The 109,272-nt window shown below is 36.7% G+C and overlaps 4 protein-coding genes across 5 annotated transcripts; all 4 read right to left on the reverse strand.

The window, feature by feature from the left end:
• Positions 1-16,785: 16,785 nt before the first annotated feature.
• Positions 16,786-36,292, reverse strand: znfx1 (zinc finger, NFX1-type containing 1). Its single transcript, XM_049479435.1, has 15 exons — positions 36,197-36,292; positions 34,448-34,500; positions 32,412-33,787; positions 30,696-30,982; positions 30,357-30,598; positions 28,768-28,890; positions 28,436-28,584; positions 26,948-27,091; positions 26,549-26,663; positions 24,474-24,736; positions 22,621-22,760; positions 22,035-22,335; positions 20,477-20,587; positions 19,977-20,072; positions 16,786-19,286 (listed from the first exon to the last, which is right to left on the reverse strand). The coding sequence occupies exons 2-15, from the start codon at positions 34,467-34,469 to the stop codon at positions 16,839-16,841; spliced, it is 5,817 nt and encodes a 1,938-aa protein (XP_049335392.1). The 5' UTR covers positions 34,470-34,500; positions 36,197-36,292; the 3' UTR covers positions 16,786-16,838.
• Positions 36,293-40,459: 4,167 nt separating this feature from the next.
• On the reverse strand, positions 40,460-61,418 carry ddx27 (DEAD (Asp-Glu-Ala-Asp) box polypeptide 27). The gene is made up of 21 exons (XM_022675618.2): positions 61,019-61,418; positions 58,854-59,003; positions 57,740-57,799; positions 57,428-57,644; positions 56,530-56,579; positions 56,342-56,425; positions 55,789-55,894; positions 54,651-54,824; positions 52,742-52,892; positions 52,123-52,222; positions 50,706-50,847; positions 50,414-50,567; positions 49,506-49,587; positions 47,902-48,079; positions 46,374-46,480; positions 46,021-46,117; positions 45,841-45,932; positions 44,288-44,408; positions 42,206-42,299; positions 42,028-42,099; positions 40,460-40,900 (listed from the first exon to the last, which is right to left on the reverse strand). The coding sequence occupies exons 1-21, from the start codon at positions 61,103-61,105 to the stop codon at positions 40,885-40,887; spliced, it is 2,334 nt and encodes a 777-aa protein (XP_022531339.2). The 5' UTR covers positions 61,106-61,418; the 3' UTR covers positions 40,460-40,884.
• Positions 61,419-65,902: 4,484 nt separating this feature from the next.
• snrpb (small nuclear ribonucleoprotein polypeptides B and B1) lies at positions 65,903-73,729 on the reverse strand. 2 transcript variants are annotated; one of them, XM_007252677.3, is made up of 7 exons: positions 73,558-73,729; positions 71,773-71,924; positions 70,790-70,901; positions 70,548-70,700; positions 66,862-66,994; positions 66,506-66,631; positions 65,903-66,091 (listed from the first exon to the last, which is right to left on the reverse strand). In XM_007252677.3, exons 1-7 carry the CDS (start codon positions 73,558-73,560, stop codon positions 66,054-66,056), a joined length of 717 nt encoding a protein of 238 aa, XP_007252739.1. In that variant the 5' UTR covers positions 73,561-73,729; the 3' UTR covers positions 65,903-66,053. The 2 variants fall into 2 exon arrangements, with proteins under 2 accessions (XP_007252739.1, XP_049335464.1); XM_049479507.1 differs by lacking the exon at positions 73,558-73,729 and having other exon boundaries at positions 71,773-71,960.
• A 1,348-nt stretch (positions 73,730-75,077) lies between these two features.
• Positions 75,078-105,612, reverse strand: itcha (itchy E3 ubiquitin protein ligase a). Its single transcript, XM_007252679.4, has 24 exons — positions 105,448-105,612; positions 98,192-98,260; positions 97,885-98,026; positions 97,665-97,789; positions 96,010-96,141; positions 95,745-95,793; positions 94,703-94,881; positions 93,842-94,031; positions 92,979-93,074; positions 92,697-92,871; positions 91,541-91,610; positions 91,267-91,351; positions 90,294-90,422; positions 89,368-89,440; positions 89,205-89,276; positions 89,003-89,091; positions 87,635-87,794; positions 86,402-86,535; positions 85,320-85,460; positions 84,104-84,224; positions 83,009-83,113; positions 81,891-81,987; positions 81,257-81,329; positions 75,078-80,455 (listed from the first exon to the last, which is right to left on the reverse strand). The coding sequence occupies exons 2-24, from the start codon at positions 98,214-98,216 to the stop codon at positions 80,356-80,358; spliced, it is 2,562 nt and encodes an 853-aa protein (XP_007252741.2). The 5' UTR covers positions 98,217-98,260; positions 105,448-105,612; the 3' UTR covers positions 75,078-80,355.
• Between the last annotated feature and the right edge of the window lie 3,660 nt (positions 105,613-109,272).

A 109,272-nucleotide genomic window follows, 5' to 3' on the forward strand; every position in this document is an offset into this window, starting at 1 on the left:
CTGCGGTGGAAGTGGTTGACAGCTACAGGTACTTGGGTGTGCACCTGACCAGCAACCTCACCTGGAGCAACAACACTTCCACTCTGGTCAGGAAGGCACATCAGCGGCTCTACTTCCTCAGGAGGCTGAGACGTGCTGGACTCGGGAGTGCAGTCCTCACCTCCTTCTACAGATGTGTGGTGGAGAGCGTCGTGTGCTCCAGCATCAATGTGTGGCATGGAAGCTGCTCTGCTGCAGACAGGAAAGCACTGCAGAGGGTGGTGAAGGCTGCACAGAGGATTGTTGGAGTTAGCTTCCCCAGCACCACAGACATTTACACCTCCAGGTGCAGGAAAAGGGCCACCTGCATCAGGAAGGATCCCACCCACCCAGCACACGCACTTTTTGTCCCACTCCCCTCAGGCCGGAGGCTGCGGAGCATTAAGTGCAAAACAACAAGACTCAGAAACAGCTTCATTCCGGAAGCTGTAAGACTCTTAAACTCCACTTAACAAACACACTGCACTGACACCAAGGACAAATTACTGTTTACTGTTTACCAACATGGTCACTTTACTTGCACTGAGACACTTTGTCTCCACTGCTCTAATTCACATTATCGTGCTGCTATAGCACACTTGCACTCTGGACTTCATGTTGCTGAACCTTTCTACTCTCTATTTATTTTTTTTATTCTTTGGGATATTTATCTATCTATTTTGTATATTCTATTTCTTTTATTGTATTCTTTTTTTTTATCTATATATCTATTAATAACAGCTCTTTGGGTGTAAAACTGGATTGTGAGATCACAATTTCGTTCCACCTCATGTACACATGTGATGCGAATGACAATAAAATCTCCTTGAATCCTTGAATCCTTGAAAAGAAAATACCCAGAAAAATGAGTCGATCAGAAAAGGCTCAAAGTCTACGTTAACCTTGCCCACCTTGGCTTGGGACCGCCCACAGACAGAGCTGCAGTCAGGCTACAGCAGAGCCGACATTGTTAGCTAAAGAGCTTACAGCTCTGCTTACATCAGCTAGTAAGTGTTAGCTAACTAGCTCTGGTTGATTACGTGTTTTACCGGGACCTTAAATATGCACTAGGGAAGCATGGTTTGACAGGGTAGCACAACTTGACAGAACACCGGTCAAAGTGGGTGCCGTTTGCATCGGACTCTGGGGCTTTGAAGTGGTGAAACTGCCCAAGCACCGAATTACCAAGCCTGAGGTAAGAGTTTAATAGCATTAGTTTAGCTGAAAGAATCGTTATCAATGCCGTGGGCTCACATTCTCTGCTGCAATGCTGTTAGCCAATCAGAGACAATATGTTTGCATGTATGAATATTCATTAACAACAGCCGAAATCCTGTCTTTCTTCAGAGACCACTAATTCAGTGAAATAAAGCAGGGCTAAACAGAAACACTGCAGCACTTTTTTCCACAAAAAACAGCTCACATGACATCTATTCATACTAGAGACCAAAACTAGAATGTTTAAAATAAATAAAAAAAAAAAAAACAATGGAATGAGACCTTTAAACAGGGATAAACCAAATGACTTGAAAATAATAAAACAAAATTACAGTTACACTGTTCCAGTGATCCAAGTTATGCTTTGCTATGCAGCTCCTATAATTTCTTCTTTTACGAGTCCAACATAAAAGGAAAATCAGTGTTTTATTATGAGGCAAAATAACAGTGTCGTAAATATTCCAATAAAATGCACCTGAGAATTGTTCATCGCAACTAAACATTACATGCTATTTATACATCAAAGAGAAACGTAATAAATAAATGCCTTCTGTGGCACCTTTAAAGAAATGGATGCTGGGTACCTCTGAGTACCTCTTTCCAAAGCACTCATTATCACAGTCTCAATCTCTCTCAGTGCTGCTGTTCCCACTAGGCTGCATCTCTAAACACAGGAGGCCTGGTCCATCTGGCTCTTCCTCCTGCAGCTGGATGCTGAATCTCCTCTTAAAACATTACTTCCTGTTATCTGGGGACCCTCTGAGACAGCTGCTGAACACCACTCTTTCTCTCTAACCACACCCTGCTGAAGGAGAGGGTCTTTTTCTCCAGCAGCTCCTGGTCAGGGCCAGGGGAGTACTTCACTTTCACATGCCTACAAACTAAAGCAGACTGGAGGCAAAATGCAACCTGTACCCACTGCTTACCACCAGAGTACCCATTACCAGTCCACAAGAGCACATACTTATCACTGTGAGAGATTCACAGCCCGCCTCTCTGACTGGTTCAGGTGTGAAGGACAATGTTGGCTTAGAAGTAGGTGGTTTATATGGAACTATACTTCTAGAAACAGAATATAGTTCAGAAATGTTGTTGAAAGTGTTTTTACTAAACAACTGAACAACTTTATTTTGGAATAAACTATTGGTTATTGGGTGGCGGTGTGGGTTGAGAATTTAACAGGTTAATAATGATGTAGAACTGGAAACATACTAGAAGTGTGATACTTAGAAAAGACAGGAACAAGAAGCATATTTGTAATCTAATGTAAATATGTTTAACATCAATTCTTAGTATATCCCTAATATAAGGGTGGAGTATTATTTTACTTCACTACTGTACTTAAGTACTGAAATACTGTATCTGTATCTACTGGAGTATTATTATTACTTCACTACTGTACTTAAGTACTGAAATGCTGTATATGTGTCTACTGGAGTATTATTATTACTTCACTACTGTACTTAAGTACTGAAATACTGTATCTGTATCTACTGGAGTATTATTTTTACTTCACTACTGTACTTAAGTCCTACAATGCAGTATCTGTATCTACTGGAGTATTATTTTTACTTCACTACTGTACTTAAGTAGTAAAATGTGCTATCTGTATCTACTGGAGTATTATTTTTTATTTCACTACTGTACTTAGGTACTAAAATACTATATCTGTATCTCCTGTAGTATTATTTTTACTTCACTACTGTACTTAGGTACTAACATGCTGTATCTGTATCTCCTGTAGTATTATTTTTTACTTCACTACTGTCTTTAAGTACTTAAGTACTAAAATGCAGTATCTGTGTCTATTGGAGTATTATTTTTACTCCACTACTGTAATTAAGTACTGAAATACTGTATCAGCACTTACCTGTAGGAATGGCAGCAGGTGAGTCTCCAGGGTACTTAAGGTCCAGGTAGAGACCAAGTGTTGTTCTGGTGCAGGAGGGTCTGGGGTACCTGTGTCGGGGAAAAAGACAGAAAACAATGGAAAAAAAATACTAACTTTTTAAACTATACACTTACCTGGATGTCCAAGTACTATCTGCAGTACTTCACAATATTAGAAAGTTGCAAACATATACTATTATAAACAGCAGATAATGAGACACAGAGTACACAGATTAGTATTCAAGGATGACGAGGGTGAGAGCATTTTCTGATTGGATGACACAAGACATGAATTGATTTCAGATAGATAGGGATCCTGAGTGGGATGAGTCTAAGGGTGTGAGGTGTGACAAAAACACTAGTGAAATCATATGTTTTTTTGTATAGCATGATAGTTGCTCATATTTTCTGGTTGTTAACTTCTGAAATATTTATTTTATATTTTATATATAGCAAGCATGTGTTAGTGTCACGTCTGGTGCTGTCAGCTCCTCTGTCCCTTCCACACCCAGCTCTAACGGAGGTTCTAAGGTCAACAACTACATTACCCAGAATGCACCACCCGCTGACATCACGCACTCACCTGATCACGTGACACCTCACCTGCTTCCTCCAGGAAGTCCTGAATACTGATTACTGGCACTATAAAAGAGCACTCCACACAAACACCCACGCCGCGTATTGTAGGTTCTCCTCATTACAAAGCGTTACTTTATCTCTTGTCTTCAGTTTATCTTGTGTATGACCTTGCCTTTGTTTTCTCGACGCCGATTATTGCCTTTGCCTCTGATATTGGATTGCTTGTGTATTACCTGGACTGTGTTTTCACTACTGCCTCTTGGATTACCTCTGACATTGGATCTCTCGTGTATGAACTCTGGACTGTCTCTTGTTTATGGTATGGTTTTGTCTACATTGCTCTGGTTTCTGGTGATTAACTGTTTTCTGTATCAACCACGTATTACATCTGTTTATTTTTATAATAAACATATATTTTTATCAGTATCTGCACGTGTCTGCAATTCTGTGCTCATCATGACAGTCAGCCTTTGTCCATTTCTCGGGATGTTCAACTAGCTTATAAGTGATGGTTTAAAAAATTGTCATAGCTTGACTGGATTTATTAAATAAAGGGACAGACAAAGACAAAAATATATCTCAACAGAGACAAACAGCAGCAGAAAGGATATAACATACCAGAGTAGTGAACAGTCCAGAGGTCAAACACAGTCAGGCAATATCAGAGGGCAGGCAAAAATCAAGGTCGGTGAACAAAACAAGGTCAAAAACGAGAGATACAAAAAACAGACAAGAGAAACGTGTTGTATGAGGATAAACTGTTAATACTCAGCAGAGCACAGATGCAAACTGAGACTCATTTATAGGCCAAGGGGCCTAGTACTTAGGTGACTCACTTCCTGGTAGAGGCATGTGATGTGTCATGTGATCATGAGTGAGTGCAGTTTTAGTGTGAGGTGCATCCTGGGCAATGGAGTCCGGAGGCTGCAGATTGCAGGTAAAGCAGATAAAGTGTAAAAGAGACAGGTGCACTTTCAGCAACAGGTGTGACAAAAATAAAGACTTATGCTGATAAGTCTCATTTAAGCAATAATACACGAGAGGCAGTGCTATAACATGTAATATTGACACTGCTGTGATGCAGACATAGGCACAAGGATCAGCACAGCAGTGCCAATATTACACGTTATAGCACGAATCTCGAGTGTATTATTGCGATTATACCACAGTTCCATCCTGTAGAGATTAAAGTCCAGTGCTCATTTGACTTTGAAAGTAAATGTTTTTTTTTTTTTAAGAATTAAAAGTTTGTTTAATTTGGCGTTTGTCTGTTTTTTCCTTACTGTGCCTTTACGGGATCCAGCGGCTCCCAGAGGTGTATAATGACACCGTATTTGGTTTGTAAACGCTGCATCGTTGCTAGGTTACTTGTATATGGTGGAGTAATACATGGAGACCTTCGGTTACAGTGCATTACCGGCTGATAACGGCACTCATACTGTAGAACTTCTCTCAGCCAATCACATTGCAGGGTCGGAACTAACTGTGGTATAACAATACTTTTAACAAGTTTTATATAATATGTTATGGTTTCATATTCCTCTGTAAAACTAGTTAAAATAGCTCCACACAGCAAACTACAAACTGCTTTGTGGCACTTTGAGAATTCTCCTTACTCCTTCAGATTGCTGGAAGCTTTAAATGAGGTGGTTCTAGTCCATATCAGTCCAGGGTTTATATATAATAGACACCACTGAAACAAACTCAGAGTTTTAAGCACATCGAAGAGACATGGCCGGATTTGCCACTGTACGATCATTTGAGGTACATCTTTCCTTTACTTACTTTTACACCAGTGTCAGTTCAAGAATTCCACTGTGGAGAAAACTGAGTATTGTTAAGCTACCTGACCAAAAGTGGGCCCTAAACAAAACTGTCAAAATACAGGATACAAAACCAGGTTGTGCTCTCACTTCCAGAAGCATGACAACTCCAACCCAAGGAGCATCCCCAAGCCTTCTGCCTTCACCTGCCATCATGCAGGAGAGGTTCTGGGCTTGTGTCAGAAGCTCCAGGCGAAGGATGTATTGAGGTGATTGTATGGGAAGCTGCAGAGGCAGGGAAACACTGCTGTGTGTTTCCTGGTCATTAAAGCACAGATGATGCACTTGACTTGACCTCAGGTGCTTTCTTGCATTGGGAACTGGCAGAGACATATAGGCAACACAGTCACATATAGACAGGTCTGAAAAGAATGAGCCCGGTCTTTGTCACTGGCATGTCGAGCTGGAGATGCTGCTGTGCTACAGCTGTTAGATCTGTTGTTCTTGCCATGAACTGGTGGGGAAGCTGCGCCAATGCAGATATCTCCTCGTATGCCAGTGGCCTCTTCCTGTTTCTTCTTACTTACCCATCTATTCTTCTCTCCAGCTAAGTCAGAAAGGCCAACAGCATGCTGATCACAGTTATTATTCTTTACAAAATCTGCCAACAGATGTTTCCAAGACCAGGTAATATAAGTTGAAACAAGCAAACACAAAAAATCTAGCAAAGTATGATGTGTTCCTCAAAGAAAGTGAAAGAAAAGTCAGCAGATATTTCTTTGAAACTGTGTGAGATTAAGTAGTTCTAATCAGAAAGATCAGAATTGCTCAGGAATAATGGTCCTTTCACAACTAGCACGTTTGTTCTGGACTTTCAGACCATTTACTGTAGGTCCAAACCATAGACTGTGTATAGCTGGACAGAGCATCGTCTCTCAAAAGTGAAGCCACCACAGGTCGGGCGCCCCCTGCTGTTCGGTTTCAGAAAGCTGTGTAACCCCACCCATCCCGATAGGTTTCAATGACAAAACAAACAACTTTCAATCACGTTTTTTTCTAATATACTGTAATTCTACTTCCATTATTTAAATGCAACAGCTAGTGTAATCTCTGCTTATATTGTCAAATTTTTATATTCCCACAGAATTCGTTTTTTAAAACGTTATTCAGCTCTACTCAAAACAGGTGTGGTTATTGTAAAAGGGCTGGTTATGGGCGGGACCAATAACAGACCAGCAGCCCTCAGGGGCGGGGTTATTTAAATGAGTAGGAGCTCTCCACAGTCTTTCTCCCTCCTCTGGTCTCTACTGCGCAGACTCAGGTTTCAGGATCGCCAACATGGCGGAAGATTTTGGCTTCATTTTCATTGAATGAATGGGAACCGCGACACGGCGTCCATCTTTTTTTACAGTCTCTGGTCCAAACCAACACAGCAGGTGTGATGGGGCTGGAACCCACGGTACAACCACAGCACAAACCAAAGAACCAAAATTTGGTCTGAACAAAAATAGAAAATGGAAATGGAATCAGTCTTAACCCAAGCAGATATGGAGAGAACATGGAAACTCCACCCAGATAGGGACTTGAACCCAGGACCCCCTATATGTTCAATATTTATTATCCATGTAACACTATACTCCAAGTTAGGTTGGGTTGCATATACAGCCATATAATAGACCACTTAAAAACTATGAGTTTCTTTGATTTTACCAAATTGAAAACCTCTGGAATATAATCAAGAGGAAGATGGATGATCACAAGCCATCAAACCAAACTGAACTGCTTGAAGTTTTGCACCAGGAGTAAAGACATAAAGTTATCCAAAAGCAGTGTGTAAGACTGGTGGAGGAGAACATGATGCCAAGATGCATGAAAACTGTGATTAAAAACCAGGGTTATTCCAATAAATATTAATTTCTCTAAAAGTCTTAAAACTTGAATGAATGAATATGAATGTGTTTTCTTTCCATTATTTGAGGTCTAAAAGCTCTGCATCTTTTTTTATTTCAGACGTTTCTCATTTTCGTTTCTAAATGACAGTATTTTTATATGGAATTTGGGAGAAATGTTGCCTGCAGTTTATATAATCAAATACAATGTTCATTTTACTCAAATATATACCTTTAAATAGACAAATCAGAGAAACTGATTTAGAAACAATTGAAGTGGTCTCTTATTTTTTTTTTTTTTCCATAGCTGTATAATACGAAAATATCAACTGTAATCAAGACCAGATATTGTTATAGGGAAATAAAGGCTGTAAAAGATATCAAAAGTGTTGTATACATCATAGAAAATGTTTTATTGACTTCCACTATATAGTGGAACATGGTTTGGTGCTATGTAGAACAAAATGTTTTTTTATTATCCATCTCACCAAGCAAAGAAACATTTTAAAATTCAACCGTTCAAAGAGCTCTTTGCTTTTTAGCTCAGTGCTTTTGAGGAAAAAACTAGCTAAATGTATAATTTATAATTATCTAAAATGGAGTTGTGTCATGTTTGTGCACAGCAATTGTTTTTTTTGTTTGTTTGTTTGTAGATGGTAATTAAAAGTGGTACATCTGGGCCTGAGTGTACAGTAGCGTAATCAGTTATGCTGTAATTGCATTGAAGTCATGATGTAGCCGAAGAGCTGTTTTAACAGAGCTTGTGTCTGTTCTCTGCATTTGATATCAGACAGAATCTGAAATGATGACTTCATTAGAGGTTTGAGTGACAAGTATGATTATTCAGTAAACCCTTTCTTTATTCCTTTTGTAGTTCTCATTATGAAGATTAGAAGTATCGGACACGCAGAAAAACCTGTTATAACGGGACAACCCTAGATATTTCTTTGGATTACACCTTGTTACACGATGACACAACCCTCCTTTTGAACATGAAACCGTGACACTTCAAAGAACGTATAATCCATCATTAATTATAGCAGCTTTTGCCAGGAATTTGGCTGTGTGAAAATGGTCAATACAATAAAAATGAGCAAGAAACACACACATACACACACACACACACACACAAACACAGAAACACACACCCATACAATAGCCCAGACTTTATCAGGCTTATGCTTAAAAACTATCTAAAAGGAATTCAGAGAGAACTATTGCAGATCTATATTTATACATCCGCATTCACATTATTTCATGAAATCACAGGACCAGTCACCACTAGGCTCAATGAAATTTTAATCAGCTCTGTCCAGCAGCCGGGCAGACCTGATAAATGCAGCCACTGAGTCCACTGCTCTAGATGCCATTCTCCACATCCACATTTATACCTGTAGGCTACCGATGCTCCCACTGAGCGCAGTGCAGTGGTATTCATCTCTTGTTAACATTATAAATTTCAGTTCCGCGTGGCAGCTCATCAAGTTTTCAAACATTCTTAATTTTCCATGGGCTTTCCCTGCAGTGGACTTCTGATTTCCATATGCTCTAGCTATAGTTACTGTGTTAGAAAAGAGCTGCACCTCTGAAACAGTGGGGAAAAAACATTCTTAACTTTTATATAAAGCTTGGGGTCGGGTTTTTTGAATAATATTTGAATTATATTTTGGTACATTTCCTGTTCCACCACTTAAATTTCAAATGTAGATATCCAAAATATCTAAATGACAATTTTTTGTGAAAAATGTACTTGTTATAAGACAAACTGTAAAATATGGTGGAAAAATAAGCTCCTTAGATATTATTTAAAAGACAGAATACCTTTGGACCACCTCAAAAAATGTCCGTCTTCTCTTGTCCCACTCATTGGGTGACCAACTCCTTTGGCAAATTTAACAATTAAAATAGGCTCTAAATAAATGACTTCCTCTTGTTTATTGTTGATCTGCATCTCCTTTACTTATGAAAACAACTTATTTGGTCTACATTGTTTTGCATGTTACAGTTTTTATACTATTAAGTTGTGTCCCACAACATGCGCTCAACCCTGTTACAATAAGGAATTTTACCTGGCAGAGAAAGAGTTAAAAATATTTGTCTACTGGCACAAAGGAAGTGACATCACAATTACATTTTCTGCCCACATGGCAAGGGTAAGTGCTCTAACAATTGTCCAAGTTGTGTGTGTCACTCAGTGAACGCAACCCTGTTACTCATATTGTAAGACTAATAATGAATAGAGTCAAAATTTACTTTATATACTTAACTTAAGTTACCAAATATATTGCATAATCTAATTTAAAAAAACTGCTTTGATGCCTGAGCTTGACGAATCAAACTTGTTGATAGTCTATTACCTGTATTTAATAAATATATGACTAAAAATGATCAAATTGAAGATCAAATTTTCAGAAGTGACCACCCCTGAAATGTACCAAAATCCTGGAATGTCCCAAATATATATAGCTATGGTGTAATAATCACAATATAGCAAAGTAGAAAATCAAACTGTCCTCCACTTTACACAGTTTCCAGACTTGCTCCTTCCCTATGGAATTCTCTCCCATCTGCGGTTAAACAATCTTCCTCTCTTTCCATGTTTAAATCCAATCTTAAAACTCACCTCTTTCTCTCGCCTACGGCCCTCCCTCTGTTTAATGTGCTCTACCACTCATCTCCGCTGTCTAGTTGTCATACTATTGTTAGGTTGATGTGTCTGCCGTTGCCGCTTGTTATACTGTAGCGTCTTTGGGTTTTAGAAAAGCGCTATATAAAAAATAAAGTATTTTTATTATTATTATTTGACTTGCAGGGCTGTGTGCAGCTGATCTTCATTAACATTTTGCTTGAATAATAGGTCTGTGCTTCTTCAGTGTTGCAATGTCAATTAACATCATTCTGAACAGGTTTTGCCCATTTAAACAGCCCAAAAAAGCTCAAAAAGATCACTTTTAATGCTCTACTTACTAAAAAAAGGTTGGGTTTAAATCAGGCTTGGGCTCATCATAACAGTATATGGAGTGTCGGGTCCGGTCCGGGCAGAATGTGCACATATACTTAGCAACAGACATAGGGGCAATTTAGTATATGCAATTTACCAGTGTGTTTTAATAGGTAGGTAGGAGGAAACTAGAGTATCCAGTGGAAGCCCATGTAGACAAGGGGTTAAACACACCAACATTTTGGAGACTGGACACTGAAGCAGAATCAAACTCATAGTCCCAGGGCCCTGCACCACTGTGCCAAACTAACATTAATGCAGATTAAATTATAAATAACTTAAATAATAAGAAGCACTGCTATAAAGAAGGTATAAAGAAATTCTTCAATTTTTTGTAAACAAAAAATGTAGAAAAAAAGTTAAGAAATGTTAAGAAATATAATATTTTATGTTGAGTCAGCAACAAAACATTTGGGATATGAAAATATTTAGGAAGTATTAAGTTTTTTGTTGTTTTCTTGCAAATAAATTTTTTACAGTGAAACAAAAACCTAATTAGGATCAATTAACTCATTTTATTTTTCTGTCGAGTTCAGCTACACATGTTGATGTTTTCTTCATCTCCACCCCTGAGAAAATTACAGACAATTTTACCTACTGTTTTTCACAGAGCTTGGTGATGCTCTGATAACTGCAGCCCCAACCAGATACATGTACACATCTCAGTGATTTTCCGGACAGATGTCACCTTGCTGTGAAAATACAAATTTGGCCACTGCTACTCGCCATATTTAGTCTCTTAGCATAGCCATATTACACACTCCCTGAATTGTGAAATGATGGATTGGATGCTTTGGAAGAGTCTCTCAACCGTTTACTTGGTCTGAGCTGTGTCTACACTGGGAGAGCTCCAGCAGGGGAAGGAGGAGGAAAATAAAAGTCCAGATCCTGCAGGCTGATTAAAGAGGTGATTATTATGGTAGCTGTGGGTATAAAGCATCACTTTATATTCATAATATAATCAACTTTTGGGTTTCTGCGATCATATGACCACGTGTGACACAAATCCAGGTTAGTGGATATTACGAGCCACTAGACCCCACTTAAATTTTATTGCTGTCCAGATGCGGAGGTTTATTACCGAAGAGGTGTGTAAAAATTTAATTACAGGCGTCCCCTTGATAAAATAACTCAATTTGAATAGAGCTAAAGATAAATAAATTGAAAAGAAAAGAAAGAAGACACACATGAAGCTACAGAAGATGCAGACTGTCCTCTCCAGGCTGTGCTACGACACTATTGTGTGAGGTGCTTCAACCTAATTGCATTAACACTGTGTCAGCACCGACAGGGTGGGTACGAGTGTGTAAAGATTCACCTCTCTCCACTCCAATCTGGGTGGCACTTCCCCTCTCCCCCCATTAACCACAATGACAGTGATTCATTATTAGCAGAATCAGCCGTACTCCCTCCCCCCTAAATCATGTGTCATGCCTCAGTCCTTTCATAATCTACTTTTCTTGGATTAAAATTAAAATAGGAGAATTAAAATATCTGAGCAGCAGATCAGTATAAAGCCTTTCGCAAAGCCGTTTTCTGCTAAGTGACAGAACTCTTCAAAAAAAGAAGCAGGTATATAGCTGGTCAGCGTGCCCCTAAGCATATTATATTCTTGATTTTATCCTGCAGTCCCTTTTTCTGCATGACCAGCATCTAAAACCATGTAGCATAACTTCTAAAGTATCCATTTATTCATTTGTTTTCTCTTCTACTCTTCTTCTTTCAGGGTGCTTCAGTGTCTATGTTATCTTCTGGCTCTCCTCCTTTAGTTAGGCTGCTATATGCAATTCATCAGTGTGTGTTTTGATAGAAAGGTAGGAGTAAACCAGTGTAACCAGAGTATCCAGTGGAAGCCCATGTAGACACCAAGTTAAACACACCAAACTTACAAACTGGAGACTAGAGCAGAATCAAACTCCCAGTCCCAGGCCCCTGCATCACTGTGCCACCCTAACATTAATGCATATTTTGCTAGTATTGTCCCACGCCCTTGACTAAAAGAGAAGGAAAAGAGAAGGGTGGCGAACTCTGATATGCAGGAGTTTGGGGCAGCTTTGCTGGAAAAGCGTGAAGCTGAAGACCCCCACACAAAGAGATACGGTAAAGAGAAAGGGAGAAAATAAATGAAAGAGGAAGAAGGGGAGGAGGTGGGTGCGAGGTTGTTCGACAAGCAGGTAGAGAGGACGGTTTATATAGGTTGGAGAGTGGGAGGAGTAAGGGCATGGATCAATTTCCCAAAATTAAGTTATATAACTCCACTAAACAATAAATAACTAAAATAATAAGATGCACATTTTGTAAAAAAAAAAAAAAAAAAAAAAGTTAAATTGTAAAAAAAAAAGAAAAGTTCTGAGAAACAGAGTGAGCAACAAAACATTTAGGGAAATTGCCTATATTTGTTATATTTACATATTAATACTTCTAAGGCACGTGAGTCACTTTTATAACCAATGACATTGCACCTTGCACGTTGCTCTGTTAATTATTTAATGACCGCTAGCAACATCTACTGTACTGCTCAGGTTACAGATACTTCTTTGCCTTGTATAAAAAGTTTTTTTTATAACATTAGATATGTTCTATTCTTCTGTGTTTTAATTTATGTTTGAATATGTTTCTTATTGTATTGTGTTGTTGCTGCTGGATGCCTACATTTCCTTTGGGAGGGAGGGAGGGAGGGATGGATAATGTAGTAAGTATGTATGTATGTATGTACGATGCATGTATGTATGTATGTATGTACGATGCATGTATGTATGTATGTATGTATGTATCTGTCTATCTATCATGGAATATCAAGTTTTCTGTTTTCTGTTTTTTGCACAAAATAACATTTTCATACAGTCTAACAAAAACCTAAATAGGATCAAATAATTTTTTTCCTGTCAAGTTTGGCTACACATGTTGATGTTTTCCTCTCCTCCACCCCTGAGAAAATTAGATACCTACAGGTACCTACTGTTTTTCACAGAGCTCTGATAACTGCAGTCGCAACCAGACAGCACATCTTAGTGTATCTGGATGGGGCTTTTGGCTCTCTCCCTTTAGTTGGGCTGTTATATCCAGATCTGCTGGAGTCATTAGATAATCACAATCTGATAATGTTTCATGTTTTCTTTTTTACATAAATCAAGTCAAAACTAATTCCATCGTTCTGCTTCCTCTGAGTTATTGACTGCCCACCTGCCTGACCAGATACCGATGGATGTTGGACCCTCAGGCTCTCCTGTCCTCTGTCTGGCCAGACTGATGGACGTTTCTGGAAGTCAACCTTCTCCATCACCCACCACAGATCAGCTGCTCATCATCCAATTTTTGCAACATGACTCAACAGGACTTGTTACTCACTCTCCACTATCGATTACATCCAAATTACTATTATTTGTATATATATGCAGGTAGCTACACCATGTAGCTATTCACCTAAATATAATAGACCTGTGTGGATGTATTATGACTTTTTAACATTAATTTTACCCCTTAAATTATATGGGCTACAGGCGCAAGTGGTACAAAACCTTTTTTCTGCAATAAAACAACTTATTTTCATTCTAAAAAATTGAGGGCTTTGAAATCTCCTACAGTACACTTAGAGAAGCTGCCTGTTTTCTCTCTATACTCCACTTAATAATCCCATATTAGTAACAGGAATCAACCCAAATTCTGCATGTTTGAAAATAGATGTAAAATCTAGACAAACATAATAAAACTAAAGGTTTGGAGGATATGAACTGATTGATTTGTATTCAGGAAAATTTTAATTTTAAAATGAAGTTCAGAAAAGAATCAAATTTATTATTTTAGTCATTATATTTTGACATAAGATTTACTTAAATAATTTTGTATATTTTCTATTACAATTACAATTATGTTCCTTACCAAACATGAAAGATTTTTATGTAATGCTTGAATAGAAATTCTCAAATTTTGGGGTATAATATCAGGGAGACAATTGATACTATAATGGTTGTTTGCCTAGCCGACGTGTTGTTGGCTATAAGAGCAAGTTACCATCTTCTGCACTGTGAAGTGTGACAAAGTGCTGGCAAAGCGCTGAGAACTGCAATGTGAAAATACACTGGCAATACACTTGTTGATTATGAAATTGTTATTGTAGTCAGTAATGATGCTTTTTGGTGTCATTTTCTCCAGGGTTTTAAAATATTACAATATTTTGTAATAATATTAGTTTAATAACACAAATTGCATTATTTTTTGCATCTTTGCATTATCTGTTAACACTGTAGGAGTGAAGGAGTTTATGTTAAAATTAAGTCCAGCTGAGAGCTGTATTTTACTCTAGATGGGATAAATATTTTAACTCCCACAACAGTTCAGATTTAACTCCTGAACAGAGTTAAAATACCAACTCCCAGAAAAGAGTTACTTTAACTCTGTCATAGAGTGTATTGGATGGTCACGCATATACACATACTTAAAATGAGTTGATATTAACTCTCAGGGAGTTTATTCCAAAAAACAGAATTTGCTGTGTATGTTCAATATTTTGCCTGATTCTCTTTCCTGCAATCACGTCTGTACGGCTGATTTCTGAAAACATCAGTTGTAAAAAGTGATATATATATTTAGAGTTACAGGGGTTGGACAATGAAACTGAAACACCTGGTTTTAGACCACAATAATTGATTGTGGTGACGGACAGTTCTGGTGGAAACGGGAGAGTTGAGGTGCACATTGAATTCTGCCGCGATTTGAACAGCCGTGGTTTTATGTTTTTTGGATACAATCCGGGTTAGCACCCGAACATCCCTTTCAGACAGCTTCTTCTAACAGCGTCCACAGTTAATCCTGTTGGATGTGTTTGGTCCTTCTTGGTGGTATGCTGACATTACCCTGGATACCGTGGCTCTTGATACATCACAAAGACTTGCTGTCTTGGTCACAGATGCACCAGCAAGATGTGCACCAACAATTTGTCCTCTTTTGAACTCATAATGTTGTGTGCATTGCAATATTTTGAGCAGAACTGTGCTCTTACCCTGCTAATTGAACCTTTACACTCTGCTTTTACTGGTGCAATAATGTGCAATTAATGAAGATTGGCCACCAGGCTGCTCCAATTTAACCATGAAACCTCCCACACTAAAATGACAGGTGTTTCAGTTTCATTGTCCAACCCCTGTATATATAGCTGTAAGCGCTATTATATTGATTCTCATCTACCCGTCCTATATCTGTATCCTTTGTTTTCTTCCTAAAGAAGAGAAGGAAGCAAGTTGGGATTTGAGTTTGCATCGTGAGAAGGGTACAGAGCACATTCATCACATAATGAACCGATGCAAGCTGCCGCGAAACAGCTTAAATGGAAGCTACGCCTGCAGCCCGCAGCTTGGTGGAGAACATCTATTGCTCGGGCCTATGCCTGGCTGCCAGCAATTTAGGCTGAGAGTACAGGTAATGTTTTATTATTAGCCAGGTAGCTGTGCTGTGTTTTCTCTGAATTTAAGATAAACTTGCTGACCTTGCCTTGCTACTTTATGACGGAGCACACTTACCAGGCTCAAAGAGCTCCTGTTCCTGCAGATAGTAGTAAATAGTCCAGAGGAGAGAGAGGTTGACTACAGTTTGAATGAGTCAGAGAGCAATGTTATTGATGGGGGACAGAGTTTGGAAGAAAAAGAAGAAGAAGAAGAAGAAGAAGAGAGTACATACTGCATCAGCACACGTACACAAATCAGACTATACGCATGCAAGTAACTCAGAAATACGCTTTCCCATATTATTTTCCCAGCTCTATTTGCCAGATTTCTTCTCCTCAACTTCAATGTTTCTCAATGCACGATTGCCCCCTGCTGGTATAAAACAGGTCCACACAAAAGGATCTGTGGTAAAATGCAGCATTTATTTCAAGGTGAGAAGATTCCCAACAGAGAATTACAGAATAATTTAATATTGCACTTCTTTATAGAGATGTGCAAGAAAAATAAAAAATCTGAACTGCCTGCTAAAAGCCCATATCAGTAAATACAGAGGAAAAAACGTTTATTGTCAATTCCCTATTGCAGAAGTAGTTCCAAGTTCCATGAGATACATCAGATACATGAGATACATTAAAACCCAAAATATTTACTGTAGCATTTAAATGCACTATTGATATACAGTGGTGTACACAGCAGTGCTTTAAAGTTTGAGAACCCTTCAAAATTTGACCTTAAATTTGACCTCCATAATATCCTAAACATAGCTATTAGCAGAGCCAAACAAAAATTAGGAAAAAAAACTTTGCCCTCTGAGCTTCTGATGTGAAGTCTATATTAATCATCCAATGATCGGATAGACAATATTAGATTTTCTCAATAAAGAAAGTCGATTTATTTTGTCTTATTTTGTTTGATTAGGTTCTTCATATCTGCTTATCTTTTAGTGCTTGCATAAAGAAAGACATTTTAGGTTTAATGAAATACAGTAATTCACGTTTACTTTGATATCGCTAGAACAGACAGTAAACAGTATACGAATTCAAAGATCCCTGGGGTCAAAGTTAAGCAAATTGGCTTGTTCTGACCAGGCAGCATGTTGTGCTCCATCCATCTCACTGGCAACAGTATTACCCGCAGTGAGAGTATGATTGGCGCCACCAATCTGAGCATCGCAATTGGGACACTTGCGACTTACCATGGCACCTCCACAGTCTCCAATCGCATATATGTGGCCATTGGGGCACTTAAACCAGTGGCCCCGGTTCATATTCATGGCATTGACAATCATCTTTCTCTCATCATCGCTGATCCCCAGACCACTACGTGGGAGTTCGGCATCAAGCTCTTTTAAAATGCCCTTCACTTCCAGCTCATTCTTCTCAGTGAATGGCTGAGTGTCCTCCAGAATCTCTCGTGCCTGTCTCACCTTTCGATTAACTCTGACCCCAAGTGCTTGGAAATCAGCCTTCTTGCAGCGGACATTGAGATCAGCTAGAAAGGAGAGCCTCTTCATTTCACGCTCGAGATCTTCAACTTGCTGCTCTGAGAATCTCTGGGAAGCATCGTGCAGAAATTTGAGGCACTCGTTAACACGCCGCAAGAAAAAATGACCCCTATCAGGAGACATGTAATCCTCTTGCGTCTTTATCAGCTCCCCAAGACTCTCAAGGACAGATATCAAGTTCTCCTGGTGCAAGAGGTCTTGGAGAGACAGGTTAGACTTCTGAAGTCTCTCCCTGATCCTTTCATAGTCTTCTGGAAGGTAATCCATAAGCCTGAACTTACTCTTTAGAAGCATCTTGAGCTCCTCCTGCTTCTGCTTAATGTCAGACTGTGATCCATTGATCCGCTCCTTCACCTTCTCGATCTCTGCCAGACTGCGGTTGACATGGGTGCCGTAGCGCGTGTTCTTGCGAATGGGTTGGCGGCACCTGGGACACTCCTTCAGACGGATTGCCAGCTGGTCAAGACTGGCTGCTTTGTCTTCATCCATGCTCATGTAATGGTCCATGGCAGTGGACTCAATGATGTGACCGCAGTCTAGCTGGATGAAGCGAGCATCTGGCTCATCTTCACTACCGAAGAAGATCTCAGTCACTTCGTCGCGGTGGCAAATGCGGCACTTGTTTGGACAGGAGTCGCCACAAAGCCCGATGCAGGGATGCCCACAGGGTAACTGTTTGTCGCATTTCTCCGAACATGGCGGGCGATCGCATGGCTCATGGCACAGTTTGCTACATCTTTGATGAGGGCATTGCCACTGACAGGGTTCAGCACAAGGAGCACATGGCTGCCCGCATTTATTCTTGCATGCACTGTGAACACATCGGTTCTCACAAGGGAGTGTGCACGGTGGGCAGCCCCTTGAGCAAGGCACGCGGCACTGATGTGAACAGGGAAGAATATGCTGGCATTTATGCCTACATGACCTGTGGAGGCGACCTTGGAAGCATTCGTGGCAGGTGCCGGGGCAAGGGTGCCCACATTTTAGGACTGTTTTACATTTGTTTCTGCAGTTCAGCTGCCCTGTGACATTCTCAGAGGTGCCGCATGCTTCATCCTGGGTGTGGCCACATTTAAGAGTCATGGGAACAATGACCTGGCAGAAGGTTGTGCATGGCTCTCCGCAACTTGCTTGGCATTGATGACCACAGCTCAGCATCTTCTGACAGGGTTCCTGGCACACAAAAAGTTCAGGCTCCTGGTGGCATAGCATCTTTTGTATGTGCTGGCACTGTGGAATGATCTTTTCCAAAAGTACCTCACATTTACGACACTCCTGATAGCATTTACGAGTGCATCTGTGGCCAAGTTCGCACAGCACCTTAGGGCAGTCCTTGTTGCACCTGTACTTTTTGTGATCAACATCGTACGGGTGGCACATGCGGATGCACACATGGCCACAGTCAAGGCGGAATTCACAGGGCTTGTTGCACCCTCCTTCTGGGACCTCCTTCTCGAAGTCATAAGAAGAGGACACCAAGGTCCGCTTTTCTGGGTGGTTCTGACAACTCAACGTCAAAGCTCGACCTACCTGACCTTTCTCTCTCAGAGTGTGAAGGATCCCACTCCACAGCTTCACCTTGCTAAACATTTCCATGTTCCCAATGCAGTAGAGTCCCTTCTTCGCACGGGAAAGCGCTACGCAAACACGGTTCGGTATCTGCAGGAATCCAACCCTGCCCTCCAAGTTGCTGCGCACCAGCGACAAGATGACAATGTCATTCTCCTCCCCTTGGTACTTGTCGACAACATGAACATTGACCCCTGAGAACTCCTTGGAGGGCATGAGTTTTTTCAAGCAGAAGAGCTGCCCAGTGTAGGTGGTAAGGATGGTGATCTGAGAGGGCTGGTAGTCTTGACGCAACAGGTAGCGACACAGGGCCACCACAAAATGAGCCTCGAAAAGGTTCTGATGACTTTTATTGTCCTTTATTTCCACCTCGAGGGACTTGTGGTCGATGAAGAAAAGGTTTGTAAAAATCCCCTACAGATAAGATAAAAATGTTGATGATATTTTTCTCAATAAGCATGCCACATAACAATTGTGTTATTATAGAGTTATAAATAGGGCTGGGTATCAAAATTCGATACCAAAAAGGCACCGACCAAAATGTCTCGGTACTACAGAGTACCGAAAGGTCTAAAAAAAAAAAAATAAATAAAAAATTATGTGCCTGTTTTTTTTAATACTTTAATGCATGAAAGGAGCATAAACGTGCCAAATGTACAAAATGACCTAAACCTCACTACACTATAATTACTGTTCCTTCACAATAATACTGGGAAATTCCAGCATAAATAGAATTAATAAACTAATTTTTCTAAAACAAAGGAATAAAAACTCTTGCAAACTGAAATACATCCAGTAATATTTCAATTCTTAGCAGGAATGTTGTTGTTTTTGCTCTTAATAAAGTGCCACAGTCATGCTTTTTTTTTTTGTTACAACAAGATCCAAAAGTATGGTAGCCTCTCATGACGACTGTTAAATAAACAGGTTGTGTGAGAATAATAATCCATTATTGTATTTTTTTTATTTTTTTGGTTTTGAAAAAAGTACTGTTTGGCTATAGGTCCCGAATTCAAGGTACCGTAGCGGTACTGGTATTGAACATTTTAAAACAATACCCAGCCCTAATTATAAATAAAGAAAAGAGATGTGTTTGTGTCTGACCTTGACATCCTCATACTCCAACACAGAGGGGTGGTTCTCTAGTTCTGAGTAGATATGTGGAGTCAACAGACGAGCGATATCTGGCCTCATTCGATGCTATAATAACAACAAAATAAAAAATTAATACAATTAAATACAATACTCAATTGATTATACAGGGGTCTGTAATTTAGTTATATTTTCCAAGCCATTACGTGGTGGGCCACAAAAAAAAAAAATTCTGTTTTGTAAAATGAAGTGTTATGGGACAGAGTGCTACAGATTAGCAGCTCTCCAGCCCAGAGGGTTGTTGAACCCAATTGAAGAAGAGTTGATCTCAAAGAAGAAGAAAGGAAAAAATAAACACACCGCTCCTCGAAACAGGATCAAACCTGTGTCGAACCCAGAATATTTATATCAATTCTATAAATTATTTGGATGAATCAGCCAATATTTTAGGCAATATAGTGTATTTTACTCATGAGATGAGGTTGTTGATGTTTGAAGGTACAAAAACGCACCTGGTAGTTAAGCCTGACGTAGGGAAATTCTCTGTTAACAAGTCTCTCGAACATGGAGACCTCCAGGTTGAAATTCTTGGCCAGTTCGTACACCGTGGCACTGGGTCTGAGCTGTGAACAGAAGAGTGAGCCAAAATCAAATCAGTCCTTCACAGATTTAGAGAATACACTGAGAATAGAGTTCAGATATCCCATGAGTTCATGATATCACACAAGCTAAAACATACTCTACACTTAATGGTTTGAATATTAGTTTTGGGGTTTAATTGCACTTGTGTTTTTGTGTTTTCACACCCAGTTTATCTAATCATAGTGCATAAGGTTTTTCCAACCTAATTAAAGTAACGTTTTGCATTACCCCATTGTGATTTTGAAAATACAATCTAATTAATTTGTTTACACTTTACACCTTAGGTTTACATACTGGGCATGTCTCCACTCCCTTTCACCTTCACTGAATAAAATTAAATGGGGAAAACACTGCACTGACTTTGGACATGATAGAACAGAGTGGATCAACACCAGCAGATGACATGTCTCTCCAAACCATCACTGATTGGTGGAAACTTCACACTAGACCTCGAGCAGTTTGGACTGTGTGTCTCTCCACTCTTCCTCCAGACTCTGCTCCCTTGATTTACAAATTAAATGTAAAATTCACGGATCGGTGAAGGTTGGAAGAGACATGTCATCTGCTATCTGCTGTCAATTTTTATTGGATTTCATTTTCCAGCAGGACTTGGCTCACTGCCCACACTGCCAAAAGTACCAATTGGTCTTATATAATATTCTAATTTTCTGAGACACTGATTTTTGGGGTTTCATTGGCTGTAATCATCAACAATAAAAGAAATCAAATAATCTTAAAATAGATCACTCTGTGTGTAATACATCTATATACTGCCATAATAGAGTTTCACATTGAATCACTGAAATAAAGTAACTTTTTTAAAATTATATTCATTATTTTTTACATATATCTGAATTTATTTGGTACATAGAGACAACCGACAACAGTACAGCCCCTTTCATTGATGAGGAATAATCACGGAATGAAACTATGGAATATTTGATTTAAACTATATTGAAGTCAGGGTTTGCTGAGGGACCAATTTACAAGTTAAATACAGTGTAAATCATAATTATGAGATACTAAATCATTATCATGAGATGCTAGGTCATGATATACTAGATTATAATTATGAGATACTAAGTCATGATATACTAAAACATAATTATGAGATACTAAATAAAATGATAAAGCTAATTGTGAACGTTCTACTAATAAACTACATTTAGACTGCTCTCTTCTGAGAAAGAGAAAAAAACTGAGGTGGAATGAATTTCTTGTTTTTTTATTTACAACCAGTGAAACACAACCAAGGTGTAACTATACAAAATAAAATTGATTGTAAATGATTTTATATACTTAATTGGCAAGAGCACTACTGTGGAGTTTCCAGCACAACAAACAGTGTGAAGTTCAGGTATTTTACTTTTTTTTTAATTTTAAGATTTTAAAATGTAGTATATATAATATAATATATGGTGATTGTACCTGTTGGTGATCTCCAATCAGGATCAGGTGCTGGCAGTCTCGGCTGAGTGTTGTAATGGTGTGGGCCTCCAGCACTTCAGCTGCCTCCTCCACAATTACCAGCCTGGGCCGAAGCTCCTGCAGGGCCTGCCGGTATTTGGCAGCGCCTGTGGTGGTCATGCCGATGACTTTGGCTTGCACGAGCACGCACAGATCCTCCCGCCGGCGGATTTCCGCAAGGCGCTCGGCAGCTTCTTGATAGACTTGTTCAGCCTGAAGAGTTTTCGTACGAAGGTCAGTCCGGTACCGCTGCACCCACAGACTGCACAAAGAGAGAGAGACAGAGAGAGAGACAGCGAGAGAGAGAGAGAGAAAGAAGACACGATGAACAAGGATGAAGTGTTGGAATTAAGTCAAGTCATTAACCTTGACTGGCCCGCGTCTTGAAACTTAAGAGAACATCTCCAACCTCAAACCTCCAGTTTCTTTCTATATATTTTTTTTTCTGAACAGACGCTGCCATCTACTGGCCAAAGCATTAACACACAGTTTCCACAATAACTGCAAGGTGTGGCTCCTGCTTTTGTTCGTTGTTGTGTGTAATTACCGATAAAGTTTCCATCTGTCTTTTAGCGTGAGCTGCCATACGTTCATCACCTGCTCCTCTTCTTCTTCACTCATGGTTGAACTCTTTCTTAGCTCTTTCTGGACCATCTTCTTCATCTTCTTCTTCTGGTGCTGCTGCACCTGTGTGCACACACACACACACAGACAGAAAGGTAAACACCACAGATAATAAAATAAACACACTTCTCATAAGTCGATACTTAAGGTATGAAAAAAATGCTAAATTAAATATAGTTCATATTTTTTCAAAATTCATACATTTCAAAAGTATGAAAGCCCTATTTAAGAATTAGGGCCCTCCAGTAAGCCATAATAATAAGAAACTAAGTCACTACTGTGAGATATGAAGTCATAAATATGAGATATTAGTCATTATTATTAAATAAGTCATTATTATGAGATACTTAGTCATGCTTATGAGATACTAAGTCATTATTATGAGATACTAAGTCATGTGATACAAAGTCAGGCTTATGAAATACTAAGTCATTATTATGAGATACTAAGTCATTCTAAGGTAGTTAGTAATAACTATAAGATACTAAGTCATTATTATGAGATACTAAGTCATTCTAAGGTAGTTAGTAATAACTATAAGATACTAAGTCATTGTTATGAGACAAAAAGTAATTATGAGGTTCTGCATTATAATTACGAGATACTAAGTCATTATTATGAGATGGTAAGTCACAGTTTTGCGTATTATACTAAGTTTGGTATTATGAGTCAAGTTGAGGTACTTAGTCATAATTATATGATATTAAGACATTATTATGAGATAATTAGTGATGAGATACTAGCTCATGATATATTAAAATCATAATTATGAGATACTAAGTCATTGTTGTGAGATACAAAGTCATTATTATGAGATACTAAGTCATTGTTATGACATACACAGTCATTATTATTAGATACCAAGTCATGTGATACAAAGTCATGCTTATGAAATACTAAGTCATTATTATGAGATACTAAGTCATTCTAATGTAGTTAATAATAATTATTAGATACTAAGAAATTGTTATGAGACACTAAGTTGTTACAGGACAAAAAGTAATAATGAGGTACTGCATTATAATTACGAGATACTAAGTCATTATTATGAGATGGTAAGTCACAATTATGCAATACTAAGTTGTTATTATGAGTCATGTTGAGGTAGTTAGTCATAATTGATTTTAAGACGTTATTATGAGATAATAAGTCATGAGATTCTTAATTAATGATATACTAAATCATAAGTATGAGCTTCTAAATGATTATTATGAGATACAAAGTCATTATTATGAGATATTAAGTCATTATTGTGACATACACAATCATTATTATTAGATACTAAGTCATTATTATTAGATACTTAGCCATTATGAGATGAGATACTAAGTCATTATTCCGAGAATATTATTAGGTCTCATTATTATGACTTAGTATTTCATAATTATGAGTTAGTTTCTCATTATTATGACTTACTGGAGGACCTATGTTCGGGAGGTCCTCATTCTGAAGGAATATTCTTCAGATTTGTTTAAAGTGTCCGTCCATAAATAAAGGCACAAACCTACCAGACCACTCTGTTTATAAAAAATTATATATTAGAGGTGACAGCAATGGCTGCAATGGGAAAAATATTGAATATTTGTCCCCTTTCTACTCAAAAAAATAGCATAAGGACTGCTGCTACTTTTACATAAATAAACAGAATAAATAATTAACCTAATACATTAACTGAATTCATTGATTTACAAGGAGAAATTATAATGTTGTAATGAGCAACTACTGCCAAAATGATTATTTTTGCTTTAATATCACAGTGTTAAAAGTGTATTATACCTCCCAAATCTCTTCAGCAGCAGGGTCCAGTTCCGGTCCATGACCCTGCTGATGTGGTGGCTGATTCTCAGCCTGGTCCAGGTTCATGGCCAGCATGAGATCAGCTAGTTCTGCTAAGTCCCTCTCCTGTCTTCTGCGCTCGTGAGGATCTCGACCCCATGGTTCAGCATCCTCCAGAATCCTGTCAGCCTGCATCAGATTCGCCTCCTCATCCACTTCCAAAAGCGCCTCTTCCTCTGCTGCCACACCATCCTCATTCACATCTAGTGAGAGGAAATATAAAAGAGTCTTTCATTCAACACTGGATAGTACAAATAAAGCTCTACTAATAAACTACATTCAGACTGCTCTTTTCTGAGAAAAAGAAAGAAATTAAATGGAAATCATTTTTTAGTATTCTTTATATATTTTTGGGCTGTTTGAATGAGCGAAATCTGTTCAGAATAATGTTAAGTACATTGCAACACTGAAGAAGCATAGACCTATTATTTAGGAACAATGTTTATTAGGAACAGATTTCCAAAATATTAAAACAAAAACACTGTGAACAATGATCCTAAATATCAGTTTTATCAAATTAGGCTGCAAGAATGATGCCTGCATGACTTTTCTCTACTCTAAAATCATTTAACATGGTTTTAGAATAGAAAATATAACATGTTTTCTAAACAAACAATATTTTCTTTTTTATATTGTGCTTATAGCTTATAGCTTATATAAGTACAAAACACACACAAAAAAAAATAAAAAATAAATAGCAATACGGCTATGCACTGCTCAATCATTAAACCAAAATAGACGAAGAACAATTACATAATTTACTCGGGCAGAGAATCTAAATTCTAATTTATTTACAACCACTAAAACCCAACCAAGATGTAACTATACGAAATAAAAGTCCTATTTAGATACTTAAAGCTCCACTAGGTAGGATTGAGATTTTGTGCTCGTGGGCTCCCCCTACAGTTGCAGAGTGTAATAAATGTTTCAGGCGGATTAGTTCCTCTTTCTCGTTTTCTGGCTTTCACAGACATATTCGGTCTCTTTCCAGCTTCTGCCAGAGTGTCTGTATGTTAGTTTGTAAAGAATGAACCAGTAGTCCTTGTAGAACTGTTAGAACTAAAGGTCGGAAAGCAGGTCGCAGTTCTCACGAGCGTCGGTCGCGGACGCCTCGGAAAACTTACAGAGTCTGTTTTGAGCTCAGAGGAGCTCCGGCACAGACACGAGAGCACCGCTATTCCTCCTATTACACCTCAATGCAGCGCTGCAGTGAGTTTCAAGCTGTAATTTTACTTCTTTAAAAAGATCAAAAATCAAGAAAATCCTACCTAGTGGGGCTTTAAATTGGCAGGATGGTGACAATTTATATCTGCCTTTCTTTTTATATAAATGAGTAAATTATACATAAATACTGTATGAAGGTCTATATGCATCACTGTATCCATTAAATAATCTCCAAAGCTTTCTTCATAGGCATCTAGTACAATTTGCTGAGGGCATTCAGGAGAAACCTGGAACCAGGCGGTGTTCTTCTAACTATAGCTCACTAGCAAATGCTAAATATACATAGAGTACTAATCAAAAGTTTGGACAAACATCTACATTGTATATTACTATTACAGACGTCAAAAAAAGGACACATATCGAATTATGTAGTAAACATTGAAAAAAAGTGTTTCTCCTCCACATTAATCCCCTGATCTACACCTGATGAACTCAGATGGTGATTTGAGGTGATTTAATTGGAGCGTGAAGGAAAAGCAGCAACTATTGTTCAGCACCTCCAGGAACTCCTTCCTTCAAGGCGCTGAGAAAACTATTCCAGGTGACTCTCCCTCATGAAGATACTGAGATTAAAATACCAAGAGCCAGCAGAACTGTCCTCAAAGATAAATGAGCTACTTATATAAAACATATTCTTTACAGAATAATTCTACATGTGTTTCTGTATAGCTTTAATATAGTCTTTAATAAAAAGAAAGAAAACCACATTAAATGAGAAGAGGTGTGTCCAAACTTTTGACCGATACTGTATTTCTCTATATGTGATCTCTGGATTGTATTTATAGCCTCACCTGCATTTCCATTGGCTCCATTCTGCTCTGCCTGCTGGAATACAGAATCCCCAAGGCCAAGCCACTCTTTCATCACAGACAGCTTCTCTCCTACATGTGCATATTCATTCATCATCTAAACAAGACAGAAAAATACATACATACATATATACATACGCACACAAACACATGATTATATGTAAAACATATTGTGGTACAAAAAATAAGTGATTTATATTCTTTGTTACAGTCTTTTTAATCAACAACAGCAAAAAGAAACATATTTATTACATGTTCTATTGTTACTTTTATTATAACTAAACAAACCAAATAGTATTTAATATAGAACTGCTTTTAATACACATTCACTTGTCTTATTAAATCAGACCACTGCAGAATGTTTTTTTTTTTTAGACTGACCGGAATGAAGATCAGGCTATCCCAGTGATGATAGTGTATGTACTGCTGCAGGAAGCGCTCGTTAATGACACCACGCAGACTGCACTCCAGCTGAGCCGACTGTTGCTGGATCTCTGTTTCCGCCTCTCTCATATCCAAGTAAATCTGGAAAATGGTAACATAATACTAATAAGACATAAATCCAAAAAAAAACAAAATTTTAAGAGCATAATTTGTGATGATCTAGGCCGTAAAAATAGTCTAATACTTAATAAACAAGCTCAACTATAGCTCTGGAAAAAATGAAGAGATCACTTCAGTTTAAGAATCAGTTTCTCTGATTTTTCTATTTATTTCTATTTATGTTTGAGTAAAATGAACACTGTTGTTTTATTCTACTTTATAACTACAGTTAACATTTCTCTCAAATAAATAAAAAAATTAAGTTTTAAGAGTTCAAAAATCAATATTTGGTGGAATAACCCTGGTTTTTAATCACAGTTTTCATGCATCTTGGCATCATGTTCTCCTCCACCAGTCTTACACACTGCTTTTGGATAACTTTATGCTGCTTTACTCCTGATGCAAAAATTCAAGCAGTTTAGTTTGGTTTGATGGATTGTGATCATCCATCTTCCTCTTGATTATATTCCATAGGTTTTTTTAATTGGTAAAAGAGCTGTATATTAGACTTTTTTAAGTTATTTATAATTTTACCTCTTTTTTCTTCAATTTGGAAGGCCCAATTACCGTATTTCCATTTATATAAACTAATTCTAGCACTAGGTATGCCCTCAACACTAGGAAGGTGAAGACTAGCACTTCTCTGATATATATATATATACGTATATATATATATATATATATATATATATATATATACGTATATATATATATATATACGTATATATATATATATATATATAAAGTTAGACCCCAGGCCAGCATCACACTAGGAATGATGATGGGAGAGGGCACCATTGTGCTCTCTCGGACTCCGGCTGCTGATGGCAAGCGGCATGACGCAGGACTCGAACCAGCGATCTTTGGATCATAGTGACAGAGCCCTCTGTTATATATACTAATGCATCTCCAAAAAGTAGAGTATTAATGAAAAGTTACTTTATTTCAGAAATTCAGTTAAAAATGATAAGTCCAAAGTCAGTGCACTGTTTTTCTGAAAATTCTTACAGCTGACAACTTTTATGGAGATGCAGATTTCATTTTCCAGCAGGACTTGGCACACTGCCCACACTGCCAAAAGTACCAATTGGTCTTATATAATTTTCTCATTTTCTGAGATACTGATTTTTGGGTTTTCATTGCCTGTGAGCCATAATCAATAACAATAAAAGAAATTAACGCTTAAAATAGATCACTCTGTGTGTAATATATCTATATAGTATATTAATTTCAAATTTTGAAATGAATTAAACTGAAATAAACTAACTTGTCAATGATAGTCTAATTTTTTTTTAATAATTTTACATTTTTTGAGTTCTGTCTCACCTCATTGAAGGCCTTCTTTAGGTGCGAAGGAAGGTCCCGGCGGAAGTTTCTTGTCCTCTTCAGCTCCCGCAGAGAAAAAGGTTTCAGGATCTCACTGTTACTACGCCCTCCCACACGTACAATGCCGTTCTTCATAAAGCTGTGGATACCTAAAATAACCACAACATCTTGTCTTTTATGAAAATGTTAGGATCAGACATTAAATTAAAATGATCATGACCAGCAGCATCAGGCTAAAAATGCGGTGTATACTTTTTAAATTAATCTGTTACTGTTTCTAATATGCAGATTAATAGGACTTAAACTACTAAAGAAAATAAAAGAAACCTTACCTTCCAGAAACTGGTCTAGTGCATGATTAGTGTAGCAGACCACCAGCATTGGGGAATTATCAGACCACACCTTCGAGTTCTCCAGCAAAGCCTTTGCAATCTTTAGTCCCACATATGTTTTTCCTACACAGAAAAAAATAAATATATAATGTTTGTCACTGGATTTGATGCTAGTTTAAACCAAGTAACCTAAATAAGTCCCTTACTCTCATGCTCCTATGATACTTACACATTAGGTTAAAGGTATATGAGTATAAGAGTGATGGTTACCTGTAAATATATTCCAGGACGCTTTAGAGTATTTGGAGTATTTGCTCAGAGAACCCCCCCAATTATTGATAGGTTTAATTGAAATGGAATTTGCTACAAAACATGGTTGACCTTTTCCATACACGGTGAAAATAAGATACGATTAAATTTTTAATCCTCCAATCCTCCCATACAAGTCTGCACTGATGTTGAATTTGTTTTTGACATAATCTACCTACCTGTTCTGTATGTAAACGTGTGTGTTTGCCTTTTTGGTCTAATTTATTGTTTGTTTTATTTATAGTTTTGTTTGTAGTTCCCTTTGTCAGTCTGTAAAAAAAAAAATCCTTTGCATTGGAATTGCCAAATAATTCATTGTAATTACAGAATAGGTCAGAATTATTGTTAAATAATAATGCAAAAATAATCTGAGCTAAGCATAAACCTGTGATTTTTTTGTATTGAATGTATAATTTGTTGTGTAAGTAACATTTTCTAGCATAGTATCACACCTTTATTCTCATCAGTTCGCCAAATTTTGTATTCTTTCTTATCTACACTAAGTCATCTCCCTACAATAATCAGCATGCATTATATGAATACAGAATTCAACAACTAATTCAATTCAACAGTAATAAGAAATTCCTGATAATTAGTTTAGCCAGTGATGGTCTATCTATGGCCAAACAGCTATCTGGAGCAGCATTAGCATTACCCGCTAACTGTGCTAATCACTAGCTCTTTCGCCATTTAGAGGTGAGTATATCGGACTGTAGCCTGCACATTTATCGTGTTAAAACAAGCTACGTGGAATGCAGCTAATATCACCATGCAGCTAATATCACCCAGGCTTACCAGAACACTTAGGGTTCCTCAGTGTAGCGCTGTCGGTCAGCATTAGCCTCTAACCATGGCTAGCCTTAGTGGGAATATGGAAATTTAAGCTTGCTATAAATAAACAGAAGTGCTTTACTCACCCAAATAAATAGATTTCAGAAGAGAAATCTGTGTAGATTAACATCCAGCGCTCATTTGACTTTAAAATATATATATTTTTAAGAATTACAGTTTAGTTGTTTTAACTAAGCTTAGCTTTCCTTAACTTCGTTAGCCCCACCACAACCCAGCGGCAAGACCTACTGAGTTAGTAGGAAAACGGCGTGACACCCATGTTCCTTACTAGTGTCTCTTAAAATGTACCTTATAATCCAGTGCACTTTATGTATGAAAACAGATCAGAAAAAAATACGTTTATTGATAGTGCGCCTTATAATCCTTATTGTGCAAATATGGTACTTAGACCAGTAAAATGATCCAGAATCAGGGCTATATTCCTGTACCTGTGCCGGGTGGTCCCTGTATAATAGCCAGTTCTTTAGTAAGGGCCAGCTTAAAGGCTCGGAGTTGGCTCTCATCCAGGCCCAGCTGCTCCTCAGTTGGCCAGGCATCTTCATCCAGGGGGTTAACGTGTTTCATGCTGTCCTTATGGCCCTCCGCTGCGACGCAGGAGAGATCATATGTTTCCCTGGACTGTGGAAGATACGCTGGAGGATGGACATCTGGGTCACACTCCACAATGTACCTACAAGATTCAACAGGAACACAAATAAACACATGTCCTTACTCACTCCCAGGGCACTCATACAGACAGCATAAAGCCGCATTTTAACTCTACGTACGCCTGAAAGGGGAGATCTTCCTCTTCTTGCTCCTGAAGCCCCACCAGGACGTAGCGATAGGCCTCAAAGTAAGCCGTGGTCTCCACCATCAGAAAGGACTGAGAGGCCTTCATCCTGGCCAGCTCGGCTCGGCTGTCTTTAGAGAAACTCAGCTGGACTTCACCTTTTCTCAGCAATTTGGGATCGCGGTCAGACACCGTAGCATAGAGGAACGTTTCAAAGTTGTCCTTAGAAAGACAGACCAGGGACCCGTAGATCAGCCGCTTGGAATTCTCCCAGCGCACAAACTGTGAATCGGAGCAGAAAAAGTTATTATTGGCTCCTATCTACGTTTATTAGACATAAAACCATAATTAATCTGGTTTATAAAATAATATAATAACCAGAAAATTCAATACTGTAACTGGAGTGGTCTTTTGACCTTTTAACCAATAATTAAATTTTAAAATAAGGAACAATTTGCATATATGACTACATTTGGAATGTGTTGTGAGTAGTTTACTCAAGTAATAAAAAAAATGCACTACATGGATAATCCACCAGGGGGCAGTTTTTTTCCAGTTTTTTTTTTTTTTTTTTTCATTTACATAATTATTATTATTTATTTTATTGACTATTGTGTATTGATATTATTTGGAAAAGCAATTATATATATCACATAAAAACACTTTAAAGAGTTAAGGGTTTTATATTACTGACATTATGAGGTGGGAACATAACTTAATAAATAAATAAATAAATAATAAATAAATATATATATATATATATATATATAATGTCACGTGTGTGAAATGTAGGCTATAAACAACAATTTATAAAACATGCATAAAAGTGCAGAAAATGTGATTTTAAAAGCTGTTCTAAATAAAAACTAGTTACTTTAGCCCACCAACAGAAACTATATTTTCCAAATCTAACATTTAGTGCCAGAACTTTCCAAATTAGACTGCTGTAACTAGAAGCTACCACTTAGTGTGAAGTGTAAATACCAGCAATATATTTGGACACACCTTTTCATTAGATTTTCCTACATTGTAAATAAATACTGAAGTCATAGAAACTATGAAGGAACATATAAGGAATCATGTAGTAACTTAAAAGTGTTAAAAAAATACTCTGTGAAGCCTTCAGGTTCTCATCTAAATGGGCTTTTAACTTGCTCTTAACTTGCTTTTAACTTTTTACTTGTAACTCTTACTCTTCAGTTCCTGGGGCAGTCCTGATGAGAGCCAGTTTCATCATAACGTTTTTGAAGGTCTTTTTAAATACACTTAAGGATACTTTCAAAGTTCTTGAAATTTTTCAGCTTGATTGACCTTCTTTTCTTAAATTATTTTTTTTCTTAGTCGAGTAGTTCTTGCTTCTCATAATCTGGATTAGATCATTACTCAAATAGAGCTATTCACTGTATACCTGTAACTCTACCTCTTTACAACTTTACAACTGATGCTCTCAAACATATTATTAAGAGGCAAGAAATTCAAGTAATTAACTCTTGATGAGTTCAGCACAGCTGTTAACTGAAAGTTCACATTTTAGGTGACTCTACCTCATAAAACTGACTGAGAAAATCCAAAGTAAGAGGTGCTACTTTAAATAACTACTTAGTTTTTCTTCACTGTTTTGATGACTTAAATTTAAAGTGTGTCCAAACTCTTAACTGGTACTGTATATAATAAAAATAATAATAATAATGTTTATTTCTTATAATCTCACCTCAAGGGGCCGTGCATCAAACTTCACTTTGTAGGCAATGCCGTTTGGAGTGCAGAGTGGTACAACCAGCTGGGTATCAAAGTAGACTCTGATGTCATCGAATCGCCTCTTTCTCATTGGTACGCGGGTGAGAGCTTCATCCTGCTGACTCTGGAGCAGCTGCTGAATGCCTTCTCGTAACGGCCTCACAAAGTCTTCCCTCAGAAGCCTGAAATGTGTGTCCAGGTAGACGTGGGCGCTGGGGTACCTCTGTGACGTGATATTGGGCCGCAAGAAAGGCTTCTGGTTTCCTTGGAACTCTTCAGGGGTTGGGTAGATGGTTATGGTCCTGAAGTCTTCCTCCCCTGGTGGAGCTTCTTCATTCCCTAGGAGAATGGTGTAGTTGTCTGACCTCAGGGTCCCATCTCTCGCTTTCTCTTGGAGGTGGTCCACCATGGCTTGAATCTTCTCCAGGTCCTCTTCAACCGTGGCGCTAATGTCTACGCCAGATGCTCGCAGCTGGTTGACCACTGGTTTCAAGAGAGCCACCAGCATTGATACTGTACGGACAGAGCTGGAGGGGAACATGCTAACCACGTCAGTTAGGAGGCTGAGGATGTTGCCCAAATGCAGAGGGTACTGCAACCTTCGGGCAGGGAGCGAGTCAGTCATCATCCCCGTCACGTAGTAAGGGAGCACTGTTTTCAAGAAGGCGGAATCCTTGACCACCTGAGCCAGATGGAGGACTATTCTACGGTCATGCTTGGACTGGAAGGCCTTGCAGAGAACCTGGCACAGCAGCTGTACGAGGTCTTGGCGCATGGTCCTCTCGTCCAGAAGAAGCCTCAGTGATGCACTGGAGGAAAGAGTGATGGCCACCTCGGAAGAGTCTTTCAGCAGGAGGTCCTCCAAAGTTTTATACCCAATTCTGCGAACCTCAGGGGTACCATCTCTGCTGTTCCCCCCTCTCCCACGCCCCCCTCTTCCTCCTTCCCTTGCTCCTCTTCCTCTTGGGGCCATTCCTCCCCTCTCTCTCTCCCTGTGAACATCTGGCCTTGGGTTTCCTCCGTTTTCTACTCGTCTCTCACCTCTCTGAGCCTCTTCTCTACCACCGCCAGGTGCTCTTCCTGCTCCTCGTCTTCCATCTCTGCCTCCTCTTCCTCTGATACCTCCTCCTCCTCTTCCTTCAGGACCTTCTCTTCCTCTGCCTCCTCCTCCTCCTCGTCCTTCAGGACCTTCTCTTCCTCTGCCTCCTCCTCCTCCTCCTCCTTCAGGACCTTCTCTTCCTCTGCCTCCTCCTCCTTCAGGACCTTCTCGTCCTCTGCCTCCTCCTCCTCCTCCTCCTCTTCCTGCACCTCCTCTTCCTCTGCCACCTCCTCTATAACCTCCACCTGCCCCTACAGGTAATAATAATAAAAATCATTATTTTTTTAGCACTTTTTATACATTAGCTATGCAGATCAAAGTGTTTTATAGCACAGAGTTAACAAAGGTTCACATTAATTTTCCTTTAGGTAGAAGTATATTGTAGATTTAAGGATTTGTAGGATTTAAAATACTTCTGTAGAAGTTGAAGTATCAACTCAAGCTTTTTACTCTTTTTCACTCTTTAAGTAAAAGTGTAAAAGTACTGGTTGCAAAACTACCTAAAGTATACAAGTAAAAGTAATTCAAGGGAAAAAAATAAAGCCATTAAGAACAAAAGCTTAGGCCAAGTCCTATATTACCCCCCCATCCCACCATCTTATAAAACATGGAAGTAAGTCCCATGATTAGTTCTAAAGAAGCCCAATTTCTGCTTCTAAGACACACAGCCTCTTCCAGTAAAAAAAAAAAACTTATTTTGGTCATTTTCTCTTTCTTAACTGAAGAGCTGACTTTCAGTCAAGTTTTAATTTCATTAATAAAAAAAAGCCTGTAAGTTATGCCTGTAACAGCATATACATCACATACTCTAAAAAAGTGCAGTTTAAAATTAGGGTGGCATGCTTTATTTATTGTTCTAAATATATCTAAATCTAGTTGAGTGAGAGAGACAGAGAGAGAGAGAGAGGTACCTCGTCTTTGACCATTCTCCATGCTTCTTCAACTTCTCTTCTGTGCAAATTTCCTTCAAGAGATAAAACAAACAATTAATCTATCAATTAACCTTTATTTTCACTTTGGAATACATTAAGAGTAACCCTCATTGTCAGTGCAGCCGAGCATTTACAACTTAAAGGGGAAAAAATAAATAAAATTCAATCAGGTTAAGACAGAATAATGCATTTCATAAACTGGACAGACTAAATTTCAAAGCAGTCAAATAAAGAGATAAATAATAAGAATGACAAAAAACAACATACACACAATAAAATAAGACCAACAAATTATGTAGATTACAATAAGAATATTCATATATAAATTAATATGGCTGTGTATTGGTAAGAACTAGGCGATGTGATACACATCACAATACAGGGCTTACAATTGAATACATCACAATATATTGCAATACTCTAAGCAAAGTAACATTGTGATTGTTTAATCAAATTTTAGGAAAGCCATCATAGTATAAAAATACACACTATTATATGTAAAAAATATTGTTTTAATCCAATCAGAACAGTGGAATCTATTGTTTGGTGTTAAAAAAAAGAAGAAACAAATACAGGTGCATCTCAAAACATTAGATCACTGCACTGACTTTAGACTTGATAATAAAACTCAGTGGATCAACACCAGCAGATGACATGACTCTCCAAACCATCACTGATTGGTGGAAACTTCACACTAGACCTCAAGAAGCTTGAACTGTGTGTCTCTCCACTCTTTTTCCAGACTCTGCTCCCTTGATTTACAAATGAAATGTAAAATTTACTGATAATCAGTGATGGTTTGGAGAGACATGTCATCTGCTGGTGTTGGCCCACTGTGTTTTATCAAGTACAAAGTCTCCTGAAAGTTTTCTGGAAAACCTTACAGCACATGTTTCTTTCCCTCTGCTGACAACTTTTATGGAAATGTGGATTTCATTTTCCAGCAGGCTTGGCACACTGCCGAAAGTACCAATTGGTCTTATATACTCTAAAATAAACGCTTAAAATAGATCACTCTGGGTGTAATATAGCTATATAATATCTGAGATTCACACTGTGAACTGAATTACTCAAATAAAGTAACTTTTCAATGATAGACTAATATACTGAGATGCACCTGTAGGCATTCTCACATTACAGATCTATGTAATTTGGGTTGCTGCTGCAGACATGATTAATTGATGAGGATGGTAATACTACAGGCTGCCTGAAGGGGCAGACAGCAGAGATTCATTTCTTAACAAATGATGTAATGTTGATATATGAAGCACTAAGGCTTCTTTTTTGTATGAGTTGGATGTTGTCAGTAGGATATACATTTATATTCGGCTTGTGTAAAATATGCAGGTTATTTACAGTAACGTGCAGAAAACAGAATATATTATAGCACGCACTTTACTCATACAGTAGCTCAGAAATGGGTCTAAAAATAGACATATAACTTATAACACAGAGCCTGGTTTATAGAGGAGAGCATACGGAAGTGACAGATAAGCATTATAATACAGTAATAACAGAGGCATTAATGTTATCAGTAGCCCACGTTGAGCAAACATCTTAAAAAGATAAGGTATATAGATATATGTATATAACGTACAGAACACAGAGCAGACCTATGAAGCTCTATACCCATTCATAATAACAATAATAATGTGATGCTTCATCAGAGGGTCTGTATCTACAGTAGGTGGTGGGTGTGATGTTTTCTAGAGCTGCTGAGTCACTTACCGGCTCTTCTGCTCCTCTGTCTGCGTTCTCGCTGTTCTGTGGAGCGGAGCTTCTCTCTGAGATTAAATACAGCGCTAGGTTTCGTTTTCGAGAGAGAGAGAGAGAGACAGAGAGACAGAGAGAGGAACAGAGAGAGAGAGAGAGAGAGAGAGAGAGAGAGAGAGAGAGAGAGAGAGAGAGAGGAATAGAGAGAGAGAGAGAGGAATAGAGAGAGAGAGAGAGAGAGAGGAATAGAGAGAGAGAGAGAGAGAGAGAGAGAGAGAGTTCCCGAAACATAAGTCATAACCGAAACCAACTAGAAACAAAAGCAAAACTGCGTTACTAAGTGCGGCTTTAAATGCCGTGTGTGCTGTACATTAAATTAACAAACAAACAAACAAATAAATAAATAAATAAATAAATAAATGGATGAATGAATGGATGAATGATACATACAAATATTTATAAATACATCAATAAAAACAGTTTTAAATGCAGAGTTTGACTCTAGTGTCCTGTACATATTCAAGTAAATAAACGTAAGAAAAATAATAATAATAATAATAATAATAATAATAATAATTTTATATATATATATATATATTTTTTATTATTATTATTTTTTTACACATTATATGTATATATAAAATACCGCATTAAATGCAGTGTTTGACTCCAGTGTGCTGGACATAAATAAATAAATGAATGAATGAATGAATGAATGAATGAATGAATGAATGATAATAAAGAAAAATGCAGCATTAAATGCATAGTTTGACTCCAGTGTGCTGTAAATATTAAAATAAATAAATAAATACATAAATAAATAATGCTGTGTTAAATGCAGTGTTTGACTAGAGAGTGTTGAACATATAAAATAATAATATAAAAAAATGCAGTATTAAATGCCGTGTTTGACCCCACTGTGCCGTACATATTTAAAATAAATAAATAATGCAGTGATTGACTCCAGTGTGCAGTATATATTTAACGTAAATAAATTGTAATACAGAAATGCAGTATTAAATGCATTGTTTGACTCTAGTGTGCTGTAGATATATATGTATATATAAATGTAGTATTAAATGCAGTGTTTAGCTCATGTGTGCTGTAAATATAATAAATAAATAAATAAATAAATTATGCTGTAATAAATGCAGTGTTTGAGTCCAGTGTGCTGTACATATACAAAAATAAATAAATAAATAAATAAATAAAAACAAAAGTAACCTTTCACATCACCTCTGATTCCATATAAGCTTCTTGTGTTTAAAATTACATCAGTTACAGTAGTTTACAGTTTTAGTTTTTGTCACCTCACAACCATAAACCTACATGTATTTTCTTGAGTTTTTTAATAATACACCAACACAAAATAGCACATCATATTAAAGTAGAACCACAATGATACATGGCTTTCAAATTTTGAACCAAACAAAAATCCGAAAAATGTGACATGTAAAAGAATCCACGCCCCTTTACTGAGAAACTTACAAATAAAATTACTAAAAGTACTAAAGTAAATTAACTAGTTAATAGAGTCCTACAGCTGTGTGTAATTTAGTCTCTGTATAGACACACCTGTTCTGTGAAGGCCTTAGTGGTTTATTAGAGAACACTAGTGAACAAACAGCATCATGAAGACCAAGGAACTCATTAGACAGGTCAGAGATAAAGTTGTGAAGTTTAAAGCAGGGTTAGGTTATAAAAACATATTAAACAATCCATCATTCAAAAACGGAAAAGTATTCTACACCTGCAAACCTACCAAACTAGACCTGTCTGTACACCTAATCTGACAAATGGAGAAAGGAAAGCACTGGTCAGAAAAGCAGCCAAGAGGCCCATGGTCACTGTGGAGGAGCTGCAGAAATCCACAGCCCAGGTGGGGGAATCTGTCCAAACAAACATAGTTGCAAAACCCAACCAAATACGTGGGGTACCACAGCAACAACAATTTGGGATTAAAAAAAAAAAGAGAAAAATTATTTGAGAAGTAAATGATCAAACACATTATGAAATTAATAATGCACCCTCTTTATCGAATATTGAAGTAAAATAAATTACATTGGACAGATATATAGTACCAGTGAAATATTTGGACACACCTTCTGATTCAATGTTTTCTGTATTTATTTTCTTCATTGTATATTAGTATTAAATACATGTAAACAATTAAGGGACACATATGGAATTACGTAATAAAGAAAAAAAAAATTGTCCTCCACATTAATCCCCTGATCTAAACCTGATGATTTGGGACGAGCTGGAGCTTCACAGCGTGAAGGAAAAGCTGCAATTATTGTTCAGCACCTCCAGGAACTCCTTCCTTCAAGACGCTGAGAAAACTATTCCAGGTGACTCTCCCTCATGAAGACACTGAGATTAAAATACCACTGTCCTCATAGTCAAATGTGATACTTAGAACAATAAAGTGTAAAACATATTCTGGTTTGTCTTAACCCTTTTTAATTTACTAAATAATTCCATGTATGTTCCTGTATAGCTTTAATGTCTTCAAAATAAACGATAAAGGAGTTAAGGAAAGTCTCCTTCAACTTTTTTCTTTCCTCTCTGCGTTATTTACCCTATTGGTGTTAGGATAGAGGGTGAATAAGGTCTTCACCAATAGACTTCCATCTTAAAGAGATAATTACTACTCGTTGCATGTATGTCTCTCACTTTGGTTTAAATAAAGGAGCCGAATGGGACTGTGTCTGTCTCATTACTCAGCCTCAATGATACTACAGTACATTGTATTTTACTTCCTGACTTTTACTTATAACAGTTTCATGCCATTATTTGATATAAATGAAACTGTCCCAAACCCTTAACCCCAACAGGCATGGGCTGACACAAACTATAACAAGAAAATAAGCCTAAAATTCAACATAACTGACTCATCAAACACACCACATCCTGTGACATCCTTTTTTTTCATGCACTACTAAGAAAGTAACATACATATTTCCTGTGAAACAGCTGACCCGAGATGCATTTCAAGTGTGCATCCTTTTTTTTGCAGAATTCTGTTTTTGGCCTGCTATGCAGTACACATTCATATTAAATGTGTGTGACTTGACATCTTCTTAAAATGTTAACACTTACTCCTTTTTATTTATTTATTTTTTTTGAGAAGCCACAGACTCTCTGTAAGTCTAAAAATCCCTGAAACGCCACAGTTGTACACTTTCAATGGACTAAATATATTGCTCAATATACAGTTTTATTTTGTCAGATGTGGTCTGATTAGGAATTAAGTCTTTACCACATGCCTCGACTGATCATCAGCCAGCTGATCTGGCCTTTATTTTTCAGTGGTGTCAATTATGAGTAATATATTGAGGTCTGCTATAGACTGGAACCGTATATTATCTTCTGAGACAGTTACTAAAAAAACAAAAATCAGTGTCTCAGAAAATTAGAATAATATATAAGATCAATTGGTACTTTTGGGAGTGTGGGCAGTGTGCCAAGTCCTGCTGAAAAATGAAATCCGCATCTTCATAAAAGTTGTCAGCAAAGGGAAGCATGACGTGCTGTAAGATTTAGCGGGAAAACAAAACTGCACTGACTTTAGACTTGATAATAAAACACAGTGGATCAACACCAGCAGATGACATGTCTCTCCAAACCATCACTGATTGGTGGAAACTTCACACTAGACCTCAAGCAGTTTGAACTGTGTGTCTCTCCACACTTCCTCCAGACTCTGGTTTCTTGATTTACAAATAAAATGCTAAATTTACTGATGATTAATGATGCTTCCCTCTGCGGACAACTATTATGAAGATGAGGATTTCATTTTCCAGCAGGACTTGACACACTGCCCACACTGCCAAAAGTACCAATTGGTCTTATATAACACTCTAATTTTCTAATTTTTGGGTTTTCATTGGCTGTAAGCCATAATCATCAATGATAAAAGAAATAAACGTTTAAAATAGATCACTGTTTGTGTAATACATCTATACAGTATAATATATGGGTTTCACAGTTTCAACTGAAATAAAGCAACTTTTCAATGATATTCATTTTTTTTTTCACTAGTGTTATGTACGAAACATGACTGAATAAGCCTCAAAGTTCTAGCTCTTAGCCTCTTACCCTTTATGGACTGATTCAGTCAGGTTCAATTACAGCAGAAACACATTTAGGAGCCCTTTTTTCTGCAGCCTATTTTGTAGCTTTGTCTAAGAACTTAAAGAGGCAATATTCCTTCAACAACTGCCTGCAGCGCACCAATTTAGACTCAAATTTAGAGCCAATAAAAAGGCAATGAGGCAGGACTTATCACACTTTTAATCACCAAGAACATGAATCTAGTCAACTCAAGCAGGTTTACAGCTTGTCACACAAAAACTGCTATTTGCTGAACACAAGTATTACAAAACAGGTCAATTTGGGGACTTGGTTAAAAATACAAGCTTGTTTTATTGCTGCAGTGCTCATAAACCTTTAACATTTTCCTTAACCACCCATCCCATCATCAGACATCACTGCCACTCTTCAGAAGAGCGCCTGTTCCGACTGGATTTGAGATGACGCAAATTTACAGACCATGCTGTAGCAGTCCAGATACAGTAAAACTGAATTACTATGTATTATATCCTGCTTCAGGTCACATGTTGAGAGAATTAAGGGTAAAGTTGGCCCTTTATTGCTGTGATAAAATGATCTTCTCCATTCATGCTGCAGGTACAAACAGTTTACTTTCTTCTGTACCTGAAAAGAAATGTACAAATAAGAACAGATCAACATAGAGAACAAATCCAAAACACAGACATTTAGCTTAATCTGATGAGGCAGAATAAACAAAGTGGTCATGATAATAAATCATGATCATAAAAACCTCTTGCTATCTTTAATAAACTCCTGAAGACAGAGCTCTTCAAAGAGCACATACTCTCCTAACACCTCTAACTAACTACCTTCTACTACCTGATCAGGAGAATCTCTCACTATCTTTAATAAACTCCTGAAGACAGAGCTCTTCAAAGAGCTCTTCCTCTCCTAACACCTCTAACTAACTACCTTCTACTACCTGATCAGGAGAATCTCTCACTATCTTTAATAAACTCCTGAAGACAGAGCTCTTCAAAGAGCACATACTCTCCTAACACCTCTAACTAACTACCTTCTACTACCAGATCAGGAGAATCTCTCACTATCTTTAATAAACTCCTGAAGACAGAGCTCTTCAAAGAGCACTTACTCTCCTAACACCTCTAACAAACTACCTTCTGCTACCAGATCAGGAGAATCTCTCACTATCTTTAATAAACTCCTGAAGACAGAGCTCTTCAAAGAGCACTTACTCTCCTAACACCTCTAACTAACTACCTTCTGCTACCAGATCAGGAGAATCTCTCACTATCTTTAATAAACTCCTGAAGACAGAGCTCTTCAAAGAGCACTTACTCTCCTAACACCTCTAACTAACTACCTTCTACTACCAGATCAGGAGAATCTCTCACTATCTTTAATAAACTCCTGAAGACAGAGCTCTTCAAAGAGCACTTACTCTCCTAACACCTCTAACTAACTACCTACTACTACCAGATCAGGAGAATCTCTCACTATCTTTAATAAACTCCTGAAGACAGAGCTCTTCAAAGAGCACTTACTCTCCTAACACCTCTAACTAACTACCTACTTCCAACCTCATTTCCTTCTTCCCCTCCTTTACTCCTCTATCCCATTATTTCCCTTCGACCTCCTTTAGGCCCTATCTAAAGATGTTTTACCTTTCTATTACTTCTATTACTTTTGTACTTGACTATTGTAAGTCGCTTTGGACAAAAGCGTCTGCCAAATGTAATGTAATGTAATGTAATAAATACTTAACATACTTTGCTTTGGATTTGAAGCGACCTCCTTTCTTGTTGGCCATACCGAGTCTTTTTCTGTCCTGAAATGAAGGCCTGAAATGAAACACATAAAAAAAGAAAACACATTATAAAAGATCAGTGAACTAATTTGCACTTTATATTTACATTCCAATGCTTTTTATGTACACTGTAAACATACCCTGCTCTGTACTGCTTCAGGGCTTTCTTGCTGACGTTGGTGAGCTCCTTATCGAACACGGACTTCGTAGGCTTTTTACCATTTTGTTTTGAGACTGTGGGAGGAAAGTGAAAAATTAGCAGAATGAAAATGTTAAAATATTGATGGAGGTCATTTCACAAAGTAAAATTAATAAAAAATAATTAAAAATGACTTATATTCAGTAGTGAAATGACTAATTTTAATGGTTAAGAAATGACTGCAGCAGCACTGCAAAAGTATGAATGCCTCTCCTGCCCCTCTAATTGTTTTCTGTAGTAATCATTAAATTAGAAATTTCATTTATAACAACAAAAAACCCACAAGACTTCCAAATAGAAAAGTGCTTTGTGGCAGACACTAGATGACAGGCTGTTTAAAATCAGAGAAGAAATAAACTAAATACTTAACATCACTGGTCGGAAACTGAATTTTAAATCTGTATTAATTTGCTTTTATTCCTATTTCTATTTTTTTTTTTTTTGCTTTATATTCCAGGCTCCGGTGCATTGACCAGACCACCCCCACCCTGCTTCCAGGCCCACAAATGTTTTTTTTTTTTCATGCATTTACAATAATTACACACACATACCTTGTATATGTGCACATCTATCCTCTTTTTTGTATAATGATTAGGCACAGAACCAAAGAATAACTTGCTCATGACCTTCAACCACAAATCCTGGACTTGAAAGCATGGAAGTAAATGCCTGTTAAAGCATAAATCATAACCAATGTATTTTGCTATTGTATTAATAAGGATTTTATAAATTCAATTATTTTTTTATATTGTACTTACTGCAGAGTAAACTTAAAGTAAGAATTTCTGCATATGACTAGGAAGTTAGGATTTCAAGCTGTTTCTATGTCTGCTGGCCTTTTTTTTTACTGCATTTTTTTAATTATTTTTAATAACAGTTTAGTCTGAGTTGTTTTGAATGAAAAATTGAAGCATGACTGAAAAACCTTAGAGAGTTGCTTAATTTTTTGAAAGTTTAATTGATCTATAAATACTGTGACAATAATCTGGTAGTCCAAATAAGTGTGCATTTTGCCCTATTCATATGGAAGATGTATAAGTGAACGAGATTAGTTACCCCTTTCTGACTCCCAGCTGAGAAACAAAAAGGTTTATTGTTGATTAGAAATAATGGATTAACCCATATCAATATGTAGTTTAAATAGAGGTTTGAATCACAGGGCATCTTATGATATCATATCACAATACGCAGTAGTTCTGTGATACCTGATTTATCACAATTCTCTATTATACTTTTAATAGTGCATCACAGCTTCTACCTCTGCTGACAACTTTTATGGAGATGCAGATTTCATTTTCCAGCAGGACTTGGCACACTGCCCACACTGCCAAAAGTACCAATTGGTCTTATATAATATTCTAATTTTGTGAGATACTGACTTTTTGGGGTTTTCATTGGCTGTAAGCCGTAATCAACAACAATAAATGAAATTACCACGTAAAATAAATTACTGTGTGTGTGTAATACATCTATACAATATATTACTTTCACATTTTGAACTGAATTACTGAAATAAAGTAACTTTTCAATGATATTATTTTTTTTTAGATGCACCTTTAACCAAATACCAGCAATTATGGATTTATTGGTGTCAGTTTCACACATATTACCAACTGATATTCTTCACTGCAGATTTATCCTATTCATTTGATCAGCTCCACCACATAAGTAGTAATGAAGCAGAAATTTAGAAATTTAATGAAGTCAAATTTAGCAGCTATGTTTCAATACAAACATCTATATTTGATGCCATGCTTTGATAAGGTATCAAAAATGAAGACATCTTATTTTAAAGGGAGGAAATTGGAATTGGAATGAAGTATTTTATTATTTTTTTTTTACACTGTTAGCCTCTCTTTAAGGTTCGTGGGCTTTTTTGTTGGTTGCATGTGTATTTGTGAGCAGTGCATGGTGGGAAGTGTAGTGAGGAAAAAAAAAATCAAAGATAAAAGGCTTATAAAAGCTTGTGTATTTGGACAGTGAGGCTGAGATTAATTTGTCATTAAATGGGAGTTTTGCCCACCTGTCTTTTTGGGCTCATCCTCTGGCATTGCTCTGGCTCTCTTCGGCTTACGATTACGCTTGGAAAGTCTCTCAGCGTACATCTGAGACTTCAGGATCTCAAACTGGGCCCTTTCCTCAGCCTGGCATACATACATACATACATACATACATACATACACACACACACACACACACACACACACACACACACACACACACACACACAGACACACACACACACACACACACAGACACACACACACACACACACACACACACACACACACACACACACACACACACACACACACACACACACACACACACACACACAAAACCACACAGACAGGAAGAGTAGATCAGAAACAAAACTGAAAGAACATACATTTCCTAGCTAATCCTGCGGATGCACAACACAGAGTCAATATTACCTTATATAGACAGTAATTATAAACCGGTCATAATTAGTGAAGCCAGTGCATGCACAAACCAGTCTAAAATACAGAAGTGTGTTTGTGCATTCTTCTCTGTTATGTAGCTTCTGTTGTATGATTAACCCTTTGGTGTGATGTAATGTTATGCAGTTACATTTAGGTACAGTATATAAATTTATATTTATGGCATTGAGAAGACTGTTAAATTCAGAAGGATGTAAAAGCTAGTGTCAATAAACCTCAGATTTAAGGTCCTTTTGAGCTCAGACGCTGCAGAAACGAGCCAAACAATACATAATTAAACAATCTACAAGCTACACAAAACATTTTTTAAATCTGTAGAGAATAAAATAGACACAGTAAATGCAATAAATGGTTAAGTGCTCATTGCATAGTGTCTGCAGGTAAGGCAAAAAATAAAAAATAAAATTAAAGACTACTTTCTCAAAAAAAAGGAAAAAATAAAGCTCTGGATAAAAATTAAGAGATTCACTTTACTTCAGTTTCTACATCAGTTTCTCTATTTTTGCTATTTATAGGGTAGAATAAACATCGTTTTATTCTATAAACTACGGACAACATTTCTCCCAAATTCCAAATAAAAATATAGTCATTTAGAGCATTTATTTGCAGAAAATGAGAAATGGCTGAAATAACAAAAAGATGCAGAGCTTTCTGATCTTAAATAATGCAAAGAAAACAAGTTCATATTCATAAAGTTTTAAGAGTTCAAAAATCAATATTTGGTAGAATAACCCTGTTTTTTTTTATCACAGTTTTCATGCATCTTGGCATGTCCTCCTCCACCAGTCTTACATACTGCTTTTGGGTAACTTTATGCCTTTACTGCTGGTGCAGAAATTCAAGCAGTTCAGTTTGGTTTGATGGCTTGTGATCATCCATCTTCCTCTTGATTATATTCCAGAGCTTTTCGATTTGGTCTTTTATTTTTTTTTTCCAGAGCTGTATATTAATATTATGAATACTATATTCAAAATACATAAATATGATGTTTACAGACATTACAGTAAATGTTGAAAAGCAACATTTAAACAAAGATAAATTACAGTTTTAGAACTGTGTGTAAACATGTTAATGTTTAGCTATAGGATGAGGGGGATGTTTAAAAAGACCTTACCGACATCACTTTCTTCTTTGCGTCTTTTAAGAACTGTGCACGCTTCTTCTTCCCTCTTAAAGCCAGGTCAAAGTCCTGCAGAGCTTTGTTCACTATGGGCACAGACACATCCAGCGTTAACGTCAGTATGAGCTTTAACTGCACAGCTGTAGACGGCCAGTATGTAGAAAACACACTCACTTCTATCTTTTTTCCTCTCCTCACGGGTCTGGAACCAGCCTCTCGCTGGCTGCTTCTCCTCTTCCTTCTGCGTTAGCTTCTTCTGAGCTGAGTTGATCTATAACACAAAATTATTCCTCAGTGGAGAAAAGAAGACAGAAGAACCACTTTTGGTTTGATATGGATCGTGGTCCTTGTTTGAAAGTCGAACTGACCATGAATTGATGTAAAAGTTCATTAAGCAATTAAAATAATCTTGATATTGAAACACCTCTATTACACAAACCACAAAGAAAATGTGGTTCTTCAATGGAATCGTCCAAAAAATTCCATCAATTTAAAGCATTTTTATTTATAAGACTTAAGTGCCATACCTGTGCCTCTGAGTGAACCATCTCTTTCTCTTCTTTCTCTAAACGCAGCACAGCATATATATCCTTCTCCAGCTTCTCAATCAGATCTCTGAACTTCAGAATCACCTCTGGAAAACACGCCAACCACCAACACACAAATACTTATAATAGTGCAATAAATAAATTATATCATGCTGATAAAATACAGAAATTTTCACTAAGTCGATGATCAAACATGCCCTCTGTGTGTCCAAAAGTGCAGTGAAGTAAATCTAATTGGGCAGATATAATCTGCCATTGATAAGATATGGAATGGAAAATAATGTATGGAATTGTTCTATCTGTATCAAGTAGCACAAAAAAAAGGAAAAATCATTTAATTTTACATTGTAAAATATATTGCATGGTCTACAATGTAGCTATTGCACATGCACGCATTGCAATACTGATGTTAAATCAATATATTGTGCAGACCTAGTTCATACTTTCATGCAAATACCCTCATGTATCTACTTTTATTCTACTTAATAAAAGAGTTTAGGAAGTCCTGACTTTACCTGTAGATTATTGGCAAATTAGTAACATGCCATGATAAGCTTAGCGCAAGCTGAGTAATAAAACAACACAAAATAAAAAGAAACCTAGACTTATGCTGTGAGAATTAAAGCAGCTTACTCTAATTAAATGTACATTCCTGCACCAGGGCTCTCTGTATTTTGAGTCACCCCTAACGGACAATCTTTTACAAGCTAAGAGATAAAGAAATAATTATGTGCACTGAGATGAAAAAGTAATATTGCGCAACTCGTACTGTCTTTCCTGCTTCACCAAAGTTCTATAGTGCAGTTAGTAGCGTACCGAGCCCAGAAAGGCAGTGATAGAGGTGCAATCCGCCCTTTTAGAGATTATTGGAGGAGCAACATAAATTTGAAGCTGCTATTTAGGAATAAAAATGCTACATAAAATCACTTCTAATCGGTTTATAGAAAAACGTACCCAAAAGAGGATAAATACATTTAATCTTAACCCTTGTGTGGTGTTCATATTTTTGTTACTCGTTTACTTTGTTAGTTGTATTTAATTCAGCAAAATTAAGCAATTTTACATTAAAATGCTTTACACATGCTTGCTTCACCTAAATTGCAAGCAATATAAACAGCTTACATGGTTAATATTTGCCCTTTACCTTTCTTATGTTACATTTCTTTCAAAAAGTGCTACTCTTTTTTTATTAGTTTTTTAATAAAATGTAAAAGAAAATGAATTAAACTCAAGATATGAGTAGAAAACTTGTTTAGTTTAAAATTTACAAATGAAGCAATGTTTATTAGCCCTTGGCCAAACATGGGGGGGGTGTACAGTGTGTGTTTATCGAAAATGTGTTTAGATATATGTTTTTCACAAAAAATGAACCAATGCCAATGAGTTTGAGTTAGAAAAAATATTTTTTTAGTATCATTTGATGAAAAATGAAAACAGTCCCACAGACCCGAACACCACACAACGGTTAAACATCATCATTCATTTAAACACAGCTATCTGCTTTTACCTTGGGGCAGAACACGGGCTTTGACAGGCGTTTTAGCTTTCTTGACGATCTCCTTCAGCATCTTCCTCTCCGTCTCTCCCACCAGAGACACGGATCGGCCCACCTTTCCTGCTCTCGCTGTTCGGCCCACCCTGTGCACGTAGTGCTTCACTGTGTTGGGCATTGTGAAGTTTATAACCTGAGGATAACAGAGTATAAAATACGTCTTTTAAATCACTTCACTCAAATTAATTAAGCAAACAGAACACAAGTCTACACACAAAGATCTATTCATGTAATTATACAACATTGTCGTGCACACACACGACAACAGGTTACAGATTACAGATACCGTAATTAATGTCATGTATTGTGAGCAGTAGATTTTGAGACTCTAAAGGCCTCAGTATCTTTTATACTTCTTGTGGAGACTAGGAGAATATCAAATCTCAGGAGGATCTTTATGTTTGCCAGTGTGTGACTCTGCATCCCAGCTTACAGGCTTTTCGTCCAGATACTGAGAGACTTATCTGTTCAGCCTTTTGGCTTCAGCTTGTAAGCACTCTATCTGGGCCAGCTAAGAACATAATGCTGCAGCCAGGGGACTATTTTCCCTCTGCCTGCTGGGAAAGTAAGTGTGTGTCTCTTGTGTGTGAATAGAAGTTTGTTTGTCATGGTAGTTTTGGGCATGGATGCTCAGAAAAACAGTTAGCATTGTTCTCCAGCCGAGCTGAGGCCTGAGGCATTATATAGCTTCCTTCTTTTAACATAGCTGTTTTCAATCGCATATTGCTGCTGTCCAATGAAAAACGTGCATCTCCAAAACAGCAACTTTAAAGGAGACAAATAAAACTCCAAGTAAAAAGATATTTTATTTCATTTCTATTGGTCTATTCATCAAGAAATTTTGACACAGTGTAAGGGACAGTTTGTGTGTTCAAATTATGTAGTAAACTAAAAATCAACAAAGATGGAGGTACTTGTATTTCATTGGACAGTGACGATATAAACCGGAGGCCGATATGCCATGTCTGCACCAATTCTTTAAAAATGAATGCCACAAGCCACCACAATTTAGTTAAAAAATTTATTACATTTAGTTTTAAAAAAATACAAAACAAATTTATGCTATGGTGAAAAGTGGCAGAAAAAAATGAAATTAAAAATGTTGGCAGTACCAACAGGTAGTTCTCATTCCATTTCCATGGTGCCTGGAAAAGTACTTAAACGTTTTAAATGTCAGCTTGTTTTTAATGGTGTAAAATTAGTGCTCAGTTCTTTGCATGGGTAGCTATGACCCTATCACTGGCATTGTAAGCCTGTTGGGAGCATCAGCTAAAAGCTCTGTATTTGGGAATGCTGGGAATGAATGGAGGTGGTCAATATAACAAAAGCTTTAACTTATTATTATGTTTCATAACATACATTAATATTACACCAGATTTCTCATTTAATATTATTTATCAAATGTGTTACTCAAGAGGAGGAGACTGGCATCTTCCAAAACTGTAATGAAAGAGCAGCTTTCTTTCTATTTATCATTCTCAAGTTTTAAAAAGGGTCACAAGCGTCTGCTGAAAGAGAAAATTATGTCATGTAAAAAGAACTTTGTGTAAGGAACTCACTGTTTTGACTCCTTCGATGTCCAGCCCTCTGGCTGCTACATCTGTGGCCACGAGGATATCGATCTGTTCATCTTTAAATCGCCTAAAAGAGATCATAAGAGTAACATTAGCATTAACATGTAATTAAAATGAATTGTTATACAGGGTTCCTACACCTTTTTAAGCATTTTCAAGGGCCATTTTCAGGTTTTTCCAGCACCTTTCAGCTGTGGAAAATTAATGAAAACAGTGATATCTCAAAACTCTGATGCAGCGATAATCAATATATTGCAAAAATATTCTTTACACTTCACAGTGACTATGCTACACACAAAAAAAAACCTTCTAGTAAGTAAGTAAGTAAATAGCAGGAATTATGGATTTATTTGTGTCAGTTTCACACAATTTATATACCAATGTTCTTCACTGCATGTTTACCCTGTTCATTTGATTGAGCAGTTACTGTAATATTTCAAATTTAGGATAAGTTGAGAGCATTTATACAAACATATACCCAAAATTATTGATTTGTTTTTTTGTCACACTGCAAGAGATGGTATTATGCTTATGAAAAACACAACCAGAATTGTGTTCGGTAATAGCAAAAGGAGCAGAAATTAAAGCCTGCATTTTTTTCTTTAAGCAAATTTAATCAGATCAAATTTAATTTATTTATTGTAAAAGTAAATGTTAACATTTCAAGCATTTTCAAGCACTTTCTCCAAAAATCCAACACTTTCCAGGCCTGGAAAACAGAAGGTTAAAATTCAATTTATTTTTTCAGGATTTCAAGCACCCATACGAACCCTGGTTATACTTATTTTAAACTTTTTTTTATTTGTTTACAAAAAAACAAAACAAAAAAAAGTCCAAAAGCTTGTTTTGTCTTGTTTTAAAAAGTTCTCTTCTTCTAAAATTCAGCACTATACCTGAGACTCTCCAACCTCTGGGTTTGAGACAAATTTCCGTGTAGTTCTCCAACTTTTAACCCCATGAGACCCAGGAGGATGTGCATTCGATGAGCCTGCTTCTTAGTCTGAGTAAACAGCATCACGTGGTCCTGAAAGGTCCGGGTGAGGAGCGCTGTTTGCAGATTAGCAGAAGAAGAGGAGCAGAAACAATCAGCTTCGGTGTATGATATGAAGTAGGGAGTGACATTACTGAAAGACTGCTGACCTTCTGGGCAGGAGAGAAGATAAAGTAAGGGAGGCTCTCCTTTACCTGCTACAATCGCCTCCCTGTCTCCTTCTCTGGCCGGCCGAATCCTCACAAACTCCTGCCTGAGGTACGGAGCAACGTCTGTGTTACTGTTCACAAAGATCCTCACTGGCTGCTTCAGAGACACTGAGGCCAGGTCTTTTACCTAGGATACATAAGGACAAGACAACTATATTAATCAAATGTAACGCATGTGTGCAGTAAACATACACTAGTAAGCAATCACAGACACTGTCTGACCAATCAAAGCTAAAGGTGGAGACTTAATTTTGGCCAGGTAGTGTAGTAAGCTGCAGTGACCTGAGATTGAGGGTTAAGGGTCTGTTGAACCTCGCCAAACCAGGTGTTACTGTTATTTATTTTAATTTTTTATTTACTATTTTTCTTTCTTTTTTTTTTTATTAAATGATCAATTACACAGTCACCGTCCATATGAACTTCCAGGTGACTCTACCTCATAAAACTGACTGAGAAAAGTCAGCCAAGATGTGCACCACACTCATCTAAGCAAGAGAAGATACTTTAAAGAATCTAAAATATAAAAAGTATTCTGGTTTGTCTGCGATAGATTGCAGCCTGTCTAGGGTGTATACTATCTTCCGCCCGATGCTGACTAGAATAGGCTTCAGCCCCCCCCCCGCAACCTTGACGGATAAAACGGGTATTGACAATGGATGGAGGATGAATGGATATTCTGGTTTGTTTAAGACTATTTTTTTGTTTCCTAATTAATTCCATATGATTTTCTTCATCATGCTTTCTTGGGCTTTCTTGATCCAGGATTTGAATGTGACAGGGTCATTAGTCCGCTGGACCACCATCTTTCTTTTTAACCCTTGTGTGGTGTTCGGGTCTGTGGGACTGTTTTCATTTTTCATCAAATGATACTAAAAAAATATTTTTTCTAACTCAAACTCATTGGCATTGGTTCATTTTTTGTGAAAAACACATATCAAAACACATTTTCGATAAACACACACTAACCCCCCCCCACACACACCCATTTATATTACATACAGTATGTTTGGCCAAGGGCTAATAAACATTGCTTCATTTGTAAATTTGAAACTAAACAAATTTTCTACTCATATCTTGAGTTTAATTCATTTTCTTTTACATTTTATTAAAAAACTGATAAAAAAAGAGTAGCATTTTTTAAAAGAAATGTAACATAAGAAAGGTAAAGGGCAAATATTAACCATGTAAGCTGTTTATATTGCTTGCAATTTAGGTGAAGCAAGCATGTGTAAAGCATTTTAATGTAAAATTGCTTAATTTTGATGAATTAAATACAAGTAACAAAGTAAACGAGTAACAAAAATATGAACACCACACAAGGGTTAAAAGAGATAAAAATGTTTAAGATAATCAGGAATGACAGGATCTGGGGGCCCACTAGGCTATGAACTATCTACTGTACCTCTTCACTCATGGTGGCAGAGAATAACATGGTCTGTCTCTGATAGGCACAGAGACGGATAATTTCCTTCATCTGCTCTTCAAAGTACTCATCCAACATCCTGTGGAAACACGAAGGGAGAAATTATAAACACAAGAAATTATTACGCAAGAAAATACCAAGTGTTAAGAGGACAGTAGTTCACCATTAGTTATATATATATATATATATATATATATATATATATATATATATATATATATATATATATATATATATATATATATATATAAGTTATATATATAGGGTCTTCAAATACAATATATAGACAATACAACATATAGACAAAAGTGTTGGGATATATACCCAGCACAGCATTGCTGTGAGGATCTGATTACAGATTTTACTTCAGTTTTACTTGGATGATCACCATACCTCATCCTCAACCACCCAACTCATCCCAAAAGTACTGTATGGAGCACCACCATTCCAATGAACACAGTTCCACTGCTGCACAGGTCTATGCTGAGGGGCTTTATAACCCTTTTAACTTTACATATTGTTACATTTGCAATGATTTTTTTTTTAAATCTGCATAAAATGATATACAATAACATAAAGGTATGCTTCCTCTACTCACCTGTCAGCCTCATCCAGAATAAGGACCTCGATCTGGCTCAGCTCAAATGATGGAGTGTTGTGTAAGTGGTCAATTAATCGACCAGGTGTGGCGATCAGGATGTCCGGTCCTGCTCTCAGTGCTGCTTCCTGTGATTTCAGGTCCAAACCACCTGAGAAAGACAAAAATCCATGATTTTCTCTATTTCTCTATTTTTCTAGCTAAAAGGATAAACATTCTTTTTTTACAACTTCTGGGTAAAATGCAGTAAACTAAGTGACACTGGCACATTTTGGCCAGATCCAACAGATATATACAAATATAGTTTTCACAAAAAACAAACATGTTTCTTTGTTGTTCTATACCCGTTTGTGATTTTTTTTGTGTGTGTGTGTAACACGATATGGCACAACTTTAACAGCAGCTTACATACAGACATAAGTAAATGAACATACATATCAGCTACATCAAAAACCTATAGTATTATACATGGGATATAGTACACAATTAGAACAGAGAACAATGACATGTATAAACAGCTTTTATATATAGTATTAGCTTTTAGTTTACATATGCTGCGTATACCATACATTACTTTACATTACATTACATTTGGCAGACGCTTTTGTCTAAAGCGACTTACAATAGTGAAGTACAAAAGTAATAGAAGTTAAAAGTAAAAAAAAACTCAACTAACTGTGGAGTTAACAGGTCATCCTGTTCCTCCCTCTCCTAACTCTGAGTTAAGGAGTTATCTTTACAAAATGTTTTATCTCTTCAGCAACAAAAGAACGGGGCTCCCAATTATAAATCCAGTCAAGGTTATATGCCAGGGAGGATGAAGAACAGGAGAAAGAAAGAATTTGTGAGAGAAATGTGGGGAATTCAATTTGGCGAACACACAGAAGAAACAACTGTAGAGGATTTCTAGATCGTTCTACTAATGCAACTCAAGAAAATCTCAATATCAATATCACTGAAAAATATACACAGAGTAATCCATTTTATGTGTTTATTTATTTTATTGTTGATGATTACGGCTTACAGCAGATGAAAACCCAAAAATCAGTGTCTCATCTCAAGTCAGTGCAGTGTTTTCCCAGAAAATCCTACTGCACTTCATGCAGATTTAATTTTCCAGTAGAATTTGGCACACTGCCCACACTGCCAAAAGTACCAATTGGTCTTATAACACATTCTAATTTTCTGAGACACTGATTTTTGGGTTTTAATTGGCTGTAAGCCATAAACATTAATAATAAAATAAATAAACACTTAAAGTAGATCACTCTGTGTGTAATACATCTATATATATATATATATATATATATATATATATATATATATATATATATATATATATATATATATATATATAATATATGAGTTTCACATTCTGAACTGACTTATTAAAATAAAGTAAATTTTTGATTATATTCTATATTTTTTTAAATGCGCTAATAAAACTTTCCAGCACTCAACACTTTTTTTTTATTAAATGATCAATTACACAGTCACCGTCCATATGAACTTCCAGGTGACTCTACCTCATAAAACTGACTGAGAAAAGTCAGCCAAGATGTGCACCACACTCATCTAAGCAAGAGAAGATACTTTAAAAAATCTAAAATATAAAAAGTATTCTGGTTTGTCTGCGATAGATTGCAGCCTGTCTAGGGTGTATACTATCTTCCGCCCAATGCTGACTAGAATAGGCTTCATATATATAATATATGAGTTTCACATTCTGAACTGACTTATTAAAATAAAGTACATTTTTGATTATATTCTATATTTTTTTAAATGCGCTAATACAACTTTCCAGCACTCAACAATTATAAACAACTTCTTCTAGTCAACTTCACTAGCAATGCACCACTTTCACTTTAAAGTAAATGCATAATGTATAATGTAACAGGACAGCACTTACCCACAGCCAGGCAGGTGGAGATGGTGGTGAACTGGCTGAGCTGGCGAGCTACAGAGTGCACCTGAATGCCCAGCTCTCTGGTGGGCACCAGCACAAGCACACGAGTCACCTGAGTCTCCCTGGGCTTATAGAGGAGACGCTCCAGCACAGGTAACATGAAGGCTGCAGTCTTACCTGGAGAGGGAGAGAGGTAGAGGACCACAAAATTATATCTTTAACCAAGTGACCTACAATGATTTCAACATTTCTGCATAATTAAAGGAGCAATTAAAGGAATATATCAGCGTGGGTTTAGTTTTGTCAGGTTGCTTTGACTAGTAAAGAACCTGGGAACCTTTCTGCTATTAAATGACCTTTTCCTTTTCAGACCTCAAGGTACCGTAGTTTTGTGCTTGCAGCCAGGAATGACCTAAAAATGGTGAATAAACTACTATAATTAGAATAAACTACTGCTTAAAGAGCCACTAAACCCTAAACCATATTTTTTTTCATTAAAAGCAGAAATTTTTCATTGGAGGAAATTAAACATATCAGTCCTGCTTAAAAATTGTATAAACATTTCCTAACCTTTAAAAAACGCTTTTATTGTGGTAATTTCTGCCTCTGCAGCACCCTCTCAGGTTAAACTGTGCTATAGGCGGGGATGATGAGTCTGTGTACTTTGGTTTGCAGACACATTACAATACGCAGATCAGTCAATCAATAAATCCGCCCCCTGCTGACCTCCAATCATCTGCGTCTCGCCACTATCAGAGGCACATTGCTGCCTCTAAACCCATACATCACCCAGTGCCCCTCCCAAGCTACCCCTCCCATTTTTTTTTGCCTTTTTTTTTATTTGAGCTCAGGGTGGAGTCAGCTAAAATCAGGGGGGTTAGTGCCCCAGTTCTGCTGTTCTGCACAGTTTTAACAGGCATGAACTTCTCTATTTGGTTTGGTTATGTAGACAAAACATGTCAAACGTGGACTGCCGCTTTAATGCCAATAAAGTTTTAAGTAGGTGTGAAATTCTTGCTTGTGGAACTGTAACAGAACTGCAAACTCTTTCTCTACTCTCTAAACATCTGGAAGTAGCTTCTTAAACAATGAAGTTCCTTTTCTACAGTATCTAAACAGAGGACCAGCACTTATGACTTACCAGTTCCAGTTGCAGCACAAGCGCAAATGTCCTTGCCCAGCAAACCCACTGGAACACAGGCCTTCTGGACTGGCGTTGGCTGCTTGAAGCCCATGGTGGTAATGGCCTGTAGAAACCACAGAAAAACAGATAGAATATAATTGAAGTATTGCCCTTTCTTGTCAAGCAGAAGGAGCTATTCCTGCTACAATACTACATATCCATACACATAGTACTATATCAGATACAGTAGCAAGACTTTCATTCACATTTATCGAATTTATCAAAAAGTCTAAAAAATCCACCTTTTCCAGTTCATTTTTAAATAATGACCGGGTAAAAAAAAGAAAAAAGATCCATCTTTAGTTGTGTTAGGTTAGCACACATGCCTTATAGGTTGAGTTTTAGTGCAAAAGAAAAATGCAAATATTTAAAATATTCAGTTTTCATAACTGCAACACGTTTTTCATTATCGCCACACATATATTAATTATTATTGGTTGTTATTAATATATCAGGTTCAAAAGCTACTTGGCAGAAAAGTGATATAAGTAAATAAGAAACAGAATCTGACCTTCAGCAGAGGTCTGGAGAGATTCATGTCCTGGAATGTGAGGTTCTCATCATACTGCGACGCATCTTCAAAGAAGGCTTCAGGCTGTTAATATAAAAGATAAGTGTGAACATGACCATTTTCTTATTTACACACACAGTTGACGTAATAAAATGTAGAGGCCACATGTAAATCAGTTCAAGACTTACCTCTGCTGCAGCCTTCTTTTTGCCTTTCTTGCCTTTCTCCCTTAGAGTATCTATGGGTAAAAAGTGGACAATAACCATGAAGAACTTCTGTTACATAGTCTGTATTGCCAAAAGTATCTGCTAGGTGTTTGACAGTTAGGGACAGTAGGGTGTGTGCAGGAATACTAAGCAGAACAAACTGTAATTTGCACAACTGTTAATAAATAAAATGTTGTAGTTGATGATTTAGGCAGTTTTGTTAATTTTACTCTATTGTATTGAACTCCAAATTGAGAAGTCCAAGCCTTGGTGTGTTTGATCACACCCAAAATAGAAAGCATACACAGCTCTGGAACAAAATAAGAGACAATTTAATGATGTTTTTCCTTGATTTTACCAAATTGAAAACCTCTGGAATATAATCAAGAGGAATATGGATGATCACAAGCCATCAAACCAAACTGAACTGCTTAAATTTTTGCACCAGGAGTAAAGGCATAAAATTATCCAAAAGCAGAGTGTAAGACTAGTGGAGGAGAACATGCCAAGATGCATGAAAACTGTGATTAAAAACCAGGGTTATTCCACCAAATATTGATTTCTGAATTCTTTGGGAATATGAACTTGGTTTATTTGCATTATTTGAGGTCTGAAAGCTCTACATCTTTTTTTGCTATTTTCAGCCATTTCTCATTTTCTGCAAATAAATGCTGTAAATGACAATATTTTTATTTGGAATTTGGGAGAAATGTTCCGTAGAAATGTCCGTAGTTTATAGAATAAAGCAACAAAATTAATTTTACTCAAACATAAACCTATAAATTGCAAAATCAGAGAAACTGATTCAGAAACTGAAGTGCTCTCTTAATTTTTTCCAGAGCTGTAGATATGTTTAAAACTGCAGGCCTATTTATCTTACCTGCTTTTTTAAGTACTTCTTCATCCCCTGATGAAAACTCATCTTCCTCATCTTCATCAATATCATCACCACCCTCTTCATTGCCATCTTCATTAGCTTCATTGCCATCATCATCATCATCATCATCATCATCATCATCCTCATCCTCATCATCATCCTCGTCATCTTCCTTAACGTCCAGATCATCATTTTTCTTGCCCACTTTCTGAGCTTTCTCCTGGGTTACATCATAACAGTAATTGTGTGTGTTAGTCATAGTGAAATCAGATCAAATTTTATTAAATATCCGATATGGTGTTCTGGTGGTCTTACCTCAGTTTTGCGCTTTTTACGCACTTTCTCTATCTTCTCATCCAGTGTGGTGGGAGCTTTCTAAAAAACGAATGGATAAGGGTAAATTTACAGAAGTCCTTGCACAATAGCAGACAACAGAGCTCGTACAACTTGGCTAGAGCACAGAAGAGCACAGCACAGAGGAGCACAGCATAGCACAGAGGAGCACAGCATAGCACAGAGGAGCACAGCATAGCACAGAGGAGCACAGCATAGCACAGAGGAGCACAGCATAGCACAGAGGAGCACAGCATAGCACAGACGAGCACAGCATAGCACAGACGAGCATAGCACAGAGGAGCACAGCATAGCACAGACGAGCACAGCATAGCACAGAGTAGCACAGCATAGTACAGAGTAGCACAGCATAGCACAGAGTAGCACAGCATAGCACAGAGTAGCACAGCATAGTACAGAGTAGCACAGCACAGAGTAGCACAGCACAGAGGAGCACAGTACAGAGGAGCACAGCACAGAGGAGCACAGCACAGAGGAGCACAGCACAGAGGAGCACAGCATAGCACAGAGGAGCACAGCACAGCACAGAGGAGCACAGCACAGAGGAGCACAGCATAGCACAGAGGAGCACAGCACAGGGTAGCACAGAGGAGCACAGCACAGCACAGAGGAGCGCAGAGCACAGAGGAGCGCAGAGCACAGAGGAGCGCAGAGCACAGAGGAGCGCAGAGCACAGAGGAGCGCAGAGCACAGAGCACAGTCGAGTGATTCTGAAGCTAAAAACACCTTCTACACCAGGATTAAAATCCTCCAGTGCAGTTACTTTATACACCCTTTTCCACATGTAACTAGTTTTATACGTAGCAAGTAAAATTATTTAAAAATCTCAGCAATAAGATTAAACATTAAGTATAAACAAAATCAATATGTAAGCCTTTGTCTATTCTACGTTTGTAAACAGCAGTAACCAACCTCGTATAAATTAACAATTATATAACAAAAAAGATACATAAAAGATGCACCACACTACAACAGTTACTATAGAACATTTAGTGCATGCACATAAGCTGCAAGCATAAGAAAATATCCATAATACCCTTAATAATTACAATATTATACAACACAGATCACTCACCCTCTTTTTGAGTTGGGCCATAACAGATGCCATGGTCCAGTCTCCACTCTCCAGCCCATCAGTCTCTCCAAACTCAAAGTCCAGGCTGAAGTCTCCATTGCCCCGAGCTTTCAACGCTCTCCTCTCTTTATTCAGAACAATGGGCTGCTCCTGTGAAGGCGAAGAAGTTTTTTTTTTTTTTTTGAAGTTTTTTCATACTTTTCTCATTCATTTCCATGTTTCACAGTTATACAGAAATACTCTATAACAGCTCACCAAGTTCAGGATGATACCCTATATAACGTCTCATTCAATGAAAAGCTTCAAACATCAACTTTACATGAAAAGGAAAACACCATCACAAGTTTAAATGGAGGTCATTGTGAAAAATGATTAGCGATGTAAAGAATATCTGACAATGAAAAATAGCGCTTTCAGTGTTTGGCCGAATAAGTGGGGTAAAAAAAAACAACTCATTCATACAATTTAAACATACAACACATACTCATGTGAACAAATCTGCCCCTGAAACGCCTCACACGCGCACACTGATATGTGTATAACCGTCGCCTTCTTCACCAACAAGAAAAACACTCATATTTAAGTGATCATTTGTAGTTTTATAAAGGGAAATAGTGTTAGCAGCGCATATGTTAAGGCGGCTTGCTTTTGCTGTTTTTTGCAGCTATAGCTTCACAGCTGCTTTAAGAGATGTGTGCGTACGAGAGAGAAGCACGATTTGACCGCTCACAATTATGTCGCACGAGCCACATTGATCCAAAAATCAGATTTAAGTCACTTCAACCAGGTAATGTGAATGTAGTCTTAGTTTGCTGGTCTGATTCCATTTTTTTTGCATTCAATTTTTAAATGTGTAGTTGTGGTTTCTAGTATGAGTGAATGCCAAGTGAGCTGTTTTTTTGTGGGGGGGAAAAAGGTGATACTCTATGCCCCTATGACTAGCATTGTAAGCCTGTTGGGTTAATCTGCTAAAAGTGCTGTATTTGAGAATGCTGGGGATAAACAGAGGGGGACTACTCGACAAAACATTTGTACTCGTTATCATGTTTCACTACAACACAAGACCATTTCACACTGGATTTCTGCTTTAACTAGGGGTGTGACATATCCTATCGTACGCAATAATATCGCCAACATTTTTGAATATCGTGAACGATATTATACCCTGAAATATCGTGCCATACCACCCACCCCTAATTATCACATCAGGGAAACGTTACTACTTCTTTTACTGTTTTTAGCAGCAGAAAAAAATACACTGTTCTCATTTCCCTTTATGTATCTACTAGAGACAGATTATATCTGTCCAGTATCATTTATTTTACTTTAATCCTGGATATATGGAGATATTTGGAGTGCATTATTATTAGAATCTTGAATGAAGTTCAACTTATATAGCGCCTTTCTAGAAACCCAAGGACGCTTTACAATTTAACCGTTTTTACACACAAGCACATTACACATTAACACTCATCCACACACCGGTGAGAAGCGGCAGCCAATGGCGCACAGCGTACTCTCAACCGGAGACGACCGTCCACCTGTAGGACTGCATCGGGCACTACAGCAATTACCCAGAACAGAGTGCCAATCCACATCTGGGCAGAGTCATGCATACATTTACATACATTTACACGCACACAAGCTTACATACATACCACACACTTACACACACAGATCGATTTAGAGTATTCAATTTTCTGGGCAATTTAGAGTATCCAATTTACCTGATCTCCATGTTTTTGGACTGTGGGAGGAAACCGGAGTCCCCGGAGGAAACCCACGCAGACAGAGGGAAAATATGGAAACTCCACCCAGATAGGGACTTGAACCCAAGACCCCAGTGCTGGGAGGCGAACGTGCTAACCACTAAGCCACCAACATTCTGACATTCTGGATCATTGACTTCTGTTATAAATTTTTGTATTTCAGTTAGGAGTGTGTCATATCATATTGTATGCAATAATACATTTTCATTTTAAGTTTCATTTAGTTGCAGTAGTGTATTCTTGAAATACTGTTTTAATTTGCCAAGATCGTGTATCACTTTTTTTCATCGTCATCGCGAAAATACAAAAAAAATATATATATATCGTGATATTAGTTTTAGGGCCATATCGCCCAACTCTACCTTTAAGTATAGCTAAATCATAACATATCCTCACCTCTTCTCCTTCAGATCCGGACTCGCTCTCATCTGGAACATCTGCATCGTCCTGGATGGTCCCGATTAGATCCAAATCTGAGAACATCTTTAACTACAATCACTTTACTCGCACACACACAGAGATAAATCGTGAGCTAACTGCAGCTAGCACCGCGGGCTAGCTCCGGCCAGGACCGGGCTGATAGATAAGATAGTATTTAACCCGCGCAGCTCGCGGGTTGTAGAGAAGACACCGGAAGGAACAGCAGCCTCTACCGAGATAAACTCACAATAAACTACAGTAAATACTGAACTAAACACACTACACCACACTAATTACTCTATACACACATTTACACACTCCACACAGCTCTCAGTACACACACACACACACGTGTGTTGGAGAAGTCCAGGAACTGCGTCACGTGCTCCTCCTCCTCCAGCAGAAGCAGAGAGCATGCTGATCAAGCTGCTGCCCTCGTGTGGAGAACACCAGCAGCGATCCGCTGTGATAAAACTCTCAATACTAATACACAGAATTTATATATGTTTATATTTATAAGAATGTTGTTGTCTGTCTGTAATGCAACCACTTAAAAATGATGAGTTTCTTTGATTTTACCAAATTGAAAACCTCTGGAATATAATCAAGAGGAAGATGGATGATCACAAACCATCAAACCAAACTGAACTGCTTGAATTTTTGCACCAGAAGTAAAGGCATAATGTTATCCCACCAAATATTGATTTCTAAACTTTTAAACCGTTAAGACAGGGGTGTCCAAACTACGCTTTTTTGGAGCGGCCCGCAAGGTATTTTAGAAATAGAATGAAAGTTGGCCCGCTGTTAAGCAGGTTTTTATAATGCGAGATAGGTGTCAGAAACTATGGAGTGAATTTTGTGCCAAAAGTTTTACGTAAAAAAATAAAATCCACAATCAAAATTTTAAGAATCAAAAGTAAAACATGTATGTTGCAAATTCAAAAGAGAAAAAATATATATCAAATATATATATTTAAATATACTTGGTTATTTTATTATTCTTTGCACTTATTTGAAAATTATTTTAGTTTGGATTTTGCCAGTCTTTGCTTTCATTTTTGGATTTTTTTGGATTTTCTGTGGATTTTGCTGCTAAAGACTTTTGCTTCTGGAATCTCTCCTTTGCTTCTGCTTCATTTTTTTGGTTCTGATTTTTGGCACACTTTTCACGGGTGGGCGGGGCTTAGAAGAATGCGTTCCCCTTTAATCTCTATTGGTCACCTACTCTGAACTCTCGTCTGAGACAGACCACGCCCACCCCGCCAGCTTCAAGCGCTCTTCCAAACATGGCGAAGCGAACGGGGTTCAGCTCACAGCAGTACCAGCAGGTACTTTTCCAATTAAATTTCATACAGACTTTATGTTTAATGTTATATTTCTTTTTTAAGTAAGTGTTTAACTCTATTAAGATGCTCATGTTAGCGGGGTGTGCTAAATATCCATGCTTAAATTATACTAGTTAGTTAGTGAACACTAACCTACCTAGTCAGTGAGTTAGCTAGTTTACCTAGGTCATCTGGTCAGTGAGTTAGTGGGTTAGCTAAGCTAGTTAGGTTACCTAGTCAGTGAGTTAGCTAGTTAACCTTAACCAGCACTTACTTGGCTTTACCCTGGGGCATAATAACTAGCTTAGCTAACCCACTAGCTCACTGACTAGGTAACCTAACTAGCTTAGCTAACCCACTAACTCACTGACCAGATGACCTAGGTTAAGTAGCTAGGTAACTCGCTGACCAGATAACCTAGGTTAACTAGCTAACTCACTGACTAGGTAACCTAACTAGCTTAGCTAACCCACTAACTCACTGACCAGATGACCTAGGTAAACTAGCTAACTCACTGACTAGGTAGGTTAGTGTTCACTAACTAACTAGTATAATTTAAGCATGGATATTTAGCACACCCCGCTAACATGAGCATCTTAATAGAGTTAAACACTTACTTAAAAAAGAAATATAACATTAAACATAAAGTCTGTATGAAATTTAATTGGAAAAGTACCTGCTGGTACTGCTGTGAGCTGAACCCCGTTCGCTTCGCCATGTTTGGAAGAGCGCTTGAAGCTGGCGGGGTGGGCGTGGTCTGTCTCAGACGAGAGTTCAGAGTAGGTGACCAATAGAGATTAAAGGGGAACGCCTTCTTCTAAGCCCCGCCCACCCGTGAAAAGTGTGCCAAAAATCAGAACCAAAAAAATGAAGCAGAAGCAAAGGAGAGATTCCAGAAGCAAAAGTCTTTAGCAGCAAAATCCACAGAAAATCCAAAAAAATCCAAAAATGAAAGCAAAGACTGGCAAAATCCAAACTAAAATAATTTTCAAATAAGTGCAAAGAATAATAAAATAACCAAGTATATTTAAATATATATATTTGATATATATTTTTTCTCTTTTGAATTTGCAACATACATGTTTTACTTTTGATCCTTAAAATTTTGATTGTGGATTTTATTTTTTTACGTAAAACTTTTGGCACAAAATTCACTCCATAAGAAACGGGCCAAAGAGTCTAAAAGCAGAGAGGGTGCGCAATTCTAGCGCAGAAAAACGGGCCAAAGAGTCTAAAAGCGGAGAGATTGCACCGTTCTAGCGCAAAAACAAAACGGGCCAAAGAGTCTAAAAGCGGAGAGAGTGCTCAGCTGCAGCGCAGAAAAAGGGCAAATGAGTCTAAAAGTTGCCGTAATTAAGGAGTTTAATGTTAAGAGACAGCATGAAATGAAACATCAATTTGAAAAATCTTAGTTTACACAACACTGTCAAAGATAAAGATAGTGAGTCAAGTAAAATGGTGTGTAGTCGTTGGCCCGTGACTTCAAATATATTTCTCCTTCTGGTCCCGAACAAAAAAAGTTTGGACACCCCTGCGTTAAGAATATGAACTTGTTTTCTTTGCATTATTTGAGATCTGAAAGATCTGCATCTTATTTTTTTTTTAGCCATTTCTCATTTTCTGCAAATAAATGCTCTAAATGACCATTTTTATTTGGTATTTGGGAGAAATGTCCATAGTTTATATAATTACAGTTTAATCTTTTATTAAACATTATTATTTTTATTTTATTTTTCTTTCATATAACTCATAAAATCATCCTTAAGCAGTCAAAATAATATTTTTTTTTTTATTATTTTGTCCAATGCAGAAGGCAAGAACAAGGTGCTGTTTTTGATTGATAAATGTCAATTCTGTTGGACAACAAACATCTGTATTAAATGCAAGAAAACCAAAACTGAAGAAAACATACTTTAGCTAGTGTGGGAGGGCAGGATACTCTTTGAATTGTTTAAGTAGAATGTTGCATTTTACTATAGGTTTCAGTTTGTCTTCAGTGAACGAGTTTTAGGCAAATGTCTAGTAAAGTCTTGTAAACGGAGCTTAAAAGCTTTTACAAATATGTATGCATGTAAATGATTGTTTCTAAAGGTTAGTTTGGGTTACTTATTTTAGGCATTCTTATCCCTGATGTTTACCTTGGAATTTAAAATAAATCACTTTGGCCTGCGTTTCTGTGGACAGTACTGTTTTTGTCTGGGTGTGAACGATGAGTTGGCGTCTTTTTAGCTAAATGTTACTGGTCTGGTTTTCCAGACCTTAACAACCAGAGAGACACAAAAATCGAAAGCTTTCACCTTCTTATTTTTCAAATTCAGCCTCAGTCAGGAAACTAAACTGAAATCTTACATACCCTCTATATGCACATGTTATTTATAGTAATTTAACTAGTAAGTATAGAGTCTTGCCTTAATTATGTGAAAATATGTACCTTAATACTAGCCATTCAATGAGAAAAATAAAAAGAAAAGTTGGGATTTTTGAAGAATAAGGTCTTTGCTTGGTTTCGTGGACAGGGATTATACCCAAAAACTCTCATTTAGAAGAAACCATGACACAGTTTCCAACCCTGGGACAGCATGAATCTACAAGTTGCCTGCTTTAAGGAGTTATTAATCCTTGTTTAATAGCTCTGATTTGAAACAGAAAATGAGTTTAAAACTTTGGAGCATTTCCCCTTTTGGTTTGTTTTCAGACAAGTACATTGTCCCAGCTGTGGTTAAAAACATTAATGTAACCCAAACACAGGAATATAACATGGAGCAGCAGCAGAGATGGCATCTCAATAGCTAAAGAGTCAACGTTTAAAAAGGTTTAACTGCTCTTGCACTGATTTAGTTCAAACTCAGAATTTGACTGCTCCCACTCAAGGAAGATCTTGATTGAAATAGTTGTACACCAGGCCTAATCATTTTGTGAAAGTCCACATGCTTATATTAAAATGTTGGGTTTAGTAAGTGTTTGCCATGATTGTGTGAAGCCAGTTAAAAACCACATGAAAAAGTATAAGTGAATACAGCAAACACTTCATACACATCATGTTTAAACTCCTTGTCCAGATGCTGTGTGTTTGTAAGCTTCAAGTTTTACATATTTAACTGCAGAGCCTTTCATAAGCCTGCAACAGGTTAGACCAGGTATAGCTGAGGGTTTACCTCTTAACAGAAAATCTGACACTTTTGTTCAGTTAATTCCCATCTTTAAAACAACTTACCAATATTTAGGGTTTGCTTCATTTTGGAACATCTTAATTGGCATTAAACATCACGAACTATATTTGTTAAATACAGGCTATGTACCCATTTTTAATTATAATAAATTAACATTGAAATGTTTGTAGCATACATGTACACTGCAGCTCCATAATTGGTCTTCAAATTCTGCCTTTGAAACCTTGAGGTATTTGGAGGCACTTGTGAATTTGGAACACACTTATATGAACACATCTTAAGTAATAATTTATAGCCCAGTTATTTATGCAATCTTGTACCAAGTCACATAAAAGAAAGTAGAACATGCACAACACCAACAGCCATTTTAAAACGATAGTCAAATAGACAATTTATTAAAAAACAAAAAAATACAAAAAGAACAATCAACTGAAACTATACAAGAGCCCACAGTCAATGTTTCCTGCAGGAGGAAGCAAAAGCCTCACAAATCAATTTTGAGTCCAGTGTGGCAAATCAAGGTCTGGGGGGACGCATGCCGGGAGGAGGTGGTCCTGATGAAGACAAAAAGAAAAAAAAAAAGTTAGTTAAAACAGTTAACACTTACAGGTAATTGAATAAGATAGTCTTCCTCAGAAACACTTAAACTTATGGTTCATACACTTTTTAACCAATAATGATTTTTTCATGACTTTTCCATGCCTTCAAGGCAAATTTTCATGACCATACAATTTTTAAAAATTCAACTAAAACTACAATCGAAATTGATTAAAGTACGCCTAAAATGAAGACAATTTTTTTATAAAATGTGTATCAGATCTTAACTCCATTGTGTAGGGCTTAATTACAAATTTCCATGATTTTTCCAAAACTCTGGAACTATCCAAGCCTGGAAATAGCCATTTTAAAATTTCTTCAGACTTTTCCATTTTTTTAATGACCGCACAAACCCTGTAAACTGGTCTTACCCCTCATTCCTGGTGGAGGAGGCCTCATGCCTGGAGGTGGCATGCCCATAGGTGCTCCACGACCTGGGGGCATGCCCATGGGAGGTCCCATGGGTGGCCGCATGCCAGGGGGAGGGCCCATCATACCTGATAAGAAAACAGAATGGGACAGGCATCAGTTAAACATTTAGTTATAAGCCAAACTGAGCTCAAACCCATGGCAGCAGTCTGCGTGGGCATGTGATTCTGAGCTCAGCGTAATCCTGCACCTCATCATCAGACTCAGTTTGCATCATATCTTCATCATGGCTACAGAATCTGCACAGCCACTCTGCTCAGCAATCTGATCTGCGCACAACTAGCTGGGGGAGGATTACCTGGAGGTGGTGCTCCTCTGCCCATGGGTGGGGGAGGTCCAGCCCTGCCTGGAGGATACTGTGTGGGGGCACCGGCGATGCTTGCTCCAGCTGCTGCCGCAGCCACTGTGCCTCTACCCTGAGGAGTCATTACCTAGAAGAGGGGGCAAACAAATGCATTAATATTACACACAAAAGTTGAGTCTGGATAATTGATAATTATGTATCAGTCCTGACTAGTGCTGGGCGGTACGACCAAAAATGTTTATAACTGTATTTAAGATTCTGAAGGTTTCACATCACTTTTTTTTTATTATTAAATTATATTCTTCTGAACAACTGGGCTTAAATATAGGTTTTTGACTTACTCTACTGTTAGGGAGTACATATACTATAAAACTAAGGCTTTAAATGAAGGCTTTGATTTCTATTGGGTTTACTTTGCCCAACAAAATTACACTGACAAAACCCATCAATTCACAGGATATTATTATTAAAGCCATTAGAGGCATCAAAGTAAACCAAAGTATTTAAGCAGCTATTTTAGTCTATTCCCTTGGTTCTCCACTTGAATACATTTACCGTATTTTTCGGACTATAAGGCGCACCGTATTATAAGACGCACTATCAAAGAACGCCTATTTTCTGCTATTTTTCCATACATAGGGCGCATCGCATTATAAGGCGCGTTAAGTGACACTAGAAAGGGTGCCTATATCAAAGTGAACAGGGGTGGCGCCATGTTTCCCTTCCCCCACTGGGGGTGGTCTCTTGCCGGTGGAGCGTCTCAGTATACAAAATATAGCTCTTTCAAAGTCAAACGAGTGCTGGATATTAATCTACACAGATTCCTCTCCTGAAAACTGTTTATTTGGGTGAGTAACGTGCTTCAGTTTATTTACAGTAAGCTTAGATTTCCAGATGTCCACTAAGGCTTGCTGCACCAGCGTTAGCATAGCTATCCGCTAGCACGCTAGCTAGTCACCTAAACTAGTAAAGTTAACCCAAACTTAAACGACAGCGTTACACTGAGTAATCCTGCGTGTTCTGGTAAGACAGTGAGATATTAGCTAGCGATTCGTCCCCCGTAGCTTGTTTTAACACGGTAAACAAGCAGATTACAGGCTGATAAAACTCACCTCTGAGAGAGTTAGCGCTTAGCATCTAGCTAATGCTAGCCAGGCAAAGCAGCACAGACTTACAGGCCGATAACTCACCTCTGAACGGTGAACGCTTAGCGATTAGCATCTAACTCTAATAATACTGCTCCAGCAGTATTAAAAGTGCTAAATTTAGAAAATACTGATCTCTGAACAGTGAAAAAGCTAGCTAGCTAAGCGGTTAGCATCTAGCTAATGCTATTTATTGCTCTGCACCGGAGTGTGTGTTTACTGCTCCTTACACCTGACGGGTAAAATTTAGATAATACTGATCTCTGAACAGTGAATAAGCTAGCTAATGCTATTTGCTGCTCCAGCCTCGGAGCTGCACGGCTCTGGACTCTGTATAGCACTGAAACTCTGTATAACGCTGCAAGGAGTGTGTGTTTACTGCTCCTTACAACCTGACGAGTAAAATTTAGATAATACTGATCTCAGTGAATAAGCTAGCTAGCTTAGCGGTTAGCATCTAGCTAATGCTATTGCTGCTCAGCCTCGGAGCTGCACGGCTCTGGACTCTGTATAGCACTGAAACTCTCTATAACGCTGCACGGAGTGTGTGTTTACTGCTCCTTACAACCTGACGAGTAAAATCCATACAAAAGGCGCACCGTATTATAAGACGCACTGTCAATTTTTGTGAAAATTAAAAGTTTTTAAGTGCGCCTTATAGTCCGAAAAATACGGTAGTTCAATGTGCATTAAACCCTTCAACTTACATTATTACCGTATTTTTCGGACTATAAGGCGCACCGTATTATAAGGCGCACGATGAGTGAACGGTCTATTTTTAGTGTTAGTCCATACACAAGGCGCACTGGATTATAAGGCGCACTAAATGAAACTTTATTTATATCAGTAACAATAACTCTGAGCAATAAATCCTTCACAATATCTGTGAAAAATAACAACATCTCTGAGCAATAAATCAACAAGCACAGCAAGTACGTATTACTCCGCGACGCTCCTGACAACGGTAGCCGCAACGCTCCGACAGACCATAATATTATGTTGAAGCACAGCAAGTAGGTATTACTCCGCGACGCTCCTGACAACGGTAGCCGCAACGCTCCGACAGACCATAATATTATGTTGAAGCACAGCAAGTACGTATTACTCCGCGAGGCTCCTGACAACGGTAGCCGCAACGCTCCGACAGACCATAATATTATGTTGAAGCACAGCAAGTACCGCATTACTCCGCGAGGCTTCTGACTATAATAGCGTGTTGTGCCGAATTCGGTGAATAAAACGGTTTTAAAACAGAGATAAAGATTGGATAAGTTTCATTTCTGGATGAAGTGATTTCCAGCGCTGTTTGGATATAACTGTGGATTACAGGAGACTGGATTGATGGATTCTCTTTAGTCTGGACGCGTTTTGAAGGTAGGACCTGTGGCTGAGCGCGGGTGTGTGTTCGGGGGGTGGCGGCAGTGACCGGAGGTTACCCCAGGACAAAAGGAGAGCCTTTTATTACTGGAAACATGCGCTCTGACGCAGCTCTAATTCATGAAACATACATCCTACAGTAAAAGCACAGTTCTGGAATCCGGAGAGCCAGACGGTTCGAATGGTGTATGACATGACCGCATTCGATGAAATATGGACGAACGATAAACGCAAATATGAGACTTATGAATTATTAAAATCATAACCAAGGCATATTTCGCCCTAAATGTTTATTTTCTGAAAGGATATTCCGCTAAATAGGCTAAATAGCTCAAAAGCAGAGATTCTAAGCTTTAAAATGGTATATTGGATGTCTATATTGAACCTGTAACTGTTCATAACTATTCAGAAACACAGCCAGTTATGAAATATTAAATATTTCTGGCCCGCCGGTGGGCCAGCGCGTGTTAAGAGGTTAACTTTACTTAGAAGTGGGCGCTAAAAAGAAACAGTTTGTGCTATTACCCCAGAACGGGTGGAAAGGAAAGTTTACCGGCACCTTGTTCTGGCCACGGAGCTACAGTGGAAACTAGCTACCCTGAACCACAGCCGAGAGGCAGTACGGCAGTCAAAGGTAACCGCGCGCTAGCCCAAGAGGGGGATCTTTTTCTGGCGTGGGTGAGGAATTCTGCACAACAGAGCGCCGTGTACCACATAAAAATCGAGGTCAGTAAACACAAGCAAAATCCATACACAAGGCGCACTGCATTATAAGGCGCAATGACGATTTTTGGGAAAAAATAAGTATTTTAAGTGCGCCTTATAGCCCGAAAAATACGGTAATATATTGAAAAAGGCTATAGTTACTCATTTTAAGCAGCCGCAGAAGCTCCAGGAGTTCTGTTCTCGTGAGGCTCCGCCAAGCTGTGTTAGTCTGTTATGCTAACTGGCTTGTGTTATCTAGTGAGCTCTGCTTTTTTGGTGGCGCTGTTCTACACAGTGTGCTTCTACACAAAGATCGGCTGCGCCTCTAGAAGTATAGCATTATGTTAAGTCATACCGGTTCTAAATTCCCCTCCGCTATAAAGTCTGTATGAACCTGTATACAACCCAGCACTAGTCCTGACCATCTAGACTACCAAAGTGCAGAGTTCTCACCTGTTGTGATGGACCTCCAACTCCTCTCACTGGTCCAGCAAGACCAGCAGGGGCCTGGGCCATTGGAGCTCCAGCAGGTACACCTCTGCCTGCTGCTCTACCCACACCTGGGCCTCCAGCAACCCCAGCCAAGGGCACACGGGCAATACCAGTCTGTAACAGTAAAATATAAAGACATGAAGATCGCAATCTAAAAACATACAGGAAAACCAAAACACTGATGTATATGTATCCTGACTTACATCTTTGGGAGGTGGGCCCTCCACAGTCATAGAGACCAGGTTCTCTCCTCTGAGTAATACCAGACCTAAAACTCGCTTCTCTTCTCTCTCTGGCTGCTTGGAATTCTTAGGCCTATGAACACAAGATAATCAGATTTAAAATTAGCCCAGACCATTCATGTAAACTGTGGCAGTTTCTTGTAGGATGAGTTCAGGTACAAATAGATTATCCTGGCTTGCACCATCACCTTGCAAGATTTTAAAAAGTTAGTCAACCTTTACCATAAGAGTAATTAGAACATGCCTTAAATGCCTCAATTTAGAAAGAGCCATAGCAAACATATCCTTAAAAAAAAAAAAAAAAAAAAAAACACAATTTTAACAAAGTTTTCAATCCTAGTCATGCACATAACTTATCTGCTCCAAGGGTGTTTTCACCCCTAGAGTTTGTTAGCTCAGGTCTGAATCAGTAAATTAATTAGCAGTCTTAGAGCATTCTCTCCTTTTTTAAACAAGGACAGCCACAAAGGCACCAAAATCCATCATAAACTATATGAAAAAATGGTTAGTGAAAAAATGGCTGGTTCTGCCCCAAACACATCTGATCAATAATCTGGGTCCAAGTATTCTAAATACAGGTATTATTTAACACTGAGCAGCAGCAAAAATGGCACATGTTTAGTTTAAACCCTCAAAGAACTGGAGGTCTGTTTGGGACTGCTTCCTTTCAAGGAAATCAGTACAGTTGTTCTGATCCACATCTATGCACAGTTTAGTGTACTTGCCCAAACCAATAGTGCCATGGGTAAAATTAAGCCTGGTTGTCTGAATGAACCAAAGTTTAGTTTAACTACACTAAAAAGTGCAAACAAACCCACTTAACATAGTAAGATGTAAATAGGAATTAATAATTAGTTGGCTTAAGTGTGCTGGAAGCAGAGAAACTGAAATATGCACAACAGAGCAGGGTTTGAGATTAGAGTTCTACTTCACTGATTCCTTACTTGATCTTTCTGAACTCGTCACAGTCACATAAGATGAGGTTCATGTGCTTGTCGAACGCCTTAAACGTCCCGATAAATATCCGCCCATCTTGCAATATACAGCGCATCCGAAAGTCGATGTGCTGAAGCATCTTACTGCTCTTCCCGACCGTCTGCAAAACAGAAACAAGCATGGGTTAATGTAACGATCATACAGATCCGAAAAATCTGATTTTTCTGACCCGATAACACCAAATTACTCCAGACAACTTATTACAACCGTAGAACCTTAATATTCACATAAAGCCAATAAAGAGCTTGTCTCAAATAACCAGCTAATAATAAAGCCTCAAAAGTTCCCAGGATGAAAAGAGGAGAACCTTGTCCTTTGTTTGGTAAATAAATTTAAGTGAAACTAAAGCTGGACAATAAATTGATATTTTCTCAGATCATTACAATTTCTGATTATATTTAAGATTTGTTAATAAATTAGAGCCTATAAAACGGATTTCTGACTATAATTATGGGAGAACCACAATTATGACAGTGAAGAACTTATCATTTGGCCTATGAAATGCTTTAAGGAGTTAATGAACACCAACCCAACTATACATTTCATTACATAGAGTGGAAAAAAACATGTTTAACTTGATGCACAGCAAAACGAAATAAAAACACTGTACTGAACTGTACTGCATGAAAAGGTTTTGATATCAGAATCTGCTGATGCATTCTGCCTGCATGCCTGAAATGTTAAATATTGCGTACTGTGAACATTGATATACAATATTTTTTTTTTTTACCATATCACTCCGAGCTCTCTCTCAGGGTGCATGGTTTAATACAGCAAGGATGGTGGCTTTAATACTGATACTTAGATTATTGCCATATAGTCCAGCCCTGTGTGCAATCCTAGACTAATTAACTAGCGTTAAATAGGAATGTTACACTAACTTGGATACCTACAGCTCAAGTCTACAAGTTATATAAATATTTTTCCTACCTTGAAACTACATAGCACAATAACAGCACTACAAGGATTTTACTAGTATGCAGCTTAGCAATACAAGGTCACTCCTCACCTAAGTTACGCTCATACGTACTTATATTAAATGAACACACATAGCTAATCATGTAATAAAGCACGACTGTTTGTGGTACACACAATTAGTAGCTAGCTAAAGCTGTAGTTAACAGTGAACTACAAAACTATATATCGTTGTGTAAACAGCACGTTAAACTATATGCATTTAGCTAAGCTAGCCTACTAGCTAACGGATTAATTCATAAGTATTTTAACAGTGGTTTAATAGGAAAGAAACTGGTTCTGTAGGAGATTCTAGGACGAGTAAATAAAGGCTTTAATAAACGTTAATATAGTTTAGGAACTTTACTGTTTGCTTAAAGAGAATTAGCACTAGCTAAGATAGCTTAGCAACATTAGCTTCTTCAGCTTCCCATTCATTGTCTACAAGGAACTAAACAAGCAGAGCGGCTGCATTTGGCGCGACCCAAAGCCAACTGTGTATAAGGATCCAAGAAATACTAACAAAGAATCAGATAAAGCCATAAACTGCTTTAAATTCAGTGTAATTAAGCAGTTAAACGAGTTAACTAACTAGTAATGAAACCAGCCATACTGGACTCCAGCACTGAACGCAACTGCAACGTAGCCAGCGTTACCTAACGCTACAGCAGCGAACTAACAAACACCAATTATTTAATACTTATTTCCTCGTAATCACAGATAATACCGAGCTAATACACACACAGACACATTAAAGAACTAAAGCACGCAGATCTCACCATGGTTGCTGTTGAGATGGCTCCGATTAACACCGGATTCCGCCAAACAACTTTTAAAAAAAATTGCCCCGCGAAGCCTCCACACTGCTCCGCCCGGCCTGCTGCTTTATTACCGCTCACCGGAAAAGAAGCTGCGCCGCACAGAAGTCCCCCGGAAACGCCGACCCACCGGAACCTCCTTCAAAATATTTTCCATAATAAAATATTATTTACTTTACTGATTATTATTATTATTATTATTATTATTATTATTATTATTATTATTATTATTATTATTATTATTATTATGTAAAAAAATATATAAAAATAATTAGAAGACCACTTCAAAATCATCAGTTTCTCTGATTTAAATATTTATAGGTTTATGTTTAAGAAAAATAAACATTGTTTCATTCTTTAAACACTTGACAACATTTCTCCCAAATTCCAAATAAAAATATTGTAATTTTAAGCATTTATTTGCAGATAATAAGAAATGGTCGAATTAACCAAAAAGATGAAGAGCTTTCAAACCTCAAATAATACAAAGAAAACATTTCATTTTCATATTAATTTAGAAACAACAACAATATTAAAGTTTTATCTAAGGAAAAGTTCAGAATCAATAATCGGTAGAATAACCCAGATTTTTAATCACAGCTTTCATGTGTCTTGGCTTACTCTCCACCAGTCTTTCACACTGCTTTTGGGTGACCTTATGCCACTCCTGGCACAAATATTTAAGCAGTTCAGCTTTGTTTGATGGCTTGTGATCATCCATCTTCCTGATTGCAATGATTGCATTCCATAGGTTTTCATTGGGGTTCAGGGCTGGCCATCACACTGTCCTGATCTGGTGGTCCTTTGTAGTAGTAATAGTATTAATTAAATCAAATTAATTTATAGAGCCCTTTTTACAACTGATGTAGCGAAGCAGCTTTACAGAAACATATTCAATGTGTTTTCTTACTTTTTATGATATTTTTATATTGTAAATTCAATATCGAACATATTAAAGTTATACAGGAACACATGTAAAAGCAGTAAAAAAGTGTTAAACAAACCAGAATGTTATATACTTAAGATTCTTCTAGGTAAATATCTGCACACTCTTGGTATTTAAATCTCAGTGTCTTCATGAGGGGAAGTCACCTGGAATAGTTTTCTCAGCGTCTTGAAGGAAGGAGTTCCTGGAGGTGCTGAACAATAGTTACTGCTTTTCCTTCACACTGTGAAGCTCCGGCTTATCCCAAAGCACCCCAAATCACCATCTCAGTTAATCAGGTTTAGATCAGGGGATTGGGTCACAGGGAGGAAAAACACCTTTTTACTGTTTAATACGTAATTCCATATATGCCCCTAATGGTTTTCATGTATTTAAATATTCCACATCTACAATGTAAAAACACACTAAATATAGAAATAAAGAAAAACACTGAATGATTAGATGTGTCCAAAATTTTTACTGGTGTGTTCAGCATATATGTTCAGCATGAGAAAAGCCATCAGAAAAGAAACAGATCACACGTGCAGCACAGGAGAAATGGCGCAGTATAGATTTATTTCTTCAATTCAGAATAAACTGCTCTCTCTCATCAAGAATCCTCTAACTGTACACATTCACATAAAAATAAAATTCATCCAAAACATTAAACCTCACTTATTAAAAGATAGAACCAGGTGTTACATGATTTACAATGCCTTTTGTTAAGATAAGAAAATAAAGAGGTGAAAAGCTCATCTCTGCTTACATGTTCATCTCTACAGACGGGTTTAAGACATGGTTGCAATGCAGTGACTTTGAATGGTTGGGGGGGGGGGGGGGGGGGGGGGTCAGTCTTATTTTAACCAGGCAGGCCTTTAAGAACAATGTATATATTTTTTTTATTTATTACAGCTGCCTGGTAAAGTATTATAAAGCTGTCCATTCAGAATTATTACATCTGGTAATTAGCTGATAAAAGTGCTTAGAGGTTAAGCATGCTGTGGTTGGAAAGGCTACAAGCATGGGGGAGAGCACAGGATAAAGTACACTTAGAACAACATTATCAATCAACAGCATGTCCAACACTACTGATATGTTGTAAAAATGAGTGATCCAGTATTTGAGATCAGTGCTAAATCATCTCTGTTGGGTGTTCAATGGTCCAGCAGACAATAGGGGCTGCCACTATGATCCGTAGCCATCAGCAGCCAGAGTACGAGAGAGAGAACAACTAACTGCCCAGCTCTCACTGGGTGGATAGATAGATGCCCTCGCCCCTCCTGACTTCTAGTGTGATGTCGGTCAGCACAGGCTTCTGTTAGCTAATGTATCAGAGCTGGGGAGCCGGCACTTTTCTCCGAGCTTGCTGTGATGCTGTTCGAAAAGAGGCGGGTCTGGAATCACATGTATCGTAGGAGGCATGTGCTAAATCAAAGAAGTCCTAATGAGTCTGTGCAGTAATGGGGGAGATAAAGGTATGAAATAGAAGGAAAAATCTAAATAAAATCAGCTTTGCCACTCTGAGAACCTTCATGAATTATACGGCTCAGGTTTTTCCAGTTTTACTCCTTCATTAAAAAAAGACAAGTGTTAAAACAGTGACTTTCAACACTCGTCTATCAGAAATACAGATGGAAATATATTACTATTGCTTTTTGACCTGAAAGGGACGTGTGGTCATGTAAAAAATGTAGGACAAGGCGTGAGAACTTTTTGTCTTTTTATGCATAATTTAACATTTGGACATTTGATCCTCATTTGAACAATATTGAGAGATGGATGAAATATAAATAAACACGTAAAACTGAAGAAATGTAATTTTAAAGTTCTATTTAAAAAGTATTTAATAAAAATGTAATGTAGGGCCAAAAAGTAGGGAAGGGGTTTAAAATGATCTCAAATTAGAAAAAAATGATCTCTCTAATTAGAAAAGAGCTGTTCCACTGTCTGGAAAATAATTCACAAGAAGAAAACCTTTATAACAACTGCCAACATGACCAGACAATGTGTAAAGAGATCTCCAAATAATATTAATAATAAACAATATTAATATGCTTTGTACAGATTAATCTTAATTCGTTCCCTGATTTGTTTTTTATTTACAGTTTTATCTTTCTGGCACTTTTATTAACTAAAATAAAAATACTAAATACTTAATAAAAAGACACATTTTCAGGTGTGTGCATTTTGTTATATCACCACTATCTCTCAATATGGTCCAAAATGCTTAACTGCCCAAATGTTTAAATACATTAAAAAGTCAAAGGTTTTCTTTAGGGATACATAATGATGTCAGAATTATAGATATGGCTAATATTGCTGATGTATTTATTGTATGCTAGAAAAGGACCAAGCCATACTGGCCACACTATTTAAATTAGCAAACACTGGCCGTGCTAGTTTAAAAATCATTAATTTAAGCTTATTTTAATTCATTTTTCTTCTTCATAAAGTTATACCGGGGTGTCAACATTGGCAGATAAGTACATTTGTAATATTGGATATCGCTATTGGCCCAGAATTTCTGCATCAGTGCAGCCCTAGCCCCTTTAGTGATGTCCTAATTGTTTGCATGACTACAGTTTACATCAACAAATATCAAATTATCAAGTGATAATGGTTTAGGCAGGTACATTTAAAATTGTAAACCAGTTTGTAATGTGGAAACATCTGATTCAAATGCATTTTGAGAAATTCTCTCATTCTGGTAGATGTCCAATGTAACAAAAAAAAAAGACATTTTTGGAGTGCTAACTTAAAAAAAAGAGAAAAAATAACAGTATCATGGTATTATAATTCACAGGACAATCACACAGATTTCAGAGAGATTGAGCTGAAATGCTTTCAATCATCTTATTTCTGTATTAGGCTCTACAGCCAGTGCTACACTAGCTTTACTGACAGACTTTTAACAGACATGTACAGACCCCCCTCCAATGACAGACATCACTGAAGACATTATTATCTACAGTCTTTGAAAACTATGCAGCTAGAATTTGTCACTTTCTAGCAATTTCTTTGATTCTATATTAACATAATAGTTTACACACACACACACACACACACACACACACACACACACACACACACACACACACACACAACATACATGGCGTTTCCCAGAACAAAGCTAATTAAGCATCAGAGAAAGTCAGTCTATGTTAATGAAGTGCCTTATAACACCACTTCATCATACTCCTTCAGAAAATAAACATTTAAATTAAATAGAAAAGAAAATAAAGCACCTTTCAGCAGGAGTGGACTTATCACAATAGCTGACCCATTCATTAAAAACATATTAATCCCCCTGCGTCATTACTGGTGTTCTTTTTTATTTTATTTTTTAAAATGTTGTTGTTTAAATTAATTAAAGCTTAGATTAGATTAGAGCTTTAAAGGGAAAGGTTTTTCTTTCTTTTTTTAAATCACAGTTTAAGTTTTGTGAAACTGCTCAGAGAAGAAGAGACGATGACCAGACTTAACTGGAAAGTGACAAGTGCACACTCAAGACGCAGATCAAATGAAGATTGGCTCACTTTAGAACATTTCATCAGCAGAAGAACCGGGTGAAAAAACCCAGGTTGTTGCAGGAAGGTACTCTTTCTAAATGCATTTAAGGTGCACCAACAAGATTAGTATCTTTACCGCATCAGAACTTATTAGCTCATCTTTTTACTGCCTTCTTGATGTTTCTGCTTTTTAGGGAAATTCTAAAAAAAGCAGATCCATGGGACACGCACAGCACTTCTGATATAATGAAAGCCAGGCTCGCGTCAGTTCACACCAACTCCCCTCACATCTTTGGTGTGTTTGGTTTATTAGAAGAACATGCTGACTGGCTGATTCTAGTCCTTTTAATATGGTCTAAACAAGCCTAGACTAAGCTGCACTTACACTCTTAAAAATGACAGTGCTTCAAAGCGTTTTTCAAAGTAATGCCATACTACTGGTTCCATAAAGATCAGTGTTTGTTAAATAGAAGTTTGAGGGGGCTCAAACTGGTCCAGTTCCTAGCATTGGGGGCATTACTAGTGATATGGGCCAGTGGGGTAATTGGTCTTTCAAATTGAAAAGAAATGAGGGAAAGGGGGAAAGGAAGGAAGGAAGGGGAAAAGAAGTGGTGAAGAAAGGAAGGGGTGAAGAAAGAAAGGGGGAGAAAGGATGGACAGAAGGGGGGAGGACGGAAGAAAGGAAGGAAGGCAGGACAGAAAGGGGGGGGAGGAGGGAAAGAAGGGAGAAAGGAGAGAGAGAAGGAAGGAAGGAAGGAAGATTCCAAATTTGGAAAGTCAGTTACCCAATCCCTGATCATATTAACCCTCTATTACTAGTAATGCCCCAACACTAGGAGGGTGAAGGCTAGTGCATGCCAATTGTGCTCTCTCTCGGGCTCCGGCTGCTGATGCCAAGAACCCTGATCCAATATTTAAACCAGCGATACTTGGATCACAATGAAAGCATGGTATTAATGAGAAGACCAAACACTGGTTGAAACATAAATCTGAGTTCCCATAACACTGAACAAGTTTCACTTATCAAAGACAAAAAGCAACAGCGGAAGTTCAGTGTGCTAGAGGAGAAAGCCCCAACTTAGGGTGGAGATCTGCGCAAACGCAGCACCCAGAGCAAGACAAAAGTCTTGTTGTTTATGGGTTTATCAAATTAGTTTACTTATTTAAAATTCATTTTTAAAACTGTATTTTCATTTTTAGTTTTAAGTATTCCCATTCAAAAAGATGAAAGGCTGGTCTCATATGACTGGAAATAACTGCACTCGTAAAGACAACATCGTAAAGACAGCTGACGAGAGAACAGACTTGCCTAAAGATTTGAGCGACTTTTTTTAATGACACAAGTGGTTCTTCTATGGAATTACTCAAAAAACCCATCTGAAGCACCTTCGCTTTTAAGAGTGTACCCTCTCGACCTTCAAATCCCTTACATAATTGAGCCCTTTCAACAAGTAACCATGTACTGACCATTTCTCAGTTATTTTCTTGCCTATTGTAAGCTATTTAAGGTTCCTTAATGAATGAATAAATAAATAAAGAGTCTAAATAAAGCATATAGTTATATAATGTTAAACAAAAAGGGAGAAAAAAATCTTTTTTTTTTTTTTTTTTTTTTAATTTGTTGGAATGGCTCAATTATGACCCACCTTTAAACATTCAGGCAGTTTTCACTCATTTCAACCACTGACCTCATCTCTCAAAGTGCATTATTGGTGCAAGAAAATACTGATCGCAACTGAAAAGCTGATCACATTCAATCCTCCTATCCAAGACTCCGTGGATGGAGCTATCTCGCTGATGAAGAGCCCGTACAACTATGGTGTATTTTTATGTCATGCATACAGAAGAGCTCTATCAGACACAGACACGGCACCATCTCACAGAGGGGAAACTACTTCAAGTTCTGCTAGAACGATAAAATGTCCGACTGTACTGGAGGCATGTACAAGGTTAAAATCAGAAATGACCGAACAGTCTCGGAAAAAAAGTCCTAAAAGTGAATCCAGCGAACCAGGGAGTAGGGTGCATAGCCTGGACTGTGTGTGCATGTCTAAAAGCAGGATTCAGTTCATCAAGCCAGGGCATTCTGGTGCATAGATTACTTACTAACTAAGGCAACATTACCGCAAGAACAAGTGAAACCTTGAAGAAGAGGGGAAATGTGAGCCTAGGCGAAGGGATATGGAAACCATAGTTCCATGAGTTTATTTTCCTCTTGATTTCTTTCTTTCTTTCCTTCACTTGAGAATCAGCAGTGTTTTCTCAGGGGTATGGAGAGGTGCTGATGAGGTCCTGTGCGAGTGCAGATGTGTTTGTGTGAGGGAATCACTCTTGGCCGAAACCCTCAGTCTCCTCGATGGCCAGCGTCAGCTTTTCTTTGAGCTGCTCGTAGCTCTTATAGGGGGGAAGATCCAAACGGTTAAAGCTGTTTTGGTAAAAATAGGAAAAGGGGAAAATGTAAAAAAAGAAAGCACAAAAAATAAACACTGTTAAATGATATATTATTTTCAGTAAATCAGTACTGAGCATTTGTGCAGGGATGTACTGGAATATTTGTTTTCTTTTTTGAAACCCAGCAAATTATAATAATTGGCCAAACAAGTTTCATTGCATGTAGTTTATGTAATAGCCTAAATGTTTTTTTCCTGTAGCTTTAAAAAAACACAATTAAAAAATATAAATTACAATACATTTACCTCAGCTAGTTAGATTTATTCATAGATAAATTTTAGTAATGCTATTTTAATCATAACTATACTTGCAACTACAACTATAATTTTAATAATAAATTTACCTTATTGGTGCTACTCAAGTCACATGAGTAAAAATTAGTAAAAATATATACAGAGAAAGCCATTAGGAAACAAACAGTTCCTTAAGGGTTAAGTTACCCACCACTTCATAAAAAAATCCTAACTTTAGAGGAAACGTTATGCAATGTTATTTAAAATAAACTAATCATTGTTCAGTTTAATTCATTGGGTCTTTTTCTTTATTCAGCCAAAAATGTTAAGTTGCTCAGAATTTTGTTAAGTTTTATTTATTTATTTATTTATTTATTTTTTTTTTTTTTACAAAAGTAGAAATTTAGCCTTCTTCATAGCAGTGCTTCTTATAATTTTAGTTAATCATAATTTAATCTATGGAATAATGGAATAATTTTGGTTGCCAAATATTTGGTGCATCCCTCCCGAGGTCATTTAGCCCTGCTCTGTTCTAAACTCACCATGTGTGGCTCCTGGGAAGCCAATTTTCTTTTCCCACTTTTTCAATGCAGAACTTCTGTGGTCCATTGCTCCCTATAGACGCAAAGAAAGGATTAAAAGAAATGTTCACCTCTCACCTTCTGTAGAGAACAGGCACAAGTGGCCAGTAATGCAATATAAATAATTTCCAAATAGTACTTAAAATGACAAAAAACTGTAATTCTTAAAAAAAAACATTTTCTTTCAAAGTCAAACGAGTGCTGGATGTTAATCTACACAAATTTCTCCCCTGAAGACTGTTTATTTTGGTAAATAAAGAGCTTCCAGTTAAATTTCTTAAATTTCCAATATTTTCAACAGCGCAGTTAGCAGCAGTTAGCAGCAGTTAGCGCTAGTAAATGCTGCCCAACCGTGCTATACCGAGGAACCCTCAGTGTTCCGGAAAGCCAGGGCCGATCAGCTGTGGTTCATCCCACATAGCTTGTTTAAACTAGATATACTCGCCTCTAAACGGCGAAAGAGCTAATACTGCTCCAGCCTCGGTGTTAGAGAAACTTCCCTGAAACTCCTGTATAACAGGTTATTTTATTTATATTATACTTATCATAATAATAAGGTGAGGTTAAAGTAAGCGACCAATAACAGCACACTTACCCATTAGATCAGCAAACCCTCCAACAGGAAGTCTGCAGGTTCCAGTCACAAACTGCAGCAGACGCATTCTCTTCTCATTATCCATCTCTTTCACAAACTATACAAAGAGAGAGAGAGAGCAAAGCAAGAGGAGTGAAAATATATATAGCAAAATACAACAGACAGACATAAAATAAAACATGCACAGTCAGCATTAATATTAGAACAGATTCCAGCAATAAATGCAGATCAAGGGTTCATGACATGAAATAAATAAATCCCTGAACATTATACACAATATAATCAACTGAAGAAACTACTGATACTAAAAAAAAAAAAATAATAAATTGCAGATTCAATATCTTGTAATACACGGTTACGTGTTGTCAAATTAAGATTACACCACCCACATCAGTGGTCGGAGCTCAAGTACGCTAGAAGGTTGCTTTCCAGGAGCGGGTGGGTGATCCCTTATGGGAGGTTGCTACATAGTTGCTAACAGTTAAGCTATAATAACTGAAATAAAAGCAATAAAATACAAAAATGCAAATACCATCTTGCACATACTTTTTCTAAATGTGAGAAAATATTATGAAAAAATTAAAAACTAAATTAAATCACTTTATTTGCAATTACATTTTCACTTGAGCACAGGTTGTATGTGACAAAAATAAAATTTAAATTGAAAAAGCATTTTTGCCATTTCATTTTCATTACCATACAGGTATTTCACAGTCAAATCTAAAATGACAAAGCTAATCCTTGCATAATAAAAATAAAATGCAAAGATAACATTATCTATTTGTCTTTAAAACAGGCTGAATGTCTGACAGAATTACAATGAAAACACAAAATGAAAAATCAAAAGCAAAGAGACATTTTGTGATTCAGTTTTGGCGTTGACGGCACTTTGAGTGTCAAAATAAAAAGGTAAATGCAAAGGAAGATTAGCGCTGTCTGCTAATGATGTACTTTTCATTTCTTTTTTTTCCCAACTTCACCAGCATAAAAATACATGCAAGTTAACAGTAGGTGGGGCTACAACTACAGAATCTCCCGCAGAGCAGAACACAGCATGGAAGGATGAGCTAGATCAGGGATCCTGCTCATAGCTGCTGTGTGAATAGTCTCAGACTAACCTGCCAGAACCAAATGATCTGCTTGCTGCTACGAGCATAATGTCTGTAGATGGTGTTCCTCTGCCAGTCTGAAAGATCTATCTCTTGCATGCCACACAACATCACCTACAGAACAGACAGACACATTTCATAAATTCATAAAAAAGGTTGACACTACATTTGCAGTAGGGGCATCACGATTCTCCAAATCCTCGATTTGATTTTATTTCCAATTTTAGGGTCATGATTCGATTCTCGATTTTCTTTTTTTTTTTACAGCAGAGAGGCCTATGCCAGTTTTAAATTAGTCCATGGTCAGTCATTGGTTTGATTCATCAAATTTACAATATCTTATTTCAAAAGGTGGGCTTGATATAAGTGATGCAAAGTGATACAAGTGATCTGTAATACACCACATTAGGCACTAACGGTCAAATTTAAATAATTGAATTAAATATATTTGTAATGCCATCTAGTGGCTTTTTTTGGTAGCAGCAGTGCGCACTATTAAAACAGCAATGGGCAACATAAAATAAATAATAAAAAAATACAGGAACAGTAATGTGCAAAATAATAGAACGAATAGAGCCTTAACAAACTGAACTCTATCCTACTATAACAGTTAAACATGAGAAATAAGACTGAGACTTTTCAGTCCCTGAGAATGACAAGTTTTTTTTCTTTAACAAAGATATACTATTAACTTTATCTGAGAGAAAGATGCTACTTAAGGTACCAAAACTATTAACATATTTGAGACTAGACTAAACAACTGTTATTTTTATATTTTCAAGTTTGTCTGTAAGAAGATGAGAATGTCCATATTCTCTAGAGAAAGGGCTGCTCTTTGAGTTACAGCATGCTGCGCCATTTGCGTAGCGCACTGCGCCATTTGTGGAAGGGATCGTCAATCCTCTTTTTGACTTCAATGCTCAAGAACATGACATAATTTCGATCGATTTCGATGAAATATCGAAATTGTGACACCCCTAATTTGCAGTTTTACTGCTACTTTAAACAGTTAATAAAAATAAACTTTTCTATAAAGAGCTAAGAGTTCACAGAAGTTCATAAATATAAAAAAAAAACGAGCCGTAGTGTCGTAATAGTCTGTACCTCCAGCTCTTTGGCATCAAAGTACTGCAGGTACTGCTGGGGCAAGACTTCATTAAAACCTTCAAAGAAGGCTTGAGTCTGCTCCTCAACTCCTCTGGATAATCTCCACTCTGCCACCAGCCTGAGGAAACATAGACATACACTTTTCCCCCAGTGTGTCAAGGTACATTTGAAGGGAACACACTCAGTTTAAAATTATTAATGTATCTGCACCCAAGAGTCCACCATTAGTCTCGCACTGATTAATTCACAGCAGTTCTGAGTTCTCATGCAAGATGTAAAGTCTGTTCAGCCTGTACTGACTTTATACCATTTTTATCATCTCTCACAGTAGTACTGAACACGTGTCCTGTACTAATTCTAATCTTCACAGCCATATTAGGCCTATCATGATAATTACATTATTGATATATTATATAATAAATGGACATGACCTCAATTATATGGGATAGTGGTGAAAACCTCTGGAATATAATCAAGAGGAAGATGGATGATCACAAGCCATCAAACCAAGCCTAACTGTTTGAATTTTTGCACCAGGAGTAAAGGCATAAAGTTATCCAAAAGCAGTGTGTAAGATTGGTGGAGGAGAACATGCCAAGATGCATGAAACCTGTGATTAAAAACCAGGGTTATTCCACCAGCTATCGATTCCTGGACTCTTAAAACTTAACGAATATAAACTTTTTTTTTATGGCATTATTTGAGGTCTGAAAGCTCTGCATCTTTTTTGTTAATTCAGCCATTTCACATTTTCTGCAAATAAACGCTTTAAATAACAATTTTTTTATTTGGAATTTGGGAGAAATGTTGTCTGTAGTTTATAGAATAAAACAACAATGTTAATTTTACTTAAACATAAACCTATAAATAGCAAAATCAAAAAAAACTGATTCAGAAACTAAAGTGGTCTCTTTAATTTGTTTAACAGTATTGCAATAATGACCAATGTTTCAATAACTGTGATTTCACATACACAGTGTGGACTGCAGTAGATAAAAAAAATGTTTGAGAGCATTCGCTAAATAGTAGTGAAAAAGTAGGTATTATGTACTTTATTGTGCACTTTGTATGAAACAAGTTGTTGATCAGTGTTGTTTATGTGTCGATGGCCTATAATAACGTCAGAAAATCATACTATTATATATTTTTATAAAATATATTACAAAAATTATAAAATAAATATAATCGTATTGTGCTGCATTTAATTCATTACCTGATATATTCCTCTTTGTTTTCTTCTGTTACAAGAATATTTCCTCCATCTGGCTTCAGTTCATGAGTGGTGACCTCGCCCAAGATCTCTTTATCCACTGAGAAATACATCTCCAGCTCACACTCCTGCAGGTTATTCTCCCTGTGGGTGAATGACATAGCAAACATCACAACACACAACAGCAGTCAAAAACATCTCCATCCCTTTACACATCTGGATGAATCTCCTAGTGAGTAAATGTCATTATCTAGGCCCTCAGAATAATAGTTTCAGTGTGGTTCTTCAGGAGGCAATCAACGTTATAACACAAAAACTAACTTTATTAAAGAATGCTTAACTATCAGATGCTTAAGTTATTAATAGCACTATTCTGATGGGGTTAGTTATAACTGAGGAGATGGGGTAAAGCGATTACCAGAGTTTCTTGTTGATTTTAGTCCCATCCTAATGCAGAACAGCATTCATTTTTACTTTATGTTTTGTAAAATATAAAAATAGCCCAAGGTTGTTCTAATCCTGCTCTAATTGATATGTGGGTAAATGTTCATGCATTTCCTGGGAAAACTTATTGTTTTTAAAAGCGTTCGGATAGTATGAAGGAGCTTTTTAAAATTGTATTTAAAAGCATTTTTGAGAAAAGAAAAAAAAAGAAAAATGCTTTACATGACACATATGCAATAAATTAGGATGCAGATACAGCAATAATAACTTAAATCCACCCACACACCACCTTCAAATGCAGTTTATAACAGATGTACAGAGTAGAACTTGCTTAACCTTGGTCTCCTTTAAGCAAAATTATTCAGGGGCGCCAGATCTTGTCATATAATTTAGGTTTGTCCTTTAGCATGTTTGTCACTTCTTTTGGTACTTCTACATGTTTTAAGAAATTAAGCAGTTATTAAACTATAGGAAACCAGCTGCTGCTGAGCTAAAGGCACCTAGTATGGAAGAGCTTGAGGAGGCGTGCAGTTTTTTTTTCTTCCACTGACAGCCTTTCACCCACTGTCTTATACATTCTAACGATGTTTATCACTATCATTAGCATAGTCGTGACAACCACTGGCAGTGATATCACTCACTTGATCCAGATGAGAGAGTTGTAGAACTCCGGGTCGATGGACTCGAGGTCTTTCAGAGCCAGAGGCTTGTTGAGGATCCGCTTATAGAAGGGCAGAGAGAAGCCTGTGTCTATGAACTTCCCATGAAACAGAGCCTGAAGTAACAGAAGAGACCATGAAAACAAACAATGTTACAGTAGGTCAACTGAAACTCATGCAGTGTACAGAAACAAGAGGTCATTGCAAAACCTATTTCCTTTTCTATGCTTTTTTTATATACCAAATTATTATTCCAATTATTTTTTTCATTAGTATATGGTCTTTTTTACACACTGATCTGTATTGACCTACATAACATATATACTGTATCTAAACATAACATATAATCTCCCAAAAAAGGTTCTTTTTAGGGTTTGGCCATATCTAGGCATCTTATGAATCGATTACAATTTAGAGGTCTGCGATACATCTTTTTCTTCTATACAGGATTTCTTTTTTCTTGTTGCATGACTACATTGTTGCTTTTTTATAACTTATTTCTATTTTTTTCCCCATTTTTCTTCCAATTTAGCTAGGACAACTGTCCCACCCATTCAGCTGGGGGTATATTCCCAATCACTAGTGCTCATCAGGCAGAAAAACTAACAGACGTGGTCGAATCGTTTTGAATCTCTGTTGAGATTAAAAATTGAGATTAATTTAAAAAAATATTATTTATTTTGGAATAAAATCTAACACTTGGCCCCATACCCTTCTTTTGTCTATAAATAATGTAATATATTGTTGTTTAAATTATTTCACAAATAGGAAGTAACCTCTGGAGCCTTTGGAGCATCCGGAAACAATAAAGGTACGTTCTGATGTCCTTTTATACTGTCAATTTGTCGACTGTTCATGTTATGCCTTTACCCCAATCATCTAAAATAGATGTAATAGAAAAAATGTGCTCTATTCATGCACAGAAAATGATATTTCAAGTTGGCATGAATGATAGGTCAGGAACTTGAGCTAATTAAGAAATGTATTAAATTTACCACCCTGTCACATATCACATATGGCCCAATCTGAGTAAAAAGCATAATATTAGTAAGGATTTTGGACCTGAAGGGAATAAAAGAAAAAAAGTGTTCATATAAAAGAGCTCATCACCTCCCTCCTTAGCAGACTATAAGGCTAAACACTGACAGCTGACTAGCATTCTGCAGACTGTTAAAGAATAATGAAGTGAAGTTTAGTAAAGCTAAGGGTGTGTACCATTGCAATGAATCGTCCAATGAACTTGAAGTACTTGAGATGGTCCGGGTTGATTGAGGAGGCGGGGTTAATCTGCAGGCAGTAGTTGTCTTTGCCCGCATACTCAAATAGACAGTACATGGGGTTCAGAACCTCATGGGATAACAGGAAAAACCATTCCCTGAAACACACACACACACACACACACACACACACACACACACTTTTCTCAGCACAACCAAAGTACCACTCATTTCCTTTCTGCTTATCACTGAAGATGACCCAGTTTTTACTCTAGACCACAACTGGTTCACAGCTGCAGTGCAAAGTAGGCCATTGTGCTTCAATATTAAATACAGAAACACTGAATCTCTGGATAGAGTTTTATCTTCAGATAAATAAAAGAAATAAACTTACAGGTTTATGATCCAATTAAATGAATAAACCCCACATAAATCTGACTAGAATTTACATAATGTGTGAAGAAAAAAACATCTGGAGTCATTGTACCAGCTCTCCTATGTATTCTTTAATAAGTAAACAGCACACAGCTGTTCAGAACAAAGGATATACACAAAAACACAGGTTCTTTTAATTTAAAAAAATTAAAGTGATTTAAACTGTTTTTTAAGCAATGCCAATTAAGAAAAAAAAATCATGATTGTCACAGAAGTGAAGAAACATTACATTGTTGGACTAAAACGAATGATTATTTTGGTAGTAGACAAATGTGATAATTATTTTTTGATTAGTCAACGTCCTCCATCGATTTAAAATAAAAGCTGAATGTGGGACTTAAATGCCCTTAAACTTATTTAGTGAGTATTTATGTAATCTGTTGTGTCTAGGCACTTTTGGAGACACAGACAAAGTTGAATGTGAGTGAATGAGCCCATTACCCCTCTCCCTTTGCATTTCTGTCCCTAACACTTTGTATAGTGCATTATAATAATAAAAAAAATAGTAGTTAAAAAACATATATAATCAACATAATCAACATAATTCGGTAAAACATATTTGACATTAAGTGAATGTTCCTTACACCATGAAAAAGGATCATAACACTAGGTGCTGGTGATAGAGCCCTAAAAGAACATCACAATGTTTAAGCGTAGCTTTGTGATAACATTATAGGAATAGGCAATAGGAAACACCACTGAAAATATTTCATCAATTTCAAGAATATACTACTAAACATATAAAAATAAATGCAATGCAAAAAAATTTACCACAACACTAAAGTGCAAAATAGTACATTAATAATAGTACATGTATATACAAAAAGAACAAAAACTTCCAGAAATTGTGGCCTAAAAGGAAATTCTTAAATAAAAGGTAAAAACCAACAAAAAACACTCAAGATGTCTTATAGCAGATTAATTAACATACCTTGCCACTCCTCCATAATCTAGCCCCTCCTCTCCTGGGAAGATTATCCACAGTCTTCGCCTCAGATCTTGTGGGTGGAAGCTCATTATCTGTAAAACACGTGTTTCCATTTAAACAAGAAATTTAACTACTGATAACTTCAAATTCTCCTCTTTTAAAACAGCTCAAACAGCTCTACAAAAAAAGCCTCTGTACTCCATACCTGCTGAAAAGAGTCCTCAAAAAGTGTCTTGCGATTGACGTGGATCTTGATGTGCTGAGGCATTGACAGTTGCTATGGTGATAAAGCAAAAATAAAATAACTATGCGACACAGGATGACTCGGGAATGTCACCTTATATGAAATCACCAATTATTTAGCATACCTGACACCAGAAGCGGAAGTAGTGCACTTTGGCTTTGAAGTCTCGCACATAAGTGATCTGTGGGCCGTTTTCTCTGTACATCAGAGAGAAAAGCAAGGTTAGAACTAAAGAGCACTGAGCAGAGTATCTACACTACATTAAATGGACAAAAGTACTGGGACACGTACACAAGCTTGTATGACATTCTATTTCTAATCCACAGGAATTAACTTTGCAAAAATCGATATCATGATACATTTCTTAATTTTGGACGATATGATGCAATCCAATACCGATATGAACAGTTTTAAAAGCCACCACCCTTGACAGAGCTGGGCGATATGTTAAAAATATCAATATTTTATTACAATATTCATAGACATTTTCACAATACATAGTATTTATCATATTTTGACACGCAGAAAAAAATGCATCAGAAGTAATTCTTATTTAACTCTTGCTGCACATCATTCAATTAAAAAAAAATTACACTCTCTGTAATAAAATGTACAGTTGGGTTTATGGTTAATCTTTGAGTACTGATGATACCTTCGATATGCAAGATATGATTAAAAAAAATGTATCATATGATATGATAAAATATCGATATGTTGTCCTGGTCTATTTATCTGTACCATAACTCTGCAATCACTGATCAGCAGAGTGTTGGAGACTTTTCTGCACTACGCTCCTCAGCATTCAGTGACCCCGCTCTGTGACTTTAGGTGGTCTAAAACTTTGTGGCTGAGCTGAGCTGCAGTGATGATATCCTCAATACCAAAAAAAAAAAAAAAAGAAAGAAATAAAGAAATAATATTGTAAAGGCTGATTGGCTAGGTGCACAATTTAAACACCTGAATTAAACACCTGAAATAAAATACGATAATTAACAATACTTTTGTCTATATCGATTTAAAAAAAAGAAAGTTTAACACTTTAAAGCTCACAGTGAGGATTTGCCTGTGCGAGGGTCGATGTAGGTCGTCCTTCTCCTGTTGTGGTCAACAAAATATGGAATCCCATCTACGGTAAATCTCATCTCCCAACCTTCAGGCAAGGGCTTCTCATTCAACAACCTACACCACACAGTAAGAGAAACTCAGAAATCACTCAGATTATATAGTGTATGTAGACCATACTGTTATAAATATATTAAAAATATAAAGTTCCTTATCTGTTTAGTATGAGCTCATTGTACTGTATTCAGTAAAACACCCATACTAGAATAAATACAAATAACATTCATACAAAACGCAGTGGTTTTACATCACTCTGTTCATCAACATCAGATCAAGACTGATTTGCTGGTTTGTAAATCAGTGCTTAATGATTAAATCAGAGGAGCGGCTGGCTGAATTAAATTAATCCACTGGAGTGCTGGTTGTTCTTCACACTAGTTCACATCACTAGTTCATAGATCTCATCTATTTCCTTTAAAATTTATTTTTTTATTTATTTTTCTTGCTTTAACAAAAATTACAAGAATATAAAAAGATAAGATAATGTCAATAAATAGTGTTTCAACATCCTACAGTAAATAGTCTGAGTGTGGACAGTCTGACCAGAGAGGATTAGACTGTGTGGTAGAGGGGTATCATGACATTTTTGTGGTATTTTCGCAATAACGATATCCTTGGCGATATGACAAACTATTGAATAAAAAAAAGAAAAAAAGAAAAGAAAAAAATTATGAATACATTACTACATTTTTTTTTAAATGTGCAATATGATATGATACACCCCTAACTGAAATATTTAAAAAATAAAATAATTCTCATCAGACTGTAACAGAAGGGTGGCTGATATCTCAGGGTATAATATCGTTCATGATATTCAAAAATGATGCCGATATTATTGTGTACGATTTGATGTGTGGTAGTTCTTGTCACTTATTTTACTGATCAGAATTTTCGGTCTTACCCTTGAGTGCGAGGATCTTCCCACTGTGTTGTCCTTGTAGGATGATGAACAAAGTACATTCTTCCATTACTGTCAGTTCGTTTCTCTGCATGCAAAAAAAAGGATAGACTCATACATCTTGAATCAAACATGTAAGTGCATACACACCACTGCCTGCTACAGCCTGAAAACAGCACATTTATCATCATTCCACGCTTCATATAATTGTGGAACATGTTTTATTTGAATCAGTGGTGGGGATAATTGGTTAGGAATGGGTTCATGGCTGTCTCACCCCATCCTTGTGGTAAAGGACCCAGCGGATCAAATTCTTTATTAGCTGCAGGTGCTAGCTGGTCCTGAAGCTGAAGAGAGAGAAAGAAAAAGAGATAGAAAAGACAATAAGCCAAAAATAATTAGAGAAAGTGTGCTTAACTTATGATTATAGTAAGATGTGCATATGTCCTCCCTTAATTATGAACAAAGTAGCTCAGGGGTATCCAGTCTTATCCACAATGGGTTGATGTGGATGAAGCTTTTTATTCCAGACAAACAGAATCTCATGTGCTCAGTTATTTGAAGACAAATGATTAAATAAAGTGGTATCAGGTGTACTGTTGGTTACGGCTGGGCAATACAACAAAAAAAAAAAAAACATATTTCTAAAGGTTTCAGAGAACTGGCAATAAATTATAAGATACAGGTATAGGTATAAAAAAATAGTATATAAAAATAGTAAATACCGCTAACTGTGTAATCTACTGTAAGAGAGCTCCTATAATCATAATCCTATAAATATATTTCTACAGAAAAATATGCCCAAGCTTGTACACGCATAATATTAAGATATGGCCATATTTTTATATTTTATGTTATATGATTTTGATTAATGTTTGGTTTTAGTCAATGTTTCACATGTTTTACTTGTCTTTTTCTTTACAATTTTATTAAACAAAGTTTAACACTATTATCTGTTGTGGTTCTTTAGTTTTATCATCTGTAATACTAGCTAGCTAATATTAGATTTCTTTTTTATTCAATATTTTTATTATATGCAGTACCAGTCAAGGTTTTGGACACAGCTTGTCTCATTTAGTGTGCTTTCTTTCTTTTTATGATTTTTTACATTGTAAATGTAATGCTAAAGACATCATACTGAAATGTTAAACAAACCAGAATATGTTTTATACTTTAGTATAAAGTATCACATTTATCTTTAAGGACAGATCTGCACACTCTTGGTATTTTAATCTCAGTGTCTTTATGAGGTAGAGTCACCTAAAATAGACATGTTTTCATGTATTTTATATTAAATACATTACAAAGTAAAGAAAAACATTGAATGAGTAACACTGCAAATAAGGGCCACACTTAATATACTTAATGATGATATCTCTGCAGAGTAGACTGGACACCCCTGCAGAAATGTACATGTTTGTGTGCTCTCTAACCCCATAGATGAATCTCTGGTTAAACTGGTGCATGGCTCCCTGCAGTTGACTACGCTGGTTCTGCCACTCCTCATAGTTCCTCACTGACTCTGCTGTGGGCCTCTGCCACGTGGTGGTCCGGCTAATGTGATCCACATAGTACACCCGGCCCATTGGATCCAAACGACGCTCCCAACTGAGACAAAACCAAGAAACAACCCTTTAACAAGCATTCGTTCAACACACCTCAGTTAAAACCATTAGATGCATTTGTGCTATGCATTTTTAGCAGGACTACATTACCCAGGAGGCAACGGTTCTGGTCTCTCCCATGTGGTCCTCTTCTCAATGTGATCCACAAAGTAGAGACGTCCATTCTGATCCACTCTCTGCTCCCAGCTACAACACCCAAACATGAACAGACACAAGACAAACACAGATACACACACATACACAGATCATTTCAGACACTATGTCCTTACAGAAACCACAGCTCACAAGTTCTGAGTATCTACTAGTGCATCTTAAAAAATATTAATATCATTGAAAAGTTACTTCATTTCAATAATTCAGTTCAAAATGAGAAACTCATATTATATAGATGTATTACACACAGAGTGATCTATTTTAAGTGTTAATTTCTTTTATTGTTGATAATGGATTAAAGCCAATAAAACTCAAAAATCAGAAATTAGAATATTATATAAGACCAATTGGTTCTTTTGGCAGTGTGCCAAGTCCTGCTGGAAAATGAAATCCACATCTCCTTAAAAGTTGTCAGCAGAGGGATGCACTGTACTGACTTCGGACTTGATAAAACAGTGACTCAACACCAGCAGATGACATGTCTCTCCAAACCATCACTGATTGGTTGAAACTTCACACTAGACCTCATGCAGCTTGGACTGTGTGTCTCTCCACTCTTCCTCCAGACTCTAATCTTTTGATTTCCAAATGAAATGCAAAATTTACTGATGGTCAGCAATCAAGTGCAAAGTCAGTGCAGTGTTTTCCTGGAAAATCTTACAGCACTTTATGCTTCCCTCTGCTGACAACTTTTATGGAGATGCGGATTTCATTTTCCAGCAGGAGCTGGCACACTGCCTACACTGCCAAATGTACCAATTGATCTTATATAATATGCTAGTATAGCAGGAGAAGCCTACCCTGGAGGAAGAGGGCCGTTGTTGATGGGGGAAACTCTGGGTGGTGTCGGGCTGACCCGGAGGGCCTGGCCTGAACCAGAACCAGAGTTTGAGCCCTGGCTTGCTGGTTCACCATTAACACACACACGTGGTGAAACCTCTGGACTAGGACCGGCACTGCCATGGGTTGGAGTAGAGCCTGTAGAAGAGGCTGAAATGAAGGAAAGGAAAAATGGATATTTACAATATTTATTACAATAATATTATATTACAGCAGAATGTTTGTTGATAAAATATTTATTATTTAATATTTGTTGATAAAACTTTCAAATCCCTAAAATAGTATTTTCATTGTTCTATCTCTTTTCAGAAATGACTATCTTTCTAAATCTTTTCTACATGTAAACTATAGTGAGCACATATTTTCACATAAATACACCAAATTAGAGTTTAAATTCTCTGCTCGAGCTAAGATTTCCCACATTTTTCCTCTGGCTCTTTCAGTTAGGACTCATGAAAATGGTCTGAGACTGTTTTTAATGCTATTTTTGTTATCTATATAAATACATGGGGTGATAATCACAAAATCAGTAACATAAAAAAAAAATCCTCCACTAGTTCACATTACACTTGACCTGCAGCGCTGTGTGTTACTATTACAAATATTATAATACTATAATACAATACTAGACATATTATTTTAGTCTGTTTTGTTGATTCTGTGGATTGTTGTTTACATGTTTGAATTTAAATAATTTTGAGTTCCAGTCTAATAAAAAGTTTTCTTAGACCGGTAGTTACTCAGAACGGTAGTTGAGAAGCTCACTTTAAATGCTGGGTTTAAATCAGGCTCAAGCTGATCATGAAAAATGTATGGGGTACCTGTGGAAGAGGGTGGTCTCTGAGGTGATGGCGGGGGAGGGCGTTGTGGTCTAGGAGGGCGTGGTGGTCTCAGAGAACCTGCTGAAGGAGAGGGTGACCCTGTACTGCCCATAGCGTGGCCATTGGGAAGCGAAGTATCGTCAGCAATGTCACTGGATGGCGAAGAGTCTCGACTTGATCTGACAAAAACAAAAATCACAAAAAAATTTACCTTTAATATGGGATTTGTAAGTGTGCACTCACCCTTGGAATGTTTTGTCTATAACCAGAGGTAAACTTTTGAGTGAAATCATGCTCAGGCATGGTAAAAGTCTACCTAGCAGGAGTGCATTCAAAATGGAGAAACTTATAACAAATACATCTACTTGCTAAAATGACTGTAGATTTATCTGCCGCATAATTAGCAGAGCAATGTACTATCTGGAAATTATATATAATGAATTTGTATCCTTGTTTGGCATCCCATATTATTACGGACACACCAAGTATTTGGCAACGAATCAATAGGTCAAAAAACAAATTATATTTTTAGACTGATTTATAGCAAACATTGACTCATTTATTTTAAGTCATACTTATGTTTTAGTTGGAAAAATAAACATTTTTGAAAGCTTGGATATACCAGGCATAACCTGCCCAAAGGCAACAAATTAAGAAACATGGTCTTAGTAAGTTTACAAAAAGAATATAGTAATAATATAAACAGCCAAATCTAATTCTTTACATATCCTTGTACATATATATATATATATTTATTCATGACCCACTTGTACATTATATTGTACTAAATGTAGATACACCTTCCCTGTTTAAAACATTAAATTCAAGAGCTAACACTATATTAAAAATGAATAAACAAATAAATTAATACATTTAAAAAATGTGCGGTATGGTATGGTGAAATAACTAAACAGGGTTATTTAGTTCCATTAAACACACTAAAATAACAAAGATCTGACGTTTTCCTCCTGCTAATTTAAGATGGCATTCAGTTTAAATGCAGAAAAAAAAAAAAAAACTGAATCAGCAGCAGCTTTCATACCTTCCAGCCGAATCCCCATTCAGCCTGGACTCCCCATTAGGAAGAGCATCTGGGATTAGAGGAAAAACACATCATTAAAACTGACTATTAATCCATGATGCAAACAAGAGGGTGCTGCATATGCTCTCTGAACAGCTATGTATGTTGTATTAAAATAGTTTTAAATTAGAATGTGACTCACGGTAGATGGTTTTAAATCACCATGAATAGGAATAAAAGTGTAAATTTACAGTTAGAGTTTGTGCTGTCAGAAAACGTAACTCACTGTGCTTCTGTTCTTCTGAGGCGAAGGTTTCAGGATCCACCTGCATTCCATCTAAACACACCGACAAATCCCCCACCACGTCACTACCGTCTCTCTCAGTGCTCAGCAGCAGGGTCCGCACCACCTCACAGACTGACAGCAGAGAAAAGGGCATCATTAGGGGGAGAGTTCAGGAGAGAAGAAGAAAAGAAAAAGTGCTTCAATTTTATTTGTATTTTATTAAATAAAATTTTACAGCATTTAGCTGTTGTGTTTTTATCCACAGTGAAGTTATTCCTATTACAGAGTTGGGCAAATGTAGTTTTAGGAGTCTTGCCCAAAGACTCTTATTGGTGTAGCACAGCATAGTCACCCAGACCTGGAGAGGTGTTGGTGTTATCCACTGCACCACACCAACAACTAAAAATCTACCACGATTATGACTAAAGCACAGTACCTCCGCACACTTGCTCGCCCTCTCAAACTGCTGTTTAATATACCTGTCTGCTGGTGGTAAACACAGGTGAGAATCGTATCTAGGGAAGAACCCTCACGAGATCCTCCTTGGTTCTTGTAAATAAAGCCCGCCCCGGCAGAACAGTCTCACACTGGTGGATTAGAACTAATAACCCTCCCTTCCAAATAAGATATGCAGTACTGCACATTAAACATGCTGCATCATTTTCACTAGCTTCTAATCTGTACTGAAATAATGCATTGGCAAAAACTAGATAAAATATATGTAAATTAAGATAAATATACTTATTTTAAGCAAAAAAATCTGTGCAATGGGAAAATCTTTTTTTTCTTAGTACGATTTTTTTAAATAAGCAATCGTAAGGGTGAGGGTAATTTTTTTCTTAGCATGATTTCCTAAAATAAGCAATCATAAGGTCTCAAAATGAGTAAAGTATGTCTTACATCAAGCAAAAATCTTTGGCACTTTTTTGCCTTAAAGTTGATTAGTCTAAATTTAAATAACTTACAATAAGGTGATTAACTGAATAATTCTATGTAAGACTGATTAAGATCAGTATTCTCATAACTTATTATTCTTATAAATAAACAGGTAATTCCTGGTGCTAAAATTAATTTTTTTGCATTGCATTAATCTCTTCTATTTCTATTTCGTCAGGTTCCTACAAGCAACCACTCTTCCCCTGTGCTGGTGGATCAGGAAGAAAGGGACACTGTTTTTTGCAGCCATTCCTTAAGGAACTACAGGTAAGTATGTTCTCGTTTCTTATAATGTCAACCCTACTGAGTCTTCTACCCCAATACCTAGGGTGAATAAAGGACAGAGATGGTGTCATGTTTATGTTGTGTTCTTTCCAACATCACATAGTTTTTACATTTTTTAAAATAATGATACATCGAGATCTACCCCCCAAGCTTTCCATTTATTCAAATATACACCACCCCTGCTGGTGCTGGTCTACAGCCTGGCTTCGACTTCAAGGCTATACTTTTCACAGTGGGCGTTTTAAAGTCATGTGGCCAACGGAGTGCTGTTTCTGAAAAGAGCCTTTGTGTTTAGTGCAGTAAGCCAGTTCACCTGCCTTTCTCAGTGCAGTGGCAGTGCAGGGAGCATGCCACAAATCAAACAGTGAACACACACATGCACTCAGATTAAATATATGTTCAATTTATATGTGACAAAAAAAAACAGAACTTACTCTTCATGTCATTCGACTTGAGGGTCTCACTGACTTCTAAAGTCGCCATTCCCAACAAAATGTCTGATTTGAGAGTCTGATGACTCCAGACACGAAATATTAATTTGCTGAAGGGGGTAACAATCCTGTTTGGGACCAAAAAAAGACAAAAAAGATAAATATAAAAGGTCTCAGCACCTTATAGGCAATCTGTGTTCAAAAACTATCCTCTCAGACTTACACAGTGAGAGGCTGCTTCCATTTGGGGCTGTGAGTGTTGGTGCATTTCTCCGTTTTCTTAGACTGGCCATCCACGGCCACTTCCACGTACGGACTAGGCCCGAACCAGTTCTTCTTGTTCTCCTTCAGCTTAGCTGAGAGAACTAATGACCAAGAGATAAGACCATAATGTATAAACAAACATATAAACAAAGAGAACAATGACCTTGAAGTGAATGTATACAGTACATATTAGAAATCAAAATATATGGGTAAAAAGTAAAAACGAGGGAAAAGTCAGATGCATCTGAAACTGTAGAAATGGTTACCTATTATCTGTAATTGGGCCTTCATTGTGCAGCCATTAAAAGCGCCTGCTGGGGCTCGGTTGCTCAGATCTGTGGACAGAGATAAATAAAATGTCAACACACAAGTAAAATAAACAAAAATGGTAAATTTTAAACCAATTTCATTGGGGAAAACCGCCTTTCCCTTCATGGGTGGGAAACATTCAGCTCAGTTTGAATAGAAGTTAATGGAGAAATTGTGGATGGCTGTGTCTTTAAAAAGATTTAACATAAAATATCAACACATACCTGTCTTTAAAATCCTTCTGTCTGAAGAATCTGCATCTTATTAACACTACTGTATCACTGCCAAGTATTAATACCCTTTTACCTATTACCATAATATTCAAGTATTAGTATTCCTATTAACACTGTATGTTAATAACCCATATAAACAAAAGTGGTACCAAGAAACCAAAACTTGATAACCTAAACAACCCAAAAAAACCCCACAAATGATTGGAAATTAGTGGCTAGTATGGTAGATTGTATATCTCATTAGCTAAAGTAGCAGGTAGACAAAATATATAATTGAGCCCTTATTAACAATTATTTTGGGCTAGTTTAAATTTCTCCAAAGTTGTTTAGTTGTCAAGTATTGATCTCTTTGCTTAAAGCACTTTACCCCTTTTTTTGGGCTATTAAAATACAATATTAATTCAGAGTCAGGTCAGGTCACATCTAGTTTTGGTATACATCTTTGTTTTTTTTCAAGCGGAAAGAGATCAAGGCAAGCTGGTGTTGATGTTTTATGTTAAAGCCTATATGTAATGTACATGTACTATGGCATCAAAAAAAATGAATATCATTGATAGTTATTTTTATTTAAGATATTTCCGTAATTTAGTTCATAATGTTAAACTCATACTATATAGATGTATTACACACCGAGAGATTTATTTTAAGCATTTATTTCTTGAAAACCCAAAAATCAGCGTCTGCAGTTTCTACAGAAACAATTATCCTAAAGAAATCATGTTCAAATACCATGCTTATATTGGCCGTTCTGTATATGAATGCCTAATATAAAGACTGGACTTAGAAAGGACCGTGGCCTTCGGTCAGCCGTGAGTAATCATCTTTCTGAAGAGGACACTGTCTCTGCTGTTACGTGCAACACTTGTCCTTAAAGCACTAGCAGCTAATTTAGAGACAGGAAAAGTACAGAGTAATCCCTGCCAGATTAGAGATGATGTAACCGAACAGTCAGGAGAACAGTCAGGAGAACAGTCAGGAGAACAGTCAGGAGAACAGCCAGGAGAACAGCCAGGAGAACAGCCAGGAGAACAGCCAGGAGAACAGCCAGGAGAACAGCCAGGAGAGCTGTCAATTATAGCAAAGCCAAGCTAAACAATGGACCAAATGCTTGTATTTGTGGGCTTATAAACTGCACAGGTTCTGCAGAGTAAAACAAATCTAAATGAGTGAACCTGCACCCTTTCCTACTTTAATTACCTGATGAAATCAATTATCTGCATTTTGCATCTGTTCTTTCACTACCGGCTTTCAAATTGTACCTTTCCACAAGCTCAATTAACAGGTGATTATTTATTAAACACATTGACAAAAGAACTAGATGCAATCATGGTGCACTCTTAACAGGCCTGCTGCTGAAGATCATGTGGAAACATTTACTCAGCCTTACTCAGATAAGTTTTTTTTTTTTTTTTTTCCTGAAACAGCCTAGATCATAAAAGGTCTAAGTTCTAACAAAATGATTTAGTACATTATTCTGTAAAAGCTTTCTAATCCAGAACAATTACATGTGCATGTGTACCAAACAGGCATTGAAATTGAAAGACAATTGAAATGCTACTAAACCGTATGAAAACTTCCATAGACCCATCCTTATAAGTATGTTATTGAGTTATCATCCAACATATAGACAAGATCTCAGCCATTCTGCTGACCTTTATATTGCCCATTGTGTTTACTTAGAGAGAAAAATGTATTAGCCTGAAAGAGCTGGTGTGTCATCTGTTTAAAAAGGTGTAACTGCTTTATCATGCTGTTATACTAATATTACATCAGTAGGATTAAATGAACTTAAAATGACAATACTATTGTTTATCTCAAATATTTCTGCAACAATATACCTGTCAAACAAAAAATAGTTATTGTGACAGGTCTATTAATATTTTCAATTTCACCCAATTTTCCTAGAGCTTAATGCAAATACTAGCTAACAAAAGTGCAAATATCAGATTGCAAATCAAAGGTTATACAACTGGGTTTTGTCATAACGCAATTCAATACACAAAACAGTCAGAAAATCTCTACACTTCTTTAAAAATGCATAGTTTTTTTTATGAGTATAGGAAATCAAAACATTTTCCTTCTTTACTTTTTTCCAAGTGTTTTTCGTATCAGAAACAGGATCTCTGACCCAGCAGAGTGTGCTTTCTTAATAGCCTGATGACAGGAGTGGCTGACAGCAGCAGACAGTATTTCCTCCCGCCCACTGGTACACGAAGACCATTAAAAACAGAAGTTGACCTGAAGCCAGATAAAGGTCATTACATTCTGAAGAATGCGTACAAGAGCACACTAACGCTGATGAGCTGTGAGCTTAGTATGAGCAAACAAACAAACCGTAAAAAGTTTAATTTGATTTACTGCAGGTATTCAGTCTAGACTGAATACTTAAAAGCTCAGAAAATTAACTACAATGATAAATCATGTGTATATTTGCATCACCTCGACTTAACTAAGCAAATGGGTGATTCTCACGAAATCAGACTAATGAGGTGGCATTAAGGAGTGTGATGAACAGGTAAATGCTATCAATTTGGGAAACACTGGTTTATAAACATCTCATCAAAGGCTATATTGGAAGTGATTAAAAGTAGACATTGTGATATTTTAAATTATGTATTTTTTATAATTTAGTGTGAAATTCTCAGTACCGCAACGCGTCCATTGCTGAATCTCGGCTCTTCAATTACACAATTTTAATATTTAAAATAAATAAATAATAAAAAACTTAAATGTATCTCATAAAGTAAATTGTTACAGTCAATAAAAATGTATTACTTGGAATTCATTGGTAAAAGAAAAGAAAATATTTAGAAAAATAACTTTGGTCAGAACCAATGTTCTCAGCCTCCGCAACAATTTTCAAGCACCATTTAAGACCACAAGGAACAGAAAAAAAACAGCCATTTTGAGAGGGGGGACACCTTTTAGTATGACACCCAAGATGGCTACCAGGTAAGCACCTAATTTTATACCTCTCCAGATAAATGTTAAAAACTTGGTTGTCAGCGAGCATACACAACTTTTTGTTTCTCATTACCGAAACAGCTAGTTTTTAATGTTTAAAAAAATGAAAATGTTATTGTGTTTTGGGAATTTTTAAGGTTTTTAAAGTCTAAATACAAAAAGCTAGCAAAAGTTTAGCCAGGCATCATGGTGGCCCCACAGAGATCAAAGAAGGTTAAGGTCCCTCATACTCCGCAACAGCCTTCTCATACACCGCAACAATTTAAGGCCTGTTGCGGTAGAGAGATTCACTGTTGCGGTAAAGAGAAATTAATGTTTTAAGTGACATGAACTTATATATATATATATATATATATATATATATATATATATATATTGTTTCATAAAAAAGCCTTTATTTACTTATAATAAACAATATATAAAACAATACATGATGCAATTTCAGATAAAAAACAGATTTATGTAGCAGGGCAGTGACACCCATATAACTTCCGCATAAGATATAAAAATAATATATAAAAATAATAATAATAATAATATATATATATATAATATATAATTTTCATATATATAATATATACATTTCATGAAACAACTTTTATTGTTATAAACTGTTAATAAAGGTTGTTTCATGAAATTTATTTTTATAAACTTTTATTGTTATAAACTGTTTATATGTATATATATATAAATATATATATATATATATATATATATATATATATATATATATACACATTTTATGAAACAACCTTTATTAACAGTTTATAACAATAAAAGTTGTTTCATGAAATGTATATATTATATATATGAAATTTATATATATACACACATATATACATTTCATTAAACAACTTTCTTTAATTTTATCTTTAATTTTAATTTAGTTGCACATTGATGTTTACATTTTTCATGAGATTAATGCTTAATACAAAGATGTTTAATGAGATGTTGAATTGCTTGTTTCATACTTAAATATTTAATTTCAATTTAGTTGTACATTGATGTTTATATCTGTCATGAAATTAATACTTAATAAAAAAGTTGTTTTATGAGATGTTGAATTACTTATTTTGTATTTAAACGTTCCATTTCAATTTAGTTATACAGTGATGTTTAAAGTTTTAAGGAATTTATGTCTAATGAGGTATGTTGAAATTTGTTTTATTAAAATACACAGTTCAAAATAGGATATTTTCACAGCTTGAGTCTTACTGAGAATAATTTTCAACAGCAAATACCACATTTTGTTCAATATTACTACTCCATACAAAACTCAAGAAGTACATCATTAGAATTTGTTATTTATTCACAGCATTCACACTGTGTTTGTTGTGTAAAGTGTTATTGTTAATTAAGTAGGAATCCTTGTAATGACTCTCTTTACCGAAACATTGACTCTCTTTACCGAAACACCATTCTCTTTACCGCAACACATATTTATTTACTAATTATTTTACTGTTATAAAACAAATTCTAGTTTATAATGGTATTTGGATAAATTGTATTTCTTCATAGGTCATCTGTACTAAATAAGAAATTATACATGTAATTTTTCAGTTAAATATCCTGAAAAGACAGGACATTAATCATGAAATCTGTTGCGGTAATGAGACAAATCATAAAATAAAAAAAAATGGGAAACTTATAAATATAATATTTTCTGGGTTATATACACATATGAGCACAACTGTTAATAATATCTATTTAAAAAGTAACAAATGTGTAACTTTTAAACCATATCTGTTCTGTGTTATCATGTTGCGGTACTGAGAATGTGTGTGCTCTGACTGACTAAAATGGTGCAAAATATACAGAAAAAAATTATAAAATTAAAAAAAAAAAGTATTTCTAAAAAGTTCAGACCCTAGTCTTGCATAACAAAAAGAAATTTTATATTTAAATGCCTTTTGAAATTTTTCAAGTGCGAACCCTTTTAAATCTGTTTTTCGTGAGAATCACCCACATAGTTAAGAGCATCCCATTGGATAATTACTGAACTGGTGATTATGTTTCAGCTGGCAACAAGTTATTCAACCACAACTGATGCAGTGAGTAGCTTCTCGTTCGCTTGTAGTAAAGGTGTTAATTCGTTTTTAGAAGATAATATAGCAATCAAATACTTAATATCAATATTTAATAAAGTACCAGTATGTGAACATATTGTATTTTATATATTTTTGTCAAGTACAGTCAGTAAAGTCATAATCGTTAGCCAACATTACGCAGGATTTCATAGTCAGGTTAACTAAGCTACTGTTATATTTCAGAAAAGAGAGAAGCATGTTCCCTTGATTTAATAAAGGATTTGAACAATTGTATAAGTTCATCCATGTAATATGTTGTCTCCTCATTAAAATCATTTTAAATTACTAATTTAATCATTTTAAATTATTAATTTAATGTCAAATTGTTTTGTTAGTTTAATAAAAAAAAGTCCTCAGTTCAGCAGTGTCACTTTATTAAATGGGGGATGGTTTATTAATTAAACATTAGCTAGGTTACTCAAGTCAAGTCAAGTAGTTTTATTGTCAATACTGCATATGTATGTATGTATGTATGTATGTATGTCCTTCCCAAAGTTACAGCAAGTACAGCAAAACAAAATAATAAAAGAATGAGTGACACTAAATGTACAATACAACAAGGTCACAGATATAGAAATACGTGAGACAAGAGACACATGACAACAATGCAATAGTGATAGGTGGATTAAGGAGGGAATGACCTAACAGTATAAACAGAACCTGTATATACAGTAGTGCACATATAGAGGTCTAATAGCTTAAGGCTGGTTAAATGAATGAGTAAGGACTGTACCCAGTTTAAATGTCTTAAAGTATGGCCAATTACCTAGTTTTATATATCATATAATTAACACACTGCCACCACTATCCTACAGCAACTGGCAGCAAAGCCACTATAGCTAATTAGCTAAGCTAATGTTATGCAATAGATGAAGTTTAGTGTCATCAACAACAGATAACACTAGCTTAGCTAAAGCTACATTTCTACAAACAAAGAGCATGTAAAATTCTCTCTTAACTAGTTAACTAAAGCAATTAATGGCAAAATAAAATCGTTTAAGCAACTACTTTGCTAAGTTTACATACAGAGGCAGTAGAATAACTGTTATTTAAATCTGACTGACTTATAGTTAACGTTAAATAGTTAGCTAACATTTCTTATACTTCTGTTTCTATTGCCACTTTATTTTTAATAGAAACGTTTAGTGCTTACAACACTGGTGCTTATTCTCTTTGGTGTGCTACCAACAAATTAATTTTAGAGATTGATTAACTTAAATGTGCTATTTAATGTAAATTACAATTACTTTGAAACCAGTTAAACATTTAATAACAACGGAAAAGAACGAAAGGACAGCCCCCAACTAACTAACTAAAGATATCAAGTTAGATAACTTAGCTAACAGCTAGCTTAACTAAGGCTGGCTAGTTAGCTAGCTTAGCTAACAACATTAGGTACCATTAAGGACAGTAGCAACATTAACTAACCAATTTAGCTAACTATATTTCAAGTTAATCAGTTTATCTGTAAATAACATTAACTAGCTAGTTCATAACGTTTCTGCGTGACAGTGTAGAACCACGAACACTCATACCACACAGGCTGGCAAAGCTAACGCTAACGCTAGCTAAGCTAATAGTGAGCTAACAGAACACAACAGTGGAATATGCTGTATTTAACGTTACAGCTTAAGTTATCTAGGTTAGCTAGCTAACGAAAACAGGCTTTGTGCTAGTCTGTGGCGCTTTCTGGTCTATCTGGAAAAGTTTGTTATTTAATAAGAAAAATGAGAGGAATATAGATAGTTATTGAGATACTTGAAGAGGAAGTGGATCTTCTCCCTCCACACCCCGTCAGTCAGTCTCCCTGCCGCTGCTGTCAGCCTGGTGTCCGCTAGCCGGTAAGCTAACCTATCTAGCTAACTATCAGATCATATATAAGCAAAAATAAAAAGCGCAGACATTTCCATTATTCCCCTTCAGTCTTACCAGATGCAGATCAACGTCTCAGAATCTCAAAATCGGCTCTTAAAGACTTTAATACAGGGAAAACCCCGCGTTTCCGTCCGGCTGATGTATTTTGCCATGTCTAGCTACGCTACTCCATTGATCAAAGGTCCTCCACTGCGGCCTCCATCACCCGGTCATGTGACTCGGCAACAGGGAGGCTGGCTGGTGACGGCTCTAAACAAACACACACACACACACACACACACACACACACACACACACACACACACACACACACAATTACAATACAAACAAACACACACACACACACTTACAATACAAACACACACATACTTACTATACAAACATACACACATACTTACTATACAAACATACACACACATACCACACACCCACACATACATACATACATACTTACTAGGGGTGGGCAATATGGCTCTAAAATAATATCACAATATTTCAGGGTATTTTTTGCGATAATGATATACTTGGCGATATAGGAAAACTAAAATAATTCATTAATTTCAGGAATATAGTATAAAAGTATAACAGTATAATCATAATGTGTAATAAATAATATAGCATAAAATAATATAATGCAGCAAATAATATTGCAGAATATTTAGTGCATGCATATAAACTGCAAACTAAAACAATTATACAATAAATACACCTAAAGCTTCACAGTAAATAATAGACTACTTTTAAGACAGAACAGCCCTATTATCACGATATGGATTTTTAATATCATGATATTTCTGTGTCACGATATATTGTATACAATATAATATTGCCCACGCCTAATACTTACTATACAAACACACACATAAATACTTACTTTACAAACACACATACACACACATACACACATACATACTTACTACCCATACTTACCATAAAACACACACACACACACAAACGTACACAGACATACATTCTTACTATACAAACACACACACACGTACATATTTACTATACAAACACAAACACACACACACACACTTGCAACACACAAACACATACATATTTACTATAAAAAACACACACACTTACCACTTACCATACACAAACACACACACACACTTATCATGCACAAAAACACACACACAGCTTACACCCTGGGACTCATTAGTACAACCTAAGTACATAAACACACACCACACACTACTGCTATAAAGTGGCACACAGGCCCCTGTCAGGTCAGGTGTCCAAGACTGTACTTAGACATCAGTGTTATTTCTACATAAGAGACTAGAAGGACATTAAGAAGTGTCTCTGATGTCTAATGTTTAAATTGTGAATCATGCAGTAAACAAACAAAACAGTGTTTGTCCTCCACAATCCCCTGACTTAACCCAACTGAGAAGATGATTTGGGATGAGCTGGGCAGGGTTGCACCAATTGTGTGTGAGTTCCTTCCTAAGTTTGTGTACTACTAGTTAGTTTCTTTTTACTTAATCTGGATGTACCACAAGTCTGTGTGTAATAACTCTTGTGCAGAGGTATAAATTGTCACTTTTACATGACAAACAAAGGTATAACATGCCAAACAACATGTTGCCATGGAAATGTGGTTGTCATACAGGACAGATGTTTTTAGTGTTTACGATTTTTTTTTTATAATTATCACAAACTTAACAGCATGTCTTACAGGATAATATATGGGTTAGATATATTATTATCAGAAGTAGCCTGTCTTCAAACACCTGATTTGTTAGAACCGACATCTGCTCAGGTTTAGGTGTAAATATTTAGTAGCTACTAGCTTCTATGCGTATGCTAGTTTGTGTGCTGCAGCACATTTATATTTAGCAATGTGTAAAACTGAATTTAGTAAACACTTACATTACAACTAGCCTATGTTTTAACTTACACATAGCTGGTGCAATCAGCCCCTGGACCACAGCGTGAATGAAAAGCAGCATCTATTGTTCAGCACCTTGGAAAACTATTCGAAAGTGTGCAGATCTGTACTGAAAGATAAATATGGTACTAATTAAAATCTAAAGTATAAAACATGTTTAGCCCAGCCTAAAGAAATGAAAATACTCACACACTTCTGACCTTAAAGTGACACACAGCTCATATCAGGTCAGGTATTCTTTATTAACACCACCAGATAGCAGTGTTGTCTGTGTAAAAGGCTAGAAGCACATTTCATTTCATTTGACTGATACGAGTCTTCTAAAGGAGACTCTAACGTGACACATAGGCCAATGTCAAGTCAGGTGTTCAAAACTGTACTTTGGGTTTTACCACCAGATAGCAGTGTAATTTCTACACAGGAGACTACAAGGACATTTATAAGTGTCTCTGGTGTCTAGTGTTTATGTCTACCCAGTTTAAACACATATGACTATTATCACAGTCCTCAAAATGAAAACACACACTACTGCTCTAAAGTGGCACATACTGTAGACTCATGTCAGGTCAGGTATCCACTTGACTTGACTGTATCTTGACCTATTCTTTGTAAATACCACCAGATAGCAGTGTTGCCTCTATAAAAACCTAGAAAGACATTTTATTTGATTTGCCTGATAAGAGTCTTCTATATAGCTGTCCTAGAATTTAAATAAACCACACACACATTACATACCTGGGTGATAATATGACATTATTTTATCATATCTTAAGGATCTTTTATTATGGTAAACATGTTTTATTTGCATATTGTGTATTTTGTCTGTGTTTAAAGAACACTAAACACATGCATGTTTTACTACAGTGTAATTAATCCCATAAATAAGTGTTATTCTTGTCACCACTGATGCATTTTATTGGCATGTAAAAAATATTGATATAAGTATATTGTACCATTAAAATATCAGTCAATAACCAAAACACAATTTTGTAAACTAGGCTGGTTTTATTAAAATACTTAACACAATTAACAAAAACACACAACACTCAAACTGCAAATCTCCAAAGTTTACAGAAGCAGTTTACAGAAGAGACATAAATGCATGTAAAAATAGTTTATTTCAGGTAATTTAGGAGAATTTCTATTGGTCCATTCATCAAGAAATGTTGACACAGTGTAAGAGATGGTGTGTTTGTTCAAATTATGTATTAAACTAAAAATCAACAATATTAAGATGTTTTTTCATTGGATAATGACAAACTTTTGCACCAAATAGTACATATTGTACTTTCATATGTTCGTATTACCAGATTTTTGTCTAACCAACTACATACTGTTGGGCATAATAATGAAAAACATTAATCAAGTTTACAGTGGCAGCTTTCTGTTCCCTGGTGAACATTTGGCCTCTTCCTCCAGCATGGTTGCATCACTCCAACCTTTCTCTCAATTACATTCCAGAGGTTTTCAGTGGGTTCATTCCATAATTCCATGTGTGTGATTTTTTCTGTTTTTGATTCTGTGAGCCTCTGTTGTGCTGCAGTCCAGACAATGAATTATGTTTTTCTTTCACACGCTCATTGTATTAGAATGATTAGTGTGTTAAGGTCAAATATCTGAGCATTTTTTTTTGTTTTGCCCATTGTGTGTGTGTGTGTGTGTGTGTGTGTGTTTTATTATTATTTGTGTGTAGAGTTCTGAGATTATGAGGCATGCTTTAAGAAAATGTGTCTAAACAATCAATACAAACTGTAAAATGCTTTTAAAATGTCCACAAATGACCAATTAAAGAATATACATTTATAAATTCTGCTTGAGCATTGACACACACTATTTAACAGCGACAAAAAAGGCCAGTGGTTTCCATGAATGGTCCTGATTCAAATCAGGAATGGCTTATATATAATGTGTGTCTGTGTGTGTTTAATTTTGTGTAGAGTTCTGAGAATATGAGGCATGCGTTCAGAAAATGTGTGTAA

The sequence above is a fragment of the Astyanax mexicanus genome, chromosome 5 (assembly GCF_023375975.1).
Source record: "Astyanax mexicanus isolate ESR-SI-001 chromosome 5, AstMex3_surface, whole genome shotgun sequence".
NCBI lineage: Eukaryota > Metazoa > Chordata > Actinopteri > Characiformes > Acestrorhamphidae > Astyanax > Astyanax mexicanus.

Bases quoted from the DNA above. Each gene is read 5' to 3' on its own strand.
- ddx27 (XM_022675618.2), bottom strand. From the start codon at position 61,105: ATGTTCTCAGATTTGGATCTAATCGGGACCATCCAGGACGATGCAGAT. The intron at 54,825-55,788 runs GTAAGTCATAAG...CTCCCTCTCCAG, and splicing joins TTGTGCTGCAACTGGAACTG to GTAAGACTGCAGCCTTCATG. The intron at 50,568-50,705 runs GTAAAGGAGAGC...ATCTGCAAACAG, and splicing joins CAGGGAGGCGATTGTAGCAG to CGCTCCTCACCCGGACCTTT.
- itcha (XM_007252679.4), bottom strand. From the start codon at position 98,216: ATGAAGGCCCAATTACAGATAATAG. The intron at 96,142-97,664 runs GTAAGTTCTGTT...CTCTGCTGTCAG, and splicing joins CAAGTCGAATGACATGAAGA to TCTGTGAGGTGGTGCGGACC. The intron at 84,225-85,319 runs GTAATGAATTAA...ATGTTTCCTCAG, and splicing joins AACAAAGAGGAATATATCAG to GCTGGTGGCAGAGTGGAGAT.
- znfx1 (XM_049479435.1), bottom strand. From the start codon at position 34,469: ATGGAGAATGGTCAAAGACGAG. The intron at 33,788-34,447 runs GTACCTCTCTCT...TATTACCTGTAG, and splicing joins GGAGAATGGTCAAAGACGAG to GGGCAGGTGGAGGTTATAGA. The intron at 27,092-28,435 runs GTGAGACAGAAC...ACCATTTTCCAG, and splicing joins TAAAGAAGGCCTTCAATGAG to ATTTACTTGGATATGAGAGA.
- snrpb (XM_049479507.1), bottom strand. From the start codon at position 71,945: ATGCTTGTTTCTGTTTTGCAGACGGTCGGGAAGAGCAGTAAGATGCTT. The intron at 70,701-70,789 runs GTAAGTCAGGAT...TTACTGTTACAG, and splicing joins AGGGCCCACCTCCCAAAGAT to ACTGGTATTGCCCGTGTGCC. The intron at 66,092-66,505 runs GTAAGACCAGTT...TGTCTTCATCAG, and splicing joins TCCTCCACCAGGAATGAGGG to GACCACCTCCTCCCGGCATG.